Below are 144,179 nucleotides of genomic sequence, written 5' to 3'. Positions count from 1 at the left end.
GGAATACTATATCCATATAGCAAATGCATACAACATGAAAATTACATTTCATAATATTGATTTGTCATTGTAGATGTAGATTTTTTTCATATATATTTCATTAAACTTGATCAAGTTTAACTTCAAAAAAATCTAAGATGCTGCCAACACCCGGATTTTTAAGTCCGGATGCCTATTATGTCATACATCGGAATCCTAGGAATATTGTTGTTGCGAGGCATAATAGTTAAGTATCACAGTTATCATTCATTACAAACCATATTGTCTTACAAATTGGAATCATATGATCCATATTACATGAATAGTTGATCTATTGATCAACGAACAAACACAAGTTCATAGCGGAAGCGTAAGATACAAGGACTCTCTAGTCCACAGGCCAACGCTTGACGTCGGAAGACTCCTAGTTATCGTAGGCGTCCTGCTGGTCATCTCCTTGTTCATCTTCATACTCTGGCCATTTGAATAGCCAGGGACAAAGTCGTGAGTACTTCAAGTACTCGCAAACTAATACTAGTGTAAGTGCTAGACATTTCTAGTAAGGTTTGCTAAGCTCTAGTTTATTTGCATAAAGCCAATTTTAGTTCACAAGTATTTGAGAAAAGCTTATTCATGTGCTAACTAACTCAAGTGGGAACATTAGTGTCATTCCCACCATTCAAGTTGTGCTTTCAATTCATTTCACCACTTCACAATTCATTTCACCATCATTTTCAAGAATTTGACATCGGAAACTGTATGGCCTTTCCAACCGTCCGTATCCGTGGACACGGCTATTCGAATAGATTGACACTCTGCAGAGGTTGCACACTTGTGCCACAACATTTGATTTCATCCATCGGGATTACCCAGAATCATCGTAACACAGTACGCGGATTATCAACCGTAACCTTTCACTTACAAATCCTAGTATGAGCACCTCTCCCCATGAGTTTGGCCTCCCAGTGAAGACCAACTGTCAACCTGGGAACTGCACAGGGCTTGGCCGTACAATTCACCTCGATTCACATCATTTCTCAACAACGGAGGCAGCCTCAAGCATAACCCCTATGATGTGTGTTCAGAGGGAACCCATACCAAGATGTATAAACTTCCAGTTAAGCCCTACCCATAATCAGGTATTGTGGGGGTACTCAATATTGGAAAGGTATCGCATTCAAACCAATATCATTTTTATCAAAAATCACCATCTTCTCTGGTTCACATTCACCTTCAAAATTCATTCAATGAAATGATTCACCATTCCAAGGTTTCAAAAATTCAGTTCAAAGTCACATGTTCCCATCTAGAGTAGTCAAGTTTTAATCATTAGCACTAGCTCTAAATCATGAGGGGTGCTATCTTGCTTTGCTTGATTTAGACTAACTTTACTACTCTAGTAAACTTCTTTACTTTGACCAAAGTTAACTATAAAAGTAACTCTTGGCAAACAACAAGTAAAACTTGTAATGTAGAAACTTGGGATAGGCTTATGGTAAGAAAAGGTAAGACTAATGGTGCCTTGCCCCAAAGGGCTTTGCACTTTGCAAGAATATTAGCTTGCCTTGGTAGTTCTCAAAGTTCTCCTCCTCCTCCTCTGGGTAGCAACCTTCTTCTTCCGGGTATTCTCCGGTGCTAGCGTCTAAATTTAAATACGAGTATAATCACTCAACTAATTCAATGGCTATTTCATACATCACATATATGCACACAAGCTATTCTAAGCACACAATTAATCTAATTTGGGTGCATTGGTTGTGTTGCTTGAGGAGAAATAATTTCCTTTTATTTAATATGTAAATGATAGTTTCCATAGGGTTCTTGAGAAATAATTTCCTCTCATTGAAATCTTCTTAAGATTTAATTTCTCAAACAATCATGCATGAATTTATGTTGACCTAAGTCAAACATTCATTATCATCATTTGAGAATATGATTTAAATGAGGTAGTCCACCTCATACCATTTAATAATTCTACAAATGATTTAAATATCCAAGTAATTCATATAAGAGTGTTTTACCAGGGGTGCAAACATCACATGAATTCATTTGGGACAAGATTTAAATGAAGTAAAATACTTCATATGATTTGCATAATAGTTTTGGACAATATCACTTTAAGAAACTAGCCATATGGTCCATTAATTAAACTAGGGCATGATCATGCAAAGTGACCACACCATTTTCTTGCAGAAACAATTATTGTAAGTCAAATGTGAGCTATTGGAGTTGGAATTAACTGAATATCTATTTTGGTTGATTTTTAATAATTATTTGAATAGGGAAAAGTACCTGCTTTCACCTTTTTATCAGATTAATTCTACAACTAGTCTTGCGATGGGACCAGTGGCATATTGTAGATATTTTTCATAGCTTTCCAAAAATATCAAATTTGTTAAATTTGGCCAAGCCAAATAGATTCTATTGAATTTCAAAGTTGGAGCCAGTTTTGAAATTGTTTGAATTTAATTAAACGGATTTTGAATTAATCAGGCCGGCGGGAAAATTTCTAACGGGCCAGATTCAAACGGACGGCCTGCCCAGCCCACCACGGTCAACAGACGCGTGGGCTTGCTGACAGCATGGGGGCCACTCGTCAGCGAGTCATAAAACCCGAAACGGTACGCATCAACGAGAAGCGTTGGATTAAAACAAAATCGGACGGCGCAGGGCCATCGTCTTCTCCGGCGAGATGCCGAGGGTCTGGCGGCGAGCCTAGGGGGTCGGAGGGCTCACCGAGGCTCCAGCAAGGGTTGGCAGTGTGCGCGAGGAAGTTGTGGACGACGGTGAAGCAGTCTGTAGCAGTGGCGGAGCTCGAGGCGGCCTGGATCGATGGCGATTCCTCCAGGGCTTCCGCGGCTCCGAGCTTGTGATTGCGGCGACTCCGGCGGCGATTGGCTTGGCTAATGGTGCGAGGAGAAGCGGTGAAGAGTGGGGAGTGAGATGGTGTGCTCAGCTTCGTCCAGGGAACGCTCTATTTATAGATGGGCGAGGCTGCTGCGGGGCAGGGTTGAGGTCGACCATGGCGCGGCGATTCCGGCGAGCTGTTGGGCTAGGCAACGGTGCAGTGACGTTCTCCTCGTCCAGGCGAAGCTATAGGTAGCAACGGCACGGTCGGGCGGCGTCTGTGGCGCTCGCATTGCTTCCGCGTTTGCGGGCGGCGTCTACGGGATCTTGTCATCGTCTCTGACGGCGGCGGTCCAGGGTCTCGGTTCCACGCATGTCTGGTGGTGTCGTGGTGGCGCAGCGATGCTCGACGAGTTGCTAGCGGGGCCAGAGCGAGAGCGATGTGGTGGGGTGGCACGTGGCCAGTGACATCCGCGGCATGTCCACGCGCGACGCGAGCGGCATGCTGGCAGGATCTTGGCGCGCGAAAATCTGGCGATGGTCGCTGCTTCCTTGACCATGGCTGGTGTAGGCGGTGCTAGGGTGGTGTGGTGGCGAGCTTTGGCACGGTGGCCAGGGCAGGAGAGGAAGGGAGAGAGAGGTGGTGCGTCGGGGTGGCGACATGGCCGGCATGGCCATGCCCCAGCTTGCCATCCTCTCTCCTTAGGGTTGCTATGCATCATTAAGTGTGAGAGGGAACCAGGGGACAATTTAGAGTAGTTTGGGGTAGATTAGGGTTGGGTAGAGCACTATTTGAAATAGTGCCAAATAGTTCCATAGTTGCAATTTGCAAATTTGTCCAATTTTTTAGTGAGTTCAAATGGTTGACCAATTTGAAATGTGTGTGTTTGGTTGAGTTGTATTTGACCAGAGATGATGAGAGGTGGTGGTGGAATTGTTAAATTCAAAGAATTGCAAATTTGGCTAAGTGTGAGATTGTTCCACTTAATAAAAAGTGTCAACTTTGGATGAGCATAGCATTTTATCTACAAAGAATTTGGCATGGTGATCTTTACAAAAAAGTGTTCACCTTGATGTGCTCTTGGATGAGGTGCAAAGAGTTGACCAAGTTTAGTTTGGAAAATTTGAATTGCAGGGGCTCAAAGTAGTGATCAGACTAAAAATGGCAGATTTGACCATTATCATATGTGATCCAAATTTGAGTTTGAAATTCATTTGATTTGTGTCTCTTTGATTCCAAAAGTTGTATTAAGTGTTTAGTAACATTATTCAACTAATGGTGAAGACCAAAATGGTCTAGGGTCAAAATTTATAAAAATGGCATAAGCCATATGTGAGGGTTTTAGGGTTTTCTTTTATTTGATTTCTTTCTCTTTTTGATTTATTTGGTTGGTGATCTTCACATGATCACATTAGGGTTTTTAGAGTATAGCACATACACATAATAACAATCATCATGGCATATCACTCAAATGCACAAGTCCTATGCATGGCACTATATGCAATTGAATTTTTTTTTGTTGGTTTGAAATTTTGCTCTCTGGAATCTTCTAACTTTCTTTTTATTGAAATTTGGGATGTTACAAACCCTTCCCCCTTACAAAAGATCTCGTCCCGAGATCTAAAAGAAAGTTAGGTACTAAAGAGATCCGGGTACTCCTTCTTCATGAAGTCTTCACGTTCCCAGGTGGATTCATCTTCGGTATGATTGCTCCATTGTATCTTCAGAAACTTGATGCTTCGGGTGCGGGTGGTTCGGTAAGCTTCCTCCAGGATGCGAATCGGCACTTCGCGGTATGTCAGGTCCTTGTTGATATCCACCGATCGGTGATCGATGTTCTTGAACACTTCGGTCTTCTCAGGGACTTCAAGGCACTTCCGGAGGAGTGAGATGTGAAACACGTCGTGCACAGCCGACATTTCTTCGGGTAACTCCAGTTGATAAGATACTTCACCTCGGCGGATGAGGACTTTGAAGGGTCCGACATATCGGGGTGCGAGCTTTCCTTTCAGCTGAAACCTCTGCATTCCTTTCAAGGGGGATACCTTGAGATAGACGAAGTCTCCGATCTCGAAGGTCATCTCCCGACGTCTCTTGTCGGCGTAGCTCTTCTGTCTTGATTGCGCCGTCTTGAGGTACTCGCGAATCTTGTGCACCTTCTCTTCGGCTTCACGAAGAACATCTGGGCCAAAGACTTGGCTTTCTCCGACTTCCGACCAGTTTAGGGGGGTACGGCATTTCCTTCCGTACAAGGCTTCAAAGGGGGCCATCTGCAGGCTAGCTTGATAGCTGTTGTTGTAAGAGAATTCTGCGTAAGGTAAGCAGTCTTCCCACTTGGATCCATATTCCAGTACACATGCTCTCAGCATGTCCTCCAGTATATGGTTGACTCTCTCAGTCTGTCCATCGGTCTGAGGGTGATAGGCGGTGCTGAAATTCAGACGGGTTCCTAGTCCTTCATGCACTTTCTGCCAGAATCTTGAGGTGAGCTGTGATCCTCTATCTGACACTATCGACTTTGGGGTTCCGTGCAGGGCGACTATTCTGGAGATGTACAGTTCAGCTAACTTTGGGCCTTGGTATGTGGTCTTGACGGCGATGAAATGGGCTACTTTGGTCAGTCTATCGACAACTACCCATATTGAATCATTGCCTTTGCTGGATTTGGGCAATCCGGTGATAAAGTCCATTCCTACGGAGTCCCACTTCCATTCTGGAATCTGCAGTGGTTGTAGCAGTCCGGTGGGTCGTTGATGTTCTGCCTTGACTCTCTAACAGATGTCACACTTGGCGATGTAGCTGCCGATTTCTCTCTTCATTCCATGCCACCAGAATTGCTCCTTCAGGTCTTGATACATCTTGGTACCTCCGGGGTGGATTGAGTAAAGGGTGTCATGGGCTTCTTGCAGGATGACTTGCTTCAAGTCTGAGTCCGATGGTACGCAGAGGCGTTCTTTGTACCAAAGAACTCCGGCTTCATCAACAGTGAATCCCGGGGCTTTTCCTGCGGCTATCTGTTTCTTGATTCTGTCGATGCTAGCGTTTCCCTTCTGGGCTTCCTTGATCTGGCTAACCAAGGTGGGTTGCAGTTCTATGCTGGCTAGGAATCCTTCACTAACAAGTTCTAGTCTGAACTATTAAAACTCTTGATACAGGCTGGGCTGCTCGGTTGCGATCATGGAGTTCAACTGGCACGGCAGTCGACTCAAAGCATCCGCTACCACATTGGCCTTGCCGGGGTGGTAGTGAATCTCCATGTCGTAATCCTTGATCAATTCGATCCATCGGCGTTGTCTCATGTTCAGCTCCTTCTGGGTGAAGATATATTTCAGGCTCTTGTGGTCGGAGTAGATCTCGCATCGATTACCCATGAGGTAATGATGCCAAAATTTCAAGGCTAGGACCACGGCTGCAAGTTTGAGGTCATGGGTTGGGTAGTTCTATTCATGTTGTTTTAGCTGTCTTGAGAAGTAGGATACAACCTTGCCTTCTTGCATAAGCACACATCCAAGACCAGTCTTGGAGGCGTCGCAATATACGTCAAAGGGCTTAGCGATATCTAGCATGATCAGGATTGGGGTTGTTGTCAGTCTACTCTTGAGCTGTTGAAAGCTCTCTTCACATTTGTCAGTCCACTCAAACTTCTTATCCTTTTTCAACAGTTGGGTTATTGGTCGAGCGATGCTCGAAAAGCCTTCTACAAATCTGCGATAATATCCGGCTAATCCAAGAAAAGCGCGGACCTCGGTTTGGGTGGTTGGGGCTTGCCATTCCATAACGGTTTTGATCTTGGCGGGATCTACGGCAATTCCTCCTGCAGACAAGATATGTCCCAGGAATCCTACTTCCTCCAACCAAAACTCACACTTGCTGAACTTGGCATACAACTGGTGGTGTCTAAGGGTTTCTAGGACAGTCTCCAAATGCTGTTCATGTTCCTCTTAGGACTTGGAGTATACGAGAATGTCATCGATGAAGACAACGACAAACTTGTCCAAAAAGTTCATGAAGATCTTATTCATGAGATTCATGAAATAAGCGGGGGCATTGGTTAATCCAAATGACATGACGTTGTACTCATACAACCCATATCTGGTGGTAAATGCAGTCTTCGGAATGTCGGTGGCTCGGATATTCAGCTGATGATATCCAGTTCTAAGGTCTATCTTGGAGAAAACTTTGGCTCCGGTTAGTTGATCAAACAAGTCTTCTATCTTGGGTAGGGGGTATTTGTTTTTGATGGTGACATCGTTAAGCTTACGATAGTCCGTACATAAACCATTGGCACCATCCTTCTTGTCCACAAACAAAACTGGGGATCTCCAGGGGGATGCACTAGGTCTAATCAGACCTTTGGCTAACATATCATCTATCTGTTTCTTCAGCTCCACAAGCTCTGTTGCGTTCATGTTGTAGGCTCTCTGGGCTATAGGTCCAGTTCCGGGGATTAACTCGATGATGAACTCGATATCCCGATCTGGGGGCATACCGGGTAGATCATCTGGAAACACATCAGGGTAGCGACAAACGACCCTGATTTGATCCAGAGTTGGCTTGGATACACTTTGGTTGCAGGTGAATTTTCTGGGTAGTCTTTCAGAGACATGTTCTACTATGATGCCGGTGCTGCTAGTCATGGTGATGGCTTTCTTGGCACAGTCTATCAATCCATTGTGTTTTGACATCCAGTCCATTCCTAGTACGACTTCCAAACCTTTGGTTCCCAGAATGATTAGATTGGCATAGAAATCTACATCATGGATTTTGATGGGTACATTTTTGCAAAATTTTCTGGCTTTGGTGGTTGATCCGGGAATTTGAACTATCATAACATGCTTCAAACTGATGGGTTGAATTTTACTTGTTGATGCAAAGTCTTCAGTGACAAAAGAATGAGATGCTCCGGAATCAAACAACACTCTGGCAGGGATGTGGTTGACAGAAAACATACCGAGTACAACATCTGGTGCTTCTTGGGCTTCTTCGGCGTTCATGTGGTAGAGACGGCCGTTGCGGTTATTGGGGTTGTTGGGGGCGAACTTCTTGCCGGTTGAGACACGACGTTGCTGCTGAGCAGGTGCAGCGGTGTTGCCTGCGAGCTTGGCGAGCCTCTTGGGACACTCGTTGGAGTAGTGCCCCACTACACCACACTCATAACAAGTGATGGTGGCCTTGTCCTTGGTCGCAACGGGGATGGCGTTGCTTCCGGTTCTGGGAGTGGTGTTGGTGTTGTTGTTGTTGGGGGCTCTGGGTGGAGCGCGGTTGTAGTAGTTGTTGTTGTTGTAGTTGTTGTTGTTGTAGCCTCCTGGCTTGGAGTTTCCTCCACTCCGGTTCTGACAACCGGGGCGCGAGTTCTGCATCGGGGGTTCGTTGTTGTTGTTTCTCGGAGTGAAACCTCCGCTTGAGCTGGGGCGATACTTCTGGGCATTGCTAGACCCACTTTGATGCATCATACGACGCTTGCGGTTCTCATTGGCTTGGTTCAGCTTGCCCTCCATCTGGATGGCGGAGTCAACAAGGGCTTCAAGGTCGGCGAAGGGGATGTTGACGAGGTAAGTCTGCATCTCATCATGCAGTCCGTTCAGGAATCTCTCCTGCCTCTTCTCGGTGGTGTCGGTCTCGTCGGGGGCGTACCTTGACAGGGTAAGGAACCTGTTGCGGTATTCTACCACCGTCAAGCGACCTTGCTTCAGTTCACGGAACTCATCCCTCATCTTTTTGATAAGACCCGGGGGTACATGGTACTTACTGAACTTGAGCTTGAAATCCTCCTAAGTCATGAACTGACCTCCGTTCATGGCACGGGTGCTTGTCCACCAAGCGCGGGCTGGTCCGACGAGATAGTGGGTTGCAAACAAAACCTTCTCATTGGCTTCCACTCCGGCTACTTCCAAGTTATTTTCCATAGTCTGGAGCCAGTCGTCGGCGTCGAGGGGTTCTTCAGTCTTGCTAAACACCGGAGGGTTGGTGTTCTGAAAGTTCTTGAGCTTGGATCCGGGGTGGTCATGATTTCCAGGGCCCTGATTGGCAATGTTCTGCAAGGCTACGATGTTGGCTTGGCGTTCAGCTCTTTCGGTCTCCCTGTCGGCAAGCAGGGTTTGCAGCAGTTGCATCATCGCATCGTTGGTGCGATTGGGAGGGGCCATCTGAAGATAGAGAAGATCATGAGATAAGAGGGAAAATTTCTATGGTTTATTTTGAGTAAGTTTGAAAACATTGGAAACTTGTAATCTTTTCATGATAAACATAACATTCATTCATTCATCACATAGTACAAACTAACACACTCACACTACCATGGTTTTAAGAACCATTCTCATGCTACGATACAAAGGATGGGATACAACTTACACCTACATAAGTGAAACTAGTGCAACTACTCCTCATCCTCGACGTCGATCGGGACGTAGTCGTCAGGTCCTGCCTCCAGGAACTCGTAGTCCTCCTCCTTGGTGAACTCGTCCTCCTCAAAGTCGTCGTCGTCGCTCAGGAAGGCTCCTCCTCCCTGAAGGTTGATACCTCCGTCGTCGTCCTCCAGCTCTCTAATCTGATCCTCCTGGGCCTTGACAGTGGCCTCAAGAGACGCGATCTTGGCGCGAAGGCGCACAATCGTAGCGTCCTTCTTGGCACGCTGTTGGTGAAGGCTCTTGCGGTCGTTGTTGAGTAGCTTGATCGCCTCACCCTGCTCGACGATGTGAGCATGGGTCTGGTTCGCGTAAGCGCGAGTGGCGTCGAGGTCCTTCTGAGTCTGGTAGAGCATGAAGTCCAGGTGCTCAGCATGGTGCCTCAACTGCGGGTGCGGCTGCAGCTCCATGGGCACTCCCATGGCATCACGCCTCACGAGATGCGCGAAGCGCGAAGCGCGAAGCGAGGATGCGCACCACGTTCTGTCCACAGAGGCGCGCAAGTGCCTCCTGAAGGCCACGTGCGAGTTGACACGCGTACAGCACGCGACCGTTGGGAACCCCAAGTGGAAGGTGTGATGCGTACAGCAGTAAGTTTCCCTCAGTTAGAAACCAAGGTTTATCGAACCAGTAGGAGTCAAGAAGCACGTTGAAGGTTGATGGCGGCGAGATGTAGTGCGGCGCAACACCAGGGATTCCGGCGCCAACGTGGAACCTGCACAACACAAACCAAGTACTTTGCCCCAACGAAATAGCGAGGTTGTCAATCTCACCGGCTTGCTGTAACAAAGGATTAGATGTATAGTGTGGATGATGATTGTTTGCAGAAAACAGTAGAACAGTTGCAGTAGATTGTATTTCAGTATAGAGAATTGGACCAGGGTCCACAGTTCACTAGAGGTGTCTCTCCCATAAGTAAACAGCATGTTGGGTGAACAAATTACAGTTGGGCAATTGACAAATAAAGAGGGCATGACCATGCACATACATATTATGATGAGTATAGTGAGATTTAATTGGGCATTACGACAAAGTACATAGACCGCTATCCAGCATGCATCTATGCCTAAAAAGTCCACCTTCAGGTTATCATCCGAACCCCCTCCAGTATTAAGTTGCTAACAACAGACAATTGCATTAAGTATTGCGCGTAATGTAATCAGTAACTACATCCTCGAACATAGCACCAATGTTTTATCCCTAGTGGCAACAGCACATCCATAATCTTAGAGGTTTCTGTCACTCCCCCAGATTCACGGAGACATGAACCCACTATCGAGCATAAATACTCCCTCTTGGAGTTACTAGCATCAACTTGGCCAGAGCATCTACTAATAACGGAGAGCATGCAAGATCATAAACAACATATAGACATAACTTTGATAATCAACATAACAAGTGTTCTCTATTCATCGGATCCCAACAAACGCAACATATAGAATTACAGATAGATGATCTTGATCATGTTAGGCAGCTCACAAGACCCGAAAATTAAGCACAATGGGGAGAAGACAACCATCTAGCTACTGCTATGGACCCATAGTCCAGGGGTAGACTACTCACACATCACTCCGGAGGCGACCATGGAGGCGTAGAGTCCTCCGGGAGATGATTCCCCTCTCCGGCTGACAAGGTATCAACTTGTCAATGCCTATGGATTGTAGGCTAGGGTTTAGTTGGAAGTAGAGGGTAAGTAGATCTCGAAGGTTTCAGCCGAAAAGTACTCGACGATTATGAAAACTAGGGTTTACAGACAATGATTCGATTGATTCGTCGTCCCTCGACTCCCCCTTTATATAGGAGGTGGAGCCGAGGGATTCGTGCTATACAAGTTTACAGAGTCCGGAACGGTTTATAACTCATCCCGCCAGATTACAAATAACACTTCCTATTACAACTCTATCTTTCCTTAATAGATCTTGGGCTCCCGAATCTTCTTATTCTTCGGGTATTGGGCCTCCAGTAAACCCCGGGTACTATATTCGGCAGGCCCATTTGGGATGCCTATGTCAGTAGCCCCCGAGATTTTGCTTGAATCGTAGAGTCAGGGAAAATCTCCACTGTTTATTTTTACTCGAAAGCTTTAACTTTTTTATATTTCTTCACATAAAATTCTATATTGTACAGGGATCTTTTGGTAGTTGGGGCTAGTTCATCTGACGGATCAGGTACTAGTTAACTGCTCTAGTGGCAATCCGCAAAAACCTACTTCAAAATCACGTCCCTGGACATGATCTCGGGATACTGGTGTAAACTTCGACAGGTGCCGCTTAAGGTCTTACCATTCTGTCGAGTCCCAGTCAAATTTATCGGGTACCTAACGCGTCCGTTAGGATTTTTCTTCGTATCTGTTGATACGGATAAAAGTAGCAGAGCGCAGTCTTTGGCGATGCCACGCCCAGCAGAACGGATCTGGGGTCTTATCTTCGCAAATTTGCGGCATTCAGAAATTGATCGCAACTTCGGCGTTCTGAGAATATATTGTCGAGTGCTTTTCCGGCTGTTGGAATGGCACATTTTATCGAGTCAAATATGACTTATATTGCTCTCCGATGGGAGTATATGTAGAGTTAATTATAACTCGAAATATACTCTCTTACTTTTCTATTTTTCATTTGATAATTTCATCGGGCACGCGAACAGCGTTCCCGATGGGAGTAGCCCCCGAGGCTACAACCAAGAACTTGTGCTTGGTTGTAGGCTCGACGTTGTAGTCCATCTTGTCGCTATATTGTCAATATTTCCCAATATGATCTCTTTCTTTCTTCTCTTCTCTTCTTTTTTTTTATCTCTCGGGTGCGCGAACAGCGCTCCCGATGGGAGTAGCCCCCGAGGCTACAGCCAAGGACTTGTGCTTGGTTGTAGGCTCCCGCAATTTCTATATTGCCATACTCGAAATTTTACTTTCTGTCGAAGTAGCCCCCGAGCATTTGGGCAAAAACTTGTTTTTGATCAAAGGCTCCCGAAGTATTGAATAATTCTTCCTGTCGCCAATCTTCTTTTATTTTTCTTGTCGACATGCTTCCCTTAATCAAATTTACTTCATCCTTCTCGAATAGTCGTGATTTTTCTGCCCTGTGGGTCCATTGCTTCCACCACGTTGACACTTCGTGCAAGTGGGGGACACACGTCCTCCGCTTTTTCTGGCGCTCGTACGGTAACGCCTATCTCAGTAAAAATACCTTTTTGCCCTTGTATCTAGAATATCTATTCTCACCACACGATTTCTTCATCCAACGGCACACTGCTTCACCCGATTCTTATATAAACCTTTCTTCAACCTCCGTTCATCAACTCGCTTGCGCCGCTCACTGTTCCTCTTCGCAAAACTTCCCCGCGCCCAACTTTCTCTGATCTTCCGCACGCTCATACATTGCTTTGCCCATTGCCGTTGATGCCACCGCGCGCGCGTCTGACTCGCCACAGCACTCCGGAATCCAAGATGGCCGCCGAGGATCTTGAGTGGGAGAGATCCAAAATCTCCAACCAAGACACCAACATGCTGAAGAGGCTTGGCCTCATGAAGAAGGAGGACGCCATCCGCTTTCCCAGCGAAGAAAGCTACCCCAAGCCTCCAATGGAGTACCGGGTTAGTTTTGTTGATCACCTAATCCGCGGCCTTTCGACCCCAATTCACGATTTCCTCCGTGGCCTTCTTTTCGTTTATGGGATTCAACTGCACCAGTTGACCCCCAATTCCATCCTTCACATTTCTATTTTCATCACACTTTGCGAATGCTTCCTCGGAATCCCTCCCAATTGGGCTCTGTGGAAGCGCATTTTCTGCCTCCGCCGCAATGGCTCCCACAACGTCACTTATAACATAGGTGGCGTTGTTATCTGTGTTCGTACTGATGTCGACTATTTCGACGTCAAATTTCCTGATTCTGTCCAAGGATGGCGCAAAAAGTGGCTCTACATTCACGAAGAAAGCGCCAACTCCGTTGAGCACAACATAATTCCTTTCGACGGAAGTGCCAGAATTCAGCGCCGCCGCTCCTGGGATGCCGAAGCTTCCGAGGAAGAGAAAAAGGCGACAGAGGCACTGATGTCTCGTATTCGCCAGCTTCAAAACACTCGAGGCAAAGAGCTGTCTGGTGTTCAAATCACTGCCTACTTCCTTAGGATTAGAGTGCAGCCTCTTCAGGCTCGCAAAAATCCCCTTTGGACGTATTCTGGTAAAAATGACGCCAACAGAATCTCCGGTGATCTTTCCACCAAGGACTTGGAGAAGTTGGTTCGAAGACTTTCTCGCCTGGGCAAGGACCCAGTTCCTTCCTCTTGTCGCGTGGAACCGTACAGCTCCGCCAATCCACTCCCCGAGGTATTTTGTCTTCCCGAGTTTTTATCTTGTTCCGCACTTTCTCTGCATCTCATTGTATTGTCATCTCTTTAATTTTCCTTTGGTCACTATTTTTGACAGAACCATCCTACTATGACTTCCCTTCCTCCTCTTCCGGAGGGTGGAGAAGTCGAAGAACTGGCCATCGTCGCCGAAGATACTCAAGGTTCTTCTATTCCTCTAAGGCTGAAGAAGTTGTTCCTTCTCATCCGAAGGCAGCTTACGATCCTTATGTTGAATCCCTCGTCAGCTCGTAAGTCGTCTTTATTTCTCCCTATTTTTGTACTCGAAATATTTATCCTGTCTTGCTTTTTATGCTGCCGATTTTTTTACCAACAGTGATGACGAGGAAGAAGTACCAATTACTGACGTGGCTCCTCGGACAAGCACGTCACGTACTGTACTTGCCTCAGACACGCTAGTTGGGGGAGAAGAAACCTCGCCTCCTCAACAAAACGTCGTCACCACTACTCCACCATCAAGCCCCCTTGCTCCTTCACCAAAAAGGACAAGGGTTGAAAAGATTGTTGAACCTGCCCCTCAGTTGGGCAGTTCGTCGACTCTGCTCTTAGATGATGTAAGCTTGTCGACATCTATATTTTCCTTATTTTGTTTTTTCACACCTTTTCTCTTTTTCATGCCGATGTTTCTCTTGTTGTGTTCACCTTGAACAGCCTATGATCAAAGATCTTCTCCGCATTGGTTCCCAATTTATTGGGTACCGTGAATATGCTAATAGAGCCGAAGGTAACGACTTTTACACTTGCTGTTTTTCCTTGATTTTTTACTCCTGTTGCTTGTCGCGATTTTTGATCTTTCTTCTCTCTCTTTTCCATATCTCGACAGAGAAACTTGCAGAGGCCAACGAACGCGCCGACGCACTTGCTCGAAAACTTGAGCAAAGTGAGGCGGCTCGCAAGAAAGCCGAACTCGCTGCTAGCAAAGCCAAGGCCGAAGCTGATGAAGCCAAGGCGAAAGCTGCTGGTGTCGAGGAACTGCAGAAAAAACTTGAGGATGCTACAGCTGCCTTAGATGAGCACAAAGCTGCGCAAGCTTCTCGTGAAGAAGGAATCCTCAAGCACCTGAAAACTCAGAGTCGCCGCACTTTCGGTAATGTTGCTGATCCCTTCTATCTTTATGAGAATCGTTGTTTCTTGTCTTTTCACTAATGCTTTGTTTCCTTGACAGTCCAAACAAACCAGGAGTTTGATCTGACGAATCCTGTCGATGACCCGCTCCTTGACGCGCTTTCCTATCTGGAGCTTCATGGGTCCGAGATTCGTGAAGGTGTGTCGAATGCTAACGCAGTATTGTCGGCGTTGTTCCCCTACTTCTTCCCGAAGAAAGAGGAGCCCGCGACTTTTCTCAACCTTGCCAAGATGTTCAATACGCCGGAAGACCTTGGACTGAAGATGCGCCAAGAGAATATGAAGGTTGCCGTTGAAAACACTGTCGCTTTGGTTGCTGAAAGTCGACAGACTATTGACTGGATGAAAGTTGGCGACACCGAGCAAATAGAGCAATCAAGGTGGAAGTCGCTGATCAAGGCAGCCAAGCCCAACACGAAGAAGATCTTGGCCTATCTCGGGATTAAGCCAGCGTCGACTCCTAGCTCGTCAAGGCCGGAGGTCTAGTTGCATGCCTCTGTTTTTCTTTCTGTTTCTTTTGCTCTTGTCGCCAAAGTAATCATTTGGCGACACGTATTTCCTTAGCTCCACTGTAATGCCCTTGTAATTATTCCGAGAGATTAATGAAAAACTCTATCTTTGCTTGTCGTTTGATGTTGTCCTGTTTAAATTTCAGTTGATATTTGATAACTATACTCCAACTTCCGCTCCTTCCAATGTTTCGCCTTCTTCTTCTCGCGCGAGGAGAGCTTTTGCTGATACTGCACCTGTCGACGATACCTTGTCGCAAGAACTGGACGAACTTCGACAACAACTTCAGTATGCGAAGAAGCAAACACTTGTGATGATGGAGCAATCTCGTAAGTCATCTGAAGCCGAAAAAGTTGCTCTCCAGCAAGCTCGCGAGGCCGTGGCTGCTAAGGAAATTGCTGCTTCCGAGGCTGAAAAGGCGACTACTCGAGAAAATTTCATGCTCGAATTAATGAATGAAGCCAGTGCAGATATGTCGGGTATGCCTGTTTCATCCTCTGATATCTTTCATCTTCATGCTATTGTCTCTTAAAGGTTTCCACTTCTTTGTTTTGATAGGTGCCTTTACTGATGCTGCTGCCGAGGAAGAGAGGGTAAATGCTAGGACAAACCTCCTTGTTAATCTTTCCCTGGACCATGGTTCTTTGTTTTGGGCTACCCCAGAGAGGACCCGCCAAATTGTCAGATTTCAAGATCGCACCTCTCAAACTCGCGACTTCCTTGACTTCTGTACCAAGACCTTGTCCATGGTTTACAACTCCATGTTTCCTCGGAACGTCCAACCAAAAACTCTTCCTGAATTGATGGAAAGGTTCAAGGATGCTCGCAGTATCCATGATTTTGTCAAAGCTCAACTAGTAGCTGGCGCGCATTTGCTCTTATCATGCTCCAGATCTGCCACTCGAATCTTGACCTTACCCAAGTTGTCGCGAAGGTTCACCAAAAGGTAAAACGTCGGAGAGTTGGTGTTGACAGGATTAACACGAAGGTTACGCCTATAGCCGAAGAAATGATTGAGGACCTTCTTCGGATGGACGCCGACTTTTTTGCCGATGGCCATTATGCCGATTTTCTTGGTGCTGCTCCTGAAGAAAACAGAGTTACTCTTGATGACATATTGAATCAAGACTAGTTATTTTCTTCTTGTAGATATTTCTTCTTTGTCATCCATGACTATATTGTAAAGCAATCATTATATTTTTCTGTTTGTCTAGCCCCCGAGTGTTTCGGTGACTCTTTACTGTATTTGTATATTTGCGAGGTTTTGAACCAAGGCATTTATATATTTATGGCGAATACGAGCCCCCGAGCTTTTTATTGAGTACTATTTTGTATTTTTATTGACTCACGAGGTATTTGAATACCAAGGCAAGGCTTTTTTGTTGTCGATGAACTATATTGAAATTCGTCGGAGCAAAGACTTTGATCATGTCGATAAAGAAGAAAAGTTATATTGTCACTATCTTTATTATATTGCAGCACCGCGAGCCCGCCTCATTAAAAACCTTCTCCGGCCCCACTCGGTGCCCCGAAAAAGGAAAAGAGTGCGTCTGAAAACTCGCGGGCGTTTCAGTACATTGAAGTTTTACAAGGACTATATTTCGACTCTAGGCGTAGAACCGCCTAAGTTGCGCCACGTTCCAGGGGTTTGGCTCCTCCACCCCTGTCTTCTTGTCCTTTATCCTGTATGCTCCTCCTCCGATTACTTCCGTAACAATGTAAGGGCCAAGCCATGGTGACTCGAGTTTTTCATGACTTTTTTGCGTGAGCCGAAGAACTAGGTCTCCCACCTGAAAAGATCTTGGCCGCAAACGTCGACTGTGGTAATTCTTCAAGTCCTGTTGATATTTGGTTACCCGAGATAATACTTCATCTCGAGCTTCATCAAGTGCGTCGACGTCGTCTTCTAGCGCTCTTCTCGACGTTTCTTCATCATATTCAGCGACACGTGGAGAGTTGTGCTCTATCTCGATTGGTAGTACTGCCTCTGCTCCGTGAACCAGGAAAAACGGAGTTTCCTGCGTTGCTGTGTTTGGTGTTGTTCGGATGCTCCACAACACGCTTGGTAGTTCTTCTGGCCAGGTATGTCGAGCTTTTTCCAGTGGTCTTAACAAGCGCTTCTTGATGCCATTGCAGATGATGCCATTGGCTTTCTCGACTTGCCCATTGGTTTGAGGATGTGCAACTGACGCAAAGTTCAGCTTGATACCCACCTCTTCGCAATAATCTTTGAATTCATGGGATGTGAAGTTCTGCCGTTATGCCAGCGATGCTTTGTGGGGCACTCCAAATCTGAAGACGAGGCCTTTTACGAATTTTACTGCGGATGCTCCATCTGGTGAATTTATCGGCTTCGCTTCTATCCACTTTGTAAACTTATCGACAGCTACTAGCATGTACTCCTTTCCTCCTGGCCAGGATTTGTGTAACTTACCCACCATATCAAGTCCCCATTGAGCAAAGGGCCATGACAATGGTATTGGTGCTAGCTCTGCTGCTGGAGAGTGAGGTTTTGTGGCAAACCTTTGACACGCGTCGCAAGTTCTTACTATGTCCTTGGCGTCCTCGATTGCTGTCAACCAGTAGAATCCTGCCCGAAAAACCTTGGCTGCGATAACTCGACTACTTGCATGGTGGCCACATATTCCTTCGTGTACATCCTTCAGAATTATTCTTCCTTCTTCGGGTGTGACGCACCTTTGCAAGACGCCTGAAATACTTCGCTTATACAATTCTCCCTTGACCACCGTGAAAGCTTTGGAGCGTCGAATTACCCGCCTTGCCTCAACTGGATCGTCGGGTATTTCTTTCCTTAGGATGTATGATATGTACGGCTGCATCCACGGTATCTGTATCACCATGACCAGGTCCTGATCTTCTTCTTCGTCCTCTTGCTTTTCCTTGGTAGCCCCCGAGGGTTTCTTCTCCTTCTTTTTTGATTTTGTCGACTTAGTGGATCTCTCTGTTATCTCTTCCCAAAATACACCTGGCGGGACTGCAAGGCATTGCGACCCGATGTTTGCAAGAACGTCGACTTCGTCGTTGCTCAATCTACTAATATGATTTACTTCGCATCCATCGAACAACTTCTCGAGCTCGTTGTACACCTCCTTGTATGCCATCATGCTATCATTGACTGCGTCACATTGGTTCATAACTTGCTGTGCCACCAACTGTGAGTCGCCAAAGATTTTTAGTCGAGTTGCACCGCAGGCTTTCGCCATCTTCATCCCGTGTATGAGAGCCTCATATTCTGCTTCATTGTTAGATGCGTTAGGGAACGTCATCCGAAGGATGTACTTCAACTTGTCGCCTTCAGGTGATATGAGTACTACTCCTGCGCCAGCCCCTTCTAGTCTCTTGGACCCATCAAAGTTCATGGTCCAGGTTCTCGATAAGTCTGGGGGTCCTGTGTTTTGCAATTCCATCCACTCTGCGATGAAGTCCGGCAGAACTTGCGACTTTATTGCTTTTCTTTTTTCATACGTGATGTCCCGAGGGGAAAGTTCTATTCCCCAAAGGGAGACACGACCCGTAGCTTCTGGGTTGTTCAATATATTTGACAAAGGAGCTTCATTGACCACTATGATCGGATGTGCCGAAAAATAGTGGCGCAATTTTCGTGCTGTCGTGAACACTCCATATGCTATCTTTTGGTACTGCGGATACCTTTGTTTTGAGGGCGATAAAACTTCGCTAACGAAGTATACTGGCCTCTGCACGCCGTGGAGCTTTCCTTCTTCTTCCCTTTCGACAACTAGCACCGTGCTCACCACTTGGGGCGTGGCTGCGATATACAGCAGGAGAGGTTCCCTTTCTTTTGGCGCCACCAAGATTGGTGGTGTCGAGATTGTACGCTTCAAATCTTCGAAAGCTCTGTCGGCTTCTTCGTTCCACTGGAATTTATCTCCTTGTTTTATCAAAGCGTAGAACGGCAGCGCTTTTTCTCCCAACCTCGCGACGAATCTGCTCAAAGCAGCAACTCGCCCAGTTAGCTGTTGTATTTCTTTCAACTTTGTTGGCTTCCTCATTGTTACGATAGCTTGTATTTTATCGGGATTTGCTTCAATCCCTCTTGCTGAGACTAGGAACCCCAGAAGTTCTCCTGCTGGGACGCCGAAAGAACACTTCGTCGGGTTCAGTTTGAGGCAGAACTTATCAAGGTTGTCGAAGGTTTCCTTGAGATCCTCGATCAGCGTTGCCCCCTTTTTTGATGTTATGACGACATCATCAATGTATACTTGCACGTTCTTCCCAATCTGTGTCGCCAAACACTTCTGCATCATCCTCTGATATGTTGCTCCCGCATTTTTTAGACCAAAGGGCATTGTTCTGTAGCAAAACACGCCGTAAGGTGTAATAAACGCAGTCTTTACTTCATCTTCTTCTTTCAATCTGATCTGGTTGTAACCAGAGTATGCATCCAGGAAGGAAAGACGTTCACATCCAGCCGTGGAGTCGATAATTTGATCGATCCTTGGGAGGGGAAAGTGATCCTTTGGACAATGTTTATTGAGACACGTAAAGTCGACGCACATGCGAAGGACCTTAGTGTTTTTCTTCGGCACCAGCACAGGATTTGCTACCCATGTGGCTTCTGTGAATATCTCTTTGATAAATCCAGCTTCTTGTAGTCGATTGATTTCTGACAGCATGGCTTTGCGGTTTGGTTCCGAAAAACGCCGCAAAGGTTGTTTGATTGGTCTCGCTAGTGGATCCAAGTTTAGGTGGTGCTCGGCAAGTTCCCTGGGTACTCCTGGCATGTCAGCTGGACACCATGCGAAGATTTTCCAGTGCTCACGGAGGAACTCGACAAGCGCGCTTTCCTATGTGATATCCATGTCGTTTGCGATAGATGTCGTCTTTTTTGGGTCTGTCGGGTGAATCTGCACCTCTTTTGAATTTTTCTCGGTACTGAAAGTTGATTCTTTGTTTGGCCTTCCAACGTCTGGCAGTACGTCGTAGTCAGTCATGCTTTTTGACGCCAAGTACTCAGCTTGCATCCCGAAAGTTTCTGACAACCGGTGGAAATCCTTGTCGCACTTATCGGCTAAGGCAAAGCTTCCTTTGACTGTGATTGGTCCCTTTGGTCCAGGCATCCTCCACAACAGGTATGTATAGTGTGGTACCGCCATAAATCTAGCATATGCTGGTCGTCCCAACAGAGCGTGATATTGCGACGGAAAATCCACGACTTCAAACTCGAGCCTCTCGATTCTATAATTTTCTCGGGTCCCAAACTGAACGTCGAGATTGATCTTTCCCAATGGATAACTTGGTTTCTCTGGTGTGATGCCGTGGAACCTTGTGTCTGTTGGTTTCAAGTTTGCTAAGGATATGTTCATCTTCCTCAATGTATCTGCATACATAAGGTTTAAGCTGCTGCCGCCGTCTATGAACACTCGAGAGACATCAAATCCCGCGATAACTGCTGGCAAAATAAGTGCTGACTGCCCTGGTCGAGGAACTTGCTGCGGATGATCTGCTATTGTGAAGCCGATATCTTGTCCTGACCAATTAAGGTACTCAACTGTTGGTGGAGGCATTTTCTCTGCCATAAACACCTGTCGTGAGATTACTTTCTGAGCTCTATTGGACGGCCTTCCCTTCTGAATCATCGACACTGCTCCATTGGAGTTAGGATCAACATAAGGTGGTGGTGCAGGTGCTGCCGCTATTCTGAGCTGATGCCGATTGTCTTCTGTAATCGCGGGAGGAGGCGGCAAGTGAATCTCGCTTCTGGGTTCTCGGGGATTTCTCTGTGCTGCCCGCGCATTAGCGTTCTCTGCATACCGCAACATTGCCTGAAAATTTCGACAGTCTTTCTGCAGGTGCCCTGACTGTCTTTTACCGTTGCTGTCGAGGAAAAAATGCATCTGGCACGGTCCATTCATCATCTCTTCAGGGGACACGAAAGGTCTTGGGAACCTAGGCCCGCTACTTTGCCTGTTGCGTGAATCATCCCTGTTATCACCTCGCTGTTCATTGCCTCTCTGGTAATCATCTCTGTTGCTTCCTCCTGTATTTGTCCGAAAACCTGCCGAAATTTGTCCTGGAGCGTCATAGTTCTGGTACGACCGAGGAAATCGTCGCCTCGGTTGATAGTTTCGACCACGGTCCTCCTCTGGCGACCTGTGCCGTTTGTTATGGACGGCGTCTTCTCCATCTGCCCATTTATTTGCTATCTCCATTAACACGGATACTGTCTTTGGATTGGTCCGTCCCAAGTCCTCGACAAAATCTCCACGCCTGACTCCTGCGACAAACGCATCTATTGCTCTCTCGTCAGATATATTTTCTGCCGAGTTTTTGATGATATTCCACCTCTGGATGTACTTTCTCATTGGCTCATCTGGCTTTTGTCGACACGCTCTCAACTCCTCTAACGACGCGGGTTTTTTGCACGTGGATCTGAAGTTCTTGACGAACACATCCTCGAAACTTTCCCAGCTGTCGATGGATCCTGGAGCGAGTTTCTTTATCCAAGATCGTGCGGCTCCACTCAAATGCACCTGGATGCTTTGCATGGCTGTTGCCCTAGTTCCTCCTGTCAGCTTCACCGTCTCCAGATAGTCGACTAGCCAATCCTCTGGATCTTGAAGGCCGTCGAACTTCTTGAAATTATCGGGTAACTTGAATCCTGAGGGGACTCGAGTTTTCCGGACTCTCCTTGTAAAGCATGGCAAGCCACACATATCTTCGTCGGTCAGCTCCGGAGATTGCCGATGATCCCTTCTGCTCTGCCGCGCTCTGTCGACTCTTGCTTGTGCTGCTGTGTCTCTTGCTCCACTTGGCCCTTCAGGTGCTGCCCCATTTGTTGCTTTGCAGGTCGTGGACTATTTTGCCTTGCCGCTCCTTCGGGAGGCGTTGATACAAACGCTGTCCCCATAGCTCCAACTCCTGCTACCGCCATATTGTACAGTGTTTCCCTTGGATCACCTGGAGGTGGTTTAGATGCAAGGATAAAAGCATGTGTCGCCATATACCCAGCCTCTGGTGTCTTAGGGATGATGTTTCCTCTTGTATCTATCGACATAAAAGACATGTCGAGGTTTTGGACCAAGTGCTCTCTTTCTGCTTCGGGTATGTGTTGCAGCCTTGATCTTGCTCTGTTCCGCGCCTCCCTGTGGCTATCACCCGTAGTTCTAGATTGTCGACTTAGATCTGCCCTTCTCCTGCTGGATGCAGAAGCTGCCTCCTTTCTCCTGTTCAACTCAGCTGTCTGTTTTTCCAATTCCCTGGCAGCTCGTGCGAGCCTATATTGATATGCTTGCAATTCCTCTGGTGTGGCTGTGGTAGCCATTGGTTCTGTGCCGTTCATAGCTCTCGCGGCTCTGTCCCACGCTGCTTGTGAAAGTTGAACTCTATCTCGCGGCTCTGGCCCGACGTATTTGTTGCCCAGGCCTTGGCGCAGATTGGAGGGATCGACGTATGGATTTCCCAAACTGTCGAAAGCCTCAGATGTCTCCTCTTGATCTTCAATGGCGTAAATCTGATGATACTTTGTACTCAGATCTACGTTGGGTTTGGTGACATCATCGTTGAGATTGATGAAGACCTTGCCCACTGTGAGAGATTTGTCGATGAAGTCGTAACTGTCGACATCGCTTGAGCCATCGCTTATATATGAGTCCGCAGATGACTCAAACGACATGTCGTTGAAGATCTTGGCGAGTTTCTCTCTTGCTCTGGTGCTGACGTAGCGTGTCGCCGAGGTTTCTTCTTCTCCTGACTCGATAGACGATGCATAGCTTGAAAAATCGGAATCGACCACCGACGATCCCGACGAAATCGGAATCTCGACACGATACGATCCTTCCTTCTCGACGCGAAAGTGAAACCTTCCGAACGTCATCTCCATGGGCTCCGCCAGATACGCATATGCATCCAAACGGGAGGGTGGGTGAGGAACAAAATCGACAAGACCAGCAGCGATCTGTTTACCTCGATCCATTGTGTTGCTTGCGGTTGACGATGTCGAAGATCTTGAGCGTGCCATCGAGATCAGATCCTTACGCCTCTAATTCCCACAGACGGCGCCAATTGACAAGGTATCAACTTGTCAATGCCTATGGATTGTAGGCTAGGGTTTAGTTGGAAGTAGAGGGTAAGTAGATCTCGAAGGTTTCAGCCGAAAAGTACTCGACGATTATGAAAACTAGGGTTTACAGACAATGATTCGATTGATTCGTCGTCCCTCGACTCCCCCTTTATATAGGAGGTGGAGCCGAGGGATTCGTGCTATACAAGTTTACAGAGTCCGGAACGGTTTATAACTCATCCCGCCAGATTACAAATAACACTTCCTATTACAACTCTATCTTTCCTTAATAGATCTTGGGCTCCCGAATCTTCTTATTCTTCGGGTATTGGGCCTCCAGTAAACCCCGGGTACTATATTCGGCAGGCCCATTTGGGATGCCTATGTCACCGGCAGGGTGCCGGAGGCGATCTCCTGAATCCCCCGAGATGGGATTGGCGGCGGCGGCGTCTCTGGAAGGTTTTCCGTATCGTGGCCCTCGGTACTGGGGGTTTCGCGACGAAGGCTATTTGTAGGCGGAAGGGCATGTCAAGGGGCGTCACGAGGGGCCCACACCATAGGTCGGCGCGGCCAGGGCTTGGGCCGCGCCGCCCTATAGTCTGGCCACCTCGTGGCCCCACTTCGTCTCCTCTTCGGTCTTCTGGAAGCTTCGTGGCAAAATAGGACCCTGGGCGTTGATTTCGTCCAATTCCAAGAATATTTCATTACTAGGATTTATGAAACCAAAAACAGCAGAAAACAGCAACTGGCACTTCGACATCTTGTTAATAGGTTAGTTCCAGAAAATGCACGAATATGACATAAAGTGTGCATAAAACATGCAGATATCATCAATAATGTGGCATGGAACATAAGAAATTATCGATACGTCGGAGACGTATCACGAGTCCATCGAGCCAGTTGCTCTCACGGAAGGAGAAGAGGATCCTCTTCGAGGTGGGAGGCTCCATCTTGCCCCTCAAGTCGGCGGTGATGATCCACTGCAACTCTCCTCCAGGAGTGTCGTCCACCAGAATCCCGTGGAACTCAGGGTGCGGGCGCTCGAGGAAGTCCGAAAGGGCGTTGAGGACGTGCTCGAAGATCAAGCTCCCTCCGTTCCCAAGCTGGTAAAACTTGGTGTTGATGGGTTCATTCGGCTCCATCTGAAAGAGAATTGGATGAGTAAGTTAGAGAGTGAACAAGTGTGGCAAAATTTTAAGTAGATTCAAATAAGATAGAACATGATTCATCAAATTTTGAAAAAGTCTTAAAGACAAGAGTGTAAGTAAATTTTCACAAATATTCTCTTCGTTTGATTTCAAAGTTAAGTTTTTCAGAACGCCCATTCTAACTAAGGTCTTCTAAGGTCAAACAATGGCTCTGATACCATCTTGTCAACACCCGGATTTTTAAGTCCGGATGCCTATTATGTCATACATCGCAATCCCAGGAATATTGTTGTTGCGAGGCATAATAGTTAAGTATCACAGTCATCATTCATTACAAACCATATTGTCTTACAAATTGGAATCACATGATCCATATTACACGAATAGTTGATCTATTGATCAACGAACAAACACAAGTTCATAGCGGAAGCGTAAGATACAAGGACTCTCTAGTCCACAGGCCAACGCTTGACGTCGGAAGACTCCTAGTTGTCGTAGGCGTCCTGCTGGTCATCTCCTTGTTCATCTTCATACTCTGGCCATTTGAATAGCCAGGGACAAAGCCGTGAGTACTTCAAGTACTCGCAAACTAATACTAGTGTAAGTGCTAGACATTTCTAGTAAGGTTTGCTAAGCTCTAGTTTATTTGCATAAAGCCAATTTTAGTTCACAAGTATTTGAGAAAAGCTTATTCATGTGCTAACTAACTCAAGTGGGAACATTAGTGTCATTCCCACCATTCAAGTGGTGCTTTCAATTCAATTCACCACTTCACAATTCATTTCACCATCATTTTCAAGAATTTGACATCGGAAACTGTATGGCCTTTCCAACCGTCCGTATCCGTGGACACGGCTATTCGAATAGATTGACACTCTGCAGAGGTTGCACACTTGTGCCACAACATTTGATTTCATCCGTCGGGATTACCCCGAATCATCGTAACACAGTACGTGGATCATCAACCGTAACCTTTCACTTACAAATCCTAGTATGAGCACCTCTCCCCATGAGCTTGGCCTCCCAGTGAAGACCAACTGTCAACCTGGGAACTGCACAGGGCTTGGTCGTACAATTCACCTCAATTCACATCATTTCTCAACAACGGAGGCAGCCTCAAGCATAACCCCTATGATGTGTGTTCAGAGGGAACCCATACTAAGATGTATAAACTTCCAGTTAAGCCCTATCCATAATCAGGTATTGTGGGGGTACTCAATATTGGAAAGGTATCGCATTCAAACCAATTTCATTTTTATCAAAAACCACCATCTTCTCTGGTTCACATTCACCTTCAAAATTCATTCAATGAAATGATTCACCATTCCAAGGTTTCAAAAATTTAGTTCAAAGTCACATGTTCCCATCTAGAGTAGTCAAGTTTTAATCATTAGCACTAGCTCTAAATCATGAGGGGTGCTATCTTGCTTTGCTTGATTTAGACTAACTTTACTACTCTAGTAAACTTCTTTACTTTGACCAAAGTTAACTATAAAAGTAACTCTTGGAAAACAACAAGTAAAACTTGTAATGTAGAAACTTGGGATAGGCTTATGGTAAGAAAAGGTAAGACTAATGGTGCCTTGCCCCAAAGGGCTTTGCACTTTGCAAGAATATTAGCTTGCCTTGGTAGTTCTCAAAGTTCTCCTCCTCCTCCTCTGGGTAGCAACCTTCTTCTTCCGGGTATTCTCCGGTGCTAGCGTCTAAATTTAAATACGAGTATAATCACTCAACTAATTCAATGGCTATTCCATACATCACATATATGTACACAAGCTATTCTAAGCACACAATTAATCTAATTTGGGTGCATTGGTTGTGTTGCTTGAGGAGAAATAATTTCCTTTTATTTAATATGTAAATGATAGTTTCCATAGGGTTCTTGAGAAATAATTTCCTCTCATTGAAATCTTCTTAAGATTTAATTTCTCAAACAATCATGCATGAATTTATGTTGACCTAAGTCAAACATTCATTATCATCATTTGAGAAAATGATTTAAATAAGGTAGTCCACCTCATACCATTTAATAATTCTACAAATGATTTAAATCTCTAAGTAATTCATATAAGAGTGTTTTACCAGGGGTGCAAACATCACATGAATTCATTTGGGACAAGATTTAAATGAAGTAAAATACTTCATATGATTTGCATAATAGTTTTGGACAATATCACTTTAAGAAACTAGCCATATGGTCCATTAATTAAACTAGGGCATGATCATGCAAAGTGACCACACCATTTTCTTGCAGAAACAATTAGTGTAAGTCAAATTTGAGCTATTGGAGTTGGAATTAACTTAATATCTATTTTGGTTGATTTTTAATAATTATTTGAATAGGGAAAAGTCCTTGCCTTCATCTTTTTATCAGATTAATTCTACAACTAATCTTGAGATGGGACCAGTGGCATATTGTATATATTTTTCATAGCTTTCCAACAATATCAAATTTGTTAAATTTGGCCAAGCCAAACAGATTCTATTGAATTTCAAAGTTGGAGCCAGTATTGAAATTGTTTGAATTTAATTAAACGGATTTTGAATTAATCCGGCCGGCGGGAAAATTTCTAACGGGCCAGATTCAAACGGACGGCCTGCCCAGCCCACCACGGTTCACAGACGCGTGGGCTTGCTGACAGCATGGGGGCCACTCGTCAGCGAGTCATAAAAGCCGAAACGGTACGCATCAACGAGAAGCGTTGGATTAAAACAGAATCGGACGGCGCAGGGCCATCGTCTTCTCCGGCGAGATGCCGAGGGTCTGGCGGCGAGCCTAGGGGGTCGGAGGGCTCACCGAGGCTCCAGCAAGGGTTGGCAGTGTGCGCAAGGAAGTTGTGGACGATGGTGAAGCAGTCTGTAGCAGTGGCGGAGCTCGAGGCGGCCTGGATCGATGGCGATTCCTCCAGGGCTTCCGCGGCTCCGAGCTTGCGATTGCGGCGACTCCGGTGGCGATTGGCTTGGCTAATGGTGCGAGGAGAAGTGGTGAAGAGTGGGGAGTGAGATGGTGTGCTCAGCTTCGTCCAGGGAACGCTCTATTTATAGATGGGTGAGGGTGCTGCGGGGCAGGGTTGAGGTCGACCATGGCGCGGCGATTCCGGCGAGCTGTTGGGCTAGGCAACGGTGCAGTGACGTTCTCCTCGTCCAGGCGAAGCTATAGGTAGCAACGGCACGGTCGGGCGGCGTCTGTGGGGCTCGCATTGCTTCCGTGTTTGCGGGCGGCGTCTACGGGATCTTGTCATCGTCTCCGGCGGCGGCGGTCCAGGGTCTCGGTTCCGCGCGTGTCTGGTGGTGTCGTGGTGGCGCAGCGATGCTCGACGAGTTGCTAGCTGGGCCAGAGCGAGAGCGAGGTGGTGGGGTGGCGCGTGGCCAGTGACGTCCGCGGCATGTCCGCGCGCGACGCGAGCGGCATGATGGCAGGATCTTGGCACGCGAAAATCCGGCGATGGTCGCTGCTTCCTCGACCATGGCTGGTGTAGGCGGTGCTAGGGTGGTGTGGTGGCGAGCTTTGGCACGGTGGCCAGGGCAGGAGAGGAAGGGAGAGAGAGGTGGTGCGTCGGGGTGGCGACATGGCCGGCATGGCCATGCCCTAGCTTGCCATCCTCTCTCCTTTGGGTTGCTATGCATCATTAAGTGTGAGAGGGAACCAGGGGACCATTTAGAGTAGTTTGGGGTAGATTAGGGTCGGGTAGAGCACTATTTGAAATAGTGCCAAATAGTTCCATAGTTGCAATTTGCAAATTTGTCCAATTTTTGAGTGAGTTCAAATGGTTGACCAATTTGAAATGTGTGTGTTTGGTTGAGTTGTATTTGACCAGAGATGATGAGAGGTGGTGGTGGAATTGTTAAATTCAAAGAATTGCAAATTTGGCTAAGTGTGAGATTGTTCCACTTAATAAAAAGTGTCAACTTTGGATGAGCATAGCATTTGATCTACAAAGAATTTGGCATGGTGATCTTTACAAAAAAGTGTTCACCTTGATGTGCTCTTGGATGAGGTGCAAAGAGTTGACCAAGTTTAGTTTGGAAAATTTGAATTGCAGGGGCTCAAAGTAGTGATCAGACTAAAAATGGAAGATTTGACCATTATCATATGTGATCCAAATTTGAGTTTGAAATTCATTTGATTTGTGTTTCTTTGATTCCAAAAGTTGTAATAAGTGTTTAGTAACATTATTCAACTAATGGTGAACACCAAAATGGTCTAGGGTCAAAATTTATAAAAATGGCATAAGCCATATGTGAGGGTTTTAGGGTTTTTCTTTTATTTGATTTCTTTCTCTTTTTGATTTATTTGGTTGGTGATCTTCACATGATCACATTAGGGTTTTTAGAGTATAGCACATACACATAATAACAATCATCATGGCATATCACTCAAATGCACAAGTCCTATGCATGTCACTATATGCAATTTAAAAAGTTTTTATTGGTTTGAAACTTTGCTCTCTGGAATCTTCTAATTTTCTTTTTATTGAAATTTGGGATGTTACAGATGCCCAGTAATCTAACATATGCAGTTTAATCTGGTATGAGATAAAGGCACCCGCCCCCTCCCCCGTGCGCGCTCTGTGGTGCATATAGCGTGGGTGAAGGGAGCATGGAGTTGTGTGCCTGGCAGATTTTGTAGGATCTCATCATTTATCTTCTTCCTTGGTGTGGTTACCGCCAGATCAACGGTTCTCATTCTTGGCAATGGTTGTTGCTCCGGTTCCTTTGGTCCATGAGGATTATCATGAATACTTCTCATTTATTTACTACAACAAATTCTACTCCGGAAATGTTTGCCTGACTCGAAACCTGATATTCTGGATGATGGCGGTGCTACGGGTGTCCCTCTCCCTCTTTAGGGCATCGTTTCTTGGAGCAGTGCTAGATAGAAGAGGCAATAGGTGGAGGAGTGTTGCATCTACCGCGTCAAGGACAGTCATAATTGGTTGTGGGCGCATCTTGGCGTCATGGAGGTGGCGTCGACGACAGGTCTGACAAGGGCTATGCGGATATTATCTCTAGAGATTGCTCGGGGGATCGATGGTAGTGTGACGGCTTCTCTAGCATTTACCTGAGGTTCCAGCTAAGAGTCTACTAAACCGGATGAGCACTCTCGTTTTGCCTAGAGTGTGTCTCGGGGTATGTCATATCCTGGGTTCTTTGTTGGTCGGGGGATTTCGTGTTTCGTGGCATAAAATCATGCTTACATGATTTTCACCTATTGTCGAGTTTGTAGGTGTTATGTGATGGCTTCGGGTTTTTTTTTATATTTGCTCTTTATCAGACCTTTGTTGAACAATATAATAAAATAGCCATATGCACCTTTTAGATGCTCATCGTCCATTTTTTTTTAAAAAAATCCTCTTGTAGGAAAAGTGAAAATTTACTTGCCCCATGTGTTCCTCTCTCTATATATTGCCCCTTAAATTGACTTAAATTAGTTATCTACCAAGAAATGTCATTCACTTATTGTCACCAACTTAATCAGGCTTTTTTCACTCTCAGCATATTATATATAGCAGTGTAGCCGAACTGTGCTTACCTCCTCACGAAACTCTTGCTGTACCTACATGTAGTGAGTGTAGTTAACATTTACAAGTAATATCAGTCTGAATTTGGTCTTTCTTTCGCTGAAATCTGCGGTACACTGAATCCTGCTCTATAGACGTGGATATGACTATGAAACATAGGCACACTCGCTTGCTTGGAATGAGTGGCTTTGGGAAAGTACGTAGAACCCATTCAGTTCTTCTTACGACCATTATATTTGTGGTTCCTACAGTAATTACCGGGACTTCTTCAATACGAGTACTAGCGAAGTTTTCGTTTCTAGTTTTTATTTTGAAGAACGAATTTGCCGCAGACTGCCTTGCCATACAATGGTCCTACAGGAAGCATACAACAGCCTGTCCCGTTGTCTCTTTGAAATCAATAGCAACAGTTGTTTGTGGCCAAACAATTTGTAACATCCATTATGGTCGGAGTAGTATGGTGAATTGTTCTTGTTATTGATTTTGAATCGATCTATCTGTTCAAGATGTTGTGGCCCGTCATCACACACTGCTCGTGTCTCAAATCCTTCTGAAATATCACAACATGTATGCATTGTTCCTCCGATCTAAACACTACACCCGACCTACTTTGGGATTTGTTCTGTAATTGAACTGAACTGTCGTGATTTTCCTTGGAGGAATTCCGTACAAACAGGATGCTTGGCTAGTGTTGTTGATACTTGATTTTACAAGCAAGGGAACATGCCGCATCGCCCTGCATGAGGCGACCAAGGTGGTTGGTGTGAAGGAGGGCGACTCTCTGGTGCTTCCATTCGGCATACTCATCTTTTTGGATAAAGAGAATATATTAATGTGGCGAAGAAACCAATTACACATAACCTCTGCAACAACAGTGCAGTATCCTCATGGCAACTGGATGCATATAGCAAAAAATAAATAAAGAACAACTACAGAAAAGAAAAGTCCCGCTATAGTGATATATTCCTTACAATAGCGGACCAACCACCATCAAGACAGCACCAGAAATCCATCTTCTTCAAACACGGCGCCTCTAAGAAGGAAACAATTTACAAGTGTCATCATCACCCTGATCGTAGGTCATAGGTTTTCACCGATGAAAAAGTTTGCACTGACAAACCAATACCTTCAACAAGGTCATTGCTAAACACAACCAATTAAAACTAGACCTTGTAAGTTTAGACTCTGAATTTTACCTGTGCTTTTGCCCCGAGATACTGCTGCTCCGAGTCACGGATCACCAATCCAAAATCCCATCGCCACCGGGATTGAATCACCATTACTAATCCCCTGATCACGACCTCCATGCCATTCTCCGCGACTGACTTCACCATAGGACTAAAGACTTGACACATGATGACAACAGACTGTAAAGCTTCGCATCGCTCCGTCTGAAACTAAACGGTCAGAAAAAATGCGGTTGTGTATGACCGAATCCCATCCGATCTTGCAATCTCCGGCATGATGTCGTTGGAGTTCGTCGGCGAAGCCTTCCCAAGCTAGACACTCTGGCCAGCTCAAGGAAGACTGGCTCTATCGCGAGAGGGGTCCTAGGACCGACGCATTTATTCAGGCCGAGCAAGCGGCCTCAACACCAACGCTCACAGCTGACCCCATCCGGTGGAAAACGAGGCAAGCTAACACATGAACCACGCGCATGCGTCACCTTCTAGTTTCTGTTCCGACCAGGATGCCAAGCCCGACGCCACAGCGAGGCCTGCGGTGTGCACTACACCGCCTCCCCACGCACCTCCGAGTGACCGGTGGCCGCACCTATGGCGGATTTAGGCGGTAGCCTACCGCCTAGACCAACAGTCGTCGCGTCACCCCAGAACGACACAAGAGCTATCGGCCACTAAGCTCTCTGTCCTACACCTCCAAGGGCCACGAACCTGGCTAATTCACCAACTTTCAGCTCACTAGGTCAAGTGGCATCTTCACTGGCTTCTCCACGGAGTTTATCGGTCGTGCATGGGACTTCAAGGAGGTGGATATATACCGCCAAGCTCATCTCCACCCAGCTGTCCTCTGGCATCGTCAAGCTCACATCTGGCAAGAAGCTTCCGGATCATGTCATCACCACACCCAAGTAAGAAACCCAATCTGTTTTTTTGGCATTGTATCATCGATTATCACAGTGATCGAGTTGATGGTACGTTTATATTTGTGCATGCCGATTTTCAACCACTTGGCGGGGAATACCTCAGTGTGGAAGGTGATCTCGTCGGAGGTGTTGGAGGGGCGTTCAACACGACACCCAAGATGGAGAAGTTGTTTCGGTCCAAGAGGCTCGACTCGGATATCTTCTTCTCCCCCAACAAGGAAGCTATTCATTCATGCGTCGGCTAACGGTTTTAGGAAAATAAATATGTTGAGATTTCAGTTAAGCTAGCTAGTTGTGGTTCGTTTGTTAAACAGTCTGGTCATGTATAATCGTTTTAGTTCGAGCTGGTTTTAGAACAGATGAATTAAATTGATATATTGATGTATCGTTTGATGACGCTTCCATCTTTTTTGGGTAAATTATTGTTGGACATGCTATATACTCCGTCTATGCCAAAATATAGTGCGTATTAGTTTTTTTAAAGTCAAGCCAAGTAAATTTCGGCCAAGTTTATACAAGAAAATATCAACATCTAGAATATCAAATTAATACAACTAGAAACATCACCAAATATATTCTAATATGGTGTGCATTAGGTATTGTAGACATATATAATTTTTTCAATAAACTTGGTCAAAGTTATTGCAGTTTGACTTTTGCGAAAACCAATTGCATTTTTTACTTTTGGAGAATATACTACACTAAGTTGGTTTTCTTCTTCTTTTAACAAATTGTTTTGTTTTCCTCTTTTTTTTCTTGGACAGGTCTCTTTGTTTGTTTATGTTTTTACAGCTGTATACCAGCTCGGTATGCACTTTGGCTGGTACCTGCTGATGGAAGGTAATGCTCCAAACTAGTAATACGGAGTACTGTATTACGGAATTAATACCAAGTAGTCTGGCTGATACTCGTGCTACGAGCACTCTGTCAGCTCTAACCAATTAGCAATACTTGCTGACTCCCTGTGCAGGACTGCAGGTGCAGTCAAACACGGGCGTGCTCGTAGTCGTAGCGATCTTACCAAACATGCTTTATTAAGTTAACCATGCATACAACAAGCTTAGAACTAGTGTGAACCTTGAGAAACTTCTGCACATATATATGCAAGTCCGAAACCCGACACAGGACGGTGGCCTAGCCGCCTAAGCCTTCACGCCCCCTCTCCGGTGTGAGTTCCCCCGATCTCTTCTCCATGGAGAAGCCCTTGCGCTGGTCTGTGGTTTACTCTTCCTTCCTCTCCTCGGTTCCGCCGATCCGATCCTGTTATAATCGAGATGCACAATAAACGAAGAACGAAAAATAAAATACTGCAGGGGACACGAGATTTTAACGTGAAAAACCCTTGCAACACACAAGGGAAAAAACCACGGGCGCCAGCCAGCAAAACTTCACTATTTCGGTGGTGTTTACAAACGCCGTGGGTGTACAATGATGCGATGAAACCCTAGCGGCGGCTTACAGGGAATATTTATAGACGGTGGCAACGATCCGTACCGCGGGGGGCTGCCGCCCCCCCGCACCCCCCTTCGCAGGCGTCCCTGCAGGGCACGACGTATGGGCTAACTTCTGACTACGCTACGCTTCGCCCCAAGCCTCCGGCAACGGGTCTCGCTCCGCTCGTCAGAAGTTAGCCTCCCTTTAGTATATGAATTTGGATCACAATATAACAGATCCTATGACGGATTCCTATACCTCCGTCCTAAGGCTCGGAGGTTAGTTCTCTTTGATGGCAAGGTGCGGCCATTGATGCCCGCTTTCTTAAGGTTAATGAGTTTGTCCGATCTGGGACGGCTATTGAGATGCCATGCCATCGCATCTCTGTGGGTGATCGCGATCTTGATCTGCCTGAACCTAGTTCTCTGCAAGAGGCGGTTCATACCCTGCCTGCCCCAAAGCTTGATCTTTGCCCAGGTCTAGACATTCAGCACAGAATCTGGCGACAGTTTCATTGCCCAGTTGCGTTTTCTGCCGCATCTTCTGCTTTGGAGTTTTTCATGGTTGCCTCCTTTGGCCGATCGACACTTCGTCTTGATCCGTTCAATGTTAGCCATTTGCTACAATCCTGTCTGGGAGGTATTGCTGAGGATTTCAATGTGGTTCATCTGCGGGATAGATCTTACAGATTCTCAGTTCATAGTCAACAAGTGGGGTTTTTTGTGCATAATCTTTGGCATTTCAACAAGTGGGGTTCTGACTACGCTACGCTTCGGCCCAAGCCTCCGGCGACGGGCCTCGCTCCGCTCGTCAGAAGTTAGCCTCCCTTTAGTATATGAATTTGGATCACAATATAACAAACTCCACCTTGAGACAAATTCCTTGTAGCATGAACTTCAACAATCACCTGAATCAAACAAAGAAAACACTTGCTGGCGCCAATAGCCACTTGGGCTAAACAGTTATACCAACCAAGCTTGAGCAAAGCTCAAACTTGGACACAGGAACAGGCTTAGTCATCATATCAGCATGATTATCATGAGTACTTATCTTGCATACCTTTACCTTTTGCAACCACGTCTCTGATTGCGTGGTACTTAATATCAATGTGCTTTGTCCTCTCATGAAACATCTGATCTTTAGTAAGATAAATAGCACTTTGGCTGTCACTGAACAACTTAATGCAAGAATTATCTCCACAAAGTTCAGCATATAAACCTTTCAGCCAAACAGCCTCTTTACCTGCCTCAGCAATAGCCATGTACTCAGCCTCAGTAGTAGATTGTGCAACAGCATCCTGCAAAGTAGCCTTCCAGCTAACAGCACATCCACCAACGGTAAACACATAACCTGTGAGGGACCTTCTCTTATCCAAATCGCCAGCATAATCTGAATCCACATATCCGGCGAGCCCCTCACCAATCCTGCCAAACCTCAAGCAAGCTTTTGATGTGCCGCGAAGGTACCTGAAAATCCACTGAACAGCTTTCCAATGTTCTTTACCAGGATTAGCCATGTATCGACTGACCAAACTCATAGCATATGACAGATCAGGACGTGAACAAACCATGGCATACATCAAGGAACCAACAACACTAGAATAGGGAACTCGAGACATGTACTCAATATCATCTTCGGAGCTAGGACATTGCAAAGCTGACAACTTGAAATGAGAAGCAATAGGAGTAGTAACTGACTTTGCATCATGCATATTAAAACGATGAAGAACTTTCTCAATGTACTTTTCCTGACTAAGAAACAACAAACTAGACTTTCTGTCCCTTTTAATTTCCATGCCTAGTATTTTCTTAGCAGGACCAAGATCCTTCATCTCAAACTCACTACTTAATTGATTCTTTAAAATAGTGATCTCTTTCATGCTCTTGGCAGCAATCAACATATCATCAACATATAGCAGCAAATAAATAGGTGATCCATTAACAAACTTGATATATATACACACAACTATCATACTGAGATCTCTCAAAACCATGTGTAAGCATAAATGAATCAAACCTTTTATACCACTGTCGTGGCGACTGTTTCAGACCATAAAGGGACCTCTTTAATTTGCAAACAAGATCCTCCTTACCAGGCACAACATAACCTTCAGGTTGGTCCATATATATATCTCCTCCTCCAACTCACCATGCAGAAAAGCAGTCTTTACATCTAGCTACTCAAGCTCAAGATCATGCATAGCAACAATACCAAACAAAGCACGAATAGAACTATGCTTCACAACCGGGGAGAATACATCATTATAATCAACACCTGAAATTTGGCTGAAACCTTTTGCTACTAACCTTGCTTTAAACCGTGTAGGCTCATTAGGAGACAAACCTTCCTTTCTTTTAAATATCCACTTGCCGCGGATAGCCTTCTTTTGTTTAGGTAAGTGCACAACATCCCATGTGCCATTCTTCTCAAGCGATTGCATCTCTTCTTGCATCGCACCTACCCACTTCTCTTTATCAACCGAAGCAATGGCTTCAGTATATGTAGCTGGTTCAATATCATGCTCCACCTGTTCAGCACAACTCAAAGCATAATCAACAATATCACATTCTTGAATTAATCGGGTAGGAGGTGTAATATTTCTCTTAGGGCGGTCAGCAGCAATAGACCGTCCTTGTCGCTGAACAATAGGTGGTGAAGGTGGAACATCATTATCATCATTGTTGGTTTCAGGAACCATATTTTCATTCTCCTTTGCGTGCTCCACCTGCACGGCAATTCTGTGCTGCTCATCATCAGAAACATCAGGAGAATCAATAGCATCAGAAATATCAGTAGACGGACTATCATTAAACATAACCGCCTCATTAAAAATGACATTCCTGCTCAACACAATTTTCCTAGTTTCAGGCCTCATTAAAAATGACATTCCTGCTCAACACAATTTTCCTAGTTTCAGGATTCCATAATCTATATGCCTTAACTCCTGAACCATAACCAAGGAAGATGCACTTAACAGCCCTTGGCTCCAACTTTCCATTATCAACATGAGCGTAAGTAGTGCAACCGAAAACTCTCAAATCTGAATAATCAGCAGGCGAACCAGACCATACCTCAATTGGAGTTTTCTTATCAAGTGGAACAGAAGGTGACCTGTTGATGAGATAACATGCGGTGGAGGCTACTTCAGCCCAAAAATTTCTATGCATCTTTGCATTAGACAACATGCAGCGAGCCCTCGAAATAATGGTCCTGTTCATGCGTTCAGCCACGCCATTCTGTTGAGGGGTGTACGGAATGGTATGATGTCTTACCATCCCATCATTGCTGCAAAACTCATCAAATTCATTTGAACAAAATTCCATACCATTGTCAGTACGGAGTATCTTAACCTTCTTTTCAGTTTGGGTTTCTACCATAACTTTCCACTTCTTAAAAGCATTAAAAACATCAGATTTATGTTTCAGGAAATATGGCCACACTTTCCTTGAGTAATCATCAATAATAGTAAGCATGTAATTAGCACCACCATTAGAAGTTCTACGGGACGGACCCCAAACATCAGCGTGTACATAATCTAAAATGCCTTTGGTGGTATGAATGGAAGCATTAAATTTTACTCTTTTATGCTTACCAAAGATGCAGTGCTCACAGAACTCAAGCTTACCAAAATCGCAGCCATCAATTAGCTCTCTCTTTGCCAATTCTGCCATGCCAAGCTCACTCATATGTCCAAGACGCTTATGCCAAAGGTTAGTCTTACTAGATTCATCAGAACTAACGGCAAGCAATACCGTGCAAAGTACTACCTCTAAGGACATATAATTTCGCAGAATTCATATCACCAATCATAATAATGAGAGAACCTGATGATACCTTCAAAAGTTTGTTCCCACCTTTGTACTTGTACCCGTCACAATCAAGGGTACTCAAAGAGATCAAATTCCTCGCCATGGAGGGTATGTGTTTCACTCCTGTCAACGTGCGTGTCATCCCAGCATGGGTCTTGATCTGAACAGAACCAATGCCAACAATGCTGCACTGGTTGTCATTCCCCACACGCACAAAATCTCCACTCTGCACAGACTCATAAGAACTAAACCAATCTTTGTTACAGCAAATATGAAATGAACATGCAGTATCAAGAATCCATTCATCATCACGTGAAACACATGCAGCCAAGACAGCTAAGCAATCTCCATCAGAACTATCACTACCAGCAACAACAGCAGCCTCACCCTTACCGGTGACAATGGCAGCCTTACCATTACCATCATTATTTTTCGGTTGGTAAGTTCCGTTCCTTTTCCCCTTATTCTGCAGCTTCCAACAATCATCAATATTGTGGTTAGATTTCTTACAATACCTGCAGAACTTGTCACGTCCTTTGGATTTTGAGCGACCTCTGTCGCCCTTGCTCTTATCTCTGTTGTTGTGGTAGTAGTTATCTCGCTGCTCAGGCCTGCCACGGACCTCTAATGCCTCCGCCTTGGAGGACGAACTTTCAGCCTGCACCATAGATTTCATTTTCTCCTTTTGTTGGAGAGCATCATAAACTTCCGCGAGAGTTAGTTTGTCGCGGCTCAATAATATGGTGTCACGAAAATTACTGAAAGAACTAGGCAGCGAGCATAAAAGAAGAAGACCTAAATCCTCATCCTCATACTTAACTTCTATAGACTGCAAATCAGAAACAATCTCTTTCCAGGAAGATAGGTGATTCATTACCGAACCTCCCTCTTGCAACTTATGCGAGAACAGTTTCATCTTCACGTGCAATCTGCCCGTGAGATCCTTGGACAAACAGATCTCCTCTAGTTTGACCCATAACTCGGCGGTGGTTTTCTCCTGCAGCACTTCCTGCAGAATATTATTGGACAGATGGAGTTGAATCAACGATAAAGACTTACGGACTTTCCGCTTCTCCGCATCGGTCCAGGTATCATTCGCTTTCTCGCCAAAAGCATCGATCGCTTCATCCAGATCTGAAGATTGGGCGAGAATCGCCCTCATCTTCACTTGCCACAAAGCAAATCTCGTGGTGAAGTCCAGCTGCGGTAGATCGAACTTCAGAGACGACATCTCGTAAACCCTAGATCCAAAGAACACGGGCTCTGATACCACTTGCTATAATCGAGATGCACAATAAACGAAGAACGAAAAATAAAACACTGCAGGGGACACGAGATTTTAACGTGGAAAAACCCTTGCAACACACAAGGGAAAAAACCACGGGCGCCAGCCAGCAAAACTTCACTATTTCGGTGGTGTTTACAAACGCCGTGGGTGTACAATGATGCGATGAAACCCTCGCTCCGCTCGTCAGAAGTTAGCCTCCCTTTAGTATATGAATTTGGATCACAATATAACAGATCCTATGACGGATTCCTATACCTCCGTCCTAAGGCTCGGAGGTTAGTTCTCTTTGATGGCAAGGTGCGGCCATTGATGCCCGCTTTCTTAAGGTTAATGAGTTTGTCCGATCTGGGATGGCTATTGAGATGCCATGCCATCGCATCTCTGTGGGTGATCGCGATCTTGATCTTCCTGAACCTAGTTCTCTGCAAGAGGCGGTTCATACCCTGCCTGCCCCAAAGCTTGATCTTTGCCCAGGTCTAGACATTCAGCACAGAATCTGGCGACAGTTTCATTGCCCAGTTGCATTTTCTGCCGCATCTTCTGCTTTGGAGTTTTTCATGGTTGCCTCCTTTGGCCGATCGACACTTCGTCTTGATCCGTTCAATGTTAGCCATTTGCTACAATCCTGTCTGGGAGGTATTGCTGAGGATTTCAATGTGGTTCATCTGCGGGATAGATCTTACAGATTCTCAGTTCATAGTCAACAAGTGGGTTTTTTTGTGCATAATTTTTGGCATTTCAAAAGCTCTGTGTTTGTTGTTTACTTCTCCCTATGGGGGAATGGAGGCCCCAACTTCTTCCGTGAGTTTTGCCAATGGGAATTTGAAGAACATCAATCATGGTTTGTGGTTAAGATGAAATCGTCTGAAAGTCTCAAAGAGCATCCGTTATCAGGAGCTAATACTGTTCCCCTTGGACCAGCCAACAGATCTGCCATGCAATCATCCCAAGCAGCACAACCTGTCCTGAAGCAATTCTAGTTTTTGAGTCGACTGACTGATTGGGAGAGGGATGACCTTGAATCTGCCATCTCTGCATGCTATGATTATGCACAAATTTTGAACTGCTTCCGTTTTGATCACAAGGATCAGCCGGTTTCCTCCCCCTTAGATGCTTTCTCGCCAAAGGAATTACAAGATTTACGCTCTTTAATTGCGCAGAAGTTAACGGATATTCAATTGGCCACGATTTTTAGCCGTGATCTCAGCACAGCTGCCCCTCAATCAAGGGTTCCTGCTTCGTCGGTGTTTAATAGGGTGCATACTGCACTTGCCTCTTCGAGCGGGAAACCTAGTGCTCCTGTTTTGAATCCCTCCTCTGCGGAGCAGTCCATCCAAGAGCAGCAGCCTCCTGTGGCCCGTGTCTCAGCCTTTGATCGTCTGCAGCTTCCGGCCCAGCAGCCCATCGCGCGTGTGTCGGCTTTCCAACGTCTCCAGGCTCCGATTGTTCGGCCCACTGCAGATACACAGGTGGAGGAATTTTTTCGCCAACCGGCACAGCAAGGCCCTAGACACGTCCAGCCCAATCTTGGCCCAGCCTGCCCGCGATGTCTTTCCTTTGGACACCTGCGACGGGATTGTCAGAAAAAAATTAAATGCCATTTCTGTAATAAGGAAGGTCATGTTAAAGTTGACTGCCACTTTTATCCTGATTCGGGTTTAAAAACTCGCTGGGTACGAAAGGAAGTTTCAGATAATATTTTTGGCAGTCGTGGATTGCAATCACAGGGAGCTAATGCTGACCGTCCGATCAACGGCTCAAGGGTGCAGATGGAGGAGCCTCTTTTGGACCTCACCCTGGGTTTGTCTCATTTTCCAAGTAAGGGCAGCCCAGTTTTGGCAGCTTCTGTTGCTCTTTCTCCTTCCAAGCAAGACCACGCCGTTGCCTCTTCAACTCCCAGTAAATCCCCTCCACCAAACCCTGACGAGCACTGTAGCACCTCGCCGGCACCGCCTCCATCGGTGGCTGATCGTGCCGAACTCATGGCCAACTTCGCCGTTGACCCCGCGCCGTTCATCCCCGGAGATTATCAAGTGCTGCATGTCGATGGCAGGCCGCACCAATGTCGCAGCCATGTCGTCGGGGCTATTCGTCCGCGCCATGAGGACCTCGCCATTGCGACCATCCAACCAGATTTCCCAGGTGACCACCCTTTTGCTACTACTAGACATTTTCTCCGTCAGTTTATGGAGGAAGAGACACACTGCACGCTTCAGATTTCACAGCGATGTCCCCTGGGTTGAGCCTATGTCCGTGTTAGTTCAGTCGCTGACAGAGATTGGTTAGTTGAGCGTAGTCCTCACCTTTATCAGGGTAGACAGATCTCTTTTGTCGAGCACAACAAGGGGATTAATCATAGAGCATTCTCCTATAATCGTGAATGCTGGCTCATGCTTCTTGCTTACCCTGCTAATTTATGGTCTGATGAGCATATTAGAGGTGTTGTCCGAGATTTTGGTGTCCTTGTTGATTGGGACAAAGAACTCAGCTCCTATGCAGCTCTTATAGTTAAGGTTCGTGTTGGGGAGCTCCACCACATTCCGCACAGTTGTGTTGTCTCCAATGGCACTGGGATGCTTGCGGAATCTTGGTCAGTCCCTGTGTTCATACTAAGTCAGAAACTTCTGGGAGCTGCACCTGCAGATGAGGATATGCCCCCTGCTGATGGCTCCTCTCCCCACCCCTTGCCTGTAGTGCCTCAGCAGCAACAGCATCAGCATCCTGGCAATGCCTGCGGGCAATGGCAGCCTGCCCCCAACAGCAGCAGCAGTTCTTTCCACAGCAGCAACAACAACCTCTCTTTCAGCAGCATGGTGGGTTTGTTGGTCAGCATAACCATGTTGGACAGCCCCTTGATGTTATTTTTGGCCAGAATGGTCCTGCCCTCAATCTGAACCGGCCACCTCTTGAGCATATGCCTGATCTGAATGATCTGCCTAATCAACTGAATGAGGGTGAATTCCTGGAGTTGAATGATTTGCTTAATCCTGTGCAGCCCCATCCTCACAAAGTACCTGATTTCCCTATGCAAGACCTTGCTGCCATGCTTAATCTAGTGATTATCAATGGACCAGTTAATGACATCAATTTGGAGCAGGCTGAAGATAATCAGAGTGATCTTACTCTCACTATCAGTACTGATACTTCCAATGCTTCAGATGCAGCTATTGGAGTGGTTAATCAAGAAATTGTTCAGCAAAATCTTCACATTGGAATGGTTCTTATTCAGGAGCAAGTCAATGACTTTCCACTGCAAGAATTGGAGGGAAACAACCAGCATGTGCCAGATTCCTTCCTTTTTTCTAGAGAAGGTACTTTGGCTTGGGCCTCATTTTTTAAGCCCACTACTACCTCAGATATGTCAGTCACTGTTCCAGCCCAAACGGGCTGATTTCTTCACTGCCAAGTTGCTCACTCCAGAGGACTTTGATTGGGCCAAGAAACTGATGCAGTCCAAGGTCGGGCAAATTCTGAGTGATTTGGATAGTAATTCCTCATCTAGGGATTTTGTACTGCCTAAGCAGTGCCCTGCATCCAATCCACCACTTTTTCTTCTTAGCAAAGCATGCTTGGACATTACCCAAGGTTTTTCAACTCTCAGACTATTAAATGTAAGCCCCTACTTGCTCCACCTGCTTCTACTTCAGTAACCCGAGTCAAGAGGAAAGTCTGCTCTGCCCCTCTCTGTGCCTCTGATGTGAGGAGAAGTCCTAGAATTTTAGCTGCTAATAAAGGATTTAGGGCTAAAACTTGCTTTGATAAGAATTGTCTTGCATGTGCTTCTATTGCCCCTCCTATCAAGAAGTCGGTGGTAAAAAACCTCTGCTCCAAATTCAGTATTCAAGTCCAAGAGGATGAAGATCAGCTATCACCAAGCAGTCCCACTTCTAGACAGACTAGGTCTACCAAGAAGATAACAATGCCCTCTAAGAAGCAAGTTCCTGATGCTGATAAGAAGTCCAAGAAGAAATAGTTGGCCTGTGATGCAGCTGGCCATTTATATGCTGCAAACTGCAGTTCTTTTGGTAGTGTTATGGGGCCTATGGCTGCCTGATAGGTTGCTTTGTCATTTGGGATTCTCTTTTGCTATGGACTGTAATAATTTAGAACTATCTATGATAATACTGCTATGGACTTATTGCTCTAGATTCTGCTTGAAATGGCTACAGGTTATGATTGTGTCAGTTGGTGGGTTCTTTCTTATTCCAATGGATAAATTATTTTGGAAAGTCTTGAACTGGAATATTAGGGGAACTAATGACCCAGAGAAATGGCCTCTCATTCTCAATAAAATAAAAGAAAGTGGCTGTAATGTCATATGTTTTCAAGAAACAAAAAGAGAACATATTGATTTACAAATCTTGAGAAATTTATGTCCAAGAAATTTTGATTTTTTTGCTTTTTCTCCCTCTGTTGGAAGATCAGGGGGCTTGGTTACAATTTGGGATAGTTCTGTTTTTACTGGGACATGTGTGAACCAGAACAGATATGTTGTGTCAGTGGAATTTCAATCTACCAAAACAGATACATTTTGGACTCTCACTAATGTCTATGCTCCCTATCAAGATAATGATCAGTTGGTATTGTTGCAGTGGCTTAATAGTTTGGTTATCCCAGATGATGAGAACTGGCTTCTGATGGGGGATTTTAATCTGATAAGATCTCCCCAGGATAGAAACAAAGCAGGTGGTAATATTAATGAAATTTTATTATTTAATGAAGCCATCAACAATCTAGGATTGGTGGATATTCCACTAAAGGGCAGAAAGTTCACATGGAGCAATATGCAGAACTCTCCTCTTCTACAGAGGTTGGACTAGTTCTTTTCTTCTGCGGCATGGACAACCACTTTTCCCAATACCATGGCATCACCTTTAGCTATGACAACCTCTGATCATGTGCCTTGTGTGATTTCTATTCAAACTTCTATACCAAAGTCCATGGTCTTTAGGTTTGAAAACAGCTGGCTTGATATGCCTGATTTTCTAGCTACTGTGGAAAGAACTTGGACACAGTCCATTCACTATGCTGATGCAGCAAAGAGGATCACTACAAAATTCAAAATCCTAAGAAAGGAATTGAAACAATGGAGAAAATCTATTTCTTCGGTCCATAAAGACACTGATGATTTAAATGCTCTCATTTCTCTCATTGATTCTATAGAAAACTTTAGAGATCTTAGTTCTATGGAGAGGCAATTCAGAATTTCAATGAAATTTCATCTGGCTGCTTTGTTGAAACAACAATTAGCTTATTGGAAGCAAAGAGGGAAAATCAAATGGATCACTCTTGGAGATGAAAACTCTAGATTCTTTCATTCTATGGCAACTACACAAAAGAGGAAGAATCATATTCAGTCTATTACAACTGCTACTGGAGTTACTCTTACAGAACATAAGGACAAGGCTGATGTTCTCCTACGGGCCTACAGAGAAAGATTGGGACAGACAAATAACACTTCTGGTGCTCACAATATTTCGGCTTTACTGAACAGTTCAAGCAATTTGGAATTCTTGGAAGCACCTTTTTCAACTAAAGAGATAGATGATGTGGTTGCTGAATTTCCTCATAACAAATCACCTGGACCAGATGGGTTCAATGCTGAATTTCTGCAAAAATGTTGGCCCATTATCAAGAAGGATTTTCATGACTTGTGCAACCAATTTCATCAGGGCACTCTGTGTCTAGAGAGTATTAACAGCTGCTTTATTACTCTTGTCCCAAAGAAAGATGATGCAAGTATAGTTCATGATTATAGGCCTATCTCTCTCTGCTTAATTGTACCCTAAAACTTATCACCAAGCTGCTTGCTAATAGATTGCAAATGGTGATTATGGAACTCATCCATGAAAATCAATATGGGTTCATTAAAAGCAGGACTATTCAAGACTGCTTGGCATGGTCTTATGAATATATTCATATTTGTCATAAAAGTAAGAAGGAAACTGTACTCCTCAAACTGGATTTTGAGAAGGCCTTTGATAAGCTGGATCACTCCTTTATTCTTGAGGTGCTTGAAAAAAAGGGTTTTGGACAGAAATGGTGCTCATGGGTCAAGCAGATATTGGCCTCTGCAACCTCTTCAGTGATGTTAAATGGAGTACCTGGTTCTTTGTTCAAATGCAGGAGAGGGGTTAGACAGGGGGATCCCCTCTCTCTCTTGCTTTTTGTCCTTGCAGCCGATACTCTGCAAACTATGGTTAATCATGCAATGAGGGAAAACTATCTTCACAGGCCTTTGGCTCTTCAGTGTTCTTCTTCTTTCCCCATTGGACAATATGCATATGATACCTTGGTTGTAATGCAAGCAGATATACTTCAGTTGAATTTCTTAAAGGATTTACTTCAGAGGTTTGGGGAGGCTACTGGTCTGCGAGTTAATTATGAGAAATCAAATCTGATACACATTAACATCCCTGATGATAGAGTGAGCCTATATACCTCTGCTCTTAACTGTCAGCTTGGAAACCTTCCATTTATATATCTTGGATTGCCTCTTAGTATCTCCAAGCCACCAAAGGAGTACTTTCTGCCACTGATACAGTGTGTCCAAAGAAGATTTCCTTCTTGTGCCATGTATCTTAATTATGGAAGCAAATTAAGGTTGCTCAACTCAGTTTTGTCCTCCTTACCTATATTTTCTACGAGTACACTTAAACTGTATCAGTGGGTTCTAGATGAATGTGACAAATACAGACGACACTGTCTCTGGCGGAATAAAGATCTGAACAGTAAAACTCCTCCCCTAGCCTCTTGGGATTTGGTTTGTCACCCCAAATCACGAGGTGGTCTGGGTGTGCTCAAGCTGTCAGTTCAGAATAACTGTCTATTAATGAAACATATCCATAAGTTCTATAACAAAGACAATATTCCCTGGATTCATTTGGTATGGGAGTCTTACTATCGTCACACCTTACCACCTCTCAGACACAGAGATATTTCCTTCTGGTGGAGGGATTGCCTGAAAAACCTTGATCTTTACAAGGCAAAAGCATCCTGTACTTTGCACAGTGGAGAGACTGTTCTCCTTTGGACAGATTTATGGAGTACCGAAGTTCTATCTACAAGGTGGCCCTATCTTTTCACTTTTGCAATAGATATCACAATCTCTATCAAGAATGTGCTGCTTACTGAGGAGATTTCATCTCTGTTCCATCTGCCCTTGTCTATTCAAGCTATGGATGAATACCATCAGTTTCTAGCCCTCGTACAAGACACACAAGTCTCACAGGAGAAGGATAAATGGACGGTAACTGTTGCTACTCCAGGATATGCAGTTTCCTCCATGTATAAGGATCTGATGAATCTAGGACCTGTTTTACCTATCTTATCCTGGCTTTGGAAAAGCTGCTGCCAGGAGAAGCATAAAGTATTTTTTTGGCTACTATTTCATAATCGTCTGAATACCAGGGCTATGTTACAACGAAAGAGGTTCTTCCTGCCTGACTACACTTGTGTTATGTGTGGTGGTACTGATTTAGAAACAAGGGACCACTTGTTCTTCACCTGCCCCTTTGCAGTTAATTGTTGGCAATACTTATGCCCTGGATGGGCACCTCCTCTTTCTAATGGACATCCAGTTCTTCAGGAGGTGATCCGGAGCTTAAAATTCAAGATTCAGAAGCCATTCTTCATGGAGATTATCATGCTGATCTCTTGGTCTCTTTGGACAATTAGAAATGACTTTATATTCAAAGGAATCACTCCCAGTCTCTATCGCTGCAAATACAAATTCAAGGAGGAGTTGGCTCTGCTGATCCATAAAGCTAAGAGGAAATCCTATATTGGCCTTAAGGCCTGGGTAACGAGTTTCTTGTAAATTCCCTGTATCATAGTGTAGCTCTTCTTAGCTTAGTTTTTGCTTCCTTTTTAGTGCTACCCTCCAGCACTCTCTATTTCTAGTCTTTTACATTATACCAAAAATCAATAAAAATATATGCCGTCCCTGTACAGCTTCAAAAAAAAAAAAAATACCGACACCAGCGTATGTTTTGCACGGGATGCAGCGCTAGCTAGCTTTACACCTAAGCGAATCCTTGATACGCGAGTATTCTAGTACAGTAATGTAAGTATAGTATATTCCTCGCAAAAAGGTATTGCTAGACACGCGTGTGGTAGTATATTCCTCGTAGCAGTAGTATAAAGTATACAAGAACCGCACAGACATATGCACGTGCATTTTGTCATGTTAGGCACGCAGACAAGCGTAGTTTCGAGGCAGCAGTACTGCTGTTGTCCGTGTGAAGTTCAGACTTTGCTGCTGCTGTGCTGAAGAAGGTATAATATGCTGGTGTGTTTTTCGCCCTCAGGCATCTCCAGCGGCGCGACGCAAACGGACGCTGAGCGACCGTTTGTGTCCGCCGTGACCGAACTGGCACCACCTCCAGCGGGGCGACACAAAGTGACCGGGTCGTCCGCGGAGACGCAAACCTGGCCCAAATATGCGCCAGGTTTGCGTCTCTGCGGACGCGTAAAATGTCCGCTCGCCTCTCCACCGGGCCCGCCTGGCAAAGAACGACCACGAGGACGCGGACGAGGACGAGGACGACGACGTGACCGTGCCGCAGTATGACGACGACGGCGGACCGGCGTGGGATCCGGAGACCCAGCCGCCGGACATTTCAGAGGAGGAGGCCATTGCCATGGCACTGGCCAACAGCGAGCAGGACGAGCTAAACGAGCTCGCTTTGTGGGACGGGCTCGCAATCCAGCTGCGCGAGTCAGCGCTCGCGCAGGGGAGGCCGGCGACTCCTCCGGCCACGCCGACGCGTTCCAACGTCCGCGCTCCGCCTGCTGCTCCAGCGTGGGATCCCTGGCCACAGCCTCCTGCCCGTGCGGCGGTACCTCCTCCACCGCCGGCGTACGAGCTTCCATGGCCGACGCCGCAGCTGATTGACCTCGTCAGTGACGACGACCAGTAGACAGCGCGTATTTTAGCACGCCTTGCTGGCTTTTTATGTCCTTTTTATCATGTAAAATTATGGCGTATGAATGAAAAAAAAAATTATGCGTCGTGTCGCTGGAGCGACCCCCCGACGCAAACGGACACCCGGACGGATTCGACCATTTGGCCCGACGCAAACGGACACGACGCGTCCGTTTGGACGTCTGAAATGCGTCGCGCCGCTGGAGATGCCCTCACACTAGTTAACAAGGCCGCCCGGGCTTCGGTGAAATTTGCACGGCACCTCCTCGGCCTCGGCATTGCTTTGCCATTTCGCTCTCAAGGACTAGAAGTACTAGTAGAGTACTCTAAGCGAAAGTTCAATAGTAGAGCTAACTATTGGGTATAAGCCAAGTGTCATATCATCTATAGCCATCTTAGAGCCAACATGTACAATGGCAAGCTATAAAATTGTAATACTTTATTAGTGCATGGCCCACCATTCACTCTTATATAGTGCCTATGAGCACGTGCTAGAGCTGCCTCTTGCATAAGAGCTCACTCCTCTTCTCTCTACTCCTCTCTCTCCTTCAACTAGGCAATAATATATTACTTTAATCCTTATAGCTAGCTGACTAGGATTTATTGTGCTTGCTCTAAGGGCATCCACAATGTATAGATGGCCAAATCTGACACAAACTAGAATCTGGCTAGAAAGTGCAATATGGCAATACCTTCACAGTGTAGCTAGTTCCAAATTGTTTGTAACGTGGGTCCCAAAACTGATATAACTAGTATTAAATAGCTTTTCCCCTCTCAGCAGCGCTCTCTCTTCACCCATCTCTTTCTTCCCCACCACAGTGGAACTCTATTCTTTATTTCATCAATAGATTTGGCATCGGAGCAACTAGTTGCTCCGGTTCCCTCTTCTCTCTGATTTGGAACTACCTTCACAATGTAGGGAACTAGTTCCAAAAGCTAAAAAGCAAATTTGGAACCACTTTTGGCTACACATTGTGGGTGCTCTAAGTAGTCCGCCCAGTTTGCTTGTCACTGTCACTCGTGCCTGCTACTCTGCTAGCCTAGTGTCACCGTCACTCGTGCCTCATACTTTGCAAAGAAATCTCACGTAGCTAGTGCCTCGCTGAACCCTGCAAGATGGCACGGTGCTCGCTCGCGCTCTACAAGACTGCAACAACTAATGACTAGGGAAAATCTAGACTTTAAGGATCACACAGACAAAAAAATAAAATAAGAAAACGGAAAACAAAGATCCCATCGAAGCAACCAGGGACTCGCAACATCAATAGAACCTCTCCTGCGACACTGACGCCGTTGACGTCCTGAGATGGAGCGAGGAATCTATGCTGCCTCTCCTGCTCTCTCTCCGCTTTGTTAGCTACTCATGTTTGTATTTGAGTATTTCACTGGTTCTCAGACATGTTGTGTTTGTATGGAGGTACCAGACTTATGGTGTGTGTTGTATTGCTACTTCTGTAATTGTCATGATGGTTTTATATATAAAGTTGGGCCAAGGGCCTTATGTTTGAAAAACATCAATATAACCACCAATGTTAAGAACACCTCTGTTCCAAAAAACACCTTCTCCATAACGATGCCTCCAAGAAAGTAGTGGTGCAAGGATTTTTACCCTAGAGAACGTCCAATCTATTAGGAAATGACTATGGAGCCACCATTGCCAAGTACAACCACCGAAGGTAAAGGTATGTCATTATTTCTTAGCACAACGCACCATATCCGTTTGCATTATTGGCCAAGGAATACTCCCACCATTTCAAATTGCACGGTATATTAGCTCAGATGAAAGTTTATACTTTTTTTTGTAAAGTTTGACTAATTATATGGAAAAATAATATTAACATCTATATACCAAATGAATACAATATGGAGAATACATTTCATAATACTGATTCAACATTGTAGATGTGGATTTGTTTCTATATATTTCATTAAACTTGATCATCATGCATATATAACTTCGACAAAATCTAATACACAGTTTAATATGGTTTTAGATTAGGGTCCTCCCAGCTCTAGTGGTGCATCTAGCCCTAGTGAAGAACGTGTGGAGTTGTGTGTCCGGCGAAACTAGGATCTATCATTTTCCTTCTTCTTTGTGTGGTTGCAGGTTAGATTCTTTCAATCTACGGTCCAATCTTTGATGATGGTAGTTGTTCTGGTGTGTTTGTCTTTTGGGCCTAAGCATGATGATCTTTTTATGTCAACTATAAGAATATCTACTACGACAATCTTTGACTAACTCCGGTGAGGGAGGGGCAAGAATGGTGGCGCATCTTCAGCTCTCTCTAGTTCTTTTAGTCGTCACTAGGTGATCGAGTGATTTAATTATAATTATTAATACTTCATTTTAGGGTTCGTTGATGACTATTAATTAACAAAAGAGTAGTGGTACTTTTTTTGTTTGAAAAAACAGTTATTTCCCTGGTGTTTCCTTGTGGAAAGCAATGGACTCACCCACGTCCCTTTCCCAGAAGATACCGGCCAGCCAACATGCATTTTGGCCGCTAGCTGCATATCTCTATCTCTACTACTTAAAAAGAAGGAACGTGTTCCCCCTTCTCCCCCTACTTTCGTCGTCTTTTGGTCGTCCAACCTCTCGCCCTCACGCGAAGCGCCGACAGGTGGGCCAAGCCAGCAGAAATTTCCTCATCGTGCCCCAACCTCAACCCCAATCCCTGGATCTCACGATACCACCTGCGGCCGCCTAGCATGTGCCTCGTCGCCAGGGGTAGGCCGCCGCCGTTGTGCTCCTCCTCGCGTGCCCTGCCATTGGATAGCTCCTGCCGCTCATCCCCGACCACCGCTGCGGCAACAACGACGGCGAGGATGGATACAAGGCGGCAGCGTCGTCTCCAGTGCAATCCAGAGCGCGCCGTCCCCGCCGCCGAACCGGCTAGCTTTCCCACGTGACCACTCTATCTACCGGCCGCCGCCACATGGACTACACCGGCCGCTAGCCCGGGGGCCAGATCGATGGCCGCAGGGGCTAGATCGATGGACAGCGAGATCTTCACCCAGCGTGTACGTCCTTCATCTCCGCCGCCGCATGGACTACACCGGCCGCTAGCCCGGGGGCCAGATCGATGGCCGCAGGGGCTAGATCGATGGACGGCGAGATCTTCACCCAACCTCCTTCCTCTCCGGCGCGCAGGTGCTGCCGGCGCGCACAGCAGCCATGATGCCGAAGGCTGGCGACCTGGTCGAAGATGAGTAAAGGTTGGCAACTTGGTCAGATTGTGCGTTCATGATTTCTACGTGTTCTTTTCCTGGATCAAATGATATAGCATCTGTGATTCATCGTATAACATGCCTTGGTACACTTGTTCTGTTGTTACACGAATTGAAGCACAATCAGATGTTTGACAGAGCTTTCCCAGTATGCAAAGTTACCTGAACATTGCCCTCTGATATATGCAATGCAGCAATACACGCGCTGTTTGTTCAAGTACATCCTTCATTGAATGAATTGAAATTTGTCATGCTTTTTTACTCTGCACCTTTAGTTTATGAGTTCTGTAATGGTACAACTTTCTGCTCTCATACTTGATATTGACATTCTACATGCTCTGATTAAATATAGATGAATTGGTAAAGGCTTTTCATGCAAATGCTCATGATGCTTAATCAATTTTAGCAGTAAGTTATATTGACTTTGAATAATAGTAAATAGACAGTCCTTGGATTGCATGAAGAGATTCGAGCACAACATTCAGTGATGTCAAGAAGTTTGATAAAGCTAAAGTTGAACTTGAAGAACTAGTTCACTCCTACGAGATCCCAAGGTGAGCTTTTATCAATTAGCTTCAAACTCTAACTGGAGATACCTACACTATGTAGTTGTTACTTAGCTACGTGGAATGGTTACAGACTAAGTGTCATGTCTCATTAGTGTTGCTTTGGGATGATTTTGTGTACTTATTGTGATTACAGACTGAATATCATGTCTCATTAGTGATGTAGTTGTTACTTAGCTTCGTGGAATGATAATAGAGTAAACCATGTAGAAGCTTCTCTGAAATTATATGTACAGAAATTAACAAATTTTATTAATATAAAATCAAATTTGTACATTCTTCTAGGTGTATGTACTCTCTTTAATACCATTTTTTTGCAGAGCTAAAAGCAGCCAGAATAAATTTATCTTTTACATTATCATGGAATCTGTCTTGTTTTTAGTTTTTATGCACATGATACAACTTAATGAACTTGATTCCCCTCGTTCACTCTAAGTAGCATATGTGGTCAGCTAGCTTGAGTTACAATATTCAGCAATATGTTAAACAAATACAGGAACCATTTGTTATCACCGGAATTTGACCGAGTCAGAGGTGGGCCGCGATCAAGATGGGTTGAAGATTATATACTGAAGAAATACGTGAATCGGCCTTATATGCAAAGTTGGGCTAGATTGCCCATGTATCTGTAATATAGTAGATCGCATCTTAGATAGAGTTTTACCCGTGCACGGTTAGGTGCACGCCTAAATTAGAAAGTCCCCTGGACTATAAATATGTATCTAGGGTTTATGAAATAAACAACAACCAACGTTCAACCAACAAATCAATCTCGGCGCATCGCCAACTCCTTCGTCTCGAGGGTTTCTACCGGTAAGCATCATGCTGCCTAGATCGCATCTTGCGATCTAGGCAGCAGAAGCTCCATGTTGTTCATGCGTTGCTCGTACTGAAGCCTTTTTGATGGCGGGCAACGTAGTTATCTTAGATATGTTAGGGTTAGCATTGTTCTTCGTATCATATGCTATCGTAGTGCAACCCTTGCATATCTAGCCGCCCTCATACCTATCTTAGGTGTGGGGGCGGCACCCCGCTTGATCATTATTCAGTAGATCCGATCCGTTACGGTTGCTCCTTGTTCTTCAAGGATTAGTTTAATATCTGCAATAGTTAGGCCTTACAAAGGGTTGGAGGATCCAGCGGCACGTAGGGTGTCGTTTGCTAGTCCTAGACAGGATGTTCCGGGGATCAACCTCGCGTTGGTTTTTAGGCCCTATCTAGGATCGGCTTACGATCACCGTGCGTGGCCGCGAGGCCCAATCGTGAGTAGGATGATCCGATTATGCGGTGAAAACCCTAAATCGTCGTAGATTGCTTTAGCTTTATCTTGATCAAGCAGGACCACCATATATTCGTGCACCTCGTACGAATCATGGGTGGATCGGCTCCTTGAGCCGATTCACAGGATAACCTGAGAGCCGATCGAGGCTCGTATTTAATGTTTACGTGTATGCCATGCAGGAAACTAAGCGAGGCATCTCCATCACCTTCCTGACCAGGTATAGGTCAGGTGGCACGCCCTTGCATCAGCATCGGACGTGTGTACCAGAGGCTTTGCGGGCCGTCGCTCGGAGGGACCTGGGCCAGCCGCAGCCCTAGGTTGTTCCCGGCTCTACTGTGTTGCCCGTCGCTGCCCGCCGGTGGGTTTTGACCGCAACACATTCTGGCACGCCCGGTGGGACAAGCTTCTTCATCAACCACACCGCCATCTACATCTGAGATGGCGGACGGCACTCCAGTCGCGCACGAGGGTCGACCATAAAAGGAGAGTGTGGCGCCCCAAACGAAGGAAAGCCGGTGATGAGACATCGGCTGACACGACGAGATGTAAGCCTCTTTTGAGCCATACAACCAAGATAGGGGCTAATTCAGCAGCTGCCCCGTATTATCTTTGCCATACGCTTCGCCTGCATTCAGCGTCGATCTAGCGGGTGAAGGAAGACGGGAGTATGGGGGTTACATCGGCTGGCAAGTTCAGGGAAATCAGCATTGGTCCTGACTGCAGAGCCGATGTTCAGGAATAATCCTACCGATAACCGCAGAACCGATATCTGCAGTGACCTGACAGATTCGGCTCGGGGGGCACATGATCAGGCAGACAGACGCATAGGCAATGAAATAATAGGAGCCGATGGAAAATCGGCTAGTAAAAAAAATGTAGCAAGTACAGCCGAAGTAGATGCATCGGTACTTCTCAAGTTCAACGAAACATTTGTCTCTGGGGGCCCTACTGAAGAAACGCGTCGAGGGCGTGAAGGGCGTCAACTCGGATGCGATCTACCTCAGCGATCTCAGCCTCGTCGTCCTCGTCTTTACCCGTCACCAGCTGGCTGCTCAGGGTACGAATTTCAGCCAGATCGGTCTTCAGATCGGCTGTGAGGCCTTTTGCTTCATCTTGAGAACGGGCAATAAGAGCTTCCTTGTCTTGGATGAGCTGCTTGGTTACCCTGACCCTCTCTTCAAGGCTCTCCAGCTCCTTGCGCAGGGCCTCGAGGTCGGCGCGATTGGCAGAAGTGTCCGTCTTGGCGTCCAGAGCGGCCTTCTTCTCGTTGAGCCGTTGACACTTTTCCGCAATATCGGCTCTCAGTGGAAGCTGGGTGCGGCGAAGAGTAATCCTTTGTCGAGCCGATTGCACCCTTGACTTGAAGACCGACAGAGTAACAGCAGGCCAGAGCTTCACTTGCAGTGTCATAGGGAGATGGGGCTGGATATCTTCGAGGATGCCCTTGACTTCCTCGGAATGTTCAATCAGGGTCTCAGTTGAGGAAGAGAGCAAGTCTTTGAGACGCTGGAGTGGGCCATGGACCGTGCTAAGACTCGGCTCTCCACTTGCCTTGGAAGAAGTTGGTTCGATGGATTCTGGATCGAACGTCAGCAAGCTCGAGAGATCACAACCCTGATAAGGCAAACAAAGCGAGTTTAGCATACAATGAAGAAGGTGATAGAGCCAAGGAGAAGGGGTATACCTCTCCCAAGGAAGGAGGAACAGCCGATGCAGTGATGATCGGTTTTGCTGTGGGCTTGGCTAGGTCAGCCACTTGGTCGGCCGCGATCGTCGAGGTGGCTAGGTCCAGGGTGGTGGATGGCATCGGTACCTCCTCGACGTCTCCGCTAGAAGTTTCTTCGGTCTGCAGGAGGAAGTGATTAGCCGATCCAAATGACAATGGGTTAGCATGAAGTGTGACCAGGGAGATAATTACATTTGAGACCTCCTGGCTTGATGGAGAGGCTCGTGAAATCTTACGAACCCTTTTGACGCAGCGGCGCTTCGTGCGTGACCCCGATCTGGTCGGGGCTTGGGAAGCAGGAGGTTCGGGGATCGACCTCTTCTTAGAAGCCGGCGCTGGTGAAGCCGTCTGGCTCTGGGTGGTGGACCTCTCGGAATTGCCCGAGCTCGAGTCCCCCTGACTGGATTCTTCGGCCCCGCTGGGGGTTTCTTCGGTGAAAGTCTGCAGAAAAGAATACGAGCGTGTTGTAAAAGACTTGGAAAGTGGATAAATGTGGACAGGGCCTGAACCAACTTACACGCAAGCTTTCTTGGGCAGGAGATTTACGCTTCAGGGTTTTCCTGGCAGCCACCTTCCTCACTGCCGTCCTCGCCTGAGTCGAGGCTCGGGGGGCAACTGGCCCCGAAGATGCTTTGCTCTTGGGAGCCGATTTCGGTGAAATCGGCTGACTCTGCATTATGACTTTCTTCAGGGGTGGCGAGCTCTGGCAGAAGAGAACCACTGGTGCCGGAGGAAGGAACACGAAAGGGGAACCGTCGGCTTGTGTGGGAGCCGGGCCATCTTGTTGCTGCCAGGAGATGGATGTCAGGTCACAAACAATCACCATAATGCTGTTACAAGAAATGTTTAAGTGACGGTACCTGGTCTGCAGGGATGTCATACTCGGCATCAAGCTGTCTCAGCAGCGGTCCTAGAGCCCTCCTGAAGACGTGGGTCTTCCACATGGACCACCAAGTTTCAAAACCGTCGGCAGTGAAGGAGAAACGGAGGTCGTGGGGAATTGGAATGGCCAAAGCATCAAAGAAGGTATAACACCTTTGGGCAGTAAGGATGTCAGGCAGTTTAGCTCTACTTGCTGTCAGGTGATGTAAGAAGAAGTGTGGAGGCACCTGTCCAAGACCAAGCTGTCGGGCTGCCACTACCGGTTGATAACTCTCATAACCGGGCTTGATGATCCGGTTCGAGGTACTCATGCCAACAGGGAGGAAGCAAGCACGAATCATGATGGAGTACGAATGCTGGGTGCTGGCGTCATCGGCAAAGTTGTCCAATCGAAAAGAGACTGGGTTTTCAAAGTTTGTCGATTCAGTATAAGGGTAGAACAGGGGGTTGTCCAAACCTTGGAAGAAAATCTTAAACCACCCTGCTGCTTCCTTGGGGATCAGCCTGCTGCCTCGGAGACCATACAGAGCTTGGCCATAGCTGGTGCATCGAATTTCTTTTCCATTAACATCTGGAAAGGTGCAGGTGGTCAGCGGTGGGAAGTCTGGGATCTGGTTCTGGAAGTATAGTTGGGCCCACAACTGAATAAACCACCAGGGGCCGCCAGTTTTAACTGTCTTTTGAGAGAACAGTTTGACAGACATCAGTTGAAGGGATCGATAGACTTCTCCAAGAAATAGTTTGCCTAGGCCGAGTTGGGTGCCTTTAGCGAGTTCATAGGCCAGGGAAAGGTAATTCTTGGTAGGGGCAAGCGACGGGCCACAGAATATGAAGTGCTCCAGCCAGAAGTTCAGGAAGGCTGTGTGTTCCCTCTCTGTCACGGGGCCTTTGTTTTTCATATAACGATTGAGATAGGCGCCCCAGCTGGTACACTCTTTTTTAGAGGAAAGAGTGAAAGGGACTTTTGGCAGTTTGAATGCAGAAGGGCTGGGGGATGCAATGTCTAGGCCTGTGATCATGGCCACATCCAGCAGAGTCGGTGTCATAGGGCCATGGCCAAACATGAAGCAATTCAGTGCATCAGACCAGAAGTAGCCGATGGTTTTCAGAATATTTTCATTCTTCTCAAGAGGAGACAATGATAATGACAAGGCATCGGCTATCCCTATGGTTTCCCAAGTGGTATAATGGGTTTTGGATACTCTATTGTACCATGCCACCCAACCCTCAGGAGGATTAGGCCAGGCTCGCAGGCAGTCGGCCCAGGAAGTCAGATCTAAGTTCTGATTCACGAAGGGGATTCTGTTAGCTTCGCACGAAATTAACAGGGCGGGACTCTCGGAAGAACGAGGACCGAGGCACATAGAATTTGCGAGAGAAGGATGTGGCAGTAGGATGTCTGAAACCTAAAATGAGTAACGGAGCAAAACATTAATTCAGGTGCTTGCTATTAATCCTAACGTCAATTCGGATGGCCAGAGAAGATTAGGGGTTACCGTCAGAACGGAGACCGTGGCGTTGGTGTTGGATGATTCCGCCATTGGATGCGCTGAAGAGTTGCAGGTGGTGCGGTCGAGATCTGAAACGAAGGCGGCCGTGAGTGGGAGCTGCTCAGGCGGCGATTTGGGGATCTGAGTTTGCTTCCTCAGATGAAGGTCGCAGGTTACCGTTTGGAAGGGCGGCTAGGGCGACCTCACTCGTGTTTTTATAGTAAAGACCGATGCGGTGCCATCGGTTCTTTTGGGGAAATCGTTTGACTTTGACTATCAGCAAAAGGGTGACGGGAAATACTTCTTCATTAACAAAGGAGGGTTTTTTACAATGAAGAGTCGATTGCTCAAAGGAAAGAGGAACAAAGGAAGAGCCGATTGCTCGCATACTATTGATCCTATTCTACTGATCTTCACTGCCTTCGTCGTCAGCGTCATAGCTTCCGCCGGCGCTGCTTCCGGAGAACTCCTCGTCGCCGCTACCCCAGTCTTCGACTGGAGCTTCTTCCTCTTCGTCATCATCGTCATCTTCACTGTCCGCCCAAGCACGGAAGCGCTTCGCCGGCGGGTACCCAGCGGAGGAGGAGGAGGAGTCGTCTTCCTCTTCGTTCCCCCGTGAGTGGAGGTCATCCTCGCTCTCGCTCTCCAGTTCCCTTTCAATGAGGAACTGGAGGTCGTCCTCCCCGTCAGTCAGGGGCTTGTCGCTATCTGACAAGAGGCCGAAGTCCCACTCGGGCTCTGACATCGGCTCATTCGAGGAGGAAGATTGGGAAGAGAGGCCGGAGGAGACAGAGGAAGAAGAAGACATAGCTACAGGGAAAGGGGGTTTTTTGGTGCCGATAGCTAGAACAGAGGAAGGGGATGAAGAAGGGTTGATCAATCGGCACGGTTAAATAAGAAGGAGCTTAGTGGAGATTTAATGCCATTGCAGTTTCCAAGGAAGTGATGCTGAGGCTATCAAGTTCAGCAGAGAAGTTGAGAAGACGAGTGTCATGATGAAGGATGCTGCGATGGTTCTGCTCTGCCATGACATGACCCGACGAAGGAAAAACAGAGTGATTTTGGAATTATCAATTCCAAAACCAGGGGGGCATGTGTTATCACCGGAATTTGACCGAGTCAGAGGTGGGCCGCGATCAAGATGGGTTGAAGATTATATACTGAAGAAATACGTGAATCGGCCTTATATGCAAAGTTGGGCTAGATTGCCCATGTATCTGTAATATAGTAGATCGCATCTTAGATAGAGTTTTACCCGTGCACGGTTAGGTGCACGCCTAAATTAGAAAGTCCCCTGGACTATAAATATGTATCTAGGGTTTATGAAATAAATAACAACCAACGTTCAACCAACAAATCAATCTCGGCGCATCGCCAACTCCTTCGTCTCGAGGGTTTCTACCGGTAAGCATCATGCTGCCTAGATCGCATCTTGCGATCTAGGCAGCAGAAGCTCCATGTTGTTCATGCGTTGCTCGTACTGAAGCCTTTTTGATGGCGGGCAACGTAGTTATCTTAGATATGTTAGGGTTAGCATTGTTCTTCGTATCATATGCTATCGTAGTGCAACCCTTGCATATCTAGCCGCCCTCATACCTATCTTAGGTGTGGGGGCGGCACCCCGCTTGATCATTATTCAGTAGATCCGATCCGTTACGGTTGCTCCTTGTTCTTCAAGGATTAGTTTAATATCTGCAATAGTTAGGCCTTACAAAGGGTTGGAGGATCCAGCGGCACGTAGGGTGTCGTTTGCTAGTCCTAGACAGGATGTTCCGGGGATCAACCTCGCGTTGGTTTTTAGGCCCTATCTAGGATCGGCTTACGATCACCGTGCGTGGCCGCGAGGCCCAATCGTGAGTAGGATGATCCGATTATGCGGTGAAAACCCTAAATCGTCGTAGATTGCTTTAGCTTTATCTTGATCAAGCAGGACCACCATATATTCGTGCACCTCGTACGAATCATGGGTGGATCGGCTCCTTGAGCCGATTCACAGGATAACCTGAGAGCCGATCGAGGCTCGTATTTAATGTTTACGTGTATGCCATGCAGGAAACTAAGCGAGGCATCTCCATCACCTTCCTGACCAGGTATAGGTCAGGTGGCACGCCCTTGCATCAGCATCGGACGTGTGTACCAGAGGCTTTGCGGGCCGTCGCTCGGAGGGACCTGGGCCAGCCGCAGCTCTAGGTTGTTCCCGGCTCTACTGTGTTGCCCGTCGCTGCCCGCCGGTGGGTTTTGACCGCAACACCATTTTACCCTACTAACCTGAGGCAAGAAGCCTACGGTAAAGTTGTAAAAAAAAGCTGAGGCAAGAAGCCTTACATGGAAAGGACTCCCGCCAATCTCTTAACACTGATAGTTTATCCATCTGTTGAGCGAGAAGAGCCGTGCGAAGTCATTGATTGAATATTTGAGGGAAGAAAGTTGTATGTGGTATGCGAAAATCATGCCAAAGGTTAGTTGCAAGCCTGGCAATTAAATTTTATGTTATTCTGGTATGCTTTGCTTTTCAAATATTGCGTGAATGCCTACGGTCGGATTTTAGTTGTGGTAATGAAAAAATAATGTCTCTAGGTGCATGGTTGGTAGACATTCCTTCGATGTTATGTTCAGAAGTTTACTGCTATTTCCATGTCACGTATTTAGAATAGCATTCGTGTCCTGAGTGTTGGTGTTTTATTTGTTTCCTCTAAAACTGTAGAGTTTTAGTTTAGAATAAATGATTTTGCATGCCCTGTATTTATCACTTCGCAAACCGGTTAATATTTTAGAATCAGGAGCATAGCAACAGCCAGATACTTGAGGTCCGAAGTTGAGGCGGAGATCCAGTACTTCTATCAACACCGGCAACTCAAGCCACCCCCGGCCGTCAGTTTAGGTCTCCTAGAATCTGTATTGGTTCTTTCTTTGCCACCCCCGGCTTCGGGGTCATTCACTCCGTAATTCAAAGGTATCGGTTCTTTCTTTGACACATCCCTTTTTTTCCAGCGGATTCTTCCATGCCTGTAATTCTGCCCCCTATTAATATTGGTACGACAGCAGATTTTTCATCTTCCCGACAAACAATTGGGTATGTTGCGATTTTGAACAATTTTGCTATTGATGTTGCTGTTTTAGGATGAAATTGCTTTAAGTGTTTTGGTCACCTCCATCGTAGAGTAATGAGTTTTGTTGGACGATTTCCAAAAATATTTTACCATGTCTGATCAATGCTAGAGAAAATAATGGGGGTAGGGGACGAATTGTGCATGATATCTGTGTTGGTACATTCTGTTTTCCATGAAAAAAATTGATGACTTCTTATTGTTAAGGTTCAAGAGTAATATTATTATTCATAGGTTCTTCGGACATCCAGGGCAAAAAACTTCCATAGTCCAGTTTGCTATTCACTAAAATTCAAGAACTAAGACTGACTGCAGGTTTATTTCACTGCATGCATTGGTCAAATCAGGCCGAATCAAGCATGGCTGCGTGGGAGATTTCACTTTTGTTTGCCATGGCTATATTTCAAGCATCATGGTAAGAGCCACACCATTTATAGTGCATCTATTTCTTTTGAGTATTGGGCAAGTATTATCCAGCTAAAAGATTTTGATTTTGTAGCATGCATGAGTTTTTTCTCCTCGAATAGCCTGCACGTGTTTTATAATAAATTTTTAGAGGTTTTATTGCCCTCTAGAATATATATATGTTTACTTTTAGCTTCTGGGACAATATGCTTGTATTGATCATTGGCAGGAAGTGTAATTGTCATTTGAAAAGGATTTAGTAAGACTGAATAAGATAACTTTAATTGTCATGAACTTCTTAGCATCTTATTATTGTCAAAAGAAATCATACTTTTTTAGAATAATGCTATATTTGTATTTGTAGTTCTATTATTGATCATTTGGTGTTTATTATCTTTCATAGGGAGCTAGCGGGTCTTGGTAGAAAGGAGGGATCTTTTTTTATAAACAAGAAAATGGAGCTAGAGGGAGCATAGTTGCTGCTGAAGTGGAAACAACACAAGATAGTCTGACACAACATCATGGTCGAAAACGGCAACATTTTTACAATGCTTAAATTCATCCATGCTGAGTTTATCAAAGCATGGTTAAAAATCATCATTTTGTAACAATCCATAGGTATTTAGTTAATCTTTATACAGGCTTTAGTTACTAATTTAGACATTCATATAGAATTCTATTGTTTACACAACTTTCTTTCAGAAAAAAAAGATAAGATAGTGGGAGGGAAATGCAGGAGCTACTTTCTTTTTATGCTACGGTGCAAATACTTACGATTTCTAGAAGGGTAATGAGCTTGCACAACGTAGGGGCGATGTATAAGAAAACAGTACCTTGTCAGGTCTCTTTGCTGAAGGTAAGGATGTTGAGGCTGAATTGCGTGGCCAGAATTGGAGTTCCGCGATGGCCACAACCAAGATGTGGATAGAGAGGTGGGAGCGACCACGAACAACCAGATCCATGGTCTCAGATGGAGGATGGTCACGGTGACGATAGTGTGGTGCCGGTGTCTAGCGATGCGCCTACTAGGTGTGGTCTCTGAAGGCTACCGCACACGAAACTGGGGCGAGGACGTGATGAGAGGCATGGGAGGGACCGGTCTCTGCTTGGTCTTCTCGAGATAGTGGTGGAGCACGATAAAGTGGCTGACCTCGAGAGAGCGAGGAGGTGGTCAGTTTTACATCGTTCACATTCGCGAAGGGTTTGATTTCTTTTTCTTCAAAGAGTGAGGAGTCCCTTTTGTATGTTTTACACAGAAGTCTACGATATAGGGTTGTATTTGCATATTTATGAATATAAAAGTGTTGTTTAAACTAATTAGAAAAGAAGTATTCCGTCAGTTATATTTGCAGCACTCGTGTTTTGTGAGACAATAATACATCCGAAAGGAGAGGTTATTGAGTTGACAGTTATGACGGCTCAAAACACAAGTGTGGGATTTACCGCGGAAGAGTAACAAGAAGACCTAGATCTTGAAACCATGCAGATGCACAATAATGTTATCTTGTTATTGCAGTCAGTATTATCATGACGTAGTAGATTATGATATCCTTGATTTATTTTGAATTTTCATAATAAATTGTGAATTATATATGTGCATTGGGAAATAAAATTTGAGAACCCGTAGCAACGCACGGACATTTGTACTAGTATAGAAAGAAAACTAATACTCCTGCTAACACTACTCAACACTCTGTCGGCTCTAACTGCAGGATATTGCTGCTACAACTAGCAGCATTTTTGGTACCGTGTGCAGATAGTCAAAACATACGGGCGCGCAAACTAATTAAGTCCAAACTAAGCGAATCCTTGATATGCAAGTACCGTGGAAGTATATTCCTAGCAAGAAGCTGCCGTAGTAATAGTACTTATAAAGTACAAATCCACCGACAAAGCACTGCACGCGTGTCTGAAATTCCACACACGGCTGGAGACACGAGTAGTTTACTGTTGTCCCTTTGAACTTTGAAGTTCTTTCAGAGAAATTGACAATGCATCCACGTGTACGGTGGTTGTATGCTCATGCATGTGTTCTTCGCCCACACGCTAATTAGCAAGGCCGCACATTCTCAGCTAAAAAATTGCCGCTGCACATTTCCCTGACATTGCCGTGTAATTTCGGTCGATCGCCAGTACTGTCGCACGCCGCTTATAAGTAGTCCCTCATTTTGCCTGTGAGTCTATGCAAACTGTAAGTCTGTAACAGTTGTAGCTATTGCTGAGAAACGAATCAGCGGGGCAGCAGTATATCCTCATCTTCAAGCAAAGCTCACCTGCGTGCGTAGTGCCTCGCTGAAAACTTGACAAAATGGCATGGTACTCACGCGCTCTGCTCCCGTTGCTCCTTCTCCTAGCATGCGCCCTCGTCCAGAGCTCCTACGGCTCGAGGTCGCCGCCGGGGGAGCCGCAGAAGGCTGAGGTCCTCCTACGTCCGCTCCAATCACGCGGTGGCGTGGACGAAGGCACGCCCTCGACGGAGTTGGGGGCGAATGGTCGCCGTGGAGTGGACGGTGACGGTGCTGGCGCTGGACCGGAGCGAAGGGACGGAAGAGCGGTGGTGCAGCCGGTCCTGAGAACAGCGGCGAGTCCGAAGGTGGCGCGCCGGGTTCTGCAGGGAGGGGTGGCGGCCGACTCGACGGCCAAGTCGTCGTGCCGCTCCCATGACGCTAGCGTAACATGCCCCCCCTCCGGCGCTGCACAAACGCACGGCCGCGATGGACGGCGTACCTGACATGCTAGTGCTTGCCGGCTTACCGCCCGCTCGTAGTAGTCCATCGATCTGATCATTCATTCATGAATCGTCTTATAGTACTATATTATTGTACTTTCATTCCCCTTATTCCTCTATCCAATTAACTTCCGTGCTAGATCAGTATGTGATCGTAAGATATATGAAATCATATGGATTAAAATTTGCTATATGATCTTCACGTATGGTCTACTTCAAGGGTTTTAGCTCTCCATGAAACGGGTATAAGAGCAGTACTATCGCACGGACACACACACGCAGAGATTTGGAGCTCTTTCTTTGATCCAACTCGATTCTTGGACGAAAACTTCAGAATCTGTGGACTGATGTATGTTATAATCGAGATGCACAATAAACGAAGAACGAAAAGAAAAACACTGCAGGGGACACGAGATTTTAACGTGGAAAACCCTTGCAACACACAAGGGAAAAACCACGGGCGCCATCCAGCAAAACTTCACTATTTTCGGTGGTGTTTACAAACGCCGTGGGTGTACAATGATGCGATGAAACCCTAGCGGCGGCTTACAGGGAATATATATAGACGGTGGCAATGATCCGTACCGCGGGGGGCTGCCACTCCCCGCACCCCCCGCAGGCGTCCCTGTAGGGCACGACATATGGGCTAACTTCTGACTACGCTACGCTTCGGCCCAAGCCTCCGGCGACGGGCCTCGCTCCGCTCGTCAGAAGTTAGCCTCCCTTTAGTATATGAATTTGGATCACAATATAACAAACTCCACCTTGAGACAAATTTCTTGTAGCATGAATTTCAACAAACACCTGAATCAACAAAGAAAACACTTGCTGGCGCCAATAGCCACTTGGGCTAAACAGTTATACCAACCAAGCTTGAGCAAAGCTCAAACTTGGACACAGGGACAGACTTAGTCATCATATCAGCAGGATTATCATGAGTACTTATCTTGCATACCTTCACTTTACCTTTTGCAACCACATCTCTGATTGCGTGGTACTTAATATCAATGTGCTTTGTCCTCTCATGGAACATCTGATCTTTAGTAAGATAAATAGCACTTTGACTGTCACTGAACAACTTAATGCAAGAATTATCTCCACAAAGCTCAGCATATAAACCTTTCAGCCAAACAGCCTCTTTACCTGCCTCAGCAATAGCCATGTACTCAGCCTCAGTAGTAGATTGTGCAACAGCATCCTGCAAAGTACCCTTCCAGCTAACAGTACATCCACCAACAGTAAACACATAACCTGTGAGGGACCTTCTCTTATCCAAATCGCCAGCATAATCTGAATCCACATATCCGGCGAGCCCCTCACCAATCCTGCCAAACCTCAAGCAAGCTTTTGATGTGCCGCGAAGGTACCTGAAAATCCACTGAACAGCTTTCCAATGTTCTTTACCAGGATTAGCCATGTATCGACTGACCAAACTCATAGCATATGACAGATCAGGACGTGAACAAACCATGGCATACATCAAGGAACCAACAGCACTAGAATAGGGAACTCGAGACATGTACTCAATATCATCTTCAGAGCTAGGACATTGCAAAGCTGACAACTTGAAATGAGAAGCAATAGGAGTAGCAACTGACTTTGCATCATGCATATTAAAACGATGAAGAACTTTCTCAATGTACTTTTCCTGACTAAGAAACAACAAACTAGACTTTCTGTCCCTTTTAATTTCCATGCCTAGTATTTTCTTAGCAGGACCAAGATCCTTCATCTCAAACTCACTACTTAATTGATTCTTTAAAATAGTGATCTCTTTCATGCTCTTGGCAGCAATCAACATATCATCAACATATAGCAGCAAATAAATAGGTGATCCATTAACAAACTTGATATACACACAACTATCATACTGAGATCTCTCAAAACCATGTGTAAGCATAAATGAATCAAACCTTTTATACCACTGTCGTGGCGACTGTTTCAGACCATAAAGGGACCTCTTTAATTTGCAAACAAGATCCTCCTTACCAGGCACAACATAACCTTCAGGTTGGTCCATATATATCTCCTCCTCCAACTCACCATGCAGAAAAGCAGTCTTTACATCTAGCTGCTCAAGCTCAAGATCATGCATAGCAACAATACCAAAGAAAGCACGAACAGAACTATGCTTCACAACCGGGGAGAATACATCATTATAATCAACACCTGGAATTTGGCTGAAACCTTTTGCTACTAACCTTGCCTTAAACCGTGGAGGCTCATTTGGAGACAAACCTTCCTTTCTTTTAAATATCCACTTGCAGCGGACAGCCTTCTTTTGTTTAGGCAAGTGCACAACATCCCACATGCCATTCTTCTCAAGCGATTGCATCTCTTCTTGCATCGCACCTACCCACTTCTCTTTATCAACCGAAGCAATGGCTTCAGTATATGTAGCTGGTTCAATATCATGCTCCACCTGTTCAGCACAACTCAAAGCATAATCAACAATATCACATTCTTGAATTAATCGGGTAGGAGGTGTAATATTTCTCTTAGGGCGGTCAGCAGCAATAGACCGTCCTTGTCGCTGAACAAAAGGTGGTGAAGGTGGAACATCATTATCATCATTGTTGGTTTCAGGAACCACATTTTCATTCTCCTTTGCGTGCTCCACCTGCACGCCAATTCTGTGCTGCTCATCATCAGAAACATCAGGAGAATCAATAGCATCAGAAATATCAGTAGACGGACTATCATTAAACATAACCGCATCATTAAAAACGACATTCCTGCTCAACACAATTTTCTTAGTTTCAGGATTCCATAATCTATATGCCTTAACTCCTGAACCATAACCAAGGAAGATGCACTTAACAGCCCTTGGCTCCAACTTTCCATTATCAACATGAGCGTAAGCAGTGCAACCGAAAAACTCTCAAATCTGAATAATCAGCAGGCGAACCAGACCATACCTCAATTGGAGTTTTCTTATCAAGTGGAACAGAAGGTGACCTGTTGATGAGATAACATGCGGTGGAGGCTGCTTCAGCCCAAAAACCTCTATGCATCTTTGCATTAGACAACATGCAGCGAGCCCTCGAAATAATGGTCCTGTTCATGCGTTCAGCCACGCCATTCTGTTGAGGGGTGTACGGAATGGTATGATGTCTTACCATCCCATCATTGCTGCAAAACTCATCAAATTCATTTGAACAAAATTTCATAACATTGTCAGTACGGAGTATCTTAACCTTCTTTTCAGTTTGGGTTTCTACCATAACTTTCCACTTCTTAAAAGCATTAAAAACATCAGATTTATGTTTCAGGAAATATGGCCACACTTTCCTTGAGTAATCATCAATAATAGTAAGCATGTAATTAGCACCACCATTAGAAGTTCTACGGGACGGACCCCAAACATCAGCGTGTACATAATCTAAAATGCCTTTGGTGGTATGAACGGAAGCATTAAATTTTACTCTTTTATGCTTACCAAAGATGCAGTGCTCACAGAACTCAAGCTTACCAAAATCGCAGCCATCAATTAGCTCTCTCTTTGCCAATTCTGCCATGCCAAGCTCACTCATATGTCCAAGACGCTTATGCCAAAGGTTAGTCTTACTAGATTCATCAGAACTAACAGCAGCAGCAATACCAGGCAAAGTGCTACCTCTAAGGACATATAATTTCGCAGAATTCATATCACCAATCATAATAATGAGAGAACCTGATGATACCTTCAAAAGTTTGTTCCCACCTTTGTACTTGTACCCGTCACAATCAAGGGTACTCAAAGAGATCAAATTCCTCGCCATGGAGGGTATGTGTTTCACTCCTGTCAACGTGCGTGTCATCCCATCATGGGTCTTGATCTGAACAGAACCAATGCCAACAATGCTGCACTGGTTGTCATTCCCCACACGCACAAAATCTCCACTCTGCACAGACTCATAAGAACTGAACCAATCTTTGTTACAGCAAATATGAAACGAACATGCAGTATCAAGAATCCATTCATCATCACGTGAAACACATGCAGCCAAGACAGCTAAGCAATCTCCATCAGAACTATCACTACCAGCAACAACAGCTGCCTCACCCTTACCGGTGACAACGGAAGCCTTACCATTACCATCATTATTTGTCGGTTGGTAAGTCCCGTTCCTTTTCTCCTTGTTGTGCAGCTTCCAACAATCATCAATATTGTGGTTAGATTTCTTACAATACCTGCAGAACTTGTCACGTCCTTTGGACTTTGAGCGACCTCTGTCGCCCTTGCTCTTATCTCTGTTGTTGTGGTAGTAGTTATCTCGCTGCTCAGGCCTGCCACGGACCTCTAATGCCTCCGCCTTGGAGGACGAACTTTCAGCCTGCACCATAGATTTCATTTTCTCCTTTTGTTGGAGAGCATCATAAACTTCCGCGAGAGTTAGTTTGTCGCGGCTCAATAATATGGTGTCACGAAAATTACTGAAAGAATTAGGCAGCGAGCATAAAAGAAGAAGACCTAAATCCTCATCCTCATACTTAACTTCTATAGACTGCAAATCAGAAACAATCTCTTTCCAGGAAGATAGGTGATTCATTACCGAACCTCCCTCTTGCAACTTATGCGAGAACAGCTTCATCTTCACGTGCAATCTACCCGTGAGATCCTTGGACAAACAGATCTCCTCTAGTTTGACCCATAACTCGGCGGTGGTTTTCTCCTGCAGCACTTCCTGCAGAATATTATTGGACAGATGGAGTTGAATCAACGATAAAGCCTTACGGTCTTTCCGCTTCTCCGCATCGGTCCAGGTATCCTTCGCTTTCTCGCTGAAAGCATCGATCGCTTCATCCAGATCTGAAGATTGGGCGAGAATCGCCCTCATCTTCACTTGCCACAAAGCAAATCTCGTGGTGTAGTCCAGCTGCGGTAGATCGAACTTCAGTGACGACATCTCGTAAACCCTAGATCCAAAGAACACGGGCTCTGATACCACTTGTTATAATCGAGATGCACAATAAACGAAGAACGAAAAGAAAAACACTGCAGGGGACACGAGATTTTAACGTGGAAAACCCTTGCAACACACAAGGGAAAAACCACGGGCACCAGCCAGCAAAACTTCACTATTTTCGGTGGTGTTTACAAACGCCGTGGGTGTACAATGATGCGATGAAACCCTAGCGGCGGCTTACAGGGAATATATATAGACGGTGGCAACGATCCGTACCGCGGGGTCTCGCTCCGCTCGTCAGAAGTTAGCCTCCCTTTAGTATATGAATTTGGATCACAATATAACAATGTATATACTCGATCTGTTCCATATTAGTTGTAACTAATATAGATGTATTTAGATATATTTTAGTTCTAAATACATCTATACTAGTTGGTTGTGTTTCCAGGTTTCTTTCGTCAGTGCCTTTTTGTAGGATGCATTTCCGTAATGATATTTCTACTGCTTCGTTCGTTTTTTTCTTTCTAGATGACCATGTATAGATGTTGAACAATTAAATTTCTGCATTGCTAGTAGCTAAGAAGTGAACTGTACTGAATATTCCCCCGTTTCTGCAGTGGATAATTTTTCATACTGTTTCGTGTGTACATACACAGGAATGAGAATTTTTTTTCAATCGGTTGTGACAAATAGGGACAAAACATTTTATGTCTGGTACACTGAATTCATGTTTGTCACTTGGAAACTCATCTTTCGATGCTTTCATTCCCACTGTTCTATGCCTTTTCTTGCCTTGTAGGATAAGGCTTTCCTTGACAGCTGTTACGTGCTTGTCTTGGTGAAAATATTTGACAAAATGAAATAGGGAAAACAAGTAACCACTAGATTAATGTTGTGAAATTGCAAACAGAATTAGATTTATATCTTTCTACTGATCACAAAATGAGAAACTTACTATGGTGGTTTATCATCTTTTTCTACTTGAAGGATGTGAACTTTGGTCAATGAAGAAGGTGTGGAGCCTATGAAACAATAAAAAGGTCATTATATCACAAAGCTGAGTTGTCATTGTGAACTTAGGGTATAAAAGTGTGTGCTGACTGTTTAGAGAGCATAATGAGAACAAATAGAAATGTAATTACATCTTTAGCAATGAATTGTCTTGCTAATGCTAGCTGATGCTCGTTAGACTTGTTTATCACAAGTTGAGTTGCGATTTTTTTCACGGATGGTCTGAACTTCAACCTTTTTTGAAGACACATATATATTAAATGAAAACCAGTGTATAAGGAATTATGGAAAAGGTTCTTACATGTCAGATATGAAATGTAAACCAGTGTATAAGGTGTATACAGAAAAAACATAAGTCGAATACTGAAGAATTAAAATAATAAGAAGCTAAAATTTGAGAATGATTTTACTTCAGTTCCGTTATACGATCTAATGTGAACTGAATGACAATATCTCAAAATCATATCTGCATTCATTGGAAAAATAATTCCCTAGTAAGCATAAAAATATAATAAGACACATACCAGGAAGGTAGATAACGTATAAGAATTGCCTGAAATTGTGTTTAATATCTAATGAACTGAATGACAAATATCTCAGAATCATATATGCAGTCATTGGAAAAGAAATAATTCCCTAGTAAGCATAAAATATAATAAGACACATACCGGGAAGGTAGATAATGTATAAGAATGACCTGAAATTGTGTTTAGGCACATGCACATATTTTAGGCTGAAATTACATATGTTGAAACTTCAAACAACCATGATAACTTTGCACAAACAGTTGCTTGTCGAATTTTTTTCAACTGAGTTGTCAGGATTGAGTACATCAAAAGACTTACCAATGAACATGCCTTAAACATTAAAAAAAGTATGAATGAATTCTTATCATGAACTTTTTCCTTCTTTGAACATAAAAAAGGATGAACGAAATCTTAACATGTCCTTTCCCTGACCATTAACATAATAAAAGCATGAATGAATTCTTGGCATTAACGGATTTTTGTTTGAACGGTTTCTGCCATGAACGGATTCTTGCCATGAACGGATTTCTAGCATGAACGGATTATTGGCATTAACGGATTTTTGACAATAACGGTTTCCTACCATGAACAGATTCTTGGCCTGAGCGGATTCTTACATGAACGATTTCCTACCATGAACGGATTCTTGGCATGAACGGTTTCCTACCATGAACAGACTCTTGGCACGAGCAGATTCTTGCCATGAACGATTTCCTACCATGAACAATTACCTACTGTGAACGGATTCTTGGCATGAACAGAATCTTGCCATGAACGGATTTTTAGCATGAACGGTTTTCTGATTAATAGATTCTTAGCATGAACAGATTTTAAAATTAAACAAATTTTTGGCATCAACACTTTCATGCCTTGAACATAAAAAAAGCATGAAATAATTCTTAGCACGAATTCTTGGCATGAGCGGATTTTTATCATGAACAAAATCTTTCCATGAACGGATTTTAGCATGAACGGATCTTTAACATGAACGGTTTACTACCATGAACAGATTCTTGGCATTAGCGGATTCTTGCCATGAACGGATTTTTGACATGAATGGATTTTTAGCATGAACGGTTTCCTGATGAACAGATTCTTGGCATGAACAACCAGGAAAACAGTATTGAGAGGAGACAAAAAAAAATATGATTTCATACTCTATATCAGGCTAGTGGCAGTTACAACCAGTAAAAAATAAGCATCTAGAAAAAAACCCATAATCTATAAAACCCATAACAAAATTTGTTGTTATCAAACATACCAGAAGAATACATAATGCTTAGATGGACTATTAACTTAAGGGAGGCTACTTCATGAGAATGTTCTGAATGTTTCAACATTAGCAAAATGGACATCTAAAAGACTAAAACTTCACTATTATCAACTAATGTTTTTCATTTGTCATCGACCAAGCATTTTCGGTAAACTGGAATTAAATCACAAAGGGAACATATAAAACATGGAGGGATGAATGCAGATAGAATGTGGCTATTAGGCGTGACTCTTTTCTCCTAAGAAACTAGGAACCTGTGACTCTTTTCAAGGACCATGGAGGCATGAATGTATATAGAAGGCAGGCATTAGGTAAAAAAATACTGGCATACCATTTTTTTTCGATAAAGGGAATATATTAATATCAGAAAGATACCAATTACACCCAGCCTCTGCAACAACGCACCACCCTAATGGCACTACGGATGCACACAGCCAAAAAAAGGAAAAGAAAACTAAGAAACAAAAGTCCCGCTACAGTATCTCGGGCCTAACAACAGCAATACATCCACCGCCAAGACAACACCTGAAATACAGACTCTCCAAAAATGACGTCTCCAAGAAGGGAACAGTGCTCTAACACCGTCGCCGCCCGATCAACGATCTTAGGTTTTCACCCTGAAGATAGTCCCCGCTCTCAAAACAATGCCTCCAACAAGGTCATTGCCAGGCACAACCAGTTAAGGCCAAACCTTGGGTTTTCACCCTGAAAGGTAGGACTCTGAATTTCACCTGTGTTGTCGCCCCCACTTTCATACCGCTGCTGTGAAGTCCGGAACACCAAGCAAGTCCCTCAACAGCGCGGAGACTTGAACCTCCCTTAGCTAGTCCTCCCCTCCGGCCTTCATGAACTTCTCTTCTTCCGACTTTCATCATGGATCCATAGTCACTTGATGTCAACACAGAAAAAGAGCTTCGCGCCGCTCCCTCCAGAACCAATCGGTCGGAATAAAAGCATGGGTGTGCACGACCGAATACCACCGATCCAGCGAACTCCAGGCAAAAAGCATTGTTACATTCGCCGGCGGAGCCTTCCGGAACTCAACACTCCGGCTAGATCACGAGTCCAGGCCTCCGGTAGGTCTTCCTCTTCACGCAAGAGAGACCCTAGGACCACCGCCTTTATTCAGGTCGGACCCCCACGTCGGCGACCATCCCGAGCTGGCCACTCCAACCCTCCACCGGCGACTCCATCGCCGGCTTCCATGCATCTCCATCTCGCCGCCGGAACGCGGTGATAGATCGATAGATCCACCACCACCAACCGCAAGCCGACCCTCTCCAGCGAAGAAGAGGGCCACCTCCACCGTCGTACCCAAGGCTGGTGCCCCGGGCGACCCCGTGTCGCGGGTGAAACCTGAGATCGCCTCCACTCACCGGCGAGAGGCGGGGGGAAATTGGCGCAGGCCATGGGCCTGGCCGCCGCCCACCACCAGCACCTGCCGGAGTGCTGCGGAGAGCCGACGGGAGGAGGGAGTGCAGGCAGGCCGCCGCCGCCCATCCCAACCGCGCCGGCCGATCCACCAGGGGAGAGCCGGCGGGAAAAGGGGGCGCAGCGCAGGCCGCCGCTGCCCATCCCATCCGCGCGTCCGCCATGCTCGAGGAGGGGAGATCCGGCCGCCGTCCACCATGCGTCGACGAGGAAGGGCCCCCGCCGCCGCCACGCCCCGTGGGTCTTTGCCCCGGCGACGCTACCGGCGGCGGCGGTTAGGGCTGGGAGGCTGGGGTGCGGGAGGGTTAGGGAGGCTGGGGTGCGGGCACTGGCATACCATTTAGTACTAGCAGTACCTGGTTTAAAAAAACTGTGCTATTGATTCCTCATATTCAATCCAAAAAGGGTCAGGCATGAGGCATGTCAAACAAGCGAGCCCACTATTTCAGATTTCTTTACTAAACTCCACAAACTGTCGTTAAGCCATACTAGCAGCTATAAAGGCACCAACGTACAATTACTGCCACAAATGTGTCTTCCAAGATGCTAGCTAATAAAGTGCAGAAATGTGTGCGAATTCAGATAAGGAAAAGTAATAAAATAGTAAGAAAAGCAGTGAACTTGAAGTATGGAGGATTCGCCTGACTTGTAGCATGACTTACGAAGAATTTGCATGTTTGAATCTGTTACTCCTCATATGCTTATTGTGGAAAACCTGAATGAATGGATCTATAACAAAGTCTGACATGTTTCGCTCAGGGGAAGTTGCTTTGGCAGCGCACTTTTTTCTGTTCCTCTTATCAAAACTACTCTGATCGGTTACAATTCCAGGCATTACAATCACAGCATTGTTCACGGTCCCTATGACAAAAGAGAGAAAACAACACATAAACTCGAAGAACCCAAAGAATTAATATATGTAGCACTTTGTTTTTAAGCATCAACCTTGACATACTGGCAAACAATCTATAGTTCTCGCCTATTTCTTTCTTTTTTGAAACCTATATGGTATTGTTAAAAATACGAGAGAATAGCCACAATACCACTAGTCAAAACCAAAAGTTCCAAAATAGCATCGGTAAAACCAAGCTTGCCTAAATACCATTGTTGTTACCACTATGCACTAACACCCAAACGAAAAGATTTATCTGCCCTTTATCTTTTCACACACAACGAACTTCTATAAAATATTTCAGCAAGATTTTTAAAAATATTTCAGTAGCATTTTCACTTAATTTCAGCAGACATCATCATTTCAAGTGGATTTCAGGAACTGAACATTTACTGCTACTCTAAAATTGTCCATCTGAAACACACAAACACAACAAACCAAGTAGATTCTGAATTTGATGCACGTTGCCATGAAGAACAGTACACAAACCAGAGGAAACACAGGAAGAAGCGAGGCCACTTCGCTAGGACGTAAACCAGTGTAGTCGAACTGTCGAAGTAAAGGTCGCGGGCGGAGTCCTCGTTGGTCGCGCAGGGGCTGCCGAGCCAGCCAAGGGAGAGGAAACCAAGCCGAGCTGAGCAAGGACGGGGCGTAGTCGCCGAGCAGGAGAAGGGCGCGCGCCGGAGCAGACGTAAGCAGGGCCATCATCGCCGAGCAGGGCGCGCCATGCATGCCACGGCGGTGGAACAGAGCGAGCTCGCGCTGGAAGACCGAGCTAGTCAGAACGGCCGCGGAGCGAGCTAGGTGGTCAGCGGCCCGGCGGCGGAGCTAGGCAGCCAGCAGGGTCCTATCGGGAGGAGGCAATATCGGTGCGGCAAGCTGGCCGTCGACGGCGCCGCCGTGTAGATACAGTTTTGACTAGTGTTTTTTTGGAACTTTTGGTTTTGACTAGTGGTGTTGTGGCTATTCTCTCTAAAAATACTACATCTCCTAGAAATGTGAAAGGAGATGACATGGAAAAAATCAAAATCTAAAACATTTGTAGTACAGCTAATAAAAAGAAGTAAAAATATTTTACAGCTGAAAAGAATCTAGACAGTTAGAAACATTACCTGCAGTTAGAGAAAACAACACGTAAACTCCTTCCCTGGTACTCCCTGAAAGCAAACAAATTGGAACCAAGAGTAACATAAAGCAAAAGACTATATATGCAGCAAATTTCTGATACAATTGAACCAAGAGTAACTTGGAGATGGAAAACAATCAAGCCTAAATGAGGGAAATGCTGGGTAGTGGTGCTTAATATCTTGTTGTTCGTTTCTATGAGGCTCTGCCGGTGAATATGAGAGACAAACTTGTATACGAACAAAGACTATGCAGCGAGCAAAGGTTCCACCAATATCCTATCTTGATATACCTTAGATCTGGTTGCCTGCTGCCCCGAAGAGTTGCTAACTACAGGCCCCATATTACCATGTTGCTAAAATACATACTCAGATTTAGGGATATACCAGTCTTCCAAAATTGTTTAATATATATATATATATATATAAGCTAAAGCAAGAACAAAACAATCAGCCAAAGCACTAGAACAGCAGATGCGCAGCGTTGGAGAGTAGCTAGCATGGGCGTCAGATGGTGGACAGCGGCTGGCCATGGAAGAAGTCTAGGGGAATCTATAAACAGTACACATCCTTGCGACCTCCCGCAAGAATCATAACGAAAACAACCCACAAATTTCTCTGAAGAAACCCTAATCAAAACTAATTCAGTAATGCTCGTATGGGAATAAGATGGAAACGGTACTGACCTTCCACCGCGAGCGCTGGAGACGAATGAAGCGTAACCCCAAGGAACCAGAACTCGGGCGAAGAAGGGGCTGACGAGCAAGCTCGGGGGAAAGAATTGGAGAAGGAGACCAGGATGCTAACGGGAAAAGGTGGAGAAACGTAACACACCATCAGCAGGATATGGGCCGGCCCAAAATGTGCGTGCGGGGCGTATAGGATCCGCCGCAAAAGTCGGCTCGGATTCGATATCACCCACCACAACAACGAATCCGCTCTGCAGCCTGCCTCCCTCCTCGCGCCGCACACTCTCCTTCCCAAGCGAGTCGCCGCCGCCCAGTTGCTGATGGCAGTGTCCAGCCTAATCGGGATCCTCCTCGCAGCCGTCGTCTGGTGCGCAGCCTACCTCGCCGCCGCCATCTCCTCCGCCTTCTAACCCACCTTCCGCCTTCTAATCCCCCTTCCCTCCTATCCCCCCTCTCTCAAAACCCTACTCCCCTAGCCCCGCGCCGCCATGGGTTTCGCGCAGCTCGTCATCGGCCCAGCCGGCAGCGGCAAGGTGAGTTTACCTCACACGCCACGCCTCGCCCGCTTCCTTTCCTTTTTTTCTCCATGCTTGATTCACTAGTCAGCTGAGGACGAGTATTCTTCAGTTTCCGCTGTTTATAGATTGCTTTAGGGTCCTGTTTGTTTGACGTGAACCAAGGTGAAATACTTACTTTATTATCTACTAGGGTTTAGTTAAGTTTAGCGGTGGTCTTGTCGGATTTTTTTATCTAGGGTCTCTTTAGTTAAGTGTACACCGATTATCCATATATACGGGGTAAGAACTCGCCTCATTCAACTGAAGTGGGGTGCACAGCGATTAGGGACAAGAATAGAAGAAACGGCCCGCTCTAACCGATTTGCCATTTACCGTGCAGTCCACCTACTGCTCCGGTCTCTTCCAACACTGCGAGACGGTGGGCAGGAGGATCCACATGGTCAATCTCGATCCGGCCGCAGAGCACTTCAGCTATCCTGTTTCTACTGGTAAGAGCATCCTTATTATGCCCCTCTCTGCTCCTATTCAGATATATTCCTCTTGCTCACCTCCTTTTGCTCTTCTTTTTGTTAGATATCAGGGAGCTCATCTCGTTGGATGATGTCATGGAGGAGCTTGGCATGGGGCCGAATGGCGGTCTCATCTACTGCATGGAGTATCCTATTGTTTGCAGCCATGCTGTTTTTCCTGTTGATTGTTGTCTTCCTTCCAAGCTATTTAGTTCTCAAGCTACTGAAACCATTATGGCAGTTGTTGTTTCCTTAAGAAATCCTTAGGCACCTTGAAGACAATTTGGATGATTGGCTGGATGAACAATTAGAAAACTATTTAGATGATGACTACCTTGTGTTTGACTGTCCAGGTAATAATATTCATGATGCATGCTCTAATTATATTTTGTAAACTTCATGTCACCTGCTATATTCTTAACATAGGCCTACTGTAATGAGTTTTTTTCTTTACGTATTATGTTATGCTTGTGCGCTAGCTGTGTTTGCCATCTTAATCTATTGTGTGCTTCTGTAGCATGTTTTACTGTATGGAAAGGAATGCCTGACATACATAGATTGCTTAACAGTACCTAAAAAGGTAAACCCAAGGCTCTGCATCTTGTTTTGGCAGGCCAGATTGAACTCTTCACTCATGTTCCAGTTCTGCGTAACTTTGTCGAGTATCTGAAACGGAAAAATTTCACTGTTTGCGCTGTCTATCTTTTGGATTCGCAGGTTTGAATCACTAATGCAGTTTTCTTTTATGACATAATTGGACTCAAACCTAAGGCTGATTTCTGTTTGCAGTTCGTCAGTGATGTAACCAAATACATTAGTGGTTGCATGGCTTCTCTTTCTGCTATGATTCAACTTGAACTTTCTCATATCAACATCCTTTCAAAGATGGACCTGGTTTCAAACAAAAAAGATGTAGAAGAGTATGCTATTGTGCTTTTACCCTTTGCTTCTCTAACGTTTTAAAGTTTCCCTTTTTTGTACCACTAATGTTTTTTTTTTTTATTCCTAGCTATCTGAACCCAGAGGCAGCAGTTCTTCTGTCACAGCTGAATCGAGAGATGGCACCTCGGTTTGGCAAGTTAAACAAGGCTTTGGCTGATCTGGTATGCCTTCTATGAACCTGAAATTGTTAATTCTGTAGAATTTCATCCTTCATGTAGCCCTGTAACTGTCAATATATTGCTGTCAGCTACGTCTGTTATGTCCTACACTCATAATTACTGGACTTGTATCTCCTGCATTGGACTGATATTAATGAAAATATCAGCGTGGTTAGATTTTCTCTGATGACACATGGCTTAAGTTTTCATTTAGAACGACCCATTAAGTTCTGGCATCTGAGCTCTGACCATGCACTAGTAAAACTGACTTGCTTAAAAATTATGTTTTGAGTTCCATGACGCACTTCTGTTGTGATTCCATGAACTGTGGCCAACTTGCCTTTGCTTTATTTGAAGTTAGGCCAGGAAGTGGAACCTGTCTAGCATGATAGCCCGTGCCAATTTGTATTCCAGCTAGATAACCAAAACTACGTTTGGCTATGGTGATTGGGGAGTCTGTACTTCTCGAACTTATAAGTAGATAAAAAGCTTTAGAGAGCTTTGATTTGTGCAAATACCATATTTGGCTATGGTGATTGGGGAGTCTGGACTTCTCGAACTTATAAGTAGATAAAAAGCTTTAGCGAGCTTTGATTTGTGCAAATACCATTATTTGAAGGAATCTACAGTAGCTATCTATGGATTCGTGAAGATTGCAGGGATTTTTGCACACATGCTTTCTTTTACTCCTTCAGTAGTGATAGCATTTCACTTTCTGATCGTTACTTATTATTTTGTTAAGCCCAGCATGAAATTCATGGTCTAGGAAAAGTAATATCAGTTTACCTATTAATAGTGGTGTCATTTTTGGGCTCTTCCTTGGGCTCAGATATATCGGTGTGTGAAGGTGTACGAGACCGGGAAATTCATGTTGGCATGCTCTAGGTCAACATTTGGAATAGATGGCTGTATTAATGTAGTTACCTTGTTTTATTTCTTTGTACATATCAGCATGGAGATGCCACTTGTCTTTCATGTGCTTCATTTTTTCCATTTGTTTTCCTATATTCTTGTTTATTAGGTATCCAATATTGATGCCAGTACTACAATCTTGTAGGTCGATGATTACAGCATGGTGAATTTCATTCCACTTGACTTGAGAAAAGAGAGCAGGTAATGCTGTTTGTTTTCTTGGTTACAATTCCCAAATGTCAAAGCCTTTTTACAGTGTTTTTTGGGTGTGTGTCAAATGCCCTTTGCCACTTAAAATTTTGATCCCTACACATGCGGCTTATACTAGTATGCTTACGGATACAACATTAACATATCATATTTGTAGAACACTTGACAATTTACTATAGTAATCTGGTGTTTTGCGGTCATATACTGGTCTGGCCTTTGATTTTTGTTTTCTAGTGTGGAGTGAACACTGTGTTGGGTGGGAATTGGGAAAGCTTCCATAGTGAGATGATTGTTCAGTTGAATTGCATGTGCTATAGTTGGGTTAATTCGTATGTCTAATACCACAGCATGCTGAGATCACACTTTCAGTTATTTCCATGACATGTATGGATCAATTGGTCTCGAGTCTCTACATACTGATTCTGTTTTCATGTCCCACCATCCTTGCTTTTCCAGCATTCAATATGTGCTGTCAAACATCGACAGCTGCATCCAGTATGGAGAAGACGCTGACGTGAAGGTTAGGGACTACATTCCCGAGGCTGATGAGGACTAATCGTTTTATCATGCAGAAGCAACAAACTAGCTAGTATCATGTAGTATGTCAATGGGAGAAGGGATTCACAGTATGCAGAAGTGCAGAAAGGGCTGAAGAACAATCTATCTATTTCAATCGTAGGCCAAACGAAGCAGAATGCATCTGTTAGAATGTGTAAGTCACCTTTTTATGCCTGTGGATGGTACCTATATATTGCTGTAAAAATAGTCTTCTGGAGCTGTTGAACGACATCAAACATGAGTGGTAGCCTAAATATCAGGAATTTTATGTTTATCCTTCAAACCAGTGTTTACAAGTACACCAATGAATTCGGGAGGATGAAGATAAAATATACATGATTGCCCCTCTCTCCCAAAGTAGATTTGAACATCCTTTCATTGACGCATTATGCCAGACACATTTTGCCAAGATGCAATTGGGGACGCATGATCCCAAGTGCTGTTTTCTGTCCACATAACTTAGACCCGGTGATTTCTTCATACTGAATCGTATCTGACTTCCTCTGTTGGGATTGAGTTTTGGGAAAGTCTCCAGGCGGCTGTTGTACCGCAAGTAGTTGCTCTTTGCTCAAGCCAATCTTCTCTTTGTGCCTAGCTACTGTATTGGGACCTCACTGACAAGTGAGAAAGCTCCATTTCTATCATAGCGCCAAGCCTAACAATCCTCTTGGTTCAGGGAGCTTAGTGGAATGTGCAATAGCTGGCTTCACTGTCCATCACATCTGTTCCATTTTAGCAGTCTATGAGGTCAAGAAACTAACTTAGGCGCTGACGCCTCCTTGCCTGCCGCTAATTGGTTTAAAGAGCAAGACTCTAGGATTCCACTTATCTTCCCATATTCTCGATGTCTTTCCCGTACCTACTCTTTTTTTTTAATCGCACCCAGCTTTAGCACATCACGTCCTTCAACAATTGCCATCCGCGTCTGAGAAATGTCCTTTCTGTTATTATATAGCTTTCAGTAGTCTCGCCGTCAGTGAGTTTGGGTGCCGAAGTAAGCGCCATCCCTATCGAGCAGAAAGAGAGAATTTATATGATCCCAAAGGCATGTCGGTACATCAGGAATGGCTTGCACCACTGACTTAATTAGTACTACAGTACTTCCTTCCCCACGATGAAAGAATTTGTGTCATCCATACTTATATTCTTGTGAGCACAAGATACATAAATGAGCTAATTCGCAAAAGGAAAAGATACTTAAATGAGCTCTCACTTAAATTACCCCTTGTTTCGATTCACCACATCGTTCTTTCAAGACATCGTTTGTCACTTGAATGTTTTGATCAATACCATTTCCCTTGACTTCTGGTGCAGCGCTTACTAACGAAAATGGAGGATTTATTCAAATTAACAAACTGAGCCGAAGCTGGACAATAGAATGGTTTTGATAAACTCAGCACCTACTTTCGATGCTTGGAATATTAGTAGCATGCCGTCGTACATAACTAGAAGAAAACAATTAATCGTTGGGTGCTTCTTTCTTGATCCGCACTCCTTGCAGCCTTGTGTGCTCTTCCTCGTCAAACTCGACATGCCTTAACACAAATGATAACATATGTGGTGAAATAGGATCACCGTTGGTTCTAAATGTGGGTATTACCAATCATGTAGGCTTTTTAGGTATAGCTCTAGCTCCCATTAACATTAATCCAGCTAATTAACACGAGATAATAATGAGATAAGAGAAGAAGGAAAGCAAGGCGATTTTGCCATTGTTGGGTGGCGTCACCATATGGGATAAGGATGAACGAAACTCCTTTCAGTACTTTTCATTCTTTGATCGAGTACAACAAGAAGCACGATGAACCTTGTTTGAGGATTAATGGCAGATCCTCGAGGACAAATGATTGATTTGCCTACTCAAAGCAATTTTACGCGAGGGACTAAATTTAAATGAATTCGATTCTCAGAACAGAGGCAGTTCAGTTTACTGCTTGCAATCAAAACCACGACTTACGAATTCGGTCTTAACCTGTTTTCAAGCCTCTCCAACCAATAAGTCGTCGGCACCACGAACCTGTAATCGCTTTCATGCATTTTCAGAAGCGTTGAGCACTTGAACTTTCTTATATTTTTCTAGACTAAGGCTAATAAAGTGAACTGAAAGCCAATAAATAGATAATTAAATCGATGGTCGTAGCGGTGCATCCATTCTAACCATTCATCATCCAGTTCCTAACATGTTAAAACCGTGCATCGAGGATATAAAGTACTCCTTTCGTCCCAAATTAATTCAATTAGATTTATCTAAATTCACATGTATCTACACACATTTTAGTATGTAGACATATCTAAATCTAGACAAATCTGAATCAGTTATTTTGGACAGAGGGCACACGAACAGCCAACACAAAATGGATTTCCCACTAGTTGCTCAATCGATTGTTTATTTTGTTGGTATAAAGCAGCTGAAGAACCCACCTGCTATACACGGCTCTTGGCCAATCAATCGACGATGCGTTTTCCCCGCTTTGTTTACGTGTACTACTCCAATTAGCGACCGTCAATATACGTTTTCGATCATGGTGAAATTATCCGCTTTGGTTCCAGTTCTTAATCAGTAGCCAGTAGGACTGCAAGCAGTGTTGCAACTTGCAAGCTGTGGTGGTCATCAGGTCATGCTATCACCAAGTACGGAACCATAGGGGGAAGGGCACCAGATTCAGTAAAGCCTCTGATATCATTAAGCACTTGGAAGAAGTACTGTCACATCCTTGCACATCCGTAGCAGTCAAAGTGTCTTAACTTATCGCCGAAAAGTTCAGCCGAAACATTTGATATTTAGTTTCACAACTATTGGCATTTGGCATTTTGGCAGCCGACCGTCCCCTATCGTGATGATCGGTTATGCATGCCAGCGAGGGTCAACCCTGGACTCGCGGATCTGACGCCACCGTCTCTCACTTCACTCGTGCAAAAATCTAAAACCACAATGTACGATGCATGGGAGGAGGCGGCGCTAGTGGCGACCGTAGAAGCCGTGGAGGAGGAACCGCAGCTCACAGAGTACGAGGCATGGGAGGAGGCGGCGCTAGCGGTGACCGTAGATGCATTTGTCGCGGACGAGCAGCAGCAGGACGCGGAGCGGCGACACCAGGAGGCGGTGCGGCGACAGCTGTCGAGTTGCGGTAGCAGCGGTGGGAGAAGCTTGCGCGGCGACGGGAGGTGCGGGAGGAGCAGCAGCGTTAAGATGAAGTCTATGAGCGGTGGCGCCTGGAGGAGATGCAGCTGCGGCTGGAGATGCAACCGTGGCTTCGGAGGCAGGAGGTGGAGCACCGTCGGCGGCGGGAGGAGCTGGAGCAGCATCTGCGCCAGGAGGCGGCGGCCACGGATAGAGCGGCCTACTTGGCGTTCGCGACGGAGAGAGTGGCGGGGATCGACGATGGAGGAGCAGCGGAGAGAGTTGGCGGCGCAGCAGCGGGCGATTGTCCACCTCTCCATAGAGCCGGGCGGCCAGTAGGCTAAAGCTGAAGCTGATTTCACATGTCATCTGGGGTCGAGGATTGAATAATGTTTTACTGCCCGTGAAGCGAACCCGAATTCGCTCTGCTAAAACATTATTCATTTCTCGATCCTGAATAACATGAAAATGAAACTACAAGAAAATATTTAGTTTGTCTAAAAATTCTATCAGAACCGCCGATTTGAGGGCGCCGGTGTGAGAACAACATCCCTAAATAGAAGATGCAGTGCTGACGCCTTACTGACGCCTATTTAGAGGGCACCGGTGAAGATGGTCTGAGGTATGCCTATCGGCTGAGGGCTGACTTGTATACATACCCGTAGACGTATGTTATGGCCTCCACGTAAAAGGTTTCCTTTCTTATATGGCTTTTAGAACGACAAGACTGACGACACATCGCGGTTAGACGGCAGTTGCGTCATCGATGGGCTCGCTTTTAAAACAAATCGATTCAAGACGAAAGGTTCAAAAAGAATTGCCTCTAGCGCACAAGCAGTGACCAGGCCAATCTCCTTTTTTTTCTTTTTAACTACATGCATGATTCATCATATCAGGGACAGAGTCAGAAATGATGTAAAGGAGGCAATCTTAGTATGAGGGGGGCATAACTAGTTAAACTAGATGACACCCCGCGCGTTGCTGCGGAAAATTCTTGTTAATTATTTTACTCTATTAATCTCATAGTAAAAAAATGAAATAGTAGTAACAATATTTTTAATCAGATATAGATCTTTGATCGTTGATAGGAAAATTCAATAGTCCATCTCCTATTTATCACCGCACAGTACTACTCAGAAAATTAATCGGCGTGGTGAAATAAGAGCAATGAAAAAGAGAAAACTCGGGAAACTTACCATGCTCGTTCAAGGACTGAACATGCTTTGTGTAAGCATTCAATTTTTTGTTCTGTTGAAATTAGCACATTATAAACAATTAATAATTGGAAGGTAATAATAAAAATGTTGCATTGTAAATCTTGCAATAACCTTAATAGTAAAGATAGTTAAGTATGAACGAATATACCTGATCCTATATAATGGTTAGCAGATTTCACGTTTTCCCCTTTCTTTGCGCACTGTTCATGCGCTATTTTCCTTCCTTCCCATCCATACGCAGCCTGCCACGTTTCATATTTCTTCCTCTCAAGTTGGTGATCGGTTTGGTTTTTCCTTTTTTTTAGCCATCCGGGTGACCGGCAACCGGAGACTGCATGTTTCGCTTTCTTTTCTTTCCTCCGCCTCTCCATGATCGTGGGTTCCTAACTGCCTGGTTTGCCACTTTAGGTAACTGCCTGGTTTGCCACGTTATTACTGTTGCATTGCTACGTGTTGGCTCCACATTTCCAGCAATCGCCACCGCCTTGCCTTAACTTTTTTTCCGGTTTCCCTTATTTTCCTCCCCGTCATTTAATTCTGTTACGTTCCTGGTGGGGTTTAGCCACGGAAACTCCGGCGCCTGCGTCTTCTCCCTTGCCGATCTGCGGCCGGTATACACGACGACGATCCTGCTGCTTCGTCTGCGGTCTGCTCTTTCTTCGTGCCTTCTCCGTTGTCCTTTCTTCTCCTTGCTTTACAATGGTATAATGTTTGCCCGGTTTCTTCTTCGTCGGCAGGTAGACCATGGACATGCGCGGTTTTCCTGGCCGTCGCCGCGGCCGTATACCTGATCCTGAAGAAAAAAATATGAATTGACATATTGAGTAGAAGGTCGACGACCTGAAGTACAAAGCAGTTAAGGAAGGATGACGTGTTGCTTGCTAGTTTCCATGGATTTTCAATGTATATAGGGGAAAGACAACAGACAATGTCATTGCAGTTTTTTTCATGAAGATATGAGATGGGAAAAACAGTTCGTAGTCCAAATCCAGAGTTAAACAATTGCTACAAAATACTAATCGATGGAAGGTTAAAAAGAAAGATTTACACCTGTTGCTCCTACCAATAGTTATGACCAAGCACAAGGCGCACCTCTTCTTCTAGGTTCCTCGTTGATGTAGCACACACTTGCTGCCGGCTTGCCGTAGATATGAACCTCAATGAGGACAACCTTGTGAACCTCTGACGGACGGCGTGTGCCAGTTGACGGCGAGTGCGGCCGAAAGCATAGTTGCTATAGGTGTAGGCGGAGGCCATGTGACTGGTTGGTAAAACAAAAGAAGTGGTTGCTTTGAACGGTGCTGGAGTTGTCCTGAGTGGATGAAAGAAAGATAAAAGGCAAGAGGAGAGAAGGCCGAGCGGCACAGTCGAATAGTCGTTTCTTCTTTGCTATAGTTATTTCTTGTAGAGTCACGCGATGCATGGAGAAGAGGAAGTGCAGAGTAAATAAATGGGTCAGCTGCGATTTTTTTTTTTGTTAAACCAGTTGAGATTTGGTGAACCGCGAGCGTTGTCAAAAAAAGGTTAGTCTCTGAAAGACATGTGAGGAACACCATAAAAGCTGGACATAATAATGATGTTTTAAAGATGTGGCAAGCTTGGTGAGGTGAATGGATTGCATATCAAAAAAAAAGGGGGTTTGTGACATGGCAACATGGTGGGGCTGATGAGGTGGCATGCTTGCATGTTGAGAGAAATCAACTTAGTGGGTTGCTCCTATTTAGATATTATAGATTACACAAATAAAGAGCTGCCATGACTAGTAGTAATAAGGAGGCCATAAATGGCTGTAAATGGCTAGTAGTAATAAGGAGGCAATCTATGAACAGCGCATGGCTAGTAGTAATAAGGAGGCAATCATATCATCAAGGCTGTAAATGGCTGTTCGTGCATGTATATATCGTAGCATGATGCCCCTTTTCAATTCATATGTAATTTTTAATGGAAAATGATCGTATGCCCCCGGGGGATGGAACGCCGCGCTGCCTCCTCCTTCCGCGCCTGACGCGTGTCCATGGGACCCACCGCACCCCACGTTCTGTCTTTTTTTTTCTGGCCATTCATTCCTCCTTATCCTCTATCCCCATCCTACCCGAGGCGGAGGAAGCTATGGCAGGAGCCTGAGCTCGAGCATCAGCTAGCGCCGGTGGCTGCTCCGCCGCCGGGGAGGGGAACACGGCGCGGAGGCGGCAGAACTGCAGCACGCCGGCAGCGCGACGGGCTGGACCGGCGGCGCAACGACGACGGGATGGACCGGCGGCGCGACGACGATGGGCTGGACCGGCGGCGCGACGACGACGGGCTGGGCCGGCGGCGCGACGACGACGGGCTGGGCCGGCGGCGGGCGCAGAGCGAAGTGGTCGAGCGGGAGGAGGAGGCTGCGGGCGTGCCTCCCGGCGGGCGCAGAGCGAACAGGGTGCATCCCGGCGCGAGAGGCAACCTCATCGACGGGTAGTGGAGCGCGACCCGAAGCGAAGCTAGCAGTAGCGGCGGCGGCGGGGAAGTGCGTTCGTGTGTGCTGAGCCAGAGATGAGGATAGGATGGATTGGTTTTTTTTTTTGCTACCTCAAAATGCTACGAAGCCACGATGCTACAATAGTATATTTTTTTGCTACAATTATTAAAACTGTTTTGCTACTTTTGGTACAAAATTATGCTACGATTTTCCGACGAGTTTGGGTTTGCTACGATTTTCCGGTGGAGGGTGGATTTTTGCTACCATAGGCAGGGTGTTGCTACTAGCAGCTTGTGGCGTTGCTTTCCTTGACGGACGGAGTTGCTACAACCTCGAATGGCGTTGCTGCCGGCTGCAGGCGATGTCTCCGTTGATGTTTTATAGGATTTGCAACATATGAATAAAAAAATTTGCTACAATTTATTTGCGGTTTTGCTACATCTGCGTAATATGTTTGCTACGAGGTCTCCGGCGAGTCCAGCCTTTTTATTTTCTTTTCTGAACGAACCGTTTTTTGCTTCAGTCATTTGCTGCCGGGGCCGGAGATGTTTTTTTGCTACATGCAAATCTAACCGTCAAAATGGTTGATCCGACGGCTGGGGACCCGGGGGCTGGGGAATCAGATCCCCCGGGGGACGCCCAGCAGTTTCCATTTTTAATCGACAATATGATTTGACTGAGATCTTATATTTATTCGATATTAAGCTAGATGGTTGGCTATAACCAACTATTGTAAGCTAAACTTTGCCTACTAATCATGAACAGGGCATGCTCACTACATGTTGCATGTCGCCGCTTGGTCCACGGCTACCTAAGAAGAGGGTTGGCCGACTTGCTTGGCGTCATGCCTCCTGACTCTGCAAAGTGAGAAATGTCTATGTGTTCAATGATCCCTTATTCTTCAACTACCTCTCGAGGGTCTTGCTAGTAGTACTACATAGAGAGATTTATAAGGGCGTGGAGAATGAAATTACAGGGCAGTGACTAGACAAGCGAAGGTGCCGGCCATTTTTCTGCAAAGAGCGCGTCAGCTGTGAAGATTGGATCCGCCACTGGTCACAGTCAGTGCGGCGAGGGCAGGGCGCAGGTGACGCGCACGTCGTTGGAGCGGCACGATGGCTGGGCCACCGAGTTCTCCACCTCTCCTCCAGGAACCTGGGGTGGCAGCTTCGAACGCGGCATCACCTGTTGCGGTTGCGGCACCGGTGCCTCTTTCTTCCAGTGCTCCGACCTAACAGCACCGCCATCGCCTAGTGCCGATGCCGCACCATTGGCGTCTGCTTCACGATGGATTCCGGCCGCTTCCTCATCCGTGGGGCGCCGGACCTGGGTCGTCGGCCCGTCGCCGTGTCGTGCAGGTTCGTCGGCGCTGTGTACAAAAAGGGGTTGATCAGATAGGACCGCAGGTTTCTGCGGCTCCCCAGGAGATAATCTGGAGCTGCAGGAGCTCTTGACAAGGGCACCGGCGAGAAGAAGAAGTAACGGGAGCAGCGCGCGAGAGTGCCACGCCATTAATCAGTTCAGGGTTTCGACCGGCAGGTTAGTACGTTGAGCTTGCTTTGCCAGACACTCCTACTCGCTACTGGCTTTAATTTTCTTCACTCCCTTCCTCTTACGATCGAGCGTGGAAAATGGGCGCTTGATCAAAGGCTAGCTGTTGGTGAGCTGCAACGATAATGTATGCCCTATATCTCACGACTTTGTTGCAAAGATCGGGGTGCTAACCAGCTGATATGCAATGGGTTCTGGAGCTATGAGGCATGCCTACCGGCCGCCTTATATACAGGTAGACATTATGACCTCCACGTAGAGCTATGCTCATATAGCCTTTCAAATGCCACCAATAGAAATTTATCAAAGGCCAAAAGTTGAGGAAGGGTTGCGTCCTTTGAGCGCCCAGCCAATGGCCGGGCCGATCTCCTTCTGAGTGCATGCATGATGCTCCTTTTTCAATTCATAGAGGGCCACAGATGCGCTTCAACCACTCGCATTCCTTCGCACTCGCACATGATCACGACCAGACTAAGATCACACCCCTCTTCTCGATCAATCAGTGACGGCCAATGTGGATGCCCGTTTTTTCCCTCTCGGGCGAGATTTGCCGCCAATGAGCATGCGCCGCGCCCTGTTTTCAGTCCAAACGCATGACAAGAGCGTACCATCTTCAGCAAAGCAGCAAACTCGATCTGGAGCTCAAACGGACAAACAGTCCAAAAAAGTATGCCTGGGAACTAGGAGCGCGCCACCGTGTCTAGCATGTTAAACATGCACGCAGTGCATGAGTGACTCGTCAGGAAAATACTTCCTCCATTTTAAAATATTCTACATTCTAGATTTTTTTTCTGAATTAGTCTGCATTTTAGCTTTGTAACCAACAATAACATACTACTAGAAAACAAAACTTTGATTGGTTGGAGTAGTATTAATAGGATGCACACAGTGCTTGTCGCGACTCGTCAGGAAAATATATACTACTGTAGCGAAGTTCCTCCCCGTATGAGTATACTACTCCTGATCTCCAAGTATTATCATGGATTTGCTTATCATGTAAGTAAGTTACACCGTGTAAACGTGTAAATTAAGTACTCCTTTTATCTTAAAAAAACCTCCTTAATTTTTAAAATACGGATATATCTATAACTAAAATATATCTATATATGTATATATTCGTATCTAGATAAACTGGAGCAGCTTTTAAAGAAACGGATGAAGTACAATACCACTGGTGGATCGGGATTTGGAAATCTAATTTGGAGGTGAGTGCCTCATACGCGCCGAAGTTTCCCCGGTTCACACTGTACGGTATGTAAACTGAGATCGCCTCACGCACGCCCATTCTTGACTCTATGCGCACACTTACCACAAAGTACTAGCATGAGTATATTAACTAGTCAGAGCTGACAGAGTACTGAGTAGGAGTTTAGTCAGAGCTGATAGAGAACTGAGAAGTATTCTTTCTCTGAGCAGCTTGATGCCAAAATGCATGGCAAGCTAGTATTTTCTAGGAACCTGATGTAGCGTGTGGCGGAGGAGAGACCGAGATAGCCATAGCTTTGATCGTGTCTACTGACTTTCCAAAACGAGATACATTTCTTTTGTAAACAGAGGCAATTATTTTTGGCTTACCCATTAAGAAGACGATGTCAATTTTTAGGAGAAAACCAACAACAAGGGTTAGGCCCATCCAAACACCAACTGCCACACTCACCAACAGACCCAAAACAACATGGACACACTCACTTAATCCAACACATGAGACCACAAGGTCACACGAACAAATACTCCAAACATGACACACCTACACCTACACCGCGCCGACAAAGACAGGCTCAGGTGAAGGTGGCAACCATCAAGCAACTGCAGATGCCTTTCCTTCAGCACCCCTTTTCTTACTTCGACACGTTATATTTGTCCTTCCCAAAGGCTGAACTTGGGCTATCACACCCAGGGTAGGCAGCAACCAAGGTGGCAAGAAAGACGCAAATCTCTCTCGCAACGAAAGCTCTGGCCGTAGGTGTCAACACCCGTCAACCCCACCACCTACAAGAACCACCTGCTTGCCGGACCTAGGCGAGAGCGAAACTGGCGCGTCGGCATCACCACCCTTCTCAAGGTCAAGCATCCCAGCCACGATCATGTCCATACCCTCGCGCTCAGAGGCAGCCAACACATCAGGCAGCAACGACTGGCCACGAGGAGAGAAACAACCATAGAGATGCTCTTCTTCAACAACCTGAACCACCGACGACGTCTGCACAGAGGAGTCAAGCGTGGCCGAAGCCCGTGCGTTGGTGAGCCCTAAACCATTAGAAGGACATGTCCCAGCCGGCTCCAAAGAAACACCAATCCGTGCCAATAGCAGCTTGAGAGCTGCCACCTCTTCACGAAGAGGGCGAGATGCCTCCTCGACACGAACATCAACCAGTTGAAGGAGCTCCATACACATCAAGGCAGCCTGGGACTGAGAGAGAGAATCGAAATTGGCGTTGGCCTTGAACTGCTCGCAACACCTAGGAGTTTCCCACTTGGCATGGCATGGAGCTGGAGGCACACGATGCTTGGTGGCAAGTTGCGTCAACTTTGGTGCGTAGGGGCTTGACAGCCAGCTGAGCGGGCACCAAGCATTGCGACACCCACGAGCCCGGTGACCATTCTCAAGGCAGTGAGAGCACCTGAAGAGATCCCTGAAAAACGCGGAGCGGTGACCAACAAGAAGGCATCTGCAACATCGACCATGAAGCCACGCGTGAATGGGACGGGGAGCCAAAATCGGCGCCAGCGACGCCGAACAGCGCGTGGCGCGCCATGGAAACACCTCCCGCCAACCTTCGGACTTCTCGGCCTCACGCCGCACTGTCGCTGTGCAGGTGTCATTGGCCATGGAGGCAGCAAGCGGTGTTCGGGGAGCCAACTCGTCTTCATCAACATCGTTTTCGTCTTCATTGTCGGCAATAGAGCTCCACAGGATAGGCCGTCCCGCACCCGCAAGCACCATAACAGGAAGGCTGGGCGTGCCCTGAAGCTCCGCCACGCGAGAGGCATGCACATCGTCCCCAGCAAAAGCATCCTCCTTGCACCCCACCCCAAGCTGAAAAGCCGTAGTTGAAGTCACAACCTCTGCATAGGAGGGGCGTCCCATGATGTCTCAACATCCACCGGTATCAGCTAGGTTGACACCTTCTTCAGCGCGACGGGAAGCAACAATGGTGGTGGCCTGCGCTGCCGGGCTAGGACCAGCACGGCCACAGATTCCTTGGGCGCCAGGTCGAGCAGGCACACTTTTTTTTTAAAGAAAAACATGGCTCCACCCCCGGTTCCATTTCTGAAACCAACGTCATTACAACCATCCAAGTTTTACAGAACGCAGAACGACATCTTGCCAAAAGCCTAGAAGTTTTTACGACAACACATCATCACAGACCGAAACACTAGAGGTTTTTAAACAGCTGGAAGAAAGGCACATGAACAACAACAGTACTACTGGATTATGGCCGCTCCAGGACCTTGAAGCCTGCACCATCACCAACAAGCATCAATGCATTGGCCTCCAACATCCTCGCCAGGTCTTCTGCCGTGATCAACATAGGCCCAAAACCTCTCACGCTATTCGTCTCACACACCTCCAGCGTCGATCTGGCCTTCTTCTGGAGGGTCAGCCAGGCTCCGGCCATGATAGCAGCGGCGGCAGACGAGCTAGCACCTCCAACTTTCCCAGCATTACACCCAACCTTCCTTTTTCTTCCTCCTTCAACATAATTTTCCATTGAGCACAGTTGTAGACCACTTGTCTCCACAACACATGCATCCCAAACCATTGAGTTCGATTGAAAACATGATCATTTCTGGTAATCTAGATACTCCTCAGAGTAGCAGCAAAAATCATAGTATACAGAACATTCTTCTTCTTGTCTTTCCAGAAAACAGATATATTAGACAGGTTGGTAACCTGAGTCAGAAGACCCAAGGCCAACCATATCTCCTTCCAAAGATTGTAAGCAACCACACCGTCAAAAAATAAATGCTGACAAGACTCAACTTCATTGCAAAAAACACAAGTTAAATCATCAACATTTTGTCTTTTAACCAAATTATCTCTAATGAGCAATTTGTTATGAAACAACAGCCAAAGAAAGAAATGAATCTTAGGGGGAACTTTTAATTTCCAAACACATTGGATATCAATAGGTTTAATCCCTCCAAAATTCACAACAACATACATAGACTTAACACTATAGACTCCAATGGCCTCCCACATCCAAATCAGAGCATCACTTTCGGTGTTAAGGTGGATATATTAAGCAATTTGTTGGATTTCCAGCCATTGCACCATCACACTATGATCGAAACATCTTCTGAAGGTTACTTTCAAAGATTCCCCATCCCAAAGCTCAGAAATAGTTTTATTTTGTTCACTGATCAGGAAATAAACTTCCCAGTATTGAATAACTAGGCTACATGTCCCAAACCAGTGATCCTCCCAAAACTTAACCTTTTTACCATCTCCCACTTTCCATTGGTACCCCATTTTAATAGCTTTAGCTGCCGACATTACCCCTTTCCAAAAAGGGGAGACACCAACGGAAGTACAAGAGAAAATATTTGGATTATCAATATTATACTTAATATCAACAATCTATTTCCAGAGTTTGTTCTCATTCAAATTATATCTTTTAATCCAGGAGGCTAGAAAGCACATGTTCATCTCTGATAAGTCAGGGATACCCAAGCCTCCATATTCCTTTTTCCTAGTTACTAACCCCCAATTAGCTAGATGATACTTATGATGACCCTCATAATTATCCCAAAGGCAATGAACCATTTGAGAATTAATCAGAGTAATAGCCCACTTAGGGAATTTAATCACACTAAGCAAATAAAGAGGAATGCTAACTAGAACACTTCTAACCAGCTCTAGTTTAGCAGCATGATTAAGAAGTTTTCCCCTCCAATCAGCAGCCTTCTTCAAGATTTTACCAACCATAGGTTGAATATCTTCTTTTCTTAATTTACTATGATGCAGAGGAACCCCTAGATATTGCATGCGGAACTCACCCAACTTACAGCTCAAAGCCTGAGCAAAAATTTGTGCATCACCTTCAACCACATTAATTGGAACTAAGTCACATTTGTGAAAGTTGATTCTCACACCAGACATTTCATTCTAGACTTAGAAACAGGAGATAAACATTGTGTTTCAAAAGTAATATCAAGCAAATCATATTCAACAACCAACTGTTGCTTAAGTTTCCTTTGAGAAGATTCAATATTAGCTGACCAACCTTTCAGACCCTTTCTAGTATTCCTCATTTTAAATTGCCATCTATCAACAGAATTTTGAAGATGACAAGGGGTTTGCCAAAATTTGTCCACCACTTGATATATTAAAGCCCTCAATATTTAGCCACCATTTCTCAAACCTAAATTGTTTCTCATGTGGTATTCTCAAGGAACCAGTATCAACAATAATGGGGGTATGATCACTACCAACCCTAGCCTTGGAAGACAAACTACTAGCAGGGAACAAAAAGCCCCAACAAGTAGACACAAAGGCTCTATCTAATAAGGTCATGACCAGGCTGTCTTGATTATTAGCCCAAGAGAATGGTCTACTAGAATTCTTAAGTTCCATCAGACTAAACTTATTAATCCAGTCATTAAACAGGTTAGCCAATGTTGATTTATATTGCGAGTATTCTTTTCACACCTTTCTCTAATGAGGTTGAAATCACCACCTACTAACGTAGGGCCATTCCAACATGCATAAACATTATGCAACTCATTTATAAAGTCCAATTTATGATCCTCATAAGCAGACCCATGAACAACAATAACTCTCTAGACAACATTATCTTTTTAGCTTTAATTTGAATAGAGACACAATAAGTGAAGATATCCCATCTGACTATCTCAAACAAATCTACACTAATGCCAACAAGAATGTCACCAACAGTTTTGATAGCTGGAAGCCAATTCCAGGAGAATTTTATCAATGGATCTAATTGTTCAATCTGTAGATTTATAAACTCCTCTTTCTTAGATTCAGAAAAACAGATAATATCAGGGCACACTTCTCTAATGAGGTCATGAACTCTGGTACGCTTATCAGGTCTATTAAGATCCGTAGGGTACCAAATTAGAGCTACAACCATTTTTAAAGATCAATTTCCTTCTACCTTTCTTCCTACTATAGAATAATTTCCATGGTTCGTCATCATCAGGAACATCACTAATGTGATCCTCCTGATCCAATGAACCACCATCCTCATCTTCCACACCCACTCTCATCTCATCCATAGTTAGACTAATGTCAACAGGGAGAAACAAAGCAAGGTTGGAAACATGAAACTCTTTAAGCCTATTAACTTCAATCTCTTTAAATTTATTAATGATAGAGTCAGCATTCATATTTTTGTGACCCAGGCTAATGCTAACATTTTTGGCCTTATCAAATAAATTTTGATTCTCAAGAGCAGCAAAAGAATTTGAAAAACCATGAATTTTATTACCTTTTGGGATTTCCAAGTTCTTAGACTTCTTAAGTTCTTGAGCCTTCTCAATAGCAGTTTTACCATCTCTCTAGATCCTTCTGCTCATCCTTGTAGCTTGGATAGGACCCCATTGTTTCTTCTCCTTCCAAGACAAGGGTGGCATATGATGGTCAGTTTTGTCCACTAAAGCAAGAATAGGGCCAACATTTGCATCCCCACCCTCGTCATCACTCTCAGCATCAAAACATTGAAGGAGGCTCTTCCCAATGTTTACCTCAGCATTTTTCAGCACCAAAGCACTAGCAGCAGGAATAGGTTGATCAAGCCCCAGCACCTTCCCTTTCACACTTGCCTCCAGCACTTGATGAACCACATTTCTAGATACACTTTTCCCTTCCTGGGATTCAGGAATGGAAGGGTCAGTCTCCATCCTATTGTTGCTCCCAATATTCTTACTTTTATCCAAGTCCTTGAAGTCATCACCAAGATCAGCTTCTTCATCAACTTTGTCCTCATCATTGCTCTGGGCAGGGTCATCATCATCATCATCAATAGCATCCCCTCAGACTCAACAATGAACTCAATCAAGAAGAAGCATTGCTCCATCTCAAACAGCTTGTTTGTAGGAATCTTAGACTTGTCCCTCACAAACTGTAAGATCCCAAAGTTCAATCAAATGAGGAAGATGAATTCCAATTACCCAAAATTTGGAACCAACAAAAACTTTTATTTTGCATATAGTGCTATGCATAGGACTTGTGCATTATTGTGTGATATGCCATGATGATTGCTTATGTGCTTATGTACTACACCCTAAAACCCTAAATTGATTATGGGAAGATCACAAATCAAATCCAAGAAAAAGAAAAGAAATAAAATGGAAAAACCCTAAAACCCTCACATATGGTTTATGCCATTTTTGCAAATCTTTAACCTAGACCATTTTGACTTTCACCATTAGTTGTATTATGTTACTAAACACTTATTAACACTTTTGGAATCAAAGAAACTCAAATCAAATCAAATTTGAACTCAAATTGTGATCACATGCAATGATGGTCAAATCTGCCATTTTTAGTCTGATCACTACTTTGAGCCTCTGTATTTAGAAATTTTCAAACCAAACAATTCCAATTCTTTGCACCTCATCCAAGTACACATCAAGGTGAACAACTTTGGTAAAGACCACCATTGTAAATTCATCTTGGATGAAAAACTATGCTCAATCAAATTTAGACTTTTTAACAAATTCAACATTACCCAATTTGCAAATTTTGCATTTCTTTTTATTTTGAAATTCCACCACCACCATTGTGTGTCTCTGGTCATTTGCAACAAGTCCAACCCATCCAATTTCAAGTTTTGGAATTACATTGCATGGTGCAAATTTAGCAAAAACTTGAATTTTCAAATATGCACAAATCTCAAAATCACTATTTCAAATAGTGTTGGCCAACCCTATGCCACCATTGGGCTCCTACATGTTCGCTGGTCCCCTCTCAACCTCACCAGGGCATAGCAACCCTAGAGGAAGGGCCACACATGGCTAAGCCATGGCCATGCCGGCCATGAGCACCATGCATGCCACTCCCCTCTCTCCCTTCTTCCCCAACCCTGGCCACCTTGTCACACGACGCCACCACACCCTACTGGACCCACTGGAGCGCGCCATTGCCGGAGAGGAGCACTGCAGGCGCCAGACACGGACGCGCCCACGACATCCTGCGCATGCCGAAGACGTCGTGCGCATGCCCACGGGCACGCCACGGCCACGCGCCGCCTCGATGATCTGCGCCACCTCTGGCCCCCCTTTCTCTTCCTTGAGCATCGCCGTGCCACCGTGACGCCACCAGACAAGATCACGACCCCGACACGCGCCCGCCGTTGCCGCAGAAGACGACCAAACCCCGCCTCGGGCGCGCCAGACCTCGCGACCGCCCGACCGCATTAGGCTCCTCCTAAACTAGCTAGCGCCGCCCAGAGGATCGCCTGGATACGCGGAACAGGACGCCGCCCTCGCCTAGCCCGCTAACTCGCCGGAGAGCCCGCGCCCTTGTCAACTTTGCCGCAGCACCACGGTGCCCTCCCTCGCCTATAAAAGGAGGCCTCCACTCGTCGATTTCTTCACACCGTAGCACTCCCCTCTTCTCCCTCGACCTCCTCAGCCACTCGCCGCTCGACATTAGCCACTGCCGTGCGCCGCCGCGGAAGCTCGCCGTCGATTGGAGCCACCCCAGGACGCGCCACCGGTACCAGGAGCTTCACCGAAGTCGACATCGTCTCCGTGCACACTGCCCACCCTTGCTGGAGCCACGGTGAGCCCTCCGACCCCCTAGCTCCGCCGCGCCAGTGAGTTCTTCTCGCCGGCGACGACGATGACCCTGAACCGTTAGATCTCAATCTAATCCAATGTCTCACACTCACCCGTACCGCTTCGCGTTAGAAGAGAGGCTGACGGGTGGAGCCCACCCGTCAGGCAGCCCATGCGTGCGTGGATGCGTGGTGGGCTGGCGTGGCGCCGTTTAAACGAAATCGGCCTGTTTAGTTTCCCGCCGGCCCATTTCAATTCAAATGTGAATTTTGGTTTAAATCAAAAACCTTAGTGGCTCCTTTTTCAAAATTAAATAGATTCAAATTGGCTCAACCAAATTTGATGAATTTTATACTGTTGGAAAGCTTATGAAATTTCCCAACTAACTACACTGGTCTCATCTTGAGATATGTTGTAGAATTAATGTGAAAAAAAGAACAAGGCAGGGACTTTTGCACATTCAAACAATTATTAAAATTCAACCAAAAATGCTATTGAGTTGATTTCAACTCTCATGGATCACATTTCACATACTCTAATTGATTATTTAAAAATATGGCAGGGTTACTTTGAGTGATCATGGCCTAAAGTAAATAAAGGACTATATGGCTATTCTAGTCAAATGATATTGTCCAAAACTATTATGTAAATTTTATGAGAGGCTTGCTCTCATTTAAATCTTGTCCCAAGTACTTTCATATGAAGTTGTGACCCTGGTCTAATTACTCTCATATGGAATTACTTGGTGATATTAAATCATAATTGGTATTGTTAAATGGTATGAGGTATTCTACCTCATTTAAATTATTTTTCCAAATAATGATGATGAATAGTTGACTTTGGTCAACATGGATTCATGCATGATGGTTTGAGGAGATTAAATCTTAATAATATTCAATGAGAGGAAATTAATTCCTCCAAGAACTAAATAGAAACTCTAATCTACATATGTAATGAGAGGAAATTATTTTTCTTCAAGAAAGTAAACTAAATGCAACTAATATGTGATGTGTGCCATGACACTAGAATAGTTTGTGTGAAGCCATGGTGTGCTTAGTGTAGCTCTTGAACCTTGTTGGGTGATAGTATCTCATATTCGTTTTTAGACGCTATTACTGGAGAATATCAAGAGGAGGAGGGCTTCTACCATGAAGAGGAAGAAGAGAACTGTGATCACTACCCCAACCAAGGCAAGCTAATATTCTTGCAAGTGCAAAGTTCTTTGACCAAGGCAACATTACCTTTACCTTATGTGCAACAATCCCATCCCAAGTTTTTACCTTACAAGTTTTTACTTGATTTATTAAGAAGTTACTTTTATAGTTAACTTTGGTCTAAGTTTAGAATGTTATGAGAGTAGTAAAGTTAGCCTCAAAGATGGCCAAGCAAGATAGCACCCCTCATGATTAGTTCTAGTGCTAATAACTAAAAGTGACTACTCTAGATGGGAACTTGTGATTTGAATTGAATTTGAAAAACTTTGGAATGATGAGTCATTCTATGGAAATATCTTTAAAGGTGAATATGACTTGAATGATATGGTGGATTTTGATTAAAACTGATATTGGTTTGGATGTGATACCTTTCCAATTTTTGAGTACCCCCACAATACCTGATTATGGGTAGGGCTTAACTGGAAATTTATACATCTTAGTATGGGTTCCCTCTGAACAAGCATCATAGGGGTTATGCCGAGGCTGCCTCCGTAGAATGAGAAATGATGTGAACTGAGGTGAATGTACGGCCCAAGCCCTGTGCAGTTCCCAGGTTGACAGTTGGTCTTCACTGGGAGGCCAAGCTCATGGGGAGAGGTACCTATACTAGGGTATGTAAGTGAAAGGTTATGGTTGATGATCCGCGTACTGAGTTACGATGATTCAGGGCTATCCCTGATGGATGAAATCAAATGTTGTGGCACAAGTGTGCAACCTCTGCAGAGTGTAAATCTATTCAGATAACCGTGTCCACGGTTACGGACGGTTGGTGATGTGGGCATAACCCTTCGGGTACTCGACATTGCCACACCCGGTGCAAACTATGAAGCTGGACCAGCACAAGGACTCGACGAGCTGGACCTGCACGCGCCTCAACTTGGACTACAAGGAAAGAAGACTCCAACACGAATCCTACTAGGACTCTTGTAAACCCTAGCTTGGCTGATATATAAAGCCAGGCAGGGGCACCCCTTAGACAGACATATTCAGAAACATAGATCATAGAGGCGACACGCCTAGACACCGCAACCCGCGGATTAGAACTAGACTAGATCCAACAACTCCGCCTAAGGCGGCCCCCTGTACTCATATTATTACATACTGGATTGCTAGCAGGACGTAGCGATCCTCCACCGCGGGGACGTGAACCTGGGTACGTCGTGTACCGCCTCGCTCCCGGAACTTCCGTCGTCGCCTTTCTCTAAAACCCAAGCCCCTCGTGGTGGGCATTGCCGAGGAACCGCCTCGTTAATTGGCGCCGTCTGTGGGAATCGAACCCACGACCACATGGATCAAGCCATCTGAGTTCATCGGTGACGAACGTCCGACGCAAAAATACCAGGTGCTATACTTCCAATTAATTTTTACTTGCAAAATTTATTTCGCCAAATATTTTTGGCTCGTACTATTATTTGTGTACAGTTTTTTGCACTGTAATATGACTGCAGAGAACAAGATTTGACTGCTTCACCGTGCACAGTCGCCACGCTCGGGGCTTGCTTGTTGCATCGAGGACTTGATATATTCGGGAGCTCGCCCGTCGACTGCGATGCTCGGTTGACCGCGCCCGACGTCACGCACTCGTCATACTGGGGGCTCGTCTGTCGTGAGCCCGACATTATGGATTGGATATATTCGGATGCTCACCCGCCGCGGATCGGCCATATCAACTGCGTCTTCTTCATCGACCATGTTTGCCAGGCGCCGGCATGGACTATCTCTGGCCACGGAATTATTTCGGCTGCGTCTGCCGCATGGACTATCTCTGGCCGTGGAATTATTTCGGCCACGCACGACGCGCGGATTATCTTGGATGGCGCAACTATTTCCACTACGCCTGCAGAACTAAGTGTTCCTCTTCCTTTCGCCACACCCGATGTTTGGGGAGGCGCCATTATATCATTACCTCTGGAACGCTGGAATTACTCGGGAGCTCTTGGAAGATTTTTCAAACTATTGCGTTTACTCCCATCGGGAGCATTGGAATTCAAGAAGACATGAAGATCTCTGACTATTTCGCTGGTTCGCTGGAATTCAAGCAAGATTTGAAGACTCTTTATACCTGAAATTGCCATCTAAAAGCCTTTGAAAATACAAGTACCTTGAAGATTTGACTGTGCTCACAGTCCCTTGAAGATTCGACTGGGCTCACGGTCCCTTGAAGATTTGACTGTGCTCACAGTCCCTTGAAGATTCGACTGGGCTCACGGTCCCTTGAAGATTTGACTGTGCTCACAGTCCCTTGAAGATTCGACTGGGCTCACAGTCCCTTGAAGATTTGACTGGGCTCACGGTCCCTTGAAGATTTGACTGTGCTCACAATCCCTTGAAGATTCGACTGTGCTCACGGTCCCCTGAAGATTATTTCAGGGACCTTGCTCTTTTCCTTCGCTATAGATGCCTCAAAGAGTGTCGCAGATAGCAAGGATCATGAAACAACGGGGATCTTGCTCTTTTCCTTCGCTATAGATGCCTCAAAGAGTGTCGCAGATAGCAAGGATCATGAAACAACGGTGACCTTACTCTTTTCCTTTGCTATAGATGCCTCAAAGAGTGCCGCAAATAGCAAGGATCATGAAACACGTACGAAAACGACTCACGCTCGATACTTTAAACTGCAGAAGTATCAAAGAGTGACGGAGTCATCGGCAGATCTAGTGCCACTGATCTATTCGGGAGCTGCTGTCAAGACATGCATCGGTTGAAAGCAAAGTTGCACATACAACGGGTTTCGCAAGACCCGCAACACGAGCCGATCACTCAAATGATTTGCTGCCGATAAACTTACAAATAATGGCATCAGCGATGCTCAAGGTGTATTAAGAATTGCCCCTTGAAATAAACAACAATGTGTCAACGACACCTGAAGAAAACTATAAACATCGAGTTGCTCGACTCACGGTTGCAAGCATCAGTATCCAGACTCGGGGGCTACTTCCATTGGGAGCGCTGGACGCGCACCCGATAAAATCATCGGCTCCTTCTGGATATCATCCGAATCATCGGCTCCTCCTGGGTATCATCTGAATCATTGGTTCCTCTAGGCCATCATCCAAATCATCGGTTCCTCTGGGACAAGATCCAAATCATCGACTCCTCTGGGCCATCATCCAAATCATCGGCTTCTCTGGGCCATCATCCAAATCATCAGTTCCTCTGGGACAAGATCCAAATCATCGGCTCCTCTATGACATCATCCAAATCGTCAAATCCTCTATCTATGAAATCATCAGAGTCATCGACATCATGTTCTCGGAACTCGAAGACATGTACGGTATTCGACTCAGCATTTTACACTCCATACATAACTGTTTCATATTCATTTACAGGCTCGGGGGCTACTCCCATCGGGAGCGCTGGTCGTGCACCCGAGAAAAGGATGGCGACCTCGCCAACAAAGAAGAATAAAAGACGTCGGCATCAACAATCAAGATCTTCGAGTAGTACAACTTGAGTCTATGCGTGGCTGCAAGCACCCGCCCATAGACTCGGGGGCTAGTCCCATCGGGAGCGCTTCGCGCACCCGACAGAACGCAACTTCGACTCTACATCAAGCACAAGATTCAACAGATGATCAAGACATTCGGCGAAGACAACTTTAGTCCCTGCCCGAAGCTTCACTTCGGCCAGACACTTGGGGGCTACTGACGTGGGCATAACCCTTCGGGTACTCGACATTGCCACACCCGGTGCAAACTATGAAGCTGGACCAGCACAAGGACTCGACGAGCTGGACTTTCACGCGCCTCAACTTGGACTACAAGGAAAGAAGACTCCAACACGAATCCTACTAGGACTCTTGTAAACCCAAGCCCCTCATGGTGGGCATTGCCGAGAAACCGCCTCGTCATATACCCCATTCACTTTGCAATATAGCTAGAAATTACCCCTCCCCCCGAACAAAAAAAATACCAAAACTACCCTGGCGGAAAGCCAGCGAAGAAACACGTGTCTCCTCCTAGCGAAGGAGCTGGTAAAGCAAGCATCGTGCCATTTCCTTTGACGTGAGTCTGTTGGAACATGTGGCGGGCCAGCGGAAGGATCCTCCCACCATTGCACCTGGAGGGATGAGAACGTATCCAGTGAAACAAGTGAACTTATGCACCCGCTGCACCATAGAACATGGCCTTTGGATGGAAAATAGTTGGACAAGATCTTGCTAAAAGATGTCCTAGTGCATATTTGCAAAACGATCCTGGTAGAGTCACTAAATTTACCAAGTGTAGCGGACGGATCTTAGATCTTCCCAAAATCGAAACGTCTCTCTCGCTCTGTATCAGGCGAGATCGACCTCACCATCTTTCCTGTTCCCAGGTATGGCGCCATTCAAGCACTAGCGCTAGGTAGTGCGCAAGGAACTTTTCTGGTGGTGTCCATTCATCACCATTCTAACTTATGTAACTGAAAATAAGATTGTGCAATTACAACAGTAGCACATGCATAAATTTGGTGCTCACACACTCACAATTTTGTTCTTTGAGTTGCTGCAGATTGTCGGATCATGTGCTGATCTAGTACATACGGCAGCGGCGCTACATTGACGAACACAGGACGAGTCGCCGCCGCCAGCCGACGGCAGCGTCGGTACACTGGCGCACTCACAGCCAGCCGCCACCAATGTTAATTTATAGGTTACGACGGAGCTGCGGTTGAAGCTTGATAGATCAGATCGCAGCATATTTGCACGAGAGAGAGAGAGAGAGAGAGAGGAAACTGCTCAGAGATTTGCCTAATCCTAGCTCCAATCTCCAATCTGGCGAGGTGCAAAAGGGGATAAGTAAAAGGAAAGAGACGATGGGGTTGGAAAAGGCCTGCTCTCACAGTTGTACAATTATTTGAGGTTCAATTTGTAAAATGTAACACCACACCACTTTGCGCTTAGAGCCGGTCCACCTATTTCGCATCCAAGGGCCCTCGTTGTACCGGTACAGCAGGTGCACCGATTCACTCGTTTCACTAGATACGTTCTCCCTGGAGGGATGTACATTCTGCCATCTTAGACAACGGAAAAGGGATCGGCAACCACCTGAGTGAACAACCCTCCTCATTTTGGTGCATATTTTTCACGCTTACTTCACTGGTCGTTGGTATTTTGAGGCTATAAAAGCACCCTTGCCCTATTGCGGATAGCCATTAAACTAGAAGTACTATAGTTGAATTTGTGTAAGTATAGCCAATAATTGGAGCTCATAAAAACGCATGCCCAACACCGTCCGAAGATTTATCACATCGGCTTCACAAAAATTAGTGGTAACAAAATGACTAGGGAGAATCTGTGGGGCGGATTATCCGGCCTAAGTAAGGGCCGGATTATTCCCCACCCCCCCCCCCCCCCCGGATTATCAGGCCGAACATAAATATCTGGCCAAATATCTGGCCTGGTCCACGGGGGTACTGGGAGCTCGTCGCCAAAGTCCTTAGCCATTTTTCAGGGGCACTAGTAGAAAAACAGGCTTCCGGTGAGCCCCATAAGTCGCGAAGCTGTAGGAACCGCGACTAATGGCACCTTTAGTCGCGGTTCGGGAGGCGAACCGCGACCAAAGGCCTGGGCCCAGGGCGCTCGGTGGCCAGCCGGTGCACGTGGGGGGCTTTAGTCGCGGTTGGCCAGGCCAACCGCGACTAAAGGTGCCCGAAGGCCTTTAGTCGCGGTTGGCCAGGCCAACCGGGACTAAAGCCCCCCCCCCCCCTATATATACCCATCCAGCAGCCAACACTTAGCCATTTGGAGCCATTCTCTTCACAAACTTCACAAGTGGGTGTTAGGTTTGCTTTTGGTTCCTCTTATGCACATAAGGTGTTTGATGAAATGCCCCAAGAGCATGAAACAAACATGATATGAAGTGTTGGAGCCACACTTGAGCTTTCTAATTTATTTTTTCCTCCTCGATCGCGGTTAGCAACTTGAACCTTTGATGTGTCGTTGATAAAATATGCATGCATGTGTGTGTAGTTCATTGTTTAATTTATATTGTTTGTAGCTAGTTAGTTTAAGAAATGCATGATGGTTAATTATATATTTTATATTATAATAATGCAGATGAATCGACAATGGATGTACGGTAACCGACTCTCCGGCGAGTTCAGTACGGGTTTGAAAGATTTCCTCGTAGTGGCTAATGCGAACAAGCAGGGGGGTTTTGTTATCTGTCCATGTGTTAACTGTAAGAATCAGAAGGGTTACTCTTCCTCAAGAGATGTTCACATGCACCTGCTTCGGCACGGTTTCATGCCAAGCTATAATTGTTGGACCAAGCATGGAGAAAGAGGGGTTATAATGGAAGAAGATGAAGAAGGGGATGATTTCATCGATGAAAGCTATCTTGCTCATTTCGGTGATACTTTCATGGAGGATGCTGAAGGTGAAGGGGAAGGTGAAGAAGAGGCACGTGATGATCCCGTTGATGATCTTGGTCGGACCATTGCTGATGCACGGAGACGCTGCGAAACTGAAAAAGAGAGGGAGAATTTGGATCGCATGTTAGAGGATCACGGGAAGGCGCTGTACCCCGGATGCGATGATGGTCTGAAAAAGCTGGGCTGCACACTGGATTTGCTGAAATGGAAGGCACAGGCAGGTGTAGCTGACTCGGCATTTGAAAACTTGCTGAAAATGTTGAAGAATATGTTTCCAAAGAATAACGAGTTGCCCGCCACTACGTACGAAGCAAAGAAGGTTGTCCGCCTCTAGGTTTAGAGGTTACGAAGATACATGCATGCATCAACGACTGCATCCTCTACCGCGGTGAATACGAGAATTTGAATGAATGCCCGGTATGCACCGCATTGCATTATAAGATCGAGGCGATGACCCTGGTGACGATGTTGAGGGCCGAAACCCAGGAAGAGGGTTCCCGCCAAGGTGATGTGGTATGCTCCTATAATACCACGGTTGAAACGTCTGTTCGGGAACAAAGAGCATGCCAAGTTGTTGCGATGGCACAAAGAGGACCGTAAGTCGGACGGGAGTTGAGACATCCCGCAGATGGAACGCAATGGAGAAAGATCGACAGAGAGTTCAAAGATTTTACGGCTGACGCAAGGAACATAAGATTTGGTCTAAGTACGGATGGCATGAATCCTTTTGGCGAGCAGAGCTCCAGCCATAGTACCTGGCCCGTGACTCTATGGATCTACAACCTTCCTCCTTGGTTGTGCATGAAGCGAAAGTTCATTATGATGCCAGTGCTCATCCAAGGTCCGAAGCAACCCGGCAACGACATCGATGTGTACCTAAGGCCATTAGTTGATGAACTTTTACAGCTGTGGGGCAGACCTGGTGTCCGTGTGTGGGATGAGCACAAAGAAGAGGAATTTGACCTACGAGCGTTGCTTTTCGTAACCATAAACGATTGGCCTGCTCTTAGTAACCTTTCGGACTGTCAAATAAGGGATACAATGCATGCACGCATGCTTACATGAGACTGAAAGTGTACATTTGCCAAATTGTAAGAAGAACGTGTACCTTGGGCATCGTCGATTTCTTCCGAAAGGTCATCCGGTAAGAAAGAAAGGCAAGCATTACAACGGCAAGGCAGATCACCGGCGAAGCACTGGAACACACTGGTCTTTGAGGTATTTGATATGGTCAAGGATTTGAAAGTCATCTTTGGAAAGGGTCTGGCGGACAATCGATTCCGAAGGGAGCTGGACGGCACGTAGCCATGTGGAAGAAGAAATCTATATTCAGAGCTAGAATATTGGAAAGTCCTAGAAGTCCGCTCTGCAATCGACGTGATGCACGTTACGAAGAATATTTGCGTGAACATCCTAAGCTTCTTGGACGTGTATGGGAAGTCAAATGATACAAAGGAAGCACGGCGGGACCAGCAAAGTTTGAAAGACCACGATGACCGGCATCCGGAACGGTTTCAAGGTCGTGCCGGCCTACGCTCGACCAAAGAAGAGAAGGTCATCTTTTTTGAATGCCCGAGCGAGTATGAAGGTCCCGTCAGATTCTCGTCCAATATAAAGGGAATAATAAACATGGCGGAGAAAAAGTTCCAAAACCTGAAGTCTCACGATGCCACGTGATTATGACGCAATTGCTTCCGATTGCTTTGAGGGGGCTCCTGCCGGAAAATGTTCGAGTAGCCATTGTGAAGCTATGTGCATTCCTCAATGCAATCTCTCAGAAGGTAATCAATCCATAAGTTCTACCACGGTTACAGAACGATGTGATCCAATGTCTTGTCAGTTTCGAGTTGGTGTTCCCGCCATCCTTCTTCAATATTATGACGCACCTCCTGGTTCACCTAGTCGATGAGATTTCCATTCTCGGTCTGTATTTCTACACAATATGTTCCCCTTCGAGAGGTTCATGGGAATATTAAAGAAATATGTTCGTAACCGTGCTAGGCAGGAAGGAAGCATCGCCAAGGGCTATGGAAATGAGGAGGTAATTGAGTTACGTGTTGACTTTGTTCCTGACCTTAAGCCGATTGGTCTTCCTCAATCGCGGCACGAGGGGAGACTAAGTGGAAAAGGCACGATCGGAAGGAAATCAACGATATGTATGGATGGCCATTCTCTGATCAAGCACACCACACGATTCGACCAATTCCAGCTTGGTGGCTCCGTACTTTGAGAAACACAAGAATATTTTATGCTCGGACAACCCCGAGAAGCTTTGAATCCTGGATTAGGAAGGCCCACATGGAGACTTTCGGCGGTTGGTTGAGAAAACATTTAATGAGTGACGATCATGTTGTAGATCAGCTGTACATGTTGGCCAAGACACCATCTTCGACTATAACGACTTTCCAAGGGTACGAGATAAATGGGAATACATTTTACACGATCGTCCAAGATAAAAAGAGCACCAACCAAAACAGTGGTGTCCGCTTTGATGCAGCAACCGAGAATGGGCAAAAGGTCACATATTATGGTTACATAGAGGAGATATGGGAACTTGACTATGGACCCTCCTTTAGGGTCCCTTTGTTCGGTGCAAATGGTTCAAGCTAACAGAGGTGGGGTAAAGGTGGACCAGCAATACGGAATGACAATGGTGGATTTCAACAATCTTGGTTACCTTGATGAACCATTCGTCCTAGCGAAAGATGTCGCTCAGGTTTTCTATGTGAAGGACATGAGTAGCAAACCGAGGAAACGGAAAGATAAGAAAACGATCGGTACATCATGCGATGATCCAAAGCGCCACATTGTTCTTTCGGGGAAAAGAAACATCGTGGGAGTGGAGGACAAGACAGACATGTCGAAGATTATAATATGTTTGCTGAAATTCCGCCCTTCAAAGTGAACACCGACCCAAGCATTAAGTTAAATGATGAGGATGCTCCATGGATACGGCACAATCGTAAGCAAGCGAGGACACAAGGGAAGAAATGATGTGTAATAATTTATTGTACCAAACTTTGTTGAATGAATCATGTGAATTATATTACCCGTGATGTGTTTGGTGTCCATTTTCGAATGATTCAATTGACTCGAGATAGCACTGATGATACATGAAATTTGGAGTGACTAAGTCATACTCCTGCATACATGAAATTTGGAGTGACTAAGTCATACTCCTGCATACAGGAAATTTGGAGTGACTAAGTCATACTCCTGCATACATGAAATTTGGAGTGATTTAGTCATACTCCTGCCTAGGAGTATAATATGCATACTCGTAGTCTTCATAGCCGCCGCCGTTGTATCTTGGTAGTCGTCGCCTTCTAAGTTGCCGGCGTCGTCGTCGCTGCTGTCGTCGCTGTCGTCGGGCGGCGCTCGTGGCTCGAATCGAGGGTAGCGCGGGCGGGGGATATCGCCGGCCGTGATGTAGTCCATGACACTCTGCAGAGTCCGGCCGTACCACCATAGCCGACGGCCGGCCTCGTGGAAGTTTCCAGGAGGCAGACCGTCCTCCTCATACCTGGCGAGCGCCCTCTCACGCCGATTGATGAAGAAGGCGTCCCAAGTATCTTGGTTATCGGGATGCCGGCGGATTCATCCGCTGCTCCGGCGTGAGGTCGAGGTAGTAGTGGTTCGTGATGGCCGCCGCACGCAGTACCCGAGGGACGGGAGGGACCGGCACGCCGCCGGCGCTTAGGCTCCGGCGGCGAGACGCGGTAGCCCGGAGGGCAAGGGTAGTTCGAGGCGCAAAGCTCCTCCACCTGCTGGTAGGTTAGAGTGGGTGCGGTGGAAGCCATGAGAAAGTGATGAGAGATTGTAGAGATGTGATAATGCTGGCCAAGCCGGGCTACCTATATGTAGTGACAAATGGCGGGAAAAATGGGAGCGGGAAGACAGGAGGCGGGAAGAAAGAGGCGGGGAGAAAGTGGCGGGAAGAAATTGGCGGGAAAAAATTGGCGGGAAGAAAGAGGCCGGAAGAAATTGGCGGGAAACAATTGGCGGGAAGAAAGAGGCGGGAAGACAGGGAAGAAATGGCGGGAAGACGAGGAGGGAAGAGGGGGTCGGCGGAAAGAGGCGGGAAGAGGGGGCCAACGAACTTTTGAATTGAATTAGTTTTATTTTTATGAATTTTTGATAATTTGTATTTTTAAATTTTTGAATTGAATTAGTTTTATTTTTCTGAATTTTTTGATATATTATTTGTATTTTTAAGATTTTGAATTGAATTAGTTTTATTTTTATGAATTTTTTGATATATTATATGTATTTTAAACATTTTGAATTGAATTAGTTTTATTTTTCTTAATTTTTTGATATATTATTTGTATTTTTAAGATTTTGAATTGAATTAGTTTTATTTTTATGAATTTTTTGATATATTATATGTATTTTAAACATTTTGAATTGAATTAGTTTTATTTTTCTGATTTTTTTGATATATAATTTGTATTTTTAATATTTTGAATTGAATTAGTTTTATTTTTCTGAATTTTTTGATATATTATTTCTATTTTTAAGATTTTGAATTGAATTAGTTTTATTTTTCTGAATTTTTTGATATATTATTTGTATTTTTAAGATTTTGAATTGAATTAGTTTTATTTTTCTGAATTTTTTGATATATTATTTGTATTTTTAAGATTTTGAATTGAATTAGTTTTTTTTTCTGAATTTTTTGATATATTATTTGTATTTTTAAGATTTTGAATTGAATTAGTTGTATTTTTCACATTTAATTTCGAAATAATTTCGAAAAAGGCCTTTAGTCGCGGTTAGCCTGGCCAACCGCGACTAAAGGTCGTTTTCCGCGGGAACCGCAAATGGGGCGAAAAATGGGCTTTAGTCGCGGTTGGGGTCACCAACCGCGACTAAAGGGTGACCTTTAGTCGCGGTTGGTGTCCCCAACCGCGACTAAAGGCCATTTGGTATAAAAACTCGCGCCCTCGCCCGCGCACTTCATCTTCTTCGCAGTTCTCGTCGCCTCTTCGCCTCTTCCGCGCCGAAGGCCTGCCGCCGTGTCGCCCCGTCGCCCGCTTCGCCGCCCCGTCGACAACGCCGCCGCTGCCGTCGCCCCGTCGCCACCGCCCCGTCGTCGTCCTCGCGCGCGGCCGCCCCGTCTTCCCTCGCCGTACGTCGTCACCGCGCTTCGCCCGCCTCCACGCGCGCGCGCCGCCCTTCGCCACGCCGCCGCCTATCACCGCCGTATCACCGGCGCGCCCTCGCCCAGCGCCCCGCCGCCTCGCTCGCCGCCGGCCTCCAACGGCGCCGCCTCGCTCGCCCACGCGCGCGCGGCGGACAGGAGAGATGAGGAGACAGAGAGATGAGGAGATCGCCGGCCCCTTTTTTTGTTTTTTTGTTTTTATTAATTATCTCACAATTTGTTAATTTAAATTGTACACTAAAATTTGACTTAAAAAATTAAAATTGACTTAAAAAAGATTGTGTAAAAAAACTAAAATTTGACTTAAAAAAGATTGTGTAAAAAAAAACTAACCACCGCGCGTATACGGAGGGGGCGGCGAGCCTCGTCGCCCGTCCGTATATGAGCGGTGTTTTTTTTGGGTCGAGAGGCGGCACCACCATCGCCTTTTCGCCACCGCCGCCCTTTCGTCACCGACCCCCGCGTGTATACGGAGGGCGGCGAGGCCCTCGCCTCCCCCTCCTTATACGCGCCGGCCGCCGGTGTTCGCGGCGAGGGGGCGGCGCCACCGCCACCGCCGCCCCCCTTTCGCCACCGCCACCGCGCGCCCACCTTCCGCCGCCCCCCTTTCGCCACCGCGACCCCGCATATATGCATGTGTTGTGTCTCGACTCCGACTCCGCGCGCACCCCTTCCTCGCCCCCTCCTTTTGCCACCGCCCTTTCGCCACCGCCACCGCCCCCTGATGACCCACAAGTATAGGGGGTGTATCGTAGTATCTTCGATAAGTAAGAATGTCGATCCCAACGAGGAGCAGAAGGTGTTGACAAGCAGTTTCGATGAAGGATTCACTGTAAATGCTCACAGACAAGTATTCAGGGGGGTTTGATGTAACAGTTGAATAATGTACGAGTATGTAAAGTGCGAGAGTAATAATTGCAGCGAGTGGCCCAATCCTTTTTAGCACAAAGGACAAGCCGGTTTGTTTACTTATAATGACCAAACGTTCTTGAGGACACACGGGATTTTAGTCTAGTGCTTTCGCTACATACGGCTAAATAATCTTCATTGTTGTGATAAGTGTTGTGTGGGTGAACCTATGCTAATGTACCGCCCTTCCTAGGACTAATACATACTTGTGATTATACCCCTTGCAAGCATCCGCAACTACAAGAAAGTAATTAAGAAATAAATCTAACCACAGCCTTAAACTCTGAGATCCTGCGATCCCTCCTGCATCGATATACCAACGGGGGTTTAGGTTTCTGTCACTCCGGCAACCCCGCAATTGGCAAACGAATACAAGATGCATTCCCCTAGGCCCATAAATGGTGAAGTGTCATGTAGTCGACGTTCACATGACACCACTAGAAGAATAACACCACAACTTAAATATCACACCATTGAATATTACTCAACCATAGTTCACTACTAACATTTAGACTTCACCCATGTCCTCAAGAACTAAACGAACTACTCACGAGACATCATACGGAACATGATCAGAGGTGATATGATGATGAATAACAATCTGAACATAAACTTGGTTCAATGGTTTCACTCAATAGCATCAACAACAAGTAGAAATCGATACCGGGAGAGTTTCCCCTATCAAACAATCAAGATCAAACCCAAATTGCTATGGCGGTGACGGTGTCCAGCGGTGATGACGGCGGTGATGATGGTGGAGATGATGATGATGGTGATGGCGATGATGTCCAGCTCGATGACGGTGACGATGGCGTCGATTTCCCCCTCCCGGAGGGAATTTCCCCGGCGGATTCCTGCCGGCGGAGAGCTCTTTTCTCTCTGGTGTTCTCCGCCCGCAGAGGCGGTCAGTAACTCTTCGCGAGGTACCCTCTGTGGCTTAGGTCTTCGGGACGAAGGGTTTGGCGAAGAAAAGGAGGCGAAAGGGGTCGTGGGCCCTCCACACCACAGGCCGGCGCGGCCAGGGCCTGGGCCGCGCCGCCCTAGGGTGTGGGCCCACCCTGGCTGCTCCTGGCTCCTCCTTCTGGCTTCCTTCGTCATCTTGAAAAATAGGATTTTTGGTATAATTTCCTTCCAGAGTTGATCTTCCGAAATATTGCGTTCTGACGGTGCTTTTTCCAGCAGAATCCTGGCTCCGGTGTTCGATCCTCCAATAACGATGAAACATGCAAAATAGATGAAATAACATAAGTAATGTGTCCCAATATGAAATATATCAATGAATAACAGCAAATTATGATATAAAATAGTGATGCAAATTGGACGTATCAACTCCCCCCAAGCTTAGACTTCGCTTGTCCCCAAGCGAAACTGAGCTCGATAGACATGACCACATGTTTATGGAGTGAAGAGTCGATAAATAAAATACGGACAAGAAGCATCATATTCATTCACACAGGACATTATAGTAGACATCCTCTTATAACTCATATTGAAACAAGTATAGGGTAATCACAAGTAAAGGTGCATGATAAATCATGATTGGTGATGGCAAACTTCGTTCTTGGTCAGAGAACAACTAACAGATTATATTTATCTTATTGAGCAGCGCTCTCATGTTAGAGTTTATAAGGCACAACTTGCATACTCAATCATAATGGTCCTCTCATGGTCATTGATAACTTGCAAAGCTATATTCATTCAGATAAAACTTGTACTAAACAAGGAAGAATAAAAGACATGATGTAGCAAATCGCAATATAATGGTTTGATCACAACTACTCAAATGCTTGCTTGAGATGGAGGGAAATAGGTTTACTGACTCAACATAAAGTAAAAGACAGGCCCTTCGCAGAGGGAAACAGGGATTAAATCATGTGCTAGAGCTTTTTCAGTTTTGCAATCATATAGAGGTAATAAAAGTAACATTTTGGGAGGTGTTTGTTGTTGTCAACGACTGGTAGCGGGTACTCTAACCCCCTTGCCAGACAACCTCCTAAGAGCGGCTCCCATATTATTTTCATTTTGTGTGGCACTCCTTCCAACCTTTCTTTCACAAACCATGGCTAACCGAATCCTCGGGTGCCTGCCAACAATCTCATACCATGAAGGAGTGCCTTTTTACTTTAGTTTTATTATGATGATGACACTCCCCCCAACCTTTGCTTACACAAGCCATGGCTAACCGAATCCTTCGGGTGCCGTCCATCAATCACATACCATGGAGGAGTGTCTATTTAGTTTAATTAATTTGGGACTGGGAATCCCATTGCCAGCTCTTTTTGCAGAATTATTGGATAAGCGGATGTAGCCACTAGTCCATTGGTGAAAGTTGCCCAACAAGATTGAAAGATAAAACACCACATACTTCCTCATGAGCTATGAAACATTAACACAAATAAGAGATACTAAGTTTTGAATTGTTTAAAGGTAGCACATGAAGTATTTACTTGGAATGGCAGAAAATACCATGTAGTAGGTAGGTATGGTGGACACAAATGGCATAGGTTTGGGTTAAGGTTTGGATGCACGAGAAGTATTCCCTCTCAGTACAGGTCTTTGGCTAGCAAGGTTAATTAGCAAGCATAAGAGTCGAGGGAAACAAACAAATATACATGTGATAGAAACAATCATGCATCTTCCTTGTAAGCACAAACAATTTTAACTTCAGAATAATAAGCTATGAGCTAACAAGGAAGACAATGAAACATCTACATGTATTTCTCTTTTCTATTTAAACCTTAAAGTGTTGTTGCTATTGACCCATGCTAAGTTTGCCAAAACCAAATAGATTTATTCAATGCTCCCAAAGTGATACCAATACTAATAACAAGGTGAATCATATAGTACAGATTGCAAACTAGAATAGGATGTGCAATATGTAAATGATAAGACTTCTCGTTAATATTCCATAACGATAACTCACACCAAGGGATACATAGATAACCAACTTAAAGGAGAGATACTTCCAAACGCAACCCATCTTATATGATAACTTCCCTACTCATGATATGACACTACTTGACAATAAAAGTAAAAGGTAGTGATAACGTGATACCGCGGCACTCCCCCAAGCTTGGAACAAACCAAGGGGATGCCAATACCGATGATGAATTACTCCCGCGGCGATGATGGTGATGAATTCCTGACAAGCTTCTCAATAAGCTCCTGAAGCTCGTCAATCCTGTATATGAGGTTGCGAATCATCTCTGAGTTGTGCTCGACGCGGTTAAAGAGTCTGTCTGATGGCGAGTCCCAGCTCTTGGAGTTATTTCCCCACTCTTCAGCCTCAGGCTCCTTCTCTCCTGCAGTGTTAGAACGATCTATATCCCACTGGCTAGGCAATGCTGCCTTGGGAGTCCCTTCAATTTGATTATTGAAAATTAGATTGTGGAAGGGGTGATGAGTGCCTGATGGAGATGTTTTCGGAGCTAGGTAATGACGTGGGACCGCTCCTCCAGTGCGAATTCTTGCGCTCTTGTTTGCACTAAAAGGGTTGTCCACCACCTTGATGCTTGCGATGGTAGCACGCGGGCGTGCGCGCGAGTCTTCCTCCACCTCTTCTTCATCTTCTTCCTTGACGTCCTTGTTCTTGGAGACCATGGTGCTTCTAAACCGAAAACAGATCCTGGCAGAAACAGCTCGAAACAAAACACGTCGAGAAAACGATATACGGACCTCCAGGGGATTATATAGCAAAAATTTTCTCGACAAAAGGAAAGCACCAGATCGAACCAGAGTCGGAAAGGGGCGACGAGGCGGCCAAACCATAGGCCGGCGCGGGCCCAGGTCAGGCCGCGCCGCCCTATGGTGGCACCCCCTCGTGCGTCCTTTCCACTCCGTTTCGAACTCGTAATTTCTCTTATTTTCCAAAAACAGCGAAAATATTGTTCGGAAAGTAAATTGCGTACTTTTCATTACCAGTACTGTTACCTATTCAAAATCGAGTTCTGGCGGACTGTCAATTTGCCCTTTGATGTAGGCCTCCGGTGTTTCCACTTGAATAATATCAACATCAACATTATAAGAATCACCCGAGATATAATGCTTGAGTCTTTGTCCATTCACCACTTGCGTAGCATTGCCTTGGAGAGAGCTAATTTTGATTGCTCCTGAACGATACACCTCCTCGACAACATATGGTCCTTCCCATTTCGAGAGTAATTTCCCTGCAAAGAATCTGAGACGAGACCGATACAATAGGACTTTATCCCCAATATTAAATTCTCTTTTGATAATCCTCCTATCATGCCATTTTTTAACTTTCTCTTTAAAGAGCTTAGCATTTTCATAAGCTTCATTCCTCCATTCATCTAGAGAACTCAATTGCAACAACCTCTTATCACCGGCAAGTTTAGGATCTTTATTTAATTCTCTAACAGCCCAATAAGCTTTGTGCTCTAGTTCTAGAGGTAAATGACAAGCTTTCCCATAAACCATTTTATAAGGTGACATTCCCATGGGATTTTTATAAGCAGTTCTATAAGCCCAAAGTGCATCCTTCAATTTACTAGCCCAATTCTTTCTAGTTTTATTAACGGTCTTTCCCAAAATAGATTTAATCTCTCTATTTGATAACTCTACTTGACCACTAGTTTGAGGATGATAAGCAGAAGCAATTCTATGATTAATACCATACCTAGCAAGAGTTTTTCTAAAACCTCCATGAATAAAATGAGAACCTCCATCAGTCATAATATATCTAGGTACTCCGAATCTAGGAAAAATAATATCTAAAAGCATTCTTAAAGAGGTCTCACCATCAGCACTTTTTGTAGGTATAGCTTCCACCCATTTAGTAACATAATCAACAGCAACGAGTATATGAGTGTTACCTTCTGAAGACGGAAAAGGTCCCATAAAGTCAAATCCCCAACAATCAAACGGTTCAATAACAAGAGTATAATTCATTGGCATTTCATTACGCCTGGAGATATTACCAACCCTTTGGCATTCATCACAAGATAAAATAAACTTTCTCGCATCCTTGAAGAGAGTTGGCCAATAAAAACCTGATTGTAGAACCTTTTGCGCGGTTCTTTCTCCGGCGTGATGTCCTCCATAAGCACTACCATGACATTTACTCAATATCTCCTGTTGTTCATATTCAGGGACACATCTTCGCATAATACCATCCACTCCTTCTTTATATAAGTGTGGGTCATCCCAGAAATAATACCTCAAGTCATAAAAGAATTTCCTCCTTTGCTGAGCTGAAAAGGTTGGAGGCAAGTACTTGGAAACAATAAAGTTAGCATAATCAGCATACCAAGGACTGTCTCGCGAGCTCACCTTTATTACAGCCAATTGTTCATTTGGAAAACTATCATTAACAGGAACAGGATCATAAGCAATATTTTCCAATCTAGACAAATTATCAGCAACAGGATTATCAGCACCTTTCCTATCTACAATATGTAAGTCAAATTCTTGCAACAGAAGTACCCATCTAATAAGCCTCGGCTTAGCATCTTTCTTTGTCATAAGGTATCTAATTGCAGCATGATCAGTATGAATAGTAACTTTTGAATCAACAATATAAGATCTAAATTTATCGCAAGCAAAGACTACAGCTAATAATTCCTTTTCAGTTGTAGCATAATTTCTTTGAGCAGCATCAAGAGTTTTACTAGCATAATGAATAACATTCAGTTTTTATCTACTCATTTGTCCAAGGACAGCGCCTACAGCAAAATTCACTAGCATCACACATAATTTCAAAGGGTAAATTCCAATCAGGGGGTTCAACTATAGGAGCGGTTGTTAAGGCTTTCTTAAGAGTTTCAAACGCTTCCTTACAATCATCATCAAAAACAAATGGTACATCTTTTTGAAGAAGATTAGTAAGAGGCTTTGAAATCTTAGAGAAATCTTTAATAAATCTCCTATAAAACCCAGCATGACCAAGAACACTACGAATACCTTTAACATCCCTCGGATAAGGCATCTTCTCGATTGCTTCAACTTTAGCTCTATCAACTTCAATACCTCTCTCAGAAATTTTATGTCCCAATACAATTCCTTCATTAACCATAAAGTGGCATTTCTCCCAATTAAGAACAAGGTTAGTTTCTTCACATCTCTGCAAAACTTTATCAAGGTTTCGCAAGCAGCTATCAAAAGAATTCCCATAGACGGAAAAATCATCCATGAATACCTCTACAATACTTTCACAAAAACCATGAAAAATAGCAGACATGCATCTTTGAAAAGTAGCAGAGCATTACATAAACCAAAAGGCATACGTCTATAAGCATAAGTTCCATAGGGACAAGTAAAAGTGGTTTTCTCTTGATCTTTAGCTTTAACGAGAATTTGTGAAAACCCAGAATAACCATCAAGAAAGCAAAAATGAGTATTTTTAGACAATCTTTCTAGCATTTGATCAATAAATGGTAAAGGGTAATGATCTTTTTTAGTAACTTTATTAACTTTTCGAAAATCAATGCACATTCTATACCCTACAACTACTCTTTGAGGAATGAGCTCATCATTATCATTAGGCACAACAGTCATACCTCCTTTCTTGGGAACACAAAGGCACAGGACTAACCCATCTACTATCAGCAATAGGATATATAATACCAGCTTCAAGGAGTCGTAATACCTCATTCCTTACCACTTCCTTCATCTTCGGAATTAGACGACGCTGAGGTTCAACAACAGGCTTTGCATCATCTTCCATATTAATAGCATGTTGGCATATAGACGGAGAAATCCCCTTCAAATCATCAAGAGTGTAGCCAATAGCGCCTCGATGCTTCTTCAATATTTCCAATAACCTTTCTTCCTCAATCTCTGAAAGCTTAGAACTAATAATAACAGGATATATTTTCTTATCATCAATATGAGCATATTTAAGATTATCGAGTAAAGGCTTTAAATCAAAAACAGGATCTTCCTTTGGTGGCGGTGTTGTACCCAAATCTTCCACCGGTAAATCATGCTTGAGAATAGGTTGGCGAAGAAAAATTTCCTCAAGCTCATCTCTTTCTTTCCTAAAAATTTCGCTCTCGCTTATCCTCCAAATGTTGCTGCAAAGGATTATTAGGAACAAGAACAATAGATGCACATTGCTCCATTTTAAAATCATTACTAGGCAAATCAGCTTTATAAGGAGTTTTAGTAAATTTAGAGAAGTTAAACTCATAAGATTCGCCAGCAAATTTAGTCAAAATTTTCTCTTTCTTGCAATCTATAATAGCTCCACAAGTATTTAGAAAAGGTCTACCAAAAATAATAGGACAATAATCACTGGCAGCAGAACCAAGTACCAAAAAGTCAGCAGGATATTTAATCTTACCGCATAAAACTTCCACATCTCGAACAATACCAATTGGAGAAATAGTTTCTCTATTAGCCAGCTGAATAACCACATCAATATCTTCAAGTTCACAAGAATCAATTTCGTGCATAATCTCCGTGTAAAGCTCATACGGAATAGCACTAACACTTGCACCAATATCACATAATCCATAATAGCAATGATCACCAATTCTAACAGATAGCATAGGAACACTAGCTTGTTTGGGTTTATTAGGATGTGAGACAATATTAGAAGCATCTTCACAGAAAATAATATGACCATCCTCCACATTTTCAGTCACAAGATCTTTAACTATTGCAACAAAGAGGTTCAACTTTTATTTGTTCTTCAGGTTCTACAGGTTTCTTTTCACTTTTATGAACCGCACTATTTATAACAGAGTACTCTTTCATTTTAGCAGGGAAAGGAGTTTTTTCAATATAAGCTTCAGGAATAACACGATCGTGCTTCAACTACAACGCATTTATTAATAGATGAATCAATTTTATCTTTATACGGTTCATGATACTTATCAAAATTCTTCTTTGGCAATTCATAATGAGAGGCAAAAGCTTTAAAAAGATTTACAACAACTTGAGAATCAAGACCATATGTAGCACTCATATTACGAAATTTATCAAGATCCATAAAAACTTCAATGCATTTGTAATCATAATTTATACCCGATTCTCTATCTTTGTCGATCTCCCATCCTTCGCATTTTCCTGGATCCGATTAAGAAGGTCCCTTTTAAACTCTTCCTTATTACGCGTGAATGATCCAGAACAAGAAGTATCCAAAGCAAGGTCTTGTCTTCAAAAGAAAGTCTTGCATAGAAATTATCAATAATAACATTACCAGAAGCTCATGAATGGGGCATTTGAGCATTAAAGACTTCAATCTCCCCAAGCTTGGGCAATACTCTCTCCATCATGAGGCCAAAAATTATATATGCGATTCCGATCCTTATGAATTTCACTTGGAGGATAGAACTTAGAATAAAACCGGGGCACAATATCATTCCATTCAAGAGAATCCCCATTATCCAGTAATTTATACCAATGCGCCGCTTTACCAAACAGCGATAAAGAGAATAGTTTCTTCCTCACTTCATCCATAGCAATACCTGCACATTTGAATAAACCGCATAATTCATGCAAAAAACAGAATGATCACCGGATGGACAGTTCCATCCCCTTCATAGCGGTTATCCATAACACGTTCAATAATTTTCATAGGTATTTTATATGGTATTACTTCCTCACCTGGCGCTTCATCCACTACCGTTGCAGTAGTAGTAGATTTCCCAAATAAAAATTGAAGAGAAGATCTCTCCATAATGACTTATAGCAGCAGGCAGAAATAAAATCAGCACAACAGTAAAGGTTTTCCTTACCAATTCCACTTACCAATAGCGCTTCACTCCCCGGCAACGGCGCCAGAAAATAGTCTTGATGACCCACAAGTATAGGGGGTGTATCGTAGTATCTTCGATAAGTAAGAATGTCGATCCCAACGAGGAGCAGAAGGTGTTGACAAGCAGTTTCGATGAAGGATTCACTGTAAATGCTCACAGACAAGTATTCAGGGGGGTTTGATGTAACAGTTGAATAATGTACGAGTATGTAAAGTGCGAGAGTAATAATTGCAGCGAGTGGCCCAATCCTTTTTAGCACAAAGGACAAGCCGGTTTGTTTACTTATAATGACCAAACGTTCTTGAGGACACACGGGATTTTAGTCTAGTGCTTTCGCTACATACGGCTAAATAATCTTCATTGTTGTGATAAGTGTTGTGTGGGTGAACCTATGCTAATGTACCGCCCTTCCTAGGACTAATACATACTTGTGATTATACCCCTTGCAAGCATCCGCAACTACAAGAAAGTAATTAAGAAATAAATCTAACCACAGCCTTAAACTCTGAGATCCTGCGATCCCTCCTGCATCGATATACCAACGGGGGTTTAGGTTTCTGTCACTCCGGCAACCCCGCAATTGGCAAACGAATACAAGATGCATTCCCCTAGGCCCATAAATGGTGAAGTGTCATGTAGTCGACGTTCACATGACACCACTAGAAGAATAACACCACAACTTAAATATCACACCATTGAATATTACTCAGCCATAGTTCACTACTAACATTTAGACTTCACCCATGTCCTCAAGAACTAAACGAACTACTCACGAGACATCATACGGAACATGATCAGAGGTGATATGATGATGAATAACAATCTGAACATAAACTTGGTTCAATGGTTTCACTCAATAGCATCAACAACAAGTAGAAATCGATACCGGGAGAGTTTCCCCTATCAAACAATCAAGATCAAACCCAAATTGCTATGGCGGTGACGGTGTCCAGCGGTGATGACGGCGGTGATGATGGTGGAGATGATGATGATGGTGATGGCGATGATGTCCAGCTCGATGACGGTGACGATGGCGTCGATTTCCCCCTCCCGGAGGGAATTTCCCCGGCGGATTCCTGCCCGCCGGAGAGCTCTTTTCTCTCTGGTGTTCTCCGCCCTGCAGAGGCGGCTGTAACTCTTCGCGAGGTACCCTATGTGGCTTAGGTCTTCGGGACGAAGGGTTTGGCGAAGAAAAGGAGGCGAAAGGGGTCGTGGGCCCTCCACACCACAGGCCGGCGCGGCCAGGGCCTGGGCCGCGCCGCCCTAGGGTGTGGGCCCACCCTGGCTGCTCCTGGCTCCTCCTTCTGGCTTCCTTCGTCATCTTGAAAAATAGGATTTTTGGTATAATTTCCTTCCAGAGTTGATCTTCCGAAATATTGCGTTACGACGGTGCTTTTTCCAAGCGAGAATCCGGCTCCGGTGTTCGATCCTCCAATAACGATGAAACATGCAAAATAGATGAAATAACATAAGTAATGTGTCCCAATATGAAATATATCAATGAATAACAGCAAATTATGATATAAAATAGTGATGCAAATTGGACGTATCACCCCCCTTCTTCACTTAATTAATTTGTTTTGACTACATGTTTTCAGGACTGACATATGGCGGACGATAGAGCTGACCCGATTCTGGACAACTATGATCCGGACCTTGAAGAACATATGTTCGGCATCATAAAAGGCGATATTCTATATGTGCCAACCGGACAAGAAGAAGATGATATCTCTTCTTATCTGAACCTTGAGGGTGAAGATGAAGGGCGCCGTCAGCAAGATGATGCCGAAGAAACATCGATAAACGACGATCTTCAATTGGAAGTAGCAACCACCTCCGGCGCCGAGGTATATATATATACATATTGAGCGTCTGGTGATACAAACTAACTGATTTGAATAAATATGTGTGTACTAACGCGCGCGACTCTCTTTCTTATTTTAGCCCTCGGCCGGATCGTCGAAAAAATCGAGTACGTCGTCAAAGCGTGGCGCAACCAAGACGATGAAACCAAACGAAACATGCACCATCGAGGTTGTCGATGAAGAAACCGGCAGGCCGCTGGAGCCCAGCAAGAACGCCACCAAGTTTATCAGCCAATGCGGAGCCGTTGTTAGAGACAACGTCTCGATCACCGTCCAGGAGTGGAATGAGCCAAAGAAGGCACGTCTTGGTTTCACTTTTGTCGATAAGAGAACAAAAAAAGATTGCTTCAACAATCTTATGGAACATTTCGTTCTACCTCCGGAATACCGCAAATACGATGAGGCGGGTAACAAGATTCAGGAAAACAAGGAGAGGTGCAAGCTAGTCAAACAGTTCGCTCTTTCTAAGATGGCCAACGCATTCCGGAAATACAAGCAAAATCTAGCCCATGACTTTGTCAAGCAGGGCAAGACTCCGGATTTCAAAGGACAATATGAGAAACTGCAACATGATTGGCCAGAATTTGTGAAGCAGAAGAAATCGGAGCAGTTCCTTGAAATATCGAAAAAAAATAAGGAGAATGCGGCCAAGAAGGAGTACAATCATATTATGGGGCCAGGAGGGTATCGCTTTTGGCAGCCTAAGTGGGAGAAGATGGAGAACGAGCTGAGGGCGCGAGGAATCCGTCCAGGTACGGAGGGATGGGACCCAAGGGCCAAAAGCTGGTGGTACGGGCATGGGGGATCGCTGAACCCGGAGACAGGGGAGTGTGTTTATCAGGGAAAAATAATTAAACCCACCCAATAGCTTATTGAGGCGATGAGGGATGCTCAAGAGGGGAGGATCAAGTTCAACAGAGAGAACGACGCCCTGACAAAAGCCCTCGGGAATCCTGAACACGGAGGACGTGTACGAGGCACGGGGCCCATTCCGTGGAAAGTAGGGTTCCCCCAGAACGATGACCCGTACGGTTACAGAAGCCGTAAGAGAAAGATGGATCGGGATGCAGATGTTGTGGCGAAGTTGGTAACGGAAATGGATGTGATGAAGAAAACCGTGAGTGTACTAGTAGCCGAAAGAGATGCAGCTCGGGCGCAGCATGAAGATCATCCAATGGATCTCGGAAGCCAGCAGCGGAGAAGAAGCAGCGTGGCTTCCACGGAGGCCTCACCGGCTGGTGCACCGACGATCGAAATTACTGCACCGGAGCCTCTGGTGGTCGAAATTACTGCACCGGAGCCTCCTCGCTACCCCGTGGACGATATAAAGGAGATGAAAGCATGTCATCTGTATTATCCTATCGGGAACATGTCCATGAAGGTAGCCATCGGCAGTGCTTTACCACCTGGAGCACTCCACCACAACAACCCCAATCAAGATGGCTATGCTCGTGTCACGGTGGAGGAGATAGTCCAAGGGTTTGAGGACCTGGACATTGACATTGCTACACCTGAAGGGGTGAAAAGACTTGGAGATGTCAAACGCCAGTTCATTCTATGGCAGAAGAAATTTATCAAGTTTCCAGGCGAGGCGCCAACAAGTCCACCCCCCTACGGTGGTGGTGGTGGCGGTGGCGGTGGCGGTGGCGGTGACGGTGGCGGTGGCGGTGGCGGTGGTGGTGCTTCACCTACACCTCCTTCACGTCAGCCGACGCCGCCCCCCAATTCACCTCCCGCGGGTAAGCAGACGCCGCCCCCCCAGTCCTCGTCCGGCGGGTGATCAGACACCGCCCCCCAATCCACCTCCGGCGAAGAAGCAGAAGCAGTCCTGGGTTATTAACCCGGACCCTTATGTACCTAGAACCACAAAGATACCAGAGCCATCACTGAAGCCTCTCCCCACAAGGCCTTGGGAACGTAGTGCCGAGGAAGTCGACGCACACGCGGCTGCTGAATATGAGAAATGGAAGGCGGACTGCAAGAAGAAAAGAGAGCCCGAGCCCAAGCAAGTATTTTCTGACAAGGAAAAGAGCTGGGCTAAGTCATTTTTGAACACACCATCCCAAGCCGCGAAGAATCTGCCTGACGACTATTTACGTGAACTTCGTAGGCAAGCACTCGCGTTCAAGAGGAACCAAGAGTTGGCGGAGAAGAAAGCCTTGGAGGAGGAGGCCGAGAAAAAATTAGAAAGGGGGAAAGAAGTTGCCCAGCTCGGGGAACAAAGTAAACAATCGATCGCCCCGCTCATAGTGCAAGCCGCCGGTCCGGATGCCCCCGATATCATAGCAGCTGCGGCAGCACATGGATTGACTGTAACGAGTGCCAGAGAACAAGCGGCCGACTTAGGTATCACTCTTCGTGCACTGTTAGGCCTTGATGAGGCGCCAATGAAGGACGTAGTATTTACATATGTGAAGAATGGCCCTCTCGTCGAGCCTGCGCAGGAAGAGGATCTACCTCGACAAATGAAAGGTCTGCTAAATTGGTACAAGGGTTACATAAAACATAAAAACGCCAAAGACTATATCTATGCGGAAGTTAGATATGAGCATCACTTCAAACATTACTATGTACAAATTCATCTGAGTGAATTGTTCCAGCTGTTCAATCTGCGCGACCTCGACAAATCTATCATCAGTTGCTACGTTCTGTAAGTGATTTATTAATTTCTACCCCATCTCGTTCATTGCCTGCACTATATATATATATATATTGTCCTAACTATCTTGTTGTGTACGCTATTATGCAGAATGAAGAAGCGGGAAATGCGAATAAGGAACATCCATGATGTTGGGTTCATTGACCCACAAATCGTTAATTCATATGTGTTAGAACACCACCCCGCCGACGTGGAGGATGACCTGTGGCGGTTTATTAGAAAACAGGAACTCAAAAGTGATATTCTATTTCCTTACCATTTTGGGTGAGTGTTTCTGTCTTGAGCACATTCTCTTTTGTTTACTCCATGCATGGTATGTGGCTAATCGATGAGTTATGCATGACTGTGCATGTATCGTGTCCGCAGGTTCCACTGGATTCTTATGGTAATTCAAGTTCAGACCTCCTCAGTTCTCGTCCACGACTCTCTGAATATGGATCCGGCGCTTTGGGCCGACATGAGAAAAATGATGCAAAAGTAATTATTTTCATTCATTTGCGCTCTATATCGATCGGCCTATTTCGTTCATCATTTCCTAATATCAAGTAACTAATTAATAACTCTCTTGTTCATTTAATTTTCTTTGCCTCGTAGGGTTTGGAGACGGTTCGTAGATAAAAAGGTCGGTGAATTCAAAAAAGAGCTACATTTTAAAATGGCAGTGCGGACGACTGGGGATATTCAGCCACCGGGGACCAATCTATGTGGATACTATGTTTGTGAGAGGATCCGGAGATACTGCAATGAGCGGGACCAGAAGTGTGAGAACAACATCCTGAGGAATAACCTCCGGAAGATGCTTAGTCCAGAAGCTCGCTTCCGACCACTTCAAGAGGAACTAGCTGGATGGTTGGCGAGGGAAGTCATCGATCCTAGAGGAGAACACCATTACGATGACGTAGAACTTTATATGCACTAAATTATGAATGGAAACTTGTTCAAAATTGTATATGGTCATCCGATATTGAATATATATTGTATATGGTCATCCGATATTGAATATATATTGTATATTCCTCTTGAATTCTTTTTGGTTCTAATTTCAAATTTGTTTGAAATTGTACATTCATATGCATGTATGTAGTACCGTAGAATATGTGAAACTCCTTCAAAATTAAAACCCAAAAGAAATAAAACAATACAAATTAAAAAGAAACCAGATTTAGGGGGAGGGGGGGCTAAACCCTAAACCTCGCGGGAGGCCTTTAGTCGCGGTTGGCCAGAAGAACCGCGACTAAAGGTCCTCCGCCCTGGCGCTCGCCTGCGGCCCACGTGGACGGGCCTTTAGTCGCGGTTCGTAAGGAACCGCGACTAAAGGGGGGGGGGGGGGGGGGCCTTTAGTCGCGCTACTTTGGTCGCGGTTGCGCAAGCGCGACTAATGGCAGTTGCGAACCGCGACCAAAGCCCCTTTTTCCACCAGTGGGGCCGGATATTTGCAAATATCCGGCCCCGGATTATCCGGCCTGGGAAAGTTTTCATGCTTCCTTTTCTCTTGTTTCTCAACACAAATTCAACCACATATAGTTTCTGCACTATATCAATGCACATTAGTGTATCACATATATTGTCATCAAACATACAAAACTATAATCCGAGAGATGTTCTTTCGGTGGTCCAGTGATTTAATTATACCCCCTCCGTTACTAGATACAAGGTGTTTAGTTTTACAAGAAAAATCCATAATTTAAGATCTATTGCATTGCACATGTCTAGACATTTTTTTAGGGATTTGATTGTGTTTTCTTATCTTTTGCTAACTCCTCTATCTTCTCATGTTAATTGTTTAAGGGTAACCCCGCTCAAATCTGGTGCAATTTTTGCTCAACTTGCGTTATATAATTTCCATGCTTAAAACCATACTCTTTATATCTAGAAACTGAGGAAGTAATTATTATTACTTTAGTTTAAGTTTCGTTGATGACTATTAATAAAAGAGTGGTAATATTTGTGTGTGTGTGGGTGACTGAGTCGGTGACTGAGGCGTGTGAAAAGCAATGGACTCCCAGACGTCCCTTTCCCAGAAGATACCGGCCAGCCAACATACATTTTGGCCGCTAGCTGCATATACTCCGTAGAAAGAAAACTAATACTCCTCCTAGCACTACTCGACATTCTGTCGGCTCTGACTGCTTGCTATTGCTGCTACTACTAGTCAAAACAAACGGCCGTGCAAACTAAGCTCAAACTAAAACGGATCCGAGGTCGCCTAGGGCAGCAGCCATGAGTACGACGGTGGAGGTGGCCATCTTCTTCGTTGGAGATGGTCGGCCTGCGGTTGGTGGTGGTGGATCTATCGAGGGGTCCGACCTGAATAAAGGCGGCGGTCCTAGGGCCTCTCTTGCGTGAAGAGGAGGACCTACCGGAGGCCTGGACTCGTGATCTGGCCGGAGTGTTGAGTTCCGGAAGGCTCCGCCGATGAATGTAACAGTGCTTTTGCCTGGAGTTTGTTGGATCGGAGGTATTCGGTCGTGCGCACCCATGTTTTTATTCCGACCGATTGGTTCTGGAGGGAGCGGCGCGAAGCTCTTTTTCTTTGATTGACATCAAGTGACTATGGATCCATGATGAAAGTCGGAAGAAGAGAATTTCATGAAGGTCGGAGGGGAGGACTAGCTAAGAGAGGTTCAAGTCTTTGCGTTGTTGAGGGACTTGCTTGGTGTTTCGGGCTTCACAGCAGCGGTATGAAAGTGGGGGCGACAACACAGGTGAAGTGCAGAGTCCTACCTTTCAGGGTGAAAACCCAAGATCTGGCCTTAATTGGTTGTGCCTGGCAATGTCCTTGGTGGAGGCATTTGTTTTGAGAGCGGGGACTAGTCTGTAATTCAGGTGTTGTCTTGGCGGTGGATGTATTGCTGTTGTTAGGCCGAGATACTGTAGCGGGACTTTTTTTTCTTAGTTTTCTTTTCTTGTTTTTGGCTGTGTGCATCCGTAGTGCCATTAGGGTGGTGCGTTGTTGCAGAGGCTGGGTGTAATTGGTATCTTCTTGATATTAATATATTCCCTTTATCGAAAAAATGCAAGTACCGTGGCAGTATATTCCTGGCAAGACGCTGCCGTGGTAGTATACCAGTATAAAAAATTACAAATCCACCGACAGGCACACGTACTGCATGCGTGTCTGAAATTCCACACGCGGCTGGAGACAGGAGTAGTTTCGAGGCAGACTGTTGTCCCTTTGAACTCTGAAGTTCTTTCAGAGATTGACAATGCGTCCACGTGTACGGTGGCGGTATGCTCATGTGTTTTTCGCTCTCACGCTAATTAGCAGAGCCTCGCGTTCGCAGCTAAAAAAATGCGCTGCACATTTCCTTGCCATTGCCCTGTAACTTCGGTCGATCTCCAGTATTGTCACACGCCGCTTATAAGTACGCCCTCATTTTGCCCTGTGAGCATTGTAACAGTTCCACTTCTATTGCTATCACTCGATCGTGTGGCATCTTCTTCCGGGCTTCCATCCAGTAGAGAAACAAGCTGTAGTGGTATCTTTCAGCAAAGCTCACCTGCGTGCCTCGCCGAAACCCTTGACCAAATGGCACGGTGCTCGCTCGCTTTGCTCCTTCTAGCATGTGCCCTCGTCCAGAGCTCCTACGGCTCGAGATCGCCGCCGGGCGAGCCTCCGAAGCCTGAGGAGGTCACGCCCTCCACGGCGGTTCACGGTGCCACCGAACCACGCCGCGGCGACGACGCCACGCCCTCCACGGCGGAGTGGGCGACTGGTCACCGTGGAGCGGATGGTGACGGTGCTGCTGCGACTTCGGCACTAGGCGGGGCTGGTACCGGGCCGGAGCACAGGGACGGAGGAACAGTGGTGCAGCAGATGCTGACAACAGCGGCGAGTCGGAAGATGGCGCGCCGGGTTCTGCAGGGAGGGGTGGCGGCCAGGTCGTCGTGCCGTTCCCACGACGCCAGCGTAACATGCCCTTCTCCCGCGCTGCACTAACGAAAATCCGTGATGGACGTACCTGACAAGCTAGTGCTTACCGTCTACCGCCGGCTCGTAGTCGATCGATTTGATCTCATTCATTCATGAATCGTCTTATATATTGTTGTATTTACATTCCCGTTAGCCACCTATCCAAGTAACCTTTGTTGTTGCGAATGTAATTAAGAATTGGGTGCACTATTTTTTAGTCTCGGTTGTAATTCGTGTTGCAAGTTGCAACTCATGACTAGCGCACCAATCACGGTATGTAAATTAAATGGTGTATGACTACTGAGCGTGAAGTTAGCAAATCCCTTAAGAATTTGCTATATATGATTGTCACATATGATCTACTTGAAGAAACTTTTAATACTTAATAAAACATCGTTTATCGAGAGAAAAAAAATTGCTCTACTCCAAGGGTTTTAGCACTCCAGGAAACTGAACTAGAAACGGAACGTGTGGATTTCCATCTCAACTTCTTCATAAACATTTCAAGAAAGTTTTGCCTGTCAACCCTTGCAATCAAGCTCTAAGAGGAGTACTGTCGCACAAACACACAGAAAGAACGACTTGCACGGACAGATTTGCAGCGGTTTCGTTGATCCAGCTCGAATCTTGGACGAAAACGCTTTTACTTTCAGAATCTGTGGACCAATGTAGTAGGAGTACTGTATCTCATTTTGGGAAGTCAGCACACACGATCAATGCTATGGCTATCTCGGTCTCTCCTCCAGCCACACGCTACGTCAGGTTCCGAGAAAATACTAGCTCGCCATGGATGCATTTTGGCAGCAAGCTGCTGAGAGAAAGAATACTTCCCAGTTCTCTGTCAGCTCTGACTGAACTCCTACTCAGTACTCTGTCAGCTCTGACTAGTTAATACTCCTGCTAGTACTTTTTTTTTTTTTTTTGAACAAGGAGAGGCCCAGAAGGGCCTGGACACATTCATTAGATCAGCGGTACAGGTACAAATGCAGTAAGGACCTTACAAAGATAGCTGCAAACAAACCGGTCCCTACTTTTAACAGAGAAGACCCTTCGAAAATATTGCAAAAGCCATCGGGTCCCCTATCACCGCTTACACACAAGGAGTACAGAGCACGGCCATCTTCTCCGGTGCCGGGGACATCACCACTTGGCTCCGAGAAAATGGGGGACGCCGCCTCCCACTCCGTAGAGGGCCTCCACCTGGAGGTTGAACAAACGCCGGTAACCATCACCGGCGAAGAGGAAGGCCACCATAAGGCCAGTTGAGTCGGCCGGCAAACTTTGGCCGCCGAGGATGTAGCACAATCATCTGTGTCTCTACTCCAGCGCTGTCGGATTCCGAACCAGAGCTTATCGGCACGGCTTCCCTCCCCAACTCCACCATGGAGAGATGCAGAGAAGAGCATGGCTTCAGATCGATTCATAATCCAACAACAACAGGCCTCCAGCCACCGAACTTTGAGAGCAAATCCGCCATCGAACCTCAAACTCCCGCCACGAGTTGGAGGAGGCAAATTTAGAGAAAATCTACGGCAGCAAAAGACCAGATAGAAGACCTTATTGAAGGAGTTGCCTGAGGTCTTCACTGCAGCCGTCTCCCTCCATGGGAGCTCCACCACAAACTGAAGAACCATCAGGCAGAGCAGAGCCTGGCCAGAAAACGCCTGCTCCAAACTCCAGATGCGAGCCTTATTAGGAGGGATGCATGACTCCCTCAGCCAGGCATGCGGCGCAGCTTGCCACCAGCGAGACGCAGCGCAGTTGAGGAAATCCATGGCGCGGCGGATCCGGTCGCTGGAATCCGCCGTCCTACCCTCAAACTCCATCAAGGTAAATACTAGGCAAACTCTAATCCTAGATCTAAAGCCGGCACCATCCCATCGCCTTCTACGCACGGCAGCGCCGGCGTGAGAGGCTCCGGTCCGGCCCGGGAAAACCGTGGAGAAGACCACAAACGGAGACTTCGAGAGAGACGTCCTAGCTAGTACTTTGTGGTAAGTGTGCGCATAGAGTCTTTGCAAGCATGGGCGTGCGTGAGGCGATCTCAGTTTACATACCGTACAGTGTGAACCGGGGAAACTTCGGCGCGTATGAGGCACTCACCTCCAAATTACATTTCCAAATCCCGATCCACCAGTGGTATTGTACTTCATCCGTTTCTTTAAAAGCTGCTCAAGTTTATCTAGATACGAATATATATATCCGTGTTTTAAAAATTAAGGAGGTTTTTTTAAGATAAAAGGAGTACTTAATTTACACGTTTACACGGTGTAACTTACTTACATGATAAGCAAATCCATGATAATACGTGGAGATCAGGATGACCCGCACTTTGTGCTCTCAGGTGCAGGCGCACCCTATATCACTACGGGAACCAGTCAAGATGCCGACGGCAAAATATCAGGGCCGTCGGCACAGGACTCGTTCCGGCTAGGCCCGCAGATCAGCCGTCGGCACAGGTAAACCATCGAAACATGAAGGTCTATGCCGTTTCGGCCGTCGGCACAGCCTCTCCGCCCTGACGGCGAGCTAACAGCATCAGGCCTGTGCCGCCGGCACATATTTCAACTATGTGCCGACGGCAAAACCGTCGGCATAGCTATTTTCTATTTTACCACATTAATCTTCGAAAAATCATAACTAAATCATTATAATTCAGAAAAATACAAATAATATATCAAAATTTTCAGAAAAATAAGTTGTATCTTGGAAAAATATCAAATTTGGAATATTTAAAATATCTCAAAGAACCTTCTAAAAAATGAGCTATCATATCCGATGTATGTTTTATGGCTTTCACACAGAACAACCTATGTTATGGATATAATCGCGGCATAGTTTGTGATAATGTGCTCATATTGTGCACACATGTGCATCTTGGGATGTCTTCCGATGTTGCAGGAGGAAGTTTTCCATTTCATCGCACGAAAAACCATTTTCCATTTTTGAGGTGTCAAAAACGAGGTGTTTTGTGAAGCAACCACCAAATTAAAGTTTCACATTGGTACCAACACATTTTAAAAAAATACTATACCACATAAGATAGACAATTTATTAACCGGTGTATCTGGAACCTTTCCGTCCACCCCTCATGAAAAAGACAAATTCCTGCCCAATCGGTAGGAGGCCAACCAGATTTGAACTACAGGTATATAATATAATGCTCAAGATTTTTTGTAAAAATCATTTTTAGATTCAAAACATGCTATTTCATCAGAGATCCAGTGCAAGTTTGGTGAGCCTTAGCCCCGGGCAAAGGATCTTCATGCCCGCCGTGTTGAATATAGTTTGAAACGGGCATAAAAATTCGAAAACGATCCAAACAATGTGAAACCTTCGCGTGGTGTCATATTATGTGTCTTAGTTGCAAGTAAAAATATTAAAGTTGGAAAATTGTGAACATTACAAAAAATCCTTCACAAAATGAGCTATCATGTTCGAGGTTTCGTGATATTTAGGTCAAACGCCAATGTTATGGATAGAATCGAGGCATAGTTTGTGATAATGTGCCCATATTATGCACACATGTGCATATTATGATGTTTTATGATATTGCAGGAGGAAGTTTTCCATTTCATCACAAGAAAAAACCATTTTCTATTTTTGAGGTGCCGAAAACAGGGTGTTTTGTGAAGCAACCACCAAATTGAAGATTCACATAGGAACCAACACATTTTTCAATTACTAAACCAACTAAGATGGAAAATTTCTCAACCGGTGTATCTGGAACCTTTCCGTCCAACCCTCATGAAAAAGACAAATTCCTACCGAATCGGTAGGAGGCCGACCAGATTTGAACTACAAGTACATGATATATTTCTCAAGATTTTTTGTAAAAATTATTTTTAGATTCATAACATGCTATTTCGTCAGAGATCCAGTGCAAGTTTAGCGAGCCTCAGCCCCAGGCAAAGGATCTTCATGCCCGCCATTTTGAATATAGTTTGAAACGGGCATAAAATATTCAAAAATGATCCAAACAATGTGAAACCTTTGCGTGCTGTCATATTATATGTCATAGTTGCAAGGAAAAATATTAAAGTTGGAAAACTGCGAACATCACAAAAAATCCTTCATAAAATGAGCTATCATGTTCGAGGTTTCATGACATTTAGGTCAAACGACCAATGTTATGGATAGAATCATGGCATAGTTTGTGATAATGTGCCTATATTATGAACACATGTGTATCTTGAGATGTCTTACTCGATGTTGTAGGACGAAATTTTCCTTTTCATCGCGTGAAAAAACCATTTTCCATTTTTGAGGTGCCGAAAACGCGATGTTTTGTGAAGCAACCACCAAATTAAAGTTTCACATTGGTACCAACACATTTTTTAAAAATAGTAGACCACCTAGGATGGAAAATTTTCCAACCGGTGTATCTGAAACTTTTCCGTCCATCCCTCATGAAAAAGACAAATTCCTGCCGAATCGGTAGGAGGCCGGCCAGATTTGAACTACTGGTACATGATCTAATGCTCATGAATTTTCGGAAAAAATAGTTTTAGATTCAAATATGATATAGATGTCATATTTGGATTCCTCTCATTTTTCTAATAGATTTAGACATATTATTTGTCAAATTTTGATTTACAGATTTAAAGATATGAATTATTGCATATTAAATAAAAAAATCATTTTATTGTCCATTTGAATTCAAGATTAATATACTTATTCTTGTAGTTTATGTAGGTAATTGTTTGGAGTTCAAAAAATAATGATGTGCAACATCAAGTAATAAGGGTTAATAGTATTGATATGGTATTATTGTCAACAAGCTGTCATTTCTTTCATGGAATCTAGTCTAAATGGAACCGAGAAGTTAATCGTGCTAGGGGTGGAGTAGTGTGAGGATGGTTGACTGACTGGGAAGTGTGACCATGAGAAGTGTGACCATGAGTGGAATTTGACATAATATTAAGTGTAGTTAGAGTTAAAATGGTGTATGTGAGAGATTTCAAAAATTGGGATAAAAAAAATTGAAAACTTTTTTAAAAAAAAAAATTCGAGCCAGAATTACCAAACGGCGTTATTTCTATGTTGACGGCTTTGCTGTCGGCACAGGATGTTGTGCCGACGGCCAGCCTGTGCCGACGGCAACTTTGCCTGTACCGAGGCGTTATTGTGCCACCGAAGGCAAGGCAAGCTGTGCCGACGGCCACCTTAACTGGTTCCCGTAGTGTATACTCCAAAAAACGTAGTAATTTCAAATAAAGTAAAAAAAATCGAATCCTTTTATGAATCAAAGATAATCCAGTATTGTACTAGTATAAAAATTTTGACCAAGAAATGATTCACATTGACTTGAGGAAAAAAAAACAAATCTATGATGAATATAGCGTCAATAGTACTTTAATATAGGACCTTCAAGTTTGTTTTTTTTTCACCGAGTAAACAAGAGAAGTTATTCCATGGTGAATCTTTCGTATAAGAGTACAATACATGATCATCTTTGATTTCCAAAAAGATTAGAATTTTTTTTGACCTTTTTCTGAATTACTATAAAAAATTAATATAGGGTGCGCTTGCTCCCAGGTTCACCAACCTATTTTCGGAGATCAGGAGTAGTAGCATACTCCTACGGGAAGGAACTTCGCTACAGTAGTATATATTTTCCTGACGAGTCGCGACGACAAGCACTGCGTGCATGTTTATTAATACTACTCCAACCAAACAAAGTTTTTTTCCTATGTTATTGTTGGTTGCAAAGCTAAAATGCAGACTAATTCAGAAAAAATAGATCTAAAATGTAGAATATTTTAAAACGGAGGAAGTATTTTCATGACGATCAAGTCACTCATGCACTGCGTGCATGTTTAACATGCTAGACACGGTGGCGCGCTCCTAGTTCCCAGGCAGACTTTTTTGGACTGTTTGTCCGTTTGAGCTCCAGAGTTTTGCTGCTTTGCTGAAGATGGTACGCTCTTGTCATGCATTTGGACTGAAAACAGGGCGCGGCGCATGCTCATTGGCGGCAAATCTCGTTCGAGAGGGTAAAAAACGGGCATCCACATTGGCCGTCACTGATTGATCAAGAAGAAGGTGTGATCTTAGTCTGGTCGTGATCATGTGCGAGTGCGAAGGAATGCGATCGAGTGGTTGAAGCGCATCTGTGGTCCTCTATGAATTGAAAAAGGAGAATCATGCATGCACTCAGAAGGAGATCGGCCCGGCGGCCATTGGCTGGGCGCTCAAAGGACGCAACTCTTCCTCAACTTTTGGCCTTCGATAAATTTCTATTGGTGGCATTCTACGTGGAGGTCACAATGTCTACCTGTAAATAAGTCGGCCGATAGGCATGCGCCGATATCAGCTGCATATCAGCTGGTTAGCACCCCGATCTTTGCAACAAAGTCGTGAGATATAGGGCATACATTGTCAGCTCACCAACAGCTAGCCTTTGATCAAGCCTCCATTTTCCACGCTCGTGAGAGGAAGAGAGCGAAGAAAATTAAAGCCAGTGCCCAGTAGTGCCTGGCCAAGTAAGCTCAACGTACCCTGAACTGATTAATGGCGTGGCACTCTCGCGCGCTGCTCCCGTTCCTTCTTCTCGCCGGTGCTGCTTTAGAGCATAGTACGCATAGTCCTTGTAGGCAATGCACTAGCTAGTTGTTAGTTGCCGTACGTGAATCGTCAGCGTGTTATCTCCGTGGTACAGGTCGGTTGAGCCCGTCGATGATGCAACCATATATTATGTGGAGGCCATTACTTCTACGGTTTTGCTAAGTCTTAGTCAACTGAGAATTACTTAAATCTCAGTCACCTACAAAAATGCACTTGAGTTGTACTTTTCTATCAAAAAAGTGCAATTGCATTTTTCTACTAGAAAAGTACAACTGATTTGAGTTGCACAATTTTTTAAACTGCAGTTGCATTTTCTGAGTTGACTGAGACTTAAGAAAATCTCAGTCAACTGAGACATAGGCACACCCTTACTTCTACGGGTATATAAGTGGGTTGGGCCGATAGGCATGCCTCTCAATGCTCAATCAAAGCCAGCAGTGATACATACGTAGTACGTTCCCCGCCGATCGAAACCGAAACCCTGACCACAGATCAATGGCGCGGCACTCTCGCGCGCTGCTCCCGTTCCTTCTTCTTCTCACCGGTGCCCTTCTCCAGAGCTCCTACAGCTCGAGACCATCTCCTGTGGAGCCGCAGACGCCTGCGGTCCTATCTGATCAACCGATGGTTCACAGCGCTGACGAATCTGCACGCCACGGCGACGGGCCGACGACGCAAGTCCGGCGCCCCACGGAGGAGGAAGCGGCCGGTGTCCATCGTGAAGCAGACGCCAATGGTGCGGCATCAGCAGTAGGCGACGGCGGTGCTGTTGGGTTGGAGCAGTGGAAGAAAGGAGCACCGGTGGCGCAACAGTTGATGCCGCGTTCGAAGCTGCCAGCCTGCCACCCATGTTCCTGGAGGAGAGGTGGAGGATTCGGTGGCCGGCCATCGTGCCGCTCCAACGACGTGTGCATAACCTGCTTGTAACTATTATCACTGCCTGTAAGAGTCTATATTCAGCTGAAACTCTGTGTTGTATTCATCCTCGTGAGGGGTTACATATAGGAGATTACATGCACGAGGGAGAGGGAGAGAATACAGGGGAGATCCATCTAAAACGGATCGTGCACAACGTGCAGGTAGTGATAGATATGGAGCCAGAAGAAGCGGTCTCACGTGTGATCGTTATCACATGTCTAACATCCCCCCGCAGTCACATCGGCAGCTGGGCGGACGGTGAGGCTGGCACGAAAGTCGTTGAAGGCGGCAGTTGGGAGTCCCTTGGTGAAAATGTCGGCGAACTGTGAGGTCGTTGGAACATGGAGAACCCGGAATTGGCCGAGGGCGACTCTGTCCCACACGAAGTGGATGTCGATCTCAATGTGCTTTGTGCGCTTGTGTTGTACAGGGTTAGCCGACATATATACAGCAGAGACGTTATCACAATAAACAATAGTTGATCGATAGATAGGTCTATGTAGTTCCTGCATTACCTGTCGAAGCCAACAACTCTCTGCAACAACATGGGCAACAGCTCGGTATTTTGCCTCATGAAAGATCGAGATGTCGCCTAGAGGAGGGTGAATAGGCAATTAAAAACTCTTGCGGATTTATCTTGTAAGAATGCGGAATTAAACTATCGTTTAGCTTACATGCACAAACCCTAAATATGCTAAACTCAACTAAGTGTAACAATATCAACTAGAGCTAAGCAAGATAGGCACAAGATATATGTAGCACAAGTGATAGCAAGATATATGTACTTCAAGCACGATGGCTATCACAAGGAAAGAGAGCTCGGGTATAGAAATAACCGAAGCACGCGGAGACGAGGATGTATTCTCGTGTTCCCTTCCTTTGCAAGAAGGTACGTCACGTTTGGAGGAGTGGAGGTACCACGAAGGATTCCCCGCGCCACGAAGGCTCACCCTATTCTCCGAACCACACTCACGAAGGATAATGGCCATTTCCTTATGGTTAGCTTTTCCTCCTGTCAACATCCGGATTTTTAAGTCCGGATGCCTATTATGTCATACATCGCAATCCCAGGAATATTGTTGTTGCGAGGCATAATAGTTAAGTATCACAGTCATCATTCATTACAAACCATAAGTCTTACAAATTTGGAATCACATGATCCATATTACACGAATAGTTGATCTATTGATCAACAAACAAACACAAGTTCATAGTTCAACATAGCGGAAGCGTAAGATACAAGGACTCTCTAGTCCACAGGCCAACGCTTGACGTCGGAAGGCGCTTAGTTATCGTAGGCGTCCTGCTGGTCATCTCCTTGTTCCTCTTCATACTCTGGCCATTTGAATAGCCAGGGACAAAGCCGTGAGTACGTTGAGTACTCGCAAACTAATACTAATGTAAGTGCTACACATTCTAGTATGGTTTGCTAAGCTCTAGTTTATTTGCATAAAGCTAGTTTTAGTTCACAAAGTTTGAGAAAAGCTTATTCCAGTGCTAACTAACTCCAGTGGGAACATTAGTGTCATTCCCACCATTCAAGTGGTGATTTCAATTCAATTCACCACAAGTCATTTCACCATCATCTTTCAACATCATTTTCAAAGATATGACATCGGAAACTGTATGGCCTTTCCAACCGTCCGTAACCGTGGACGCGGCTATTCGAATAGGTTTACACTCTGCAGAGGTTGCACACTTGTGCCACAACATTTGATTTCATCCGTCGGGATTACCCCGAATCATCGTAACACAGTACGCGGATCATCAACCATAACCTTTCACTTACAAATCCTAGTATGAGCACCTCTCCCCATGAGCTTGGCCTCCCAGTGAAGACCAACTGTCAACCTGGGAACTGCACAGGGCTTGGCCGTACAATTCACCTCAATTTCACATCATTTCTCAACAACGGAGGCAGCCTCAAGCGTAACCCCTATGACGTGTGTTCAGAGGGAACCCATACTAAGATGCATAAACTTTCAGTTAAGCCCTACCCATAATCAGGTATTGTGGGGGTACTTAATAATTGGAAAGGTATCGCATTCAAACCAACATCATTGTTTATCAAAAATCACCATCTTCTCTTGTTCACATTCACCTTCAAAAATCATTCAATGGAATGCATCTTCATTCCAAGGTTTCAAATTCATTTCAAAATCACATTGTTCCCATCTAGAGTAGTCAAGTTTTATTTCATTAGCACTAGCTCTAAATCATGAGGGGTGCTATCTTGCTTTGCTTGGAAGAGACTACTCACTATTCTAGTATCCAACTTGTACTTTGACCAAAGTTAACTATAAAAGTAACTCATTTAGAAAACAAGTAAAGCTTGTAAAGTAAAAACTTGGGATAGGTTCATGTAAGAAAAGATAAGAATCATGGTGCCTTGCCCCAAGGGGGCTTTGCACTTTGCAAGAATATTAGCTTGCCTTGGTAGTTCTCAAACTGTTCCTCCTCCTCCTCTTGGTAGCAACCTTCTTCTTCGGCGTACTCTTCGGTGCTACCATCTAAATTTGAATACGAGTATAAGTACTCACTAATTCAATGGCTATTCCATACATCACATATAAACACACAAACTATTCTATGCACACAAAATAATCTACTTAGGTGCATGGGTTGTGTTGTTTGAAAAGAATTCACTTCTTTGCATTTCATATGTAAATGATAGTTTCCATAGGGTTCTTGAGAAATAATTTCCTCTCATTGAAATCTTCTTAAGATTTAATTTCTCAAACAATCATAGATGAACTCATATTGACCTTAGTCAAATTTTCATCAACATCATTTGAGAAAATGATTTAAATGAGGTGGATCACCTCATACCATTTTAGTAACACTACATATGATTTAAATCTCAAGTAATTCATATAAGAGAGTTTGAGACCAGGGGTTCAAACATCCCATGAATTCATATGAGACAAGTTTAAGTGAAGTATAAGACTTCACAATATTTTACTTTAATAGTTTTGGACAATATCAACTAGTTAAACTAGCCATAATATCCATTCATTAAACTATGGTATGATCATACAAAGTGACCACACCATTTTATTGCAGAAACAATTAGTGTAAGTCAAATGTTAGCTATTAGAGTTGGAAATAACTTAATATCTATTTTGGTTGATTTTTTAGAATTATTTGAATAGGGAAAAGTCCCTGTCTTGTTATTTTTATCACATTTATTCTCCAAAGAATCTGGCCATGGGACCAGTGGCATTGGCTAGATAATTTCTCTAGCTTTCCAACCATATAAAGTTCATCAAATTTGGTTTAGCCAATTTAATTCTATTGAATTTCAAAGTGACAGCAGTATTCAAAATCATTTGAAATAATTAAATCGAGTTTGAAATAAAAGGGCCGGCGGGAAAAACTACTGGGCCAGGTTCAAACTGAGCGGCCCGAACCAGCCCAGCCACGGTCCAGTGACGCGTGGCGCGCTGACAAAGGGTCCCGCATGTCAGCGAGTGTTAAACGCCGAAGCGGTATGGGCGAGTCTGAGGCGTTGGATTAGAACGCGATCAAACGGCTGTGGTTCATCGTCCCGCCGGCGAGAGGGGAGTTTACCGGTGGCTCAGGTAGGGGGTCGGAGAGCTCACTGTGGCTCCAGATAGGGTTGGCAATGTGCGCGGTGAAGTTGTGGACGACGGCGAGTCGACTGGTAGCGGTGGCTCGTCCTGGGGTGGCTCCAATCGACGGCGGCGTCCACCAGGTACTGGCGGCTCCGATCTCCAAATTGGAGCAGCTCCGGCGACGATCGAGTGAGTGGAGTGGTGGTGGCGAAGCAGTGAGAGGTGGGGAGTGAGCTGGTGTGGTTGGTTTGGTCCAGAGAACCTCCTATTTATAGAATCGCATGAGGGTTGCGGGGCAGTGAGGTGGTCGACATGGGCGCGGCATCTCCGGCGGTTGGTCGAGCTAGGCGAGGCTATGGCGATGCTCTATGGGTCCAGGCGGTGCTACTGGCAGCGACAGCATGGTCGGGGAGCGTCGGAAGCGCTCGCATTGCTTCCGTGTCTGGCGGTGTCCGCGGCGGAGCAGGGTCTCCTTCTCCGGCGGCGGTGGGCACGGGTCGCGGTCTGGCGGTTGTCTGGCAGCGTCCAGGTGTCGAGTGCGTGCTCAAGGCGTTGAGAGCTGGCCCAGGGCGAGTGCAGGTTGGCGGCGTGGCGCGTATACTGGGCGTGTCCGCATCGTGCATGCGTGCGACGTGAGCGGCGTCCAGGGCGTGTGCTGGCGCGCTTCGTCCGACGTGTGGTCACCGTTCCTTCGACCATGGCGGTGCTAGGGCGTGCTAGGGGACGCGGTGGCGCACGGTGGCGAGGTGGTCCTGGCAGAGGAGCAAGGGGAGAGAGGGGAGGTTGACGAGCTCGGGGACATGGCCGGCATGGCCATGCCCTAGCTTGCTCTCTCTCTCTCTCTCTTAGCCTCACTATGCTCCACTTAAGGTTTAAGGGGACCAGGGAGCACAATGTGATAGGTTAGGGTAGTTTAGGTTAGGTAGATTCACTATTTGCAACTATTGCAAATAGTGCCCGAATTTGTAAAATGCAAAAATGACCAAATTTGAAATAATTCAAATGGTGAAAGTTTTTGAAATGTGAGTGTTGATATAAGTTGTAAATGACCAGAGAGGTTTTGAGGTGGTGGTGGAAAAATTAGAAATCAAGAATTGGCCAAAATGGCTAAGTGTAGAATGTTGCATATGTGAGAAAGTTGGAACTTTGGATGAGCCTTGCTCATGATCAAAGATGAATTTGGCATGATGATCTTCACCAAATTTGTTCACCTTGATGTTGACTTTGAAATGATGCAAAGAGTTAGCAAGAGTTGGTTTGGGAAAATTGAATGGCAAGGGCTCAAAGTGGTGATCAGACTAGAATTGTCAAAATTGACCATTATCATATGTGAGTTGGATTTGTGTTTGAATTTCATTTGGAATGTGAATCTTTGATTCCAAAAGTTGTAGTAAGTGTTTAATAACATTACTCAACTAATGGTGAAGACCAAATAGGTCTAGGGTCAAAATTTATAAAAATGCCATAGGGCATATGTGAGGGTTTTTAGGGTTTTCCATTTAATGGATTTTCTCCCTCTTTGATTTATTTGGTTGGTGACCTTCATATGATCACACTAGGGTTTTAGAGCATATCAAATACAAGTAATAGCAATCATCATGGCATATCACTCAAATGCACAAGTCCTATGCATGGTACTATATGCAAAAAGAAAAGTTTTTGTTGGTTTGAAATTTTGCTTTCTGGAATTCTCTAACTTTCTTTTTATTGAAATTTGGGGTGTTACAAACCCTTCCCCCTTACAAAAGATCTCGTCCCGAGATCGAAAAGAAAGTTAGATACTAAAGAGATCTGGGTACTCCTTCTTCATGAAGTCTTCGCGTTCCCATGTGGCTTCATCCTCGGTATGATTGCTCCATTGGATCTTCAGAAACTTGATGCTTCGGGTGCGGGTGGTTCGGTAAGCTTCTTCCAGGATGCGAATCGGCACTTCGCGGTAAGTCAGATCCTTGTTGATATCCACCGATCGGTGATCGATGTTCTTGAACACTTCGGTCTTCTCCGGGACTTCAAGGCACTTCCAAAGAAGTGAGATGTGAAACACGTCGTGCACCGCCGACATTTCTTCAGGCAACTCCAGTTGATAAGATACTTCACCTCGGCGGCTGAGGACTTTGAAAGGTCCGACATAGCGGGGTGCAAGCTTTCCTTTCAGCTGAAACCTTTGCATTCCTTTCAAGGGGGATACCTTGAGATAGACGAAGTCTCCGATCTCAAAGGTCATCTCCCGACGTCTCTTGTCGGCGTAGCTCTTCTGTCTGGATTGCGCCGTCTTGAGGTACTCGCGGATCTTGTGGACTTTCTCTTCGGCTTCACGAAGAACATCTGGGCCGAAAACTTGGCTCTCTCCGACTTCTGACCAGTTCAGGGGGGTACGTCACTTCCTTCCGTACAAGGCTTCGAAGGGGGCCATCTGTAGGCTGGCTTGATAGCTATTGTTGTAAGAGAATTCTGCGTAAGGTAGGCAGTCTTCCCACTTGGATCCGTATTCCAGTACGCATGCTCTAAGCATGTCTTCCAGTATCTGGTTTACTCTCTCGGTCTGTCCGTCGGTCTGAGGGTGATAGGCGGTGCTGAAATTTAGGCGAGTGCCTAGTCCTTCATGCACTTTCTGCCAGAACCTTGAGGTGAACTGTGATCCTCTATCTGACACTATCGATTTGGGTGTTCCGTGCAGAGCGACTATTCTGGAGATGTAAAGTTCAGCTAGCTTTGGGCCTTGATAGGTGGTTTTGACGGCGATGAAATGGGCGACTTTGGTCAATCTATCGACCACTACCCATATGGAATCATTGCCTTTGCTGGATTTGGGCAGTCCGGTGATAAAGTCCATTCCTACGGAGTCCCATTTCCATTCCGGAATCTGGAGGGGTTGTAACAGTCCGGCGGGTCGTTGATGTTCTGCCTTGACTCTCTGACAGATATCACACTTAGCGATATAGCTACCGATCTCTCTCTTCATTCCGTGCCACCAAAATTGTTCTTTTAGGTCTTGGTACATCTTGGTACCTCCGGGGTGGATTGAATAAAGGGTGTTATGGGCTTCTTGCAGGATGACTTGTTTCAAGTCAGAGTCCGATGGTACGCAGAGACGTTCTTTGTACCAAAGAACTCCGGCTTCGTCTACGGTGAATCCGGGGGCTTTTCCTGCGGCTATCTGTTTCTTGATTCCGTCAATGCTAGCGTTGTCCTTCTGGGCTTCCTTGATCTGACCAACCAAGGTGGGTTGCAGTTCTATGCTGGCTAGGAATCCTTCACTAACAAGTTCAAGTCTGAACTGTTCAAACTCTTGATGCAAGCTGGGCTGTTCAGTTGCGAGCATGGAGTTCAACTGGCACGGCAGTCGACTCAAAGCATCCGCTACCACATTGGCCTTGCCGGGGTGGTAGTGAATCTCCATGTCGTAATCCTTGATCAATTCGATCCATCGGCGTTGTCTCATGTTCAACTCTTTCGGGGTGAATATGTATTTGAGGCTTTTGTGGTCGGAGTAGATCTCGCATCGATTACCCATGAGGTAATGACGCCAAACTTTCAGGGCTAAGACCACGGCTGCAAGCTCGAGGTCATGGGTTGGGTAGTTCTGTTCATGTTGCTTGAGTTGTCTTGAAAGGTAGGATACAACCTTGCCTTCTTGCATAAGCACGCATCCAAGTCCAGTCCTGGAGGCGTCGCAATATACGTCAAAGGGCTTTGCGATATCTGGCATGATCAGGATTGGGGCTGTTGTCAGTCTACTCTTGAGCTGTTGAAAGCTCTCTTCGCATTTGTCGGTCCACTCAAACTTTCTATCCTTTTTCAGCAGTTGGGTCATTGGTCGAGCGATGCTCGAAAAACCTTCTACAAATCTGCGGTAGTATCCGGCTAATCCAAGAAAAGCGCGGACCTCGGTTTGTGTGGTTGGGGCTTGCCATTCCATAACAGTTTTGATTTTGGCGGGATCTACGGCAATTCCTCCTGCAGACAAGATGTGTCCCAGGAATCCAACTTCTTCCAGCCAAAACTCACACTTGCTAAACTTGGCATATAACTTGTGCTGTCTAAGGGTTTCTAGGACAATCTCCAAATGCTGTTCATGTTCCTCTTCGGACTTGGAGTAGACGAGGATGTCGTCGATGAAGACAACGACAAACTTGTCCAAAAAGTTCATGAAGATCTTATTCATGAGATTCATGAAGTAAGCGGGGGCATTGGTCAGTCCAAATGACATGACGTTGTACTCGTACAACCCATATCTGGTGGTAAAGGCAGTTTTTGGAATGTCGGTGGCTCGGATCTTCAGTTGGTGGTATCCAGTTCTAAGATCTATCTTGGAGAAAACTCTGGATCCGGTGAGTTGGTCAAACAAGTCTTCGATCTTGGGTAGGGGGTATTTGTTTTTGATGGTGACATCGTTAAGCTTACGATAGTCCGTGCATAAACGATTTGCACCATCCTTCTTGTCGACAAACAAGACGGGGGATCTCCAGGGGGATGCACTTGGTCTAATCAAACCTTTGGCTAACATGTCATCTATTTGCTTCTTCAGCTCCACAAGCTCGGTTGCGTTCATGCTGTAGGCTCTCTGGGCGATGGGTCCAGTTCCAGGGATTAGCTCGATGATAAACTCGATATCCCGATCCGGGGGCATACCGGGTAGATCATCCGGAAACACATCAGGGTAGCGACAAACGACCCTGATTTGATCCAGAGTTGGCTTGGATACACTTTGGTTGCAGGTAAATTTTCTGGGTAGTTTTTCAGAGACGTGCTCAACTACGATACCGGTGCTGCTAGTCATGGTTATGCCTTTCTTGGCGCAGTCTATCAATCCATTGTGCTTGGACATCCAGTCCATTCCTAGGACAACTTCCAAACCTTTGGTTCCAAGTATGATGAGATTGGCATAGAAATCTACATCATGGATTTTGATTGGTACATTTTTGCAAAATTTTCTGGCTTTGGTGGTTGATCCGGGGATTTGAACTATCATAACATGCTTCAAGCTGAGGGGTTGAATTTTACTTGTTGATGCAAAGTCTTCCGTGACAAAAGAATGAGATGCTCCGGAATCAAACAATACTCTGGCAGGGATGTGGTTGACAGAAAACATACCCAGTACCACATCTGGTGCTTCCTGGGCTTCTTCGGCGTTCATGTGGTAGAGGCGGCCGTTGCGGTTATTGGGGTTGTTGGGGGCGAACTTCTTGCCGGTGGAGACACGGCGTTGCTGCTGAGCAGGTGCAGCGGTGTTGCCGGCGAGCTTGGCAAGACGCTTGGGACACTCGTTGGAGTAGTGCCCCACTATACCACACTCATAACAAAGTGATGGTGGTCTTGTCCTGCTTGTTCGCAACGGGCACGGCATTGCTTCCGGTTCTGGGAGCGGTGTTGGTGTTGTTGTTGTTGTTGTTAGGGGCTCGGGGTGGAGCGCGGTTGTAGTTGTTGTTGTTGTTGTAGTTGTTGTTGTAGCCTCCTGGCTTGGAATTTCCTCCACTCCGGTTCTGATAACCGGGGCGAGAGTTCTGCATCGGGGGTTTGTTGTTTCTCGGAGTGAAACCTCCGCTTGAGCTAGGGCGAAACTTCTGGGGGTGGCTTGATCCACTCTGATTCGCCATGCGGCGCTTGCGGTTCTCATTGGCTTGGTTTAACTTGCCCTCCATCTGGATGACGGAGTCAACAAGGGCTTCGAGGTCGGCGAAGGGGATGTTGACGAGGACAGTCTGCATCTCATCATGCAGTCCGTTCAGGAATCTCTCCTTCCTCTTCTCAACGGTGTTGGTCTCATCAGGGGCATACCTCGACAGTGTGAGAAACTTGTCGCGGTATTCAACCACCGTCATGCGACCCTGTTTCAGTTCACGGAATTCATCCCGCATCTTCTTGATAAGACCCCGGGGTACATGGTACTTGCTGAACTTGAGTTTGAAATCCTCCCAAGTCATGAATTGACCTCCGTTCATGGCACGGGTGCTTGTCCACCAAGCGCGGGCTGGTCCAGCGAGATAGTGGGTGGCGAACAAAACTTTCTCGTTGGCTTCCACTCCGGCTACCTCCAGATTGTTCTCCATAGTCTGGAGCCAATCGTCGGCGTCGAGGGGCTCCTCGGTCTTGCTAAACACCGGAGGGTTGGTGTTTTGGAAGTTCTTGAGTTTGGATCTGGGGTGGTCATGATTTCCATGGCCTTGGTTGGCGATGTTCTGCAAGGCGATGAGGTTTGCTTGGCGTTCGGCTCTTTCGGTTTCCCGGTCTGCAAGCATGGTTTGCAGTAGTTGCAACATCGCGTCGTTGGTACGATTTGGAGGGGCCATCTGAAGATATAGAAGATCATGAGATAAGAGGGAACATTCTATGGTTCATTTTGGTTAAGTTTGAAAAACATTTGAAAACTTGTAATCTTTTCATGACAAACATAACATTCATTCATTCATTCAACACATAGTACAAACTACACACACATACTCCAATGGTTTTAAGAACCATTCTCATGCTACGATACAAGGGACGGTATACAACTCACACCTACATAAGTGAACTAGTGCAACTACTCCTCATCCTCGACATCGATCTGGACGTAGTCGTCGGGTCCTGCCTCCAGGAACTCGTAGTCTTCCTCCTCGGTGTTCTCGTCCTCCTCAAAGTCGTTGTCGTCGCTCAGGAAGGCGTCTCCTCCCTGAATGTCGATGCCTC

The 144,179-nt window shown here is 45.3% G+C and overlaps 3 protein-coding genes across 3 annotated transcripts; all 3 read left to right on the top strand.

Moving 5' to 3' along the window:
- Positions 1-62,392: 62,392 nt before the first annotated feature.
- LOC127348477 (uncharacterized) lies at positions 62,393-63,179 on the top strand. The gene has a single exon (XM_051374497.2). The coding sequence runs from the start codon at positions 62,498-62,500 to the stop codon at positions 62,918-62,920; it is 423 nt and encodes a 140-aa protein (XP_051230457.1). The 5' UTR covers positions 62,393-62,497; the 3' UTR covers positions 62,921-63,179.
- An 11,883-nt stretch (positions 63,180-75,062) lies between these two features.
- LOC127293162 (GPN-loop GTPase 3) lies at positions 75,063-78,894 on the top strand. Its single transcript, XM_051322730.2, has 9 exons — positions 75,063-75,286; positions 75,651-75,759; positions 75,845-75,926; positions 76,048-76,133; positions 76,394-76,497; positions 76,570-76,700; positions 76,790-76,883; positions 77,938-77,993; positions 78,459-78,894. The coding sequence occupies exons 1-9, from the start codon at positions 75,242-75,244 to the stop codon at positions 78,556-78,558; spliced, it is 807 nt and encodes a 268-aa protein (XP_051178690.1). The 5' UTR covers positions 75,063-75,241; the 3' UTR covers positions 78,559-78,894.
- Positions 78,895-95,750: 16,856 nt separating this feature from the next.
- LOC139839012 (uncharacterized) lies at positions 95,751-122,805 on the top strand. The gene is made up of 4 exons (XM_071829049.1): positions 95,751-95,812; positions 98,315-98,611; positions 121,641-122,528; positions 122,628-122,805. The coding sequence occupies exons 1-4, from the start codon at positions 95,751-95,753 to the stop codon at positions 122,803-122,805; spliced, it is 1,425 nt and encodes a 474-aa protein (XP_071685150.1).
- The last annotated feature ends 21,374 nt before the right edge of the window (positions 122,806-144,179 follow it).

The sequence above is a fragment of the Lolium perenne genome, chromosome 4 (assembly GCF_019359855.2).
Source record: "Lolium perenne isolate Kyuss_39 chromosome 4, Kyuss_2.0, whole genome shotgun sequence".
Taxonomy (NCBI): Eukaryota; Viridiplantae; Streptophyta; class Magnoliopsida; order Poales; family Poaceae; genus Lolium; species Lolium perenne.
The sequence above is the reverse complement of the archived record's forward strand: the minus strand, read 5'-3'. Positions and strand labels throughout refer to the sequence as shown.

Coding starts and splice junctions, on each gene's coding strand:
- LOC139839012 (XM_071829049.1), top strand. CDS start 95,751: ATGTCTCACACTCACCCGTACCGCTTCGCGTTAGAAGAGAGGCTGACG. Junction 98,612..121,640: donor CACGGAATTATTTCGGCTGC/GTCTGCCGCATG, acceptor CCGCCCCCCCAG/TCCTCGTCCGGCGGGTGATC. Junction 122,529..122,627: donor ATCATCAGTTGCTACGTTCT/GTAAGTGATTTA, acceptor GCTATTATGCAG/AATGAAGAAGCGGGAAATGC.
- LOC127293162 (XM_051322730.2), top strand. CDS start 75,242: ATGGGTTTCGCGCAGCTCGTCATCGGCCCAGCCGGCAGCGGCAAG. Junction 75,927..76,047: donor GGTCTCATCTACTGCATGGA/GTATCCTATTGT, acceptor AGAAATCCTTAG/GCACCTTGAAGACAATTTGG. Junction 76,884..77,937: donor ACAAGGCTTTGGCTGATCTG/GTATGCCTTCTA, acceptor ACAATCTTGTAG/GTCGATGATTACAGCATGGT.
- LOC127348477 (XM_051374497.2), top strand. CDS start 62,498: ATGGCATGGTACTCACGCGCTCTGCTCCCGTTGCTCCTTCTCCTAGCA.